The sequence below is a fragment of the Lotus japonicus genome, chromosome 1 (genome assembly GCF_012489685.1).
Source record: "Lotus japonicus ecotype B-129 chromosome 1, LjGifu_v1.2".
Classification (NCBI taxonomy): domain Eukaryota; kingdom Viridiplantae; phylum Streptophyta; class Magnoliopsida; order Fabales; family Fabaceae; genus Lotus; species Lotus japonicus.
This window is the reverse complement of record NC_080041.1, coordinates 102,462,122-102,592,160: the sequence shown is the minus strand read 5'-3', so window position 1 is coordinate 102,592,160 and position 130,039 is coordinate 102,462,122. Positions and strand designations below refer to the sequence as shown.

General features: G+C 36.4%; 12 protein-coding genes and 1 long non-coding RNA gene across 14 annotated transcripts; 6 read left to right on the top strand and 7 right to left on the bottom strand.

The window, feature by feature from the left end:
- Positions 1-2,965: 2,965 nt before the first annotated feature.
- On the bottom strand, positions 2,966-3,561 carry LOC130715663 (uncharacterized). Its single transcript, XM_057565783.1, has 3 exons — positions 3,535-3,561; positions 3,174-3,441; positions 2,966-3,090 (listed from the first exon to the last, which is right to left on the bottom strand). Exons 1-3 carry the CDS (start codon positions 3,559-3,561, stop codon positions 2,966-2,968), a joined length of 420 nt encoding a protein of 139 aa, XP_057421766.1.
- A 30,708-nt stretch (positions 3,562-34,269) lies between these two features.
- Positions 34,270-36,306, top strand: LOC130732353 (FBD-associated F-box protein At5g38590-like). Its single transcript, XM_057584418.1, has 3 exons — positions 34,270-35,020; positions 35,336-35,521; positions 35,604-36,306. Exons 1-3 carry the CDS (start codon positions 34,340-34,342, stop codon positions 36,003-36,005), a joined length of 1,269 nt encoding a protein of 422 aa, XP_057440401.1. The 5' UTR covers positions 34,270-34,339; the 3' UTR covers positions 36,006-36,306.
- A 1,560-nt stretch (positions 36,307-37,866) lies between these two features.
- Positions 37,867-40,763, bottom strand: LOC130728562 (probable mitochondrial saccharopine dehydrogenase-like oxidoreductase At5g39410). The gene is made up of 2 exons (XM_057580066.1): positions 39,990-40,763; positions 37,867-38,736 (listed from the first exon to the last, which is right to left on the bottom strand). The coding sequence occupies exons 1-2, from the start codon at positions 40,671-40,673 to the stop codon at positions 38,044-38,046; spliced, it is 1,377 nt and encodes a 458-aa protein (XP_057436049.1). The 5' UTR covers positions 40,674-40,763; the 3' UTR covers positions 37,867-38,043.
- A 3,215-nt stretch (positions 40,764-43,978) lies between these two features.
- On the bottom strand, positions 43,979-45,877 carry LOC130728561 (uncharacterized). Its single transcript, XM_057580065.1, has 2 exons — positions 45,588-45,877; positions 43,979-45,035 (listed from the first exon to the last, which is right to left on the bottom strand). Exons 1-2 carry the CDS (start codon positions 45,739-45,741, stop codon positions 44,269-44,271), a joined length of 921 nt encoding a protein of 306 aa, XP_057436048.1. The 5' UTR covers positions 45,742-45,877; the 3' UTR covers positions 43,979-44,268.
- Positions 45,878-47,354: 1,477 nt separating this feature from the next.
- LOC130728560 (pentatricopeptide repeat-containing protein At3g29230) lies at positions 47,355-49,810 on the bottom strand. The gene has a single exon (XM_057580064.1). It carries the CDS (start codon positions 49,774-49,776, stop codon positions 47,968-47,970), a length of 1,809 nt encoding a protein of 602 aa, XP_057436047.1. The 5' UTR covers positions 49,777-49,810; the 3' UTR covers positions 47,355-47,967.
- Positions 49,811-59,660: 9,850 nt separating this feature from the next.
- LOC130728558 (uncharacterized) lies at positions 59,661-63,924 on the top strand. The gene is made up of 3 exons (XR_009015704.1): positions 59,661-62,052; positions 63,000-63,089; positions 63,464-63,924. It is a non-coding gene; the product is annotated as an uncharacterized LOC130728558 (long non-coding RNA).
- Positions 63,925-64,017: 93 nt separating this feature from the next.
- LOC130728557 (F-box/FBD/LRR-repeat protein At1g13570-like) lies at positions 64,018-66,268 on the bottom strand. The gene is made up of 4 exons (XM_057580063.1): positions 66,057-66,268; positions 64,800-65,828; positions 64,571-64,696; positions 64,018-64,444 (listed from the first exon to the last, which is right to left on the bottom strand). Exons 1-4 carry the CDS (start codon positions 66,264-66,266, stop codon positions 64,094-64,096), a joined length of 1,716 nt encoding a protein of 571 aa, XP_057436046.1. The 5' UTR covers positions 66,267-66,268; the 3' UTR covers positions 64,018-64,093.
- An 8,976-nt stretch (positions 66,269-75,244) lies between these two features.
- Positions 75,245-77,359, bottom strand: LOC130732351 (F-box/LRR-repeat protein At1g55660-like). The gene is made up of 4 exons (XM_057584417.1): positions 77,230-77,359; positions 76,109-77,092; positions 75,886-76,020; positions 75,245-75,741 (listed from the first exon to the last, which is right to left on the bottom strand). Exons 1-4 carry the CDS (start codon positions 77,296-77,298, stop codon positions 75,436-75,438), a joined length of 1,494 nt encoding a protein of 497 aa, XP_057440400.1. The 5' UTR covers positions 77,299-77,359; the 3' UTR covers positions 75,245-75,435.
- A 2,459-nt stretch (positions 77,360-79,818) lies between these two features.
- LOC130728548 (probable WRKY transcription factor 4) lies at positions 79,819-85,301 on the top strand. Its single transcript, XM_057580056.1, has 4 exons — positions 79,819-80,312; positions 81,138-81,856; positions 81,946-82,113; positions 84,675-85,301. The coding sequence occupies exons 1-4, from the start codon at positions 79,929-79,931 to the stop codon at positions 84,961-84,963; spliced, it is 1,560 nt and encodes a 519-aa protein (XP_057436039.1). The 5' UTR covers positions 79,819-79,928; the 3' UTR covers positions 84,964-85,301.
- Positions 85,302-86,938: 1,637 nt separating this feature from the next.
- LOC130728546 (cyclin-dependent kinase C-2 C-like) lies at positions 86,939-93,342 on the top strand. Of its 2 annotated transcripts, none has more exons than XM_057580054.1 (9): positions 86,939-87,804; positions 88,866-89,150; positions 89,259-89,576; positions 89,828-90,055; positions 90,416-90,513; positions 90,778-90,886; positions 91,214-91,711; positions 92,016-92,148; positions 92,831-93,342. In XM_057580054.1, the coding sequence occupies exons 1-9, from the start codon at positions 87,358-87,360 to the stop codon at positions 92,836-92,838; spliced, it is 2,124 nt and encodes a 707-aa protein (XP_057436037.1). In that variant the 5' UTR covers positions 86,939-87,357; the 3' UTR covers positions 92,839-93,342. The 2 variants fall into 2 exon arrangements, with proteins under 2 accessions (XP_057436037.1, XP_057436036.1); XM_057580053.1 differs by having other exon boundaries at positions 86,941-87,804; positions 91,205-91,711.
- A 3,245-nt stretch (positions 93,343-96,587) lies between these two features.
- LOC130728547 (uncharacterized) lies at positions 96,588-102,319 on the bottom strand. The gene is made up of 10 exons (XM_057580055.1): positions 102,118-102,319; positions 101,168-101,516; positions 100,847-100,930; positions 99,962-100,399; positions 99,319-99,454; positions 99,039-99,201; positions 98,809-98,937; positions 97,770-97,964; positions 97,374-97,496; positions 96,588-96,954 (listed from the first exon to the last, which is right to left on the bottom strand). Exons 2-10 carry the CDS (start codon positions 101,457-101,459, stop codon positions 96,838-96,840), a joined length of 1,677 nt encoding a protein of 558 aa, XP_057436038.1. The 5' UTR covers positions 101,460-101,516; positions 102,118-102,319; the 3' UTR covers positions 96,588-96,837.
- Positions 102,320-106,968: 4,649 nt separating this feature from the next.
- LOC130715576 (uncharacterized) lies at positions 106,969-107,798 on the top strand. Its single transcript, XM_057565695.1, has 3 exons — positions 106,969-107,219; positions 107,414-107,600; positions 107,727-107,798. Exons 1-3 carry the CDS (start codon positions 106,969-106,971, stop codon positions 107,796-107,798), a joined length of 510 nt encoding a protein of 169 aa, XP_057421678.1.
- Positions 107,799-120,014: 12,216 nt separating this feature from the next.
- LOC130728549 (SNF1-related protein kinase catalytic subunit alpha KIN10) lies at positions 120,015-128,167 on the top strand. The gene is made up of 11 exons (XM_057580057.1): positions 120,015-120,210; positions 122,347-122,547; positions 122,845-123,029; positions 123,112-123,294; positions 123,443-123,574; positions 123,813-123,998; positions 125,672-125,761; positions 125,830-125,913; positions 126,646-126,786; positions 127,116-127,358; positions 127,713-128,167. The coding sequence occupies exons 2-11, from the start codon at positions 122,355-122,357 to the stop codon at positions 127,824-127,826; spliced, it is 1,551 nt and encodes a 516-aa protein (XP_057436040.1). The 5' UTR covers positions 120,015-120,210; positions 122,347-122,354; the 3' UTR covers positions 127,827-128,167.
- The last annotated feature ends 1,872 nt before the right edge of the window (positions 128,168-130,039 follow it).

The window sequence follows — 130,039 nt, the reverse complement described above, 5'->3', positions numbered from 1 at the left end:
AGAAAATTAAGGGGTAATTTAATGATTTAATTAACATAATCAAGATTGTTTCTCAAATATAGATGGAATTTGAAATTTCTGTTTTTATTTTTATTCATAATGTTTGATTGAAAAATTAATAGTCTATTTAATGATTATGTAATAGTTAATCAATGATGCACCATCAACCCAAATTAAAGAGCTTTTAAGTGGTTTTTAAATTTTCTCTGAATGTGTGTGAGCTTGACACGATTTTCCCCAAACCCTTCGAGTCGGAAGGTTTGGGGAAAAACGCTTTGAGTCGGAAGGTGAAGTTCAGAAACCCCTTAAAGGGGGGTTCATAAACCCCTTTAGGGGTTCAGGGTTTAGTGTCAGCTAGTGAGGGGTTGAGAGGAGAATGAACCTGGGAGTGCCACCTCATCTAAGTGTTTCTGATAAAGTTGTTCTTTTTTAAAGTATATAAATGTCTCGTCAGTGTTTTGGACTTTTGGTATCGCACCATGCTCCTTCATCTTGTTTATCCCGCAATTCTCATCTTTGCGTAAGTTTTTTTTTTTGGTAGGCAATAAAATTATATTGAATAGAAGTACAAGGGGTACTTCAACCCAATACAAGTGTGAGAGCAACTAACTAACCGCATAATAAAAATACTTAAGAGACAAGATTCCTACAAATGTCAAATCTACCCACCCCAATTCTCATCTTTGCGTAAGTAATGAGTTCCATGGTTGAATTTTGAACTAAATTAGGATTTATAGAAAACATGAGGGGTAACTCAGTTGGCAACGCAGACTAAGTGTATGGAAGAGCTCTCAAGTTTAATTCTCACTCAATACACTATGGGAGGATTGAGGAGTCTTGCCTGTGACTAAATTCTGAATTTGGCGGCATCCAAAAAGTTATCGGGCACCGGATATTTATACAAAAAATATCATCAAATTAAATATTCAAATTAGGAATATCAGGTGATTTAGATTACTTATCATATATTTGTAAAAACGTTGAAGGCAAATGAGAAAAATATTCTATTTATTTGTACCTTTTTAAATTTATGATCCTATCGTTAAAATAAAAAAACTAGAACTTTTAATCATGTGAATATCTATTTTAGTTTTTAAAATTGTTTGCTTTACTAATGATCTAATTCAGCAAATAAAAAATAAGTAGCATCTGACAGGAAATTCATCATTGGGGGGGAATTTCGGTATTTTTATTTTACCCCAATTTCTATATTTCTTCCTAATCAATTTTTAATTTCTTTGACCCCAATTTCTTCTGACTAAAATTTATGTATTTTTCTTTTGGCAGATATTGTCTACATTTTCAGTAATTATACTTTTCTCAAATGTTTCATAACTCTTAATGATAAATATGATGGAAATTTTATTGAGTACTGACAAAATAGTTTTTTTGGTCACAACTGACAAAATAGTTTAAAATAAAGTGTTAAGTAAAATATTTTAATATTATTTTATACTTAAAATATTATTTCTAAATGTATTCTTTAAATATTTCAACAATAAGATATAAATTTTATATAATTTTAAATTTTTATAGCTCATTTTCTTGATTAATCCATAAAGTTCTATTTTTAGGAGTTTTTTTTTTTGGTAAGCAAAAGTGTATATAATAGAGGTACTAGGGGTACCTCAATCTGTGGTATGTACAAAGGGGAACCATGAAACAAATACAAGGAAAAAAAAACCACATCCGATCCACCTGTTCTACTTCTTATAAACATTATTATTTGGCTTGAAAAAAAAAATCCATAACAATATATATAGTTTAATTTGATGAAGGACTATCAGAGGTGGGGATATCTTTGATTAAAAAATAAACAATTCACACTAACAAAACAGTAATAACAATCCATCACAATGGAGAAAAAAAATATTAAACTAATAAGGTTTAATCGAAAGTACACTAAAACTTCAACGTACGTAACCCAACTATAATGAAAAAAATAAAATTCAGAAGGTGTGATTTACTTTAGACAAATGCATGCAACTAGAGTAGTAGAATTTTTCTAAATTTACTAGCGTTTTTACCCCGTGCGTTGCACGGCGAATATTGATCTCATTATTTAGACACGTATTAATAAATTAAGATATAAAAAAAAATGAGCATTCAACAAAAAAAAATCACAATGAGTGTCACACAACTTGCAAAGTTTTGTGTGATTATCAAAATGATTTTTCATAATACTGAAGTATTTTTTTAAAAAACTAAGAGTAAATATAAGTAATGGTATGATAAATTGAAAGTCAAAATATGATTTGAAAACATTATTATATATGTGTGTGTGTGTCTGTGTGTTTAGATTACATGGTAAAAGACTTCCACAAAGAAAATATTTTACATAAAAATCATTTTTTTTTGTAAGGAAATGAATGTAGCATTTATTGTAATTTTTTATTGACTAAAAATTAATGTATTAAAGAACTTTTATTATTCTTTTTCTACCATTGACCCCTGATCATGTATTTAAAAACGGTTAAATGCGTTAGCATACCGGTTGATGATATTAATATTTGATTAACATTAATTTTGGAAATAATAATTTTATTGGTTTATCAAAAACATTTTTTAAGGAAATGAATATAACATTTATAGTAATTTTTAATTGAACAAAAATTAAACTTCATCTATAGAATTATTATATAGGTTAATTCAAAAGGTTTTTAAAAAAAATCTCGAATATAGCATTTATTGTATAGCATTTAATGTCTTTCATTAGTTGACTAAAAATTTACGTAATTAAAACAATTAAATAGGTGTATTAAAACCTTTTTTAGGAAATGAATAAAACATTTATTAATTTTTCTAATTGAGTAAACAATTAATGTATTAAAGAATGATTAAATATGTGTATTAAAAACAGTTTTTTAATGGGGTCAAACAAACCCAATTATAGGAAAATCAGTGCAAGTAATTAATATATGTGAGTAGCTGTGGTTGTAACACTTGTCAGTCAGTGAGCGATCAATTAAATAGGCAAAGAACATGAGATGTACTCATCTTGGTCAAGTTCAATAGTTATCCTTTTCTGTTTAGTACCATCTTTCTTGAACTCTTGTTCTCCTCTTGCTCCAGTGAGAATTCCAATTACATCTGGTGAAAAAAAATAAAAAAAAATGTTATGAAGATTAATAAATATTTTTAAAAAACTCGAAAGGCTAAAGAAGGATTAATACCTATAAGGAATGATGTATCAAGGTCCTTATACACTATGTCACCAAGTGGAACGAAAGAGTACGGGGTTAAGTTGATAGCCTTGTTAGGAAGCAATCGCGCAGAAGTCTGAATATCAAAGTTGATCTTGAACGGATGATTTGTTGGGCGAAAATCACGACCACTTTCACCAACACCAAAGAATGAAATCTTGTATACGCGTCCTTCAGTTAGCAAAGACTGAAATCGATAAATCAAAGTCTTCCTAACTGTAGACTGAATCTTACAGCCCTGAAATTTAAATAGAAAATAAACTTAGCGATTTATGAATGCATTCCAAAAATTACATGGAAACCGAGTGATTGAAAAAATAAAGTGTCATACCTTGTCATCCATAAGAATCATGTCCATTGAAAAGGGTAGTTTTGAGCCATATAAGCTCGCACTTAGTCATAAACGATTAACTTTTGCAACAATTGTTCAGGTCTATTTGGAGGCATCGATTTTGGCAAGATCATCGATTCTTGAAGCCATCAGAAGAAAGGTTAATTTCAAATATATAAAGTGCTGGAAAATGGTTGGAATGATGGAGAAGAAATGTAACATAAGGGGGTATTTATAGTTGGAATTAGGGTTAAGGATGTCTAAAGTTGTCAAGAATATTCCATCCCCAAGAATGGAACATGTAAATTATATATATTTATTTTGACTTTTTCGAAATCATATAATCAGCTTAATTAGACCGTATACAATTCCACAAATAGTGATAAATATATAAGGAAATTTTGGAAAGATTTCAATATATAAAATTATGAAATCATGCACGGCCCATTAATTGATTATATTTTTATTTGATCCATATTAAGGCCATCAATTCTTTCTATAAAACGTTGATTATAAATAAAAAAGTCAAATATAGTAAAGATATACAGTAGGCTAAAAAAGTGGAACCAATTGGAAAATTAATCGCCTAGCAAAATTAATCGCCGTGCACTATGAAAAATCACATAGTGCACTTATTGTATATCAACATGATATTGATTCTATTTGGTATAAATATTGATTATAAATAAAAAAAGTCAAACATAGTAAAGATATACATGATGTTTATGATTAACGTAAATTAATCCGTTATTTTCTCCACGAAATTATCACGCCTGGAATTATTGACTTCTTTTGTAAGCAAAATGAATACCATTTAAATGCTTGCAATAACACCATTCCAATTTAATTAACAATAAATACAAAATCACCATTCAAATGGTTTGAATGATGGGTCTCATAAAAAATCTGAAATCAAAATGGGCTTCCACTATTTTAGTCCAAAACAATAAGAAGAGGACACTTGTCATGCAAAGAGGGATTGAGGGAAGGTCATTATTGGATTGCCACATCATCTAAGTGGGTCTCATAGCCTTGCTCTTTTCTAAATATTATAGATTTCATTCGTAATCATCTTCACGAGATGACACAGAGTTAGCACAACCTAAAATCTAGAAACTTAGTGACTTACTACTTCCCCCTCTCCATCACGAAGTACACCTTCAACGTTCGAAGCCTTCCATTCTCATCTTTCTTTGTCATGAGTTCAGGAAAGGTCTCCTCCAACAACTCATACAATTTTAAGATAACAATGGGTGAGAAGTTTTTGGGAAACTTTAGGACGGCACAATTCTTCTTGCCGGCATCATAGACCTTCATCAGCTCGCGGACCACGTGTTGAGAGTGACGGTGCAAGTTGAATGGGAGGAGCTTGCGGCCGCCAGGTTTAAGCGGAACATTGGCAGCCATTGCCATCTCCTCGATCTCCTCCTTCTCAATCGCCGCTGAAGGGAAATTTACAACAAATAGCACCCAAACCTTGCCGGATTTTTTTTCTGCAGAAAAACAAGCACCCATCTTGAAGAAAAGCGAGGACAATGTGTGTTGATTGAGAGAAATTGATACTGGTAAGAGGGAGATCAGTGTGAGTTACCTGTGAAAAAGAAGTGGAAGATGAAGAAATATGTAGGACAAATTAAATCCTGCGAGATTAGGTTTGAAACTATATCTCTACCAATATTAAATATATATCTTATATGTAATTTGGAAATTGTGTAAGTAAGATTATATTATTATCAAATATTCAAATTACGAATATAAGGTGATTTATATTACTTATCATATATTCTTTCTATTCTCCAATATAAATAAAAGGATATTAAAATTATATTTTAACATATTCTTATTACAATTTTAAAAATTAAATTATGAATCACTACAATTTAAATTTTTGTATATAATCATCAATCCTACCTATAACAATGAAAAAAAGTATAATCAATCCTACCATTTATAATAAATCTTGCAAAAAAAGGTTATAGTGAATATATTTGTTACTTGGTATAATCTATCTATCTATATATATTAGAAAAGAACAACTTCTAGCATGACGTGTCGCTCTCATAGGCCAAGTTAGTGAAGTGTCATTCCGAGATTAATTCTCACTTAATTATTTACACGTCAGCTTTTCCACCTATTAATTCTCATTTAATAATTTACACATCAGCTTTTCCACCTTGGCCCTATTGGCCACATGTGCCATGATTTTTCTTTTCCTTATTTCTCCTTAACAACTAAACCTAATGCTCTTCCTCCTCCTCTTTATTCAATTGCGCTGCTCACGGCCAATCCTTCTTTCGCGAGCCCCTCCATCCATTCACGACCATCTCAACCCTCCTTGCCGTGAGCCCCTCCATTCACGGCCATCTCAACCCTCCTTGCCGCGAACCCCTCCATTCACGGCCATCTCAACCCTCGCCTCTCATCCTCATTCTGAAGAAAGAAGCGATCAAATTAGCTTTCTAATTCACTTTTTTTTCCATTGTGCGGCTCACCATATCTTTTCCCTAAATCAAAGCAGTATGTAGGCATGGATTTCTTCTCAGAGATGGAGCCGGCTATGCTCTTCCTCCTGAATCCATTCACATTCAAAAACCCTAAGTCATCCCCTCACACTCTCATATGAGTGGTAATGACCAAGCTTCTGATTGCCGACTACCAGCTTTTGTACAAAAATGCATCCACATTCGTCTAGGGTTCAAAGTTTGCGTTCGATTATGTTAGAATATAATATAAAACCATTAAAGTGGCCCTTACCCAACAGCTTAAGCTTTTGGGATAAGTGGTTGTTTGACATGGTATCAGAGCCTCTGTGACCGAGAGGTTTAGAGTTCGATCCTTGCTCCCCTCACTTTCTAATTAAAAGTGGAATTTAATTAAGCACATGGTAGGCGGACCTGTGCATTTATCCACACTTCAAGCCCAAAGGGCTCTTGCGTGAGGGGGCGTGTTAGAATATAATATAAAACCATTAAAGTGGCCCTTACCCAACAGCTTAAGCTTTTGGGATCAAGTGGTTGTCTGACAGATTACAAAATTGGAGAGCTGGCTGGAAAAAGTGGTGAGCATTCTCCCTCTTCCTGTTCAAATTACCTCTTTGATGCCTAAATAGCTGTTATTTCGTACTGCATAATTCATGAAGGCTCATCCGTGTTGATTACTAAGGATAGATAGCTCGGGGTTGTCACTTGCATCTCTTTGGCAGCAAAAGTTGAAGAAACTCAAGTGCCACTTCGCTTAGACCTTCAAGTAAGTTAAAGACAAAACATTGTTCCCTTCTCTGAGACATTCACAGTGCTTTTTCTCATCTCATGTATCTAGTTATGATGATGAGTTTTTCATTAGTTGTGTGTTTAATTTCCATTTATGATTTTCAGGGTTGGTGAGATACCTTGCCAAGTATGTGGATCCAAGGACAGAGGAGATGTAATGCTGATTTATGGTGATGAAAGTGTCTCCCTTGGCTGTGGAATTGCTACTCATATGAGTTGCTGCAAACTGTGCTGAATGAGAAACACTCACTTAGGCTGTTTTGTGGCAATTACATTGAAATTCAAGATAATGGGATTCCTTTGCTTTGTGTGCTTATTAGCAAATGTACTTTAATTGATCTTTTCTTTTTCTTGCAACTGTAGAATAAGTAGCTGCAGCTGATTAAAATGTTTCTTAGAAGAATAGTAGCTACATGTCCTCAATCAAAAAGGATGTTCAGCTCTTCTGTTAGCCATGACTATTCAAGTGCTATTCAAGAACTCAACAAGGTGAACTTTTTCTTTGCGTTTTTCTGCTACTGAGGTATAACTAACCTTATTGACCATTCAAAAATTTCAGGAACACTTTAATGATGGTGTTGACAAAGAAAACAGTAATGGACCTGAACATTCAGATGTAAAGGTGTTGGAAGCCAAACTAGATTACTTAGAAGAGGAAGCCAAAGCCATTTCCTTCTCATGTCTCCATTTTCTACTGATTTATTTCACCCCATTTAAGAATTAAAAATATTATGCATTAGCTTGAGGTTTGCTTGCTCTTGGTTCCTACAGATGTTAGTTATTTAATGAGTACTGATAGTTTGTTAGGCTCCTGAGTAAATTGTCAAGTTTGTTAGTTATTTAATGAGTACTGATAGTTATTTAATGTTTTAGTTTTAAAGGGAAGTCATGACTTTCTTGGTAAAATTGCTATGTTAATTATAAGAAACCTAAGGACTTGGTGGCTATGAAGCACAAAGGCATACACATGCAATGTCTAAAATATAGGACCCCAGGATACCTCATATCTGTGTGTGACAGAGGAGTTAATCTTAACCATCCTTGCATGATTCTATAGCCAAGATTGCATTTAGACATATAGATATGAAGGATTCTCATCATAATCTGGTGAATTGGGGAGCTCATCACAATTAGGGGGTAAAATTTAGAAATTTGTGTGCTTTTGCTCTTGAATTTCTTATCTAATTCTCTTTTCGATATTTTGATTTTGATGTAGTGGGTTGACTAATTCAAATAACACAGGGCTGAGCCAGTTGTATGAGAAAAACAAATCAAAAGGAAAGGTTTGTTTTTTGTTTTGTGTCCTTACTCCTCTTGCTGTTGTAATTGTATTCCACTGCTATTTATTGTTAATGCATGGAATGCGGGCATTTGCAAATAAGTACAAACTTCCATTTACATTGTTGAGTGATGAGGGTAACAAGGTGAGGAAAGAAGTACAAACTCCTCTTGATTTTTTAATTTTTGTTTATGTTTATTTGATAGTAACAAGTTGTTGCTTCAGATTTAATGACTATAGACTATAGATATTTGAATAAAGTGCTGCATAGTGCCTTATTATCATGTATGAATGTACTCACATTGTTTGTTTGTGATATGCAGTATGTAATTACGTGACTAAAAATTATTTTGAGCACTTGATTTTTTATTTTTGTTTATTTTCATATGTTAGTAACAATTTGTTGCTTCGGATTTAATGACTATAGACTATAGATATTTGTATACTCTGTCTCTTTGACATCTCTTATAAAAAAACATAGATAAGAAATTATGTAAGGTTTGATGTAGGGTTGATTTGTTTTGTCTGTATCCTTCTAATTTGCAAGAAAAATCTAATTTGTTTATGTATTTTAATTTGGTATAGGTCCAATCAAAACTGCTGAAGCTGCTGCAAGAATGAGGACTGAGGAAGAATTGAGGCAACAAATGAGGGTTCAATTTATCTTTTCTCATAATCAATCCTGGCACATAGAAGCTTCTGATATAGTCTTTAAAATCAATTGTAGAAGAATTTTTGAACATGCACTTAATTTACTGCGTTTGTGTGTATCAGATCAACCGTCACGGCTACCATCTTCAACTCTTTTGCCCGAGAAGCGAATACTTGAACATGTCCTGGACACTGTACAAAGGTGTTGATTATATTTTATCATTGTCCAAAACTGCTCAAACAATCCACCTAGAGTGTCTTTATCTAAGAGTAAGTGAGATTCATTCTCCCGTTTTAATCCGTCACCACATGCATTTTTGAGATTTGAAGGAAATTGAGAGTGTTTGTGTTTGTTACTAGGTGGAGGTGCATTGAAAGATAATGGGGATGATGCCGCTGCTTCTGCTTCTGCTTCGGCTTCTGGAATCATTGTAACTTCCACCCTAATTATTTTAGTATTTTGAATCCTGTTGTGCCGCCTCCTAATGTCATTGTTTACTGTCAATGCAGGCAAAGATTTCTGATGCAGAAATTAAGGACATATCCACGGAAATACATCTTCTTGGTTCACTGTCCAGGTAAAGTTCTACTTTTTTGTGTATGTACCATGTCCGGACTTTTTTTCTAATGGTGCCCTGTCTGTAAAATCCTACCTGCTGCAAATTTAAAATCGGTTGCAGCAGTCCCAGTTCTTAATATTTTGCTGTTCATCTATTTTGAGACGTATATTTTAAAACTTAATTCTGTAGCTTAATTTTTTAACTAAAACTGATGAAATCATCTAATATTTTTGTAGTCAAGCATGGTATTTATCATCTAGAGTCTAGAGGATTGAATGTTTGTCATATCTCAGCATTCATCTCATCACAAGGAGGATTGGTAAGCTATTTTTCTATGAAACTACTAAATTAATTATATTTTCTCCTTCACTTTTTCATAAGTTTATTAACTCAGCCCCTAGAAGGCATTTTATGTGTAAGGTCTTAACTCTTAACCAAACTCTCTAACTTGACAGCAGCAAGGAGCTTTTAGGTCCTCTCAAGTTAGTAAAAAAGTAGCTTTGAGCTTCAATATACCTGATCACAAGTCAGGAAAGGTGAGTATAATCTAGCTTTCCCACTATGTGATGATGTTAACACTTAATACATGCTTCATAAAACTTAGGAAATGCTGTTTTTTGTTGCTCTTGGAAGATTTCGATAAAAAAATAACATGACTTCCTTAGAAACTAATCCATATTAGCAAAGTAATGGATTTTAACAGTTTTCAGCCAAGTATCTGTAATCAACAGAAGGAACTGTATTCTGTAAGTTATGCTGAATCACAAGTTGATAAGCTAATGCACCTTATATTTATGTTAAAAAAATCATTATTTTCATTGTCTCTTTAATCATGATAACGTGCATTGCAACATACATTCCTGCATTATTTATGTTCTCTCATGTAATATTCTTCTGCTGCTATGGGTCTGATTGCAGCTGGTGCTTTTGTGGCGATTGGGCAGCTTTCTAAGCCATTTACTTCTGTGTTTCTATATGACAAAGAGTCTCATCGTCCCGCTCTTCTGTATACGCTGCTTCCTTTAATCATTTAATCCAGTTTTCATCATCTATGCCACTTGAGAGGTAAGATAATTCTTTGGGTTTCTGCTTGGTTTGAACATCTACACTTATCGTCTTCTCTATTCGTAGAACTTCTTGATGGAATAATTGACTTTTACTTAACTTTGTGGTAATTATGGCTTCATATATTCAGATTTAGAAGTTTCAATTGCTACTGTAGCTGTTGTTATTCAATCACGTGATTAAAATTATAGCTGTTTAGAATATTAAATCTATTCTAATATCTAAAATCTTTAGCAAATCTAATCTGAAAGCTATACTTTTTATGTAGTTTCCAGCAAATCTATAGTAATCTATTTGCTTTATATTTTTATGTAGTTTAGAATATTAAATCTATTCTAATATCTAAAATCTTTAGCAAATCTAATCTGAAAGCTATACTTTTTATTTAGTTTCCAGCAAATCTATAGTAATCTATTTGCTTTAGATTTTTATGTAGTTTAGAAAATTAAATCTATTCTAATATCTAAAATCTTTAGCAAATCTAATCTAAAATCTATACTTTTTATGTAGTTTCCAGCAAATCTATAGTAATCTATTTGCTTTAGATTTTAGATTAGATACAAAAAGCAATATAAAATCTATAAATTCGTTTTCCAGCATATTAGATTTAAAAAGTTTAGAAACATATAAGATTTGTTTCCAGAATATCAACAAAATCTATAGATTTAAAATTTTAAAATTAGGCAAAATAGATTTGTTTTGGCTTATTTATAAGATTTATATATATAGTTAAATCTATAAGATTTTGTTTCTACATAAAAAGTATCATTGTGAAATTTATAAGATTAGGTTTCTAAAAGCTGATGTTGTTTGTATGTGGGTATAATTTTCAATTGATATGTTTGAAATTTCAAATAAAATCCAATCAGATTACAATAATTTTAAATCATCTCTTCTCCTTGATAGATATTTTCTTGAAAGATTTGATCTTTTTATTCTAAGATACTGCATCAGCCATATTCTCCCCTATATATACCCATCAAACTATCATTCTAAATCATCTCTTCTCCTTTTGATAAATTGCACTATTAGCTTATTTTGTTGTCCCTTAAACTAAAACTTACGATGGCCAATACCCCTGCAATAGGTTACAAATCTGATGATATCTCAGAAATCAACACTTCCAAAGATGCATGGGCAGTTGTTGCTACACCCATCCGGTTGTGGGTGGTCCCTAGCTTCTCTGGGAAGAAATTGCCTTACTCAATGGAATTAGTGCTGATGGATGCAAAGGTATCAATAAGTTCCTGATTTCTGTTTATTTTATTTTTCCACCACTAACAATTCTAATACTAATATTTTGTAAAATTAATAACAGGGCGGTAAGATCCACGCTTCTGTGAGGCAGTCTCTGATTTACAAGTTCCAGCCCTTAATGAACGAGGGACGCGTCTATCAGATTTCCTCTTTTGGAGTCGAGGAAAGCCGAGGTGATTTCAGAACAACTGGCCATGGTTACAAGATCAATTTCCAGTTTAGTACTTCTGTGCGGTTGGTTACAGACTTGCCTATCAACAGGAGCCCTTACTCCTTTATGCCTTTATCTGATGTGGCCCTCAACAACCCTAATTCATCCTATTTAATAGGTACGTGTAGTTACTTTTTTTAAAAATTATGTCTTTCGTCTTGCTTTTGACTTATTTAAATTAATTTTTGTGTTTATTGCAGATGTTATGGGAATTTTAACTGGATACAGCGAAGAACTGGAGTTTGAAAAGGATGGGGAAAAAAAACAAGAAGATAACCATTGAAATAGAACAGGATGGGTATGACACTGTGTTTTTTTAAGTTTTTAACTAGAATGCCAATTGATTAAATGTTTCTGTTTTAATTGTCCAGGGTTAGAATGGAATGCGCTTTTTTCGACAACTATGTCGCAGAGGTCTTGGGACATATAGCTGCTGGAGACAAGAACAATGCTGTTATTATCATTCAGCTTGCCAAGATCAAGCCATTCAGAGGTTACTCATATATTGTTTCCTCATTTAGTGTTTTGTCTGTTAATTAGATTAGATTAGATTCTGATTTTATTGAGTTCAATTAACATGAATAGGAAAAATAAGTTTACAAAATGCATATGGATCAACAAGAATCCTTTTTAATCCAGACGTTGAGGGCGCGAACTCGCTCCGACAAAGGTACGTTATTTTTGTTTTAAGTTTTGTCTATACGCAATAGGTTAATAAATTCGAGCCTTCGTATCGGGTGAAGAAAATTTGTGATGATCCTCAAATTATTTCAAATTTCCTTGCTACCAACCCCCCTTCAGCAGCGGGTCCTTACCTACTTCTAACTGCCCCTACTCCGAACGAGAAGGAAACATCATCTTCTTCTTATTTGGCTAAGGTGACATCCGCCAAGCGTGTTGTTCTTTCTAATAAATGCTTTTTTACACCTTGCAAATATGCTAATTCTTAACTTGATGTTTCTTTAGGATCTTAAGAACGAAAGTGACATTGCTGGAACCTCTAATGAAACTGAGGCTTCTTCTGAAAAAACTGCATCCGAGGATAAGGGGAAGGTTTGATGATTTGAGATTTTTAAAAAAATTTCCCTTTTAGTAGTTTTAAGAATTATAAATGACCAGTTTGGTTTTGTTTTTGTCACTCATCATATTTCTCATTCTTAACTCAGATGGCTGAAGTTGTTGATGTTGAAACTCTTCCAAGTGGTGATGTTAACGTTGGGGATGACGTTACCGGATCTCTCCCGGTCAAGCGGCCTCCCCCTCCCGAGGTTGAAGGTGGTGTTGGAAACAAGTTGTTGAAGGTGATCAAAAAGGAGAAGATTTGAAGACTTTTTTTAGCCTTTTCTTTTAATTATGTTATTAATTTCTGGTGTTGTTATTTCCTCTAGACTGCATTTTTAAGTATGTTGTTATGACCATAGTGGTGATGTGCACCCATTCTTTGGTACGTTTTGGCTCCTTGGGCAATTTTCAAATTTTGTGCTCATTGAGCAGTTTTGGTATGACTTGGATATTTAGGCTTTTTGGTTGAATAAAGTGTTATTCTTTACATTTGCTATTTACCCTTTTAATTCTTTTAATATTTGGGTGTCACAGTGATTGATTTCCTTCCTTTATAAGCTAAGGTAACTTAGCAAATTATTGAACGTTAGCTAAATTGATATATCTACATTGTGACTAAAGTATGATTGTTGTATAATTATCTTCCTTGCCGCAAATATTCACAAGACATGTATTCTAACTTTAAAACATTCTTGAAATCAATCTTATTTAACCCCACGTGGGCTGATAGTATCATTAAGAGTTTTTTCTTTTTTTTTTGGTCAAATTAAGAGTTCAAGTTTATAATTAAAAAAAACAATCTTTAATTGGTTGGAAACATTAACAATTATATAAATGAAAAGGACCTACCAAATAGAACGACAATTTTTTTTTTAAACAAAATCAAACGTGAAATGGTTAGGTTAGATTTATTCAATTATTATATTAGATTACATTAGAGCAAATAATTAACTACTGAATGTGAACACCTTCAATTTACTATGGTTTTGGTTAAATTATTATACCTTCAATTTTCAAATACACTTACTATAAGTTTAAAATTAAATCACCGGTCCAAAAAACATTTACACAATTCAAAATAGATTTTGAAACAAGATGTAATATCAATAAACTAAATCTTACACAATTGTAAGATTATTGTAATTATCTAAGATACTGCATCAGCAATGTCTAAGTAAATTACAAAAACATATGTTATTGCTTATATCCAAAAGAAATCTATGTTAACATATACTCCATTAGCAATGTCTAAGTAAATTATGAAAACAAATCTTACTGCATATTTCCAAAAGAAATCTATGTTAATATATACTCCATCAACAATGTCTAAGTAAATTATGAAAACAAATCTTACTGCATATTTCCAAAAGAAATCTATGTTAATATATACTGCATCAACAATGTCTAAGTAAATTGTGAAAACAAATCTTACTTCATATTTCCAAAACAAATCTATGTTAATAACTTAATATAATTTGATAAATTATATATACATATATATATGTATATATATATATATATATGCCATGTTACAAACTTTTTTTTTATCTTCCGTAGCTGAAATCTTGCAGAGACCATGGCAATGAACATAGACTCGATTTCAAGTATCACACCATCTAAGGTGAATTGGTGTGTAAAACTGAAAATTGTTCGTCAATGGAGGTTAATGCATTGTGGGTGTGGGTTTCTGAAGTCTATTGAGATGGTCTTCATGGACGAACACAGAGACAAAATTCACAGTTCTATTTGCCGTGACCTCTATCCCAGGTTTTACTTTACACTCAGTCCAGGATTTACATATATTATGAAAAATTTTACAGTTCAGGAGAATTCGGAATATTTTCCGTCAACCTCTCATCCGTTTGAACTCCACTTACGAGCTGATACTTTTACCCATCAAATTGATGATTTCCACATAACCCGCTCACCCTACTCCTTTGTCCGAATACTGGATGTACTTGACCCACATACCAGCTACAACTATTTAATAGGTAAGAATTTGTTTTATCTATTTTTTTAATGTATTTTGTTAACATTATTGAAAAATAATTATGGTCTATGATTTTTATTTCTTGATTTTATCTTAATTTATTTTTGATTTATTTTTAGAGTATTAATTAATTTTTATGGTATTTTTATTGAATTTTCAGATTTTTAATTAATTCCAGATTTTATGAGTTTTTATTGTGATTTGCTAGATTTTGATAGTTTTTATCTATATTTATTTAGTACATTTTTAAATTTTAGATTTAATTAGGATTTATGTTGTTTATTTCTGGATTTTATCTTAATTTATATTATTATTTATTTTTAGAGTATTAATTAATTTTTATGGTATTTTTATTGAATTTTCGGATTTTTAATTAATTCCGGATTTTATGAGTTTTTATTGTGATTTGCTAGATTTTGATAGTTTTTATCTTTATTTATTTAGTACATTTTTTAATTTTAGATTTGATTAGGATTTATGTTGTTTATTTCATGATTTTATCTTAATATAAAATCTGTGATAAGCGATTTAAATCAATAATACATCCCATCACCAAAAACCCTCTTAAAACCCTGCCTACCTCCACCATCTCCTCCATGGAATTCATCTCCTCCATGCAATTCTCATCCCATCTCTCCATTGAACGGAACCACCCCCACAAAATCGTCTCATCTCTCCACGGAACCACTTTGCCATCGACTTGCAATCGCATCCCTCCGATTTGCTGCCTTGGACTGATTGGGAAGGTTGCAGATGGAGGTTTCAAATTATTTTCTTCCTTTGCTTGCATAATATGTTATGGTTTTTTTCAATTTTATTTTACTTTACCTTTAACTTTCATTCACTCATGTTTGACTTCAAGGTCAATTTCGTTCATCACTTGCCATGCTAATTTCAAATTCTTTTCTTCAGGTTTTTTTTTTATAGATATTCCACCAAAAGAGATTCTTTGGAAGCCATGGATGGTGAGTCCATTTTATATTCTATATGAAATTTTGCAATATTTTGATTTGTTTTTTATATTTTCTGATTCTCCTTTGTATGTGATTCTATTTTATTCGTTTTTCTTAATTTGCATCTAAAATTTGTGTCCTATGTTATAGGAGGTGAAACATTGATCTGTGTATGTTTTGATTAACCTAATCATTGTCAGTGAAGTGGATTGAGGGAGTGAAAGAATTGAGAGGAGAGAAAGGAGAAGTTGTAGATTTTTTTCCTTACAACTTTTTTATTTGGTAATTTTTTCTTTTTGCCTGCTTCTTGCACCGAGGAAATTAATTATTATTGTTGGTGCTTGCCGTTACAACTACAGAACTACATATCATGGATGAGATTTTACTACTTATCTTTGTTCGCTCAAGCTATACTATTGAGGTTAGACTTTTAAAACTGGTGCTATCCTTTCTAATATGCTAAACGCCTAAACCAATGTTCTAACAATAAATTGATTTCCTTGGCTTCCCTGGAAACATTTGACATGAATTTATCCGTAGGTACAGAACGACAATGAGGTGCATACCTCTTTCTGACTACACTCTCTGATTCTCAGCTAGCTGACGATGAAACATGATTGATGACTCAAGATCTTATCTTGCTCTCATTTCAAGTAAGCCACGAAACATGTGAGACCAGTACTCATGGAGGTTTTTCTCAGTCCATTATATGTATATATTCACCAGATAAGAGATAGAGATGTGTGTTTGGTGTTGCACTACTTTGATGCATATGTATATATTCACCAGATAAGAGATAGAGATGTGTGTTTGGTGTTGCACTACTGTGATGTATATATAGTTTTACTGACTTAGCTCATCAATTCTACATCTATCTATCATCATTACATATATTAAAAGTCACTTTTCGAAGGCAATATTAGATTTTATAATTAATCATTGTTCTACTATGGTTCAATTAATCAAACTTTAGTGTGATTGGAAGTCTTGCTTGCATGAGTGTGTAATTATCACATTACGATTTAGTATCAGCATATGTTTTTGATTTGGTTATTGTACTTTTAACAACAGTGCTACATAAAGCAAAGAGTTGTTTTAGCCGTTCAACAAATATAATGGGTCTAAAATTTCTAGGGGGGTTTTCTTCCATTCATCTTCTTTAGTAGCATGTGATTAGTTTCCCCTTACAAATAGATCTGATTGGTTATGGAAACCATTGGAAGGCTATAGCCAAAAAGTGGCTTCAATTCATTCTTTGGCTTTCATATCTGTCTGCAAATTTGATTGCTATCTTTGCACTATCATAACTGCACTTTTGGTCCCCCACTTTAGACAAATGTGCGATTTTGGTCCTTAACAAAAAACATTAGCAATTATCGTCCCTCACGTTTACCGCCGTTTGCAGTTTTAGTTTTCCGTCCAAATCCGTCAAATATTTAACGGTTTCTGAATAAAAAAATGAAGGAAAAAACAAAAACATGGAAAGATGATGAATATTCATCTTCTTCACACATCTACATCTTAAAGCCCAGAAAATACATACCCAAAACCCCAAAGCCTGCAACCCCAAATCGTCACATCACACACTTTAGTAAACATAGACACCACAGTACCTCAAAAAGGAATACAATCTGAAATTCTTGTAATAGGCATCAGATAAACAGCAAAAACAGGAAAATCTAAGCTTAATTACAAACAGACCCCACAAAAAGGAACCATATTCATCGTTTGGACTACCATATTGTCAACAATCCACCACCATTGATCAAATTGTATATTTTTAAACCCAGCCACCGCCTCATCTCCCCAACACCAAACCGCATAACACCACGCCACCAGCCACCAAGCCTCTTCTCCCCCACCCCCTTCTGTCCTAAAAAACCAAACACAACACAACACAGCGAGTCAGCTACCACCACCAAGCTACAACCAGAATCATAGTGCAGAGCCAAAAATACGAAAACTCCAACCAGAATCATAGTAGAGTTAGAAATTCCCAAACTCCCAAACCACCCACATAGGAAACCTCGAATTTGTTGAGCTCTCCTCAGATCTGACGACGACATCAGGACGATGACACCACAACCACCGCACACATGGACTCCCCCTCACCCCACCCTCCAGATCACACACCTTCGTTTCAGAATCTCCTGATCGCACACCATTAGCATCGTTTTAGAGGTCGATCTGGTGGCTAGTGGTGTTGGGGACTTGAGGGTTTCTATTGATTGGGGGTTTCGATCTGGTTTGCTTTATTGCTTCACAAAGGCCATAACTGCAGGAATATTGAGTTGGGTTGTTCGGTTTGGGTTTGTTGCTTCTGTTGATTTTTGGGTCTCCACTCTAAAGTTATTGGTTGAAGGTTCGGTGGTGAGGGTATTGGTGGTTTCGATCTGTCATTGTCCTTTTCATCATCTTCCTTCTTTAGTGGTTTCTGGGTTACTGAGTTGGGGTTTGGTGGTGGCTCTGTCTGGGTTGGGGTTGGGTTTTCTGGGTTTGGGATCGAAATGAAAATGAAGTCAAGCTTCTGCCTTTGGGGTGGAAATCTGAGTTTTTCATACGGGGAAGATGTTGAGGATGATGGTGGAGGTGTTTTGTCTGAGGAGATCTGATGTCAAGCTTCTGCCTTTGGGTTTAGTGTATTGTTGCGTTCTGGGTTTTGGGGATTGAAAGATGAAGATGATGTAAAGAAGAAGATGAAGAGATGAAGATTCTGGGTTTTCTATTATTTATTTATTTATTCATTTTTTGTTTTTATTTTTAATTAACTTTTTAACCAGAAACCGTTAAATATTTGACTGATTTGGACGGAAAACTAAAACTGCAAACGACAGTAAACGTGAGGGACGATAATTGCTAATGTTTTTTTGTTAAGGACCAAAATCGCACATTTATCTAAAGTGGGGGACCAAAAGTGCAGTTAAGCCTAGCTAGATTGATGTTGCACATATTGCTATTATGTTTGGTGGTCTTTAGTTTATCCTACTCTAACATGTCTATCAATCTCACTTCATGAGTTCTTAATTCTCTGTTACTTAGAATGCAGATACAGCTGAAAGCTGCTGATTTGGAAGCAAGTTTCATTTGAATTAGCATGAGTTCATATTAATTCATGTTAAAGTTGGACAACAATCAAGAATAGCACCTAGGATTGCTGCTGATTTGGAAGCAAGTTTCATTTGATTTTTTAATTAGAAACAAATATTTTAATGATTTAAATTCAAAATGTGATACCTTCTTACTTTATGAAGTGCTTTTTTATGCCAAAGAACAGACTCTGATTGCAGTGAAAACAAAATTTGCATATGATGTTAGGTACTGTGTGAAATTTGTGAGTGTGTTTGTGGATAATTTATAAGAAAAGCGATGGTGATAGTGAGGTAGAGAAATCTGAGAGAGATTTTGATGTAAATGGAGATTTTTCTTTCTTAAGAGATTGGACTTTTAATCCTTATCCACACCATTCGAAATTTCCATTATTAATACTATTATTTTCGACACTTATGTCACTGACAAATAATAATTAGGTTCTGATGTAATGTATATTCTTTGTAATGGAGAATTAAGTAGTTGTTTTTAAAAGTCTTTTATATATAATTCAGATGTAAACAATATGCACTCAGCTATCACTTGAGCACTAGAGCAAGTAAAGGGAGCATACTACGACTGCTTTACTATTCTGAATTTTTTTATCGCAGAAATGCTCCGGTAAGTACAACAAGCTCAAAAGCATAATAGCATGATGAAACTACTAGATATTATTAATGAACCAAACCTTTCAGTTCCAAACTGTCAAGACCTTCGCTAGAAATTTGTTCTAAAGTACGCCCATTAGTACTACTATAAGAGCAAAGCAACATGCTTCTTATATTGGGAGATAAACAAAAGCAGAGGTTGCCTTAATAAGCTTTCTCACCTGGATCAACAGAAAAAACAACTGAAACTCGATCGATGAAAGTTGGAATGGAAAGGTTTACTCTTAAAGTCTTCGGTAGAAGGAGGATACAAGAGATCGACCTTGAAGCAAGCAAGGTATGGTGGGTGTCATCATCTTCATCGATATTACCCACCAGATAGACTTGAGAAAAGGCTTTCAGGCATCCTGGCATCCTGAGAGTAAGGAGAAGCTGGATCTAAATGTATTAGAAAGAGCCTAAAAGCTTTTATATATAGGAAGAATATTTTAGATGAAAATACTTCTACATAAAAATAAATGTTAATAAGATTTCATCGGAATTTTTTTTTGTGACAAGAAAAACATAATATTATATAGTTTGATGTTAATTTTTTACTACATAATAATATAGTCCTCTTTAATTTTTTTGTACAAATTATTATAGGAGTTAAATTCTCCTACGGGAAGAAATATATTTTAACAAGAAAATACCTTCATTAAGTATTAATTAATTTATCAAATACAATAACAAATTTCGCGGTACATTCTTTTTTTTTCTAAGATTAAAATGTGTTCTGAATGCTTTATTGGTGATTCTTCATATCTATAATTTGTGTTATTGTCTTTAGGCTCATGAAGAATGTGAAACGACTTCATGCTGATATGGGTCAAACTTAATTTATTTTATTGTGTAAAAAATGAACTCGCATAATCACGTACATAAAGAATCTTTTCTCTTTTTTTCATTGTAAATTAAATCAGCTATTGTTTATTAGCCATCATTAAGCCACATCCCCTAATATGTTTTGCATAATTTGAGATTTGGTTAACCAATTTTTTTATTAGTTATTCAATTGTACGAAGTTCAATCTATGCAACAAGGGTTTTAATTTAAGACTTTTTATCCACTTTGCTCATCATTTCACACTCTTCTATTTCATCCGTCGTTTATTATATTTTTAATGATCAATGTATTAATTGACCTATCAAATATAATAGATGTATTCCCCGTGCAACGCGCGGGTAAAAAACACTAGTTTTAATAACAATGAAAACCATATCCCTCTTGAGCGCAATACTATTGCGATTCTTTGGCGTTACTAGCTTCAAGGAATAAATCACCATTGCGTTTTTTAATTGTTTTCACCTTCATCTATTACTTTTAGTATGGTTATGTGTGACACTGTGACATGTCATTTCAGTTAGTTTAAAACTTACTTGACTAGCTTAAAAGTTCTTTAAAAGTGTTTGGTAGAGAAGCTTATTTCAGAAGCTTAAATTTTTTTAAATAAGCTACCTCAAGTAAAGCTTATTGTATGTATTCTCATTTTTATACTTATCATTTTAAGGAAATTCTATCATTACCCTTTCTATACCAGATCATGGTGGATCCGAAAGGTCATGGTGGCTTGGCGGTGAGGGATATGAATTTGGTGAACACTGCCCTCTTAGGCAAGGCGTTGTGGAGCATGATTCACAAACCGCAGAAGCTGCGGGTACAAGCTATGAAACAAAAATACTAGACATCTTCATCTGTTTTGCAGGTTCAATCTAGGGCATCGGATTCCCCAATTTGGAAGGGCCTTCTTAAAGCACGGGACCACCTCAAACATGGGTTCCAATTTCGGTTAGGAAACAGAGCTTCTTCCCTCGTTCACATATTGGAGTGGTACAGGGATCGTTGCAGAGAAATCATTTTTGTGGACATGCATGATACAACTCTATCCTTGCGAGAGGTCATTGTTGAGGGGAGATGGGACTTTGACAGGTTGTACACGAGGATCCCAGATTGGTGTGTGGAGCAAGTGCAGGCCATAAACCCTGTGCTAATTCCAAATAGAAGAGACTCGTGGATCTGGGCTAGCAGCGGCACAGGTTGCTACACGGTTAGGGACGCTTACTGGTGGCTTCAAAAGCCTAATCAACCTCCATTGTCTCTAACGGATTAGAGGTGGGTGAGACGTTCGAATGTTTATATGGCTGGTGCATCATGAATCAATCTAGACCAATAGCCATCGTTTGAGGTGCAATATGGCAGAATCTCCAAACTGTACTAGATGTTCTGCTGCTGTTGAAGACACTCTCCACTGCTTGAGGGACTGCCCTCACTCGCGTGAAATTTGGCGAGCAGTGGGGGCTCTGGCGTAGCGAGGATTTCACGTGGCAGAAGCCAGGGACTATGTTAGAAGGAAAGCTCAAGGAAGGAACAGAACTCGCTTCATTGCCTATTTGTGGAGTATGGAAGTGGACTAATAATATGATTTTCGAGTCGGCTCCTTGGTCTTTCAATGAAGACTGGCGTCGGCTGTGCCATGATCATGATTAAATAAGGAGGTTCATGGAGGTTGATGCCGATGTGGAGGATGATAACTGGATGGAAAGAAGATGGAAAGCTCCTCCGGAGGGAAAAGCGAACCTCCGTGTCGATGGCAGCTACAGGGTAGGGGATGATTGCATGGGCTCATGAGGTTTAATTTGCGGTTCGCATGGGTAGTGGCTTGTGGGGTTCCATGCGTTTCAGCAAGGAGGTAACGCGTTGATGTCGGAGGCAATCGCTCTCAAGATTGGGCTGCAGATTGCGTGGGATAGAGGCATGAGGGATCTCATATGTAATGTGGACTGTGTTGGCTTGCTGCAAGCGCTGCAGGATGAAGATTCACACAGGTTTATGCCCATTCTAGAGGAGATTACCGAGTTGTTGAGAAGACAAAGGACGGTGGCTTTGATTACCATGAGTAGAGAATGCAATCGATTAGTTAGCCCGGTTTGGAGCTTCTTCTCCGTTGATACCGTTGTGCTTGCTAGCTACTCCTCCCATGGAGCTTGAGATCCTCAATATGAGGGATAGCTTTGCTTGTGTGTAGTGTTTGCTGTTGCTTTTAGTTTTAATTTTCCGATATATAAAAAAAAGTTTTAAGAGTATCTTTCTACACCAAGAAAGAAATTAAGAGTATTTTCCGATATATTCTCTTTCTGTTTGAAAAGACAAAATCAGCCCTCTGAAGTAACTTGGAAAGGAAGCTTCAAAGTTAAAGGGAGTGGCAAATTCCGTAGTTTCAATAAAGTGGAGGTGCATATGTATAACACATGGACTAACTATACTAAGTGGAAAGATTTTTAAACAGAATTGGTATTGGTATTGGTATGTATGTTGGTGAAAATCATTTCAAAAAAAAAATGTATGTTGGTGAAAATAAATAATGCTGAATTTGAATTTTGAAGATGTTATTTAACATTTTTTTTTGAAATGGTTATTTAACATTTATATTAGAGGAATTTTTTTTGGTATAAGTAAAATAGTAAATGATAAAATAGTTAATGCACACGCGTGTGAGGCACGTATCTACTGAGGGGAGTGTTTATCACGAGATATGAGAACCACAAATGTGTTTTCAGTGTGTTTTTCTCTACATAGTAATTGCAGCGATGGTCTTTTTTATCCTTCGAAGTGGTTACAACGTGGGCGCATGAGTTACTTCCTCTCTTCACAATGCCTTCCTCACCTTCGCAAGAGTGCTTCCTTCTCCTTCTCTTTGTATTTCTTCAAGTTTCTTGGGGAATAGATTTGGGGATACTATTAGGGATTTAATTAGTCTAATTATGTGTAATTGTCAATATAGGATATGTGCAAAAAAGAAATGAGCAATGTAGGATCTAGTAAGACCCACGTAGGAAGGTTTCTAAGTAAAAAAATTGTCACGCATTGCATTATAATATCACATGTCCTTTTTCAAACGAAAAATTCCAAGACTAAAAGCTAAGAAACAATTTTCAAGACCATTTTAGATTCAACCCACTAAGTTAGGGACTAAAGATATATTTAACGTTCATGATAAAAAGTAAAATAGAAAGAGAGTCAAAGTCTCATTGATATGTTTTATACATCACTTGGAGGGAAATTTGGAAATCTGATTTTTTGTATTTTAATGGTGAAATGGAAAAATTGTCAGTTTGGTTTGATCATATATAATAGACCAACCAGAAAGTCGTCACGAGCACTGCAGTAAGTCTATCCACCAATTTCAAGGTACAGATAATTCAATATGAATACTATAATATGTATATGTGTATGTTCATAACTTCATATATTGTCCCAAGTGAAAGCATTAGAGATAAAATGAGCTAATCTAATGGATATATCAAGTTCAGATTTAAGTCATATCAATTTTGACTATCCATGTAATAAAAAAATTGAATTGGCAAAATTAATTAGCTTCTTTCACCTCGTCATAAGCTCCCTGAAGATAAATGTATAAATTTCCCTGTCACCTAGTAGCATTTTCTTGCTTTCTCAGTTTACAAGCACATGTTATGCCCTGCCTTAGAATTGGTAAACTCTCAATCCAAGCTACCAATCGCTAGTCTTATTTCTTACTTAGGAGTATTTCTCTATTCATGTTATCTCCTTTTCTCTTCTCTACTTTTTTAAGTAAACAAAGTATACTTTCAAAAAAAAAAAGTAAACAAAGTATAAAAGTATTGACTAAAAAAGTTATATGAAGAATAACATTTTTCCAAATAAAATCATTTTCAACTTTTTACCAAATATGTTGTGTCGCTTATCAAAATACACTCATAACTTCAAATGAGTTTGTTATGCCACAAATTTTGTTGTGGACTCGGACTCATAACTACCTATTTCTCTCAATACATAACTTCAATTACTGTATGTGTATGATTTTTCCTCATCAACCCCTCCCCTGTTAATCTCTATCTTTGGAATAAGAAAATCTACATCACATTCAATTCCCAAAATCAAAACATTTTATCAAATGGTAGATTTGGTTTCAGTTCAACATAAACAAACCTAAAATCAAATTGGATCGATAAACAAGAATTTCCATCAATCTTTCTTCCCCGGGGTGAAGTGAACACAGATTCTCCACACAATTCTTGAAATTCATTTCACCATATGCATAGAAATCAGATAGAACAAACAAACAGATCATACAGAGTATTAACTTTCCAAATCCATAGATGGCACAGAATCCTGAGGCTAAATCAATTATGCTTGCTTAATGCATTCTAACACATTTGCTGCCAGATTTTGAATAAGAATGATATGCAATAACCATTTCTTGAATCAAAAAGAAAGAAAATCAAGAACAAATAAAATTGCCAACGAAAAAGCTGAAATGTGTACTCTAAGATGCAGAAATTGTACTGTGAATGCTACTAAGGAAGCATCATGCGAAGAAGGGAATCGCTTATTACAGAAATCACTTCCAAGATCATGAACGGAAAACAGAACAGTAAAGAGTGTAAGCAATGAAATCATCTAATCCTCCTTCATGAAGTAAACCTTCAACCTTCGAAGCCTTCGACTGTTCTCTTCCTTCTCCACCATGAGTTGAGGCATGGTCTCATCCAGCGACTCCAGCAAAGTCACCAAAACATCATGAGGCAAGTTCTTTGGAATCACAACAACACAGATCTTCCCGCGGGCATTGTACACCTTCATCAGCTCCGTGATCACGTGTCGATCAATACAAGTCCTCTGCTGCCGCAGCGGCAAGATGACCGGGAGGAGAATCTCTGGCGCCATTGCTATCTCCTGCTTCATTGTGTCAGATAACGGGGTTCCGTACGCGATGATCTTCTCAAACATCCCCGTCCATTCGAACTCCGCCCCCAAGGCCACTGAGGTGCCGTCACCGTCGGGGTACTCAATCACCGATGAGAGCAACCTGGACTTGGTGGCGGTGGTGGGAACGGCGGAGGAGGTTGGGGTTGCCATGTTGAAAGCAGAGAGAAGAAGAAGCAGAGTGAGAAGCTCTCAGAGAATGGCGTGGTTTGCGTGAAAAGAAAGGTGGTTATCCATTTTAAACCACTTGGTTAATTTTTTAACCCTGGTTAGCTTTCATGGTTAACTTTTTTACCATGGTTAGCATGAAATTGGTTAGCAGTAACCGCTTCACTTCTCTCTTTGACTCTTTCTCTCTCTTGTGTGAACTTTCTCTCTACTTTTGAAAAGACAAAATCAGCCCTATGATGTAACGTGGAGAAGAAGCTTCAAACTCAAAGGAAGTGGCAAATTCCGTAGTTTCAATAAAAAGGAGGGACATATGCATAACACATTGATTGACTATACTACGTGGAAGAAAGATTTAACAAACTATGTTGGTGAAAATAAATATAAATGATAATCCATGATTTTTCTTGCCTGATTTTAATTTTGAATTGGTTATTTATATAACTTATTTTTTGTCAATTAAAAAACTTAGATTAATACATGCCATAAATAATATATTAGAGGATATTTATTTTGCGCAAAAATTAGAGGAAATAAGGAAACGATAAAGTTTTTAAAAAATATAAAATTTGTTTCTTATGGTTAATTAGTCGGAACGCTCTTCCCACTAATTAACGATGACACCATTGCAATCTACCATTAAATACCTCTTGTAACAAGTGTAATGCAGCTTGAAGTCCTTGTGATGTTTGAGCTTGGATTATTTCAAGTTCAACTTGTTGTTACAACAAATTCTCAAATGTATTGAGTTCACACATTGATTTCTCAGCACAAAAGATAAATTCTTTACCACAATAGGTGGTTTTGTTACTCAAATAAGTGGATTTTCTTCCCTCTATAATGTAGGTTTTGCCTCTTCTTTGTGAGAGTTTATTTTTTCCTATTTTGTTGGTGCCTCTGCTTTCCACCTATTCTTCCACCACCTCTGCCGCACCTCCACCCTCCTTTTGCCACCGACCCTCCTCCATCCACTTCCTGCCATCAGCCTACACCGCAAGCTTCACAACAAACTTCTCCGTTGTAAGCTCCGACCACCCTATATTTCCTTGAATGTTGGTTTGCGGTCATTAATGCATGGTTTTTTTCCCCTTCCTTGTAGCAGCTCATGCACAACTCTGGCAGAGTCGATTAACCCTTGAAGGTGAAGAAACGACATGTACATATAAATTCTTTATCAAATTTTCGCATCTAGACGACAATCATATTAAATTTTCACATCTAGACAACAATCAAAGGGTATGGTGGAAGTTAGGTCTTATTGTTGAAATTTGGAGTTTTAGTTGATTTACATGGCTTTTAGGGTTCTTACTTCATGTATTTAGCTGGATGTAATGTACCCTCTCCATCATTTATTATCCCTTATTATAAGTCATTTTTACTTAATTTTCAAATATTAAAATAGTTTATATTCTTACATTAAATGCAGTTAGCCAACCCTTTTGGTGTTGGGCTATGTTTGACATGTCATTTCAGCAAGCTTATAGCTTATTTGACTAGCTTAAGCTTATTTGACTAACTTAAAAGCTCTTCAAAAGTGTTTGGTGAAGGAGGTTATTTTAGTAGCTTAAAGTTTTAAGCTATAAGCTATCTCAGGTATCTTATAGCTTAAAGCTTATAGCTTATTAAATTTATTCTCATTTTTATCCTTATTATTTTATTAAAATTCTACCATTACCCTTATATATTTATAAAAACACTAAACTTATTTTTCCCTCACACTTATGTATGCAGTTCCCGTGACACCGCTGCGCACCACAAGTATTATAAATATTATATTAATAAAAATTAATAAAAATTAATATTATATTTTTAAGATGATAAATAACTGGAGTTAATAAAAATATTTAAAGTGATAATAATTTTAATATTAATATCATATTGGTATTAATGTGAAAATAAAGTAATATTAAATATAAAAATAATTATACAAGTATGTCATTTTATGTTATTTTATAATTTAGCTTTTCAGCTTTCAGCTATCAGTTTTCAGCTAGCTTATCAGCTTTCAGCTATCAGCTAGCTTATAAGCTTTCAGCTAGGCTTTCAACTTTCAGCTAGCTTATCAGCTAAACATGCCAAACATAGCCTCTAAACATGTTTGAAAAAAAAAAAAAAGATGCATGCTATATATATATATATGTTTATATATTATATTCTCCCAAGTGAAAGAATTAGAGATAAAATGAGCTAATCTTATGGATATATATGGTCGAGATCAGATTTAAGTCAAATCAATTTTGACTATCCATGTAATAAAAAAATTGAATTGCGAAAATTAGCTTCTTTCACCTCTTGATATGCTCCCTGAATATAAATGTATGAAGTCCCCCCTGCCACCTAGCAGCATTTTCTTGCTTTTCAGTTTACTCAAGCACATGTTATGCCCTGCCTTAGAATTGGTAAACTCTCAATCAGTCAATTGTGCTGCATCATCCTCTCCTTGTTATTTGATGTCTAGCATTTTAAGTGCTTGGAATCTACTAGTGCTAAGTTTCTAGCCACTTGTGATTATTAAAAGCTTCAGTAGAATGTCCATAATTAAGAGCAACATCTTAGCCTCATCCAAGAAAAGAAAAAAAAAGCATCAAATTTCATCACAACTTAACTATCCCAATCCCAAATTGCAAAATATATAGTGCAAACATCTTGGGGATATTGTTAATTTACATAATGAAATATGATAGTGTCTATGTTGAGTTGAGTATAGTTATTAGCTTCCCAAATCAATAGATGACCACAAACTAACATCATCCCAGTTGAGGCTAATTAATATGGGTTATTCATAATGCATTCTAACACAATCAGGTGCCAGATTTTGATGTAAATTAAATTGAATACAAACGAGAATGATATGCAGTAAGCATTTCCTGAATCATATAGAGAGAAAAAAACAAGAACAAATAAAATTATCAGCGAGCTGAAATGTGTTCTAAGATGCAGAACTTGTGTGCAATGCTTACTAAGAAAGCATCATGACCTATATTGATGAGTAATTCACAACACAAAAGTGAATGCTCAGAAGGGAATCGCTTAATACTGAAATCACTTCCATGAGGGAAAAACAGAACCAGTGATTGATTGTATTAGAATAAGGGTTTAGTGGACATCACATCACATTTTCAGTTTATGCACAAGAGTAAGAGATTACCTCAAGGCAATATGCTCTTTATATTGTCCAATAAAATCAGAAAACTTCAGGAGACACTTTCAGTTTTACAGTACAAGTATGCAATGTGCAATTGAAAATGTCTAGGACACAAAAGATTGAGAAAAGGAATGTAGTATCTTAATTTCTCAATGTGCGGATATGCATAGATCTTGATCCCCAGAAAACTGAAAACACCAACATATTTTGCCAAAAAGAAACATTTTTCAAAAAAGAAAGGCACTCACACAAACAAAATTGCAGAAAGCCCCTTAAACATGAATTCACAATGCCAAAGAGTCAAGACCATCTTTTCTTCAAAGAAAGCTATAAATTGTCAACTGCACTAAGAAGCCAAACAATGGGTAAAATAAACCTCACCTCGCTAAAACTTTGACCCAAAGCCAAGTAGTAAAGAATAATCCTTCACTATCTTTAGTAATCTGTTTGCTTGTAAGAGCAGTCCTCAACACCCAGCACATGAAGTACCCAAAACAATATCAATTTCGCATGATTTGAGACTGATACATCTTGGAAAAAAGGAAATGCATTCACCTAGCTAGACTTAAACCCCCCCTCCCAAATACAGCTTCCTCAATTTTTTCCCCAATTTATCCATGACAGCTTCAAACTTGAAAACATCTTATTAAGTCACCAAATTTTAAACTCTTCAGCCTTAATTTCAATAGAACATCCCAAACACAGTATTTTTTCATGAAAAATTGGAATCGAGAATTTCCATCAATCTTCCCCATGCTCAACATACACATTTCAACAAACATTTGACGTGGACACAGATTCTCCACATTATTTTTTAAATTTACTTCACCATTTAGCAAAACCCTCAATATCCTAGGCATAGAAATCAGAACAAACAATGTAATAATGAAATCTAATTAAAACAATAATAGCTGATCATATACTTGGATTAATCCATAACAGTCTAGCTAGCTAGCCATATCCCACAGTAATTAACAAAGTAGTGATAGAACAATCCATCACAACAAAACACTAACAAGGTTGGTTTAACAAATAGTTATACTAACTAGTCTAAATCTTCATTGCAAATAACAAGGGAAAAAAAAGAAAAATCAGAAATGATTATAGAACAGAGAATACAGTAGCAGAGCAACAACAGCAACAAACACACACAGTCCCAAATTGAAGCTTTTCTCCTTCACGAAGTACACCGTCAACTTCCTGAGCCTCCCATCCTCATCCCTCTCCGTCATGAGTCCCGTCAAGGCGTTGTTCAGCGCGTTATCCAGTTCCGTTGGATGATCATACGGGAAGCTCTTTGGAAACTTTAACACACATCTCTTGACACCGGCATGGTAGAGCTTCATGAGCTCGTTGATGGCGTGCTGAGAGTGGTTCTGCGAGTCGAGTGGGAGCACCATCGCCATGTCGAAGTTGATGGGTAGAGTAACAGGGGTTGGGAGCAGCTTCGCATTGTACCCGTTGGCACGCAACTCCGCCACTATGGCGTCATCACCACCGTCCGGATACTCCTTCACCATGGGGAAGGTGTAGTTGTTCATGTTCAAAGAAAGAAAGAGTAGTGTTTTGCCTGAAAAATTGAAAGCAGAAGAAGATGTAGCAGAAAAAGGAGAGCTAGATTTGCCACCCCAACCATTAGATTTCACACCCCCAATTTTCGGATTTTCAAGTTCCGAATTATTTCGGAATCTAAGATTCCGAAATTAATTCGTAATTTTTAGTTCAAAATACATCTAACACCACACTTTTGAGTAAAAAACCACACTTTTGAGTAAAAAACTGCTTCGGAAACCTTATTTCCGAAATATTTCAGAAACTGAGTTTCCGTAAGTGGGGTGACATTTCTAATGATTGGGGTGCCAAATCTAATGATCCAGAAAAAGAAAAAGGAAGAAGAAGAAGAAGCTGGGTTGGGTAAAAGAAAAATGGTTATCCATTTTAACCACATGGTTTTTTTAACCCTGGTTAGTTAATGGTTAAGTTGAAAAGACAAAATCAGCCCTCTGATGTAACTTGAAAAGAAAGCTTCAAAGGTCAAAGGAAGTGGTAAATCCGTAGTTTCAAGAAAAAAAGAGGTGCTTATGTGTGGAAAGTGGAAAGATTTTTTTGAAAATAAATAATAACGATTAGTAAAAGTTAGTAGTACCCCTTTGGCAGAAAAGATGCACCAAATCACCATATTTGATTTTATGCTATGAGAGAAACACACTCTGTTTCTCACACTGACCGTTTGATTGGTTAATTTATGTAAAATCTACTAAATTACTATGAGATTCACTTTTAATTTAGTTGGTGTTGGATTTATATAAATTTTAATTAATCAAATGAAAAATGTTGAAAAACAAATATTAAAAAGAATGTTTTTTTTTTTGAAATTAAAAAGATGTTGGTAACACTCATATTATGCTAATCCCTTTGACTTCCATTTGTTTTGTTTCCCTACTTACCTCTTTTCTTTCTTTGCTATTAGCTCCATTAACTCTTAAAAAAAATTAGTACATGCATTTCAAATTTTTTATTGTTTAAGATTATAAAATAGTTTGAAAATTATTAATTGTTGTTATAAATTCACTTGAAATAATTTTTCGATGTATCAAAAAATAAATTCACTTAAAACACTTTTATTTAAAATTGAGTTATATTAAAGGAAACATATAATTTTTTTTTTGGCTATATGCACTGTTTTGTCCACATATGGTTACTTAAAAGCTATTAAGCTGATATACACCTAACCTAACCCAACTAAAATGAGACAATTGTGTGAGTAAAAAGGACTAGTATTTTTTTTTTGAAAGAGTAGTATTTTAAATTAAAAGTACAGTGTTATTAGCTTTTCAGAAGTTGCAGTTCAATCTGCTCTGAGCAAAACCTTTTCGATGATGATTTTCCATTAAAACATCTTCAAATGTCTGCCTCTATTCTTGTTTCTCTTTGGGGTCGATATCACATACCCACGTGATTTTCAATATTTATGACTCTAGCTAACATTAATTTATCTGCGTGCTTGTGCCTCAGGAAAGTTGTGCCTTGGGTGCTTCTGCGTGCTCCTCTCACTGCAACCAAAGTTGTGCTTGCACTTGCTTTCTTGAAAAAGGAAAAATATAGGCACCATAGTTCTTAGTGGTCTTTGATTGGACCATAATGAAAAAAAGTTTAGAGAAAACTGTTCAAGACTACAGAAATATAAAATAATTCCATGTATTATAATTCTCACATTCCCATCCATTGGGCCTAACATGCTTGAACCACCTTTCGAGCACCTACTATCGACTATTGTCAACCGAGAGAGTAAGGAGACACAACTGAGAGCTCAAGATAGAGATTTCATCCCAACAAGTAATCTATTCGGTTCTTTTATCAAAAGGCAAATGGGTAGGAAAAGAGAGAGGGAGATCACTTTCAAGAAAGGACCTGAAGAGGAAGCAAACAAATTTCTAGTCCAGCAAGTAAGCTCATAAGATAGATCGCATGATTGCGATTCCAAAACAAGAAAAATATAAACAGTGTTGATAATTCAAAGTTGAAAAGCTAAGCAGGAAAGCGAACCCTTGGAACCAATATCAAAAGAAGAAATCGATTTTAGATCTGAAGAGGAATCGTTTGGAAGGAAGTAGAAAACAAATGAGCGAGATTATGAAAGGAGAACGAAGGGTAATGTGTTTGGTTCAAAGCCTTAGTCGTGATTTATATTGCAGATTTTGCTATTAGAATTAGGAAGGCCTAACTTTACCCAAAAGTTAGCTTAAAAGTTGAGGGTTGTTCTACCCTTTATAAACACTTGTTTGGTCATATCTCTATCCAATGTGAGACTTCTAACACACACACCCTCACGCCCAGGGCTGGACTTCTAGAGCGTGTAATGAACATCAACGAGTAGCCCAAATATAGGAGGTCTCCACAACAAATGGATCTAGAATAGACTTTGACACCATATTAGATTTAGGGTGACCTAACTCAACCCCGAAAGATAGCTCAAGAGTTGAGGATTGCTCTACCCTTTATAAACATTTGTTTAGTCATATTTTTAGCCAATGTGAGACTTCTAACACTTGCAGAACTCGAACTCACTTTTCTTGTTTCCATTTGGTCTGTTCACAAATTGCGAAGAAGGTACATAGGCCGGTAGTGGCACCGCTGCTACAGTTGTGGTCGTCTCCCCTGCTACAGTTGTTGCTCCGCTGAGAAGGACAGAAATCAGGAGAAAGATGTCTCGAATGTAGAGGAAAAAGAACCTTTGTCGTGGCGGTGGTGGCATGGCCTCTGGTGCAATGGTGGTGGCAACATGGCGTGGTGGTTCCCAATGAGAGAAATTGAGGGATGTAATTTGCATTGAAGGAAAGGATAATTAAGTAAACTTGTGTTATTTAGGTTATCTATCATGATCCCAAATTTTACAAAATTATCAAGTTCACATAACGGTCCATGGTGGACATTTATTTTAGCAGTCCACCTTAGACACGACAAAAAAAAAACTTCATATCATTTCTACTCAATAATGAGAGATTAAAATGGAAGAAAGAGATTGACAAAAAATAGAAGAAAGAGAATTGAAAGATATTAACGTAGGCGAGGACCGACGGGTCTTAAGTGATCCATACGTGCTCCTAAATTTTGTTTTCAATTGTAAAGTTTTTTTTTTCCACATTTGACGGGGTAAATTAGTTAAAAAAATGTACAATTTTTTGGTACATTATTTACCTCACCAAATAAAAGTTACCCCAACTAACAACCTAGATACGACAAGTGCGTATATATAACTTTCCTCCTTCTTCCTTTGCAATCAAACACAAACCACACTGCTCCATTGAAACTCTCACTGAAGTTCAAGCTCTGGCAATCGCCGTTCCTCTAATTTTGTCAAGCCTCGATGAAACTCAACCACTACGTTGAGGTGAGACGGCACTGCAACGTGTTGTAGATCTAACACTACAATGCAATCTCGTGCCTCAACTTAATAGAGGATCATTCTACTGTATATGTTTCGTGGTACAAATCCTTCGAAGTCTAGTGAGTGTGTCAAATTTCATGTGTTCAACCGGCTTGGCCTTTGGCATAGTGAAGATATGGCGGAAGAAGATGCAGGGGAAGGGGACAAAACATTTTTTTGTGACAAACTCTGTTGAAGCAAAGAGGATTGCACTCGCGATGATTTCACACACATATAATTTGAAACATATCTATTTTGAATATGAGTTGAGTTACTTTTTTTTTTTGAATGTCAATTTCTGATTCCAATCAAGTAGCAGAAGAGCCTGCAAGCTTTACATCCTCAGATAACAAAATATTCATCCTAGGGGGATTTTCTCCTAACCAATGAGTTGAGTTACTTTAAACATGAGGAAATAAAAGATTTTTTTAATACAACTGTGACATGTTGTTATATAAGATTTTTTAAATCTTTTGAAATTTAAAACAGTAAAGCTATATAGTATATAAAATAAATAAATTCAATATAAATTTTAACTTTTAAACACGATTCTTTAAAAAAAAAAACTTTGAAACACGATAATCTAAACCATTCGAATCTTTCACATGATAAGATTTTCCAAATTCAATTCAAATCATATTTTAATTTTAAAGCAAATCAATAATTAATTCAATAAATCAGGGCTAATTGGTTTCTATATAAGAAGCTACATATATATATTTTTAAAACAAGAAGCTACTATATTCAACGCAAGCAAACCACCACTCTTCACGAAAGAGGGCACATTTGATGGACAAACAGATAAGCTCCTCCTTACCACCATTACCAGATGAAATCGTATGTCACATACTCTCTTTTCTTCCAACCAAACTCGCATTTGCCACGGTGGTTCTTTCCAAATGGTTGACCTCACTTCTCCACTCATCCACCTCTGATCTCCGCTTTTACTATGATGGCGGCGACAAAGTGACCTTCCGTCGCTTCCTCCGTTTCGTGGACACAGTAATGCTCTTCCCGCGCGAGCAGCACCACCCGATCAAAAACCTAGTCCTCTATCTTAATTCTACTGGGTCTGATGAAGCTTTCACTTTCCATGAATGGGTTGAAGTCGCCAAACGCCATCCTATTGAGAGCCTCGATATCTACACGGCTGGTTGCGCCACCGTGTCACCTAGCATTTTCTCCAGTCGAACCCTTGTTGTGTTAAAACTTACCAGCATTGGTATGGTTGGGAATGTTTTGTCAGTTGATCTTCCCTCGCTCAAAACCCTTCACTTATCACAAGTTATGTTCCAAAAGAGGGATGATTTCAAGAAGCTTCTGTATGGTGCTCCCATTCTTCAGGATTTGTATCTTGCATTTGTCAATTCAGAAATTCCCTACACTACGGGGAGTAAAATCTTACCCAAGTTGGTCAAATTACATTTGGATACATGGGCAGATCCTCTTAGTGCATTAGAATTAGCCCAGGTATGAGTATGAGTATGATATATGATATGATATAATGATTATTTTTCGGTCGTTCAATTTTTGTGGAAGATTTGTGTTGGTAGCTTTGCATATGGGTCTGATATTGTGTCAATCCTTATGGTTCCTAATTATTATAATAAAAAAATTAAATAATATGGTAGGTGAGTTTGTGCATTCTTTACACTTTAAGCTCTAACGAGCTCTTTTGTGAAAAAACACGTTAAAAATGATAATATAAAATAATTCATGCGATCTCACCGAACAATTTAAATTTTTAAGATAATTGATTATTTCACTAACTTTTAACTTTTGCAGAGGGAGTGCGACAACATCAACATGTATATCCCCCCTCCCGTGTTTCCAAACTTATTTTTGGTTGAAAAGCCCGTGTTTCCAAACTTAATCCACATTGAAATTTATTGTCAACGCTTTGATGGCTGGAATCGCGTACTACAAATGCTTCGTCAGTGTCCCAGGCTTCAACATCTCGTCATAAGAAAGGTTTGTTGCATTTTTCAGATCATTCTTGTTGCATTTTTTAGATCATTCTTGTAGACTAATTAAATTTGTCTATGTTTATCAGGCTAATGTCAAAACTGGTATTTACAAAAAGAAACTGACATATTCAGAATGTGTTCCGGAATGTGTTTCATCACACCTCAGAACATGTTTTATTGGGTCCCTTGTAAATTATGAAGATGATCTTCGTTTTGTTGAATATGTGATGAAGAATGCCAAGTTCTTACAAGCCCTGACTGTTTGTCCTTGCCGGTTACGTCCAAATCAACAATCCTATGTTTTGGAGGATATATTATCACTCCAAAGGGTTTCTCCGGCATGTAAATTTTCATTATTAAACTGCAGTCTCCATGAATGCAGCTGCGGGTTCAATAATGCTACTGAATGCAGGCGCAGGCACAAGCCCTACTGTTGGCAAACTAAGGAGAGTTTTCTTTACCCAAGAAAATTTCATTCTCTAAATTGACATTTCACCTCTTCCATTCATTGCTGAACGCTAATCTTCAGAAGCAGGGCGTACCCACCTGTGTCAGTTTTGGATGTGTAACTTGTGTGTTATGAAAATAGTCAAAAAGGAGTGAATCAACAATTTTGTGCAAAAGGTTTTAGGAGGAGCCTCAGTAAAATAGATTATTTAACATGCACAAGGATTTGCTTGTGCAATGTTGCACAGATCCCAATTTTACCTGCTATATTGTAGGTTTTCAAGTCAACCATGTTTTTAATTTAAAAATTTATATGTATACATGTCCAGTTTTCAAGAACAATATATATCATCACATGTCCAGTTTTCTATACCCATGTGCAAGTATCATTTCATTATATATCCTTAAACGTAATGTAATGTAAGGCAATGCATTGGACTGATTAAAGAAAGTTGGGCAATATAATCCCTAAAATAATCAAATGCGATGCTAAGAAGGGGTTTTGCCTAGCGTGGGTCAGTCTCAAACTGACCCACGGTGGATCAGTTCAATTTTTCACCGATAGATTTAATGTTTTTAATTTGAACGGTCCAGATCAGTTAATAATAATAAAAATTCATTAATTAAATATATTTAACTTTACTAAAATACCCTTCCCCTTCCCAAAGTGGTTCAAGTGTTCAACCCAGGTACCAGATTTGACACTATACTTCCACCGTCACAGCATGGTTGTTGGATAGAAAGGGGGCGGTGGTAAGATTTAGCAAAGCTTCCTTTGATGGTGAGAGCATGCGCCGCCGCCGCTACCACGACAGAAGCCACCACTCTTTAACCTCAACCACCGCTCCCAAACTCTCCTTCTTCCTTCTTCAGCAATTTTTCAACAGATATAACCCATGATGCTCATAACATGGAACCCACGATGTGCAGATCTGGTACCACAACATCAGTTTTCTCAAAAAAACAATACAAAATGTGGAGATCTGGAACCCACGATGCCTTTCCACAACACACGATTTATATAGATCACCAAATCTTAGCTTTAGCAAAACAACGAATCAGCAAAACGTCAAATCCCCAATTTCCTTATCCTATGACAGCAGCGGCGACGTTTTGCGGATTCACGGGGTTATCGACAATGTCGGAGCAGAGTAGACGTTGTGGAGTGAGGATGAAGAGGAGGACTGGTTGTCGGTGGCGGCGACGACATTGCTGCTGTGCTTGGCGGTTCCGAATTTGGGGATTTAGGGTTGGCGTTTGGGCTGGTCCTGCGGCGGTGGGAGGAGCAGCATGGTTGTTGGATAGAAAGGGGGCAGTGGTAACAGTTGAAGAAAAGATGAAGAAGAAAGAATTCGGGTCAAGGATAAACATGGAAAATATTTATGAATGAAGGTTATTTTTGTCTTATCGTAGGTATAGTAAAAGTGTACCACCGTGGGTCAGTTTCAAAACGACCCACGATAGGCGCAGCCCTAAGAAGGGAATCAATTAATACTGAAATCACTCCCAAATATACCAAAGATAAACAGAACCATTGATTGTATTACAAATGAAGAAATGCAAATACAGCAGATCAACAAAGGCACATAGAAAGGAAGAGAAATCTTCTGAGTTTTTTCATTCTTAATCATTTTCACCGGATGACACAAGCACATACCTATATCTATACTCTACTAGACACCTAAACCCTAGATTATAAAATCAGTCGTGCTGATATCGGAAAATTATCACTAAAAACTAAGGGTAGCGTGGTGCACAAAAGCTCCCACATGCCGGGAAGGGTCCCGACCATTTGGTCTATTGTACGCTCCTTTTTACACAATAATAACTAACTACTAAGAGCAAATCAGGTTGTTTTAGTCAAATGTAAGTTAATCAGTTGAAACTTGAAAGATAATTCGATGATTCAAATGCAGGTCAAGTCAAATCATAGTATAACTAAAGTATTATTGTAAAACACAGTCAAACAAAACAAAGATACAGTCTCCCCCCTACTTGGTCATGTAATTCATTTCTATTAGCAGTATATTTCTCCACTTTAAGTGTAAACTGTAAAGGACGAAAACTATAACCATACCATCAAGAAGAAATAGTGGTTTTTGAGATCATATCAAAGGATATTCCATTTTGCTGAAGTCTTTCCTGGAGATCAGTTGGGCCGAATATAATCCCTGGAGGGTAAACTCCTCCTTTTGGTAGGTTTCTGCGTTGGCTGAGAAGAATGAGAGCGCACTGAATAAGAATTATTGGGGTAGCTATGTATCCAATTTCAGGTCCCGTTACTCTCGTTACGATTTCCATGTCAGGTTTTGAGTTTCCCTGAGAAGCAAGACTCACATTGCTAAAACCACGTCCAACAAACCACATCTTGAATGAAGCTTTTTCTACCTCCTCTTCAGAAGGGCCATTCTTCTTGAACCAACCAAGGCTAAATACCGAAGGAAATTTCAAAAGAAGCCACCTTCCAAAACCAGTATTTCCTAAAAGACCAATGCAAATTCCAACCATGATGATTCGGAGAATGCCCAGCAAAGATTTTGTGCCTATTTTCACGCCAAAATGAGCTGGCTTCACTGATGACCAGAAGGCTTCTCTTTTCTCAACCACCTCAGAACTCTCATTCAACCCAGTGAGACCATTTGGGTTTTCTTTTAGAATTGCAAGTGTTCTTCGAACAACAGCTGCATCTGCTGAAGGTAGCTTTACTGCCCAAAGGCCAATTTTCTTCTGGTTTTCTATAGTTTCTCCTTTAGAAGGAGGTGGCCCAGGTATCTACAATAATGAAAATAGGATTCGCTTAAATGAAAAATATTATATAAAAAGGGACATTTGGAAATCTGAATTTTTTTTTAAACACAAACCTGATGAAATGGAGCAAATTGTCAGGTTGGTTTGGTCATATTATCCAAGCACAAACCCAGACAGTTATCCAAGCAGCACAAATGTAGACATTTCCATTTTACACCCTAAATTTTTAATAAAGAAGTTTTACCCCCAAGAATCAAGATTCAACTTCTACCTTACCACTATCACACTATCTTTAGTCTCTTATCCGCCAAATTCAAGGTACATATCATTGAAATATTCATGCTATGTGTGTATATATTGTCCCAAGTGAAAGCAGGAGATAAAATGAGCTTATCTTGATAATTCAATTTTACGGATGTTCGATATTACATTCAAGTAAAGTCAATTTTATAAAATCCATGTAAAATTCAGCCTCTTTCACCTCGAGATGCTCACTGTATAAAGTACCCAGCCAAATAGCAGCATTTTCTTCCTCTTAAGTATACAAGAACATGTTATGTGCCCTGCCCTTGAATGGTCAATTTTCAATCTCAACCGATCATGCTCTTCTTGTTATTTGATGTATAGCATTTTAAACACTTGACAGCTACAAACCATATGATCATGCAAGTGTTTGTACCAAGCCAGTGTTAAATTGTTAGCCACTTATGTGGCGTAATAGAATGTCCACAATTAAGAGCAGACATCTTAGCCCCATCTAAAACAAATGTAACAAATTTCATTACAACTTAACTATCCCAAACCACAAATGTTCTATATGGCCAACATCCTAGTAGGAAACAAGGTTTTAAATCACAGTCCCCAATGATTTGATTGTAGCTACAATGTCATGATTTCATAGGTTTTCACAATCACATTGCAACTATAGTTGTATTGTAGCTGCATGATCCACACACATTCGCAGTTTTTTCCACCATAGCTTGTAAAGAAACAGGGTAATTCAAAACCTTGGTTGGTAACAAGTAAACTTCTACCTACTGGTTCACTAAATAGCATCTTACAACTACAACAACTAACAAAGTCTTATCCCAGTAAGTGAGGTCGGCTATATGGATCACACGGATCACACTGCGCCATTGATCCGGCTATATGGATCACACTATGCCATTGAGCTCGATCAAAACCCAGATTAAATGGATGCTATTTTTAACTAAATATCATCATAGTTACCATGAATTCAAAATTAAACTCCAAAAAACAGGTGTTTTGAGTCTTACCAGAGGCCTAGCTCTTCTAGGCCTGGACCTTCTGAGTTCCTGCAACTTGTTAGCATTGGCCACACCCAGAACCGCAGACTCATAGGTAGCAAAGTTCCCCACAATACTCTTCTCAGATTCCAAGCTCACGTACGCCTCAACCCGGTTCGGCACTGCCGGGCTCACCCACTGCCGTGAATTGAACATGATCCCAAGCTCAGCCGGGACCGAATCAAACCCACATGCCGAAACCACCAGCGAACCGGTTTCCGCAGCCCGATCATGGTAAACAGCCTCCACGCGCTCCATAAACTCCGGCTCGCCGCAGATATCGAGGTAGTCGCAGCCCGATTCAGCGCAGGCGGCAACCACAGGCTCGCCGTGGAGGCGGAAGGGGCCGACGCAGTTGAGGATGAGGCCGGTCTTGGAGCAGAGTGCCCGGAGTGATGATGGGTCGGACGTGTCGGCGGTGAGGATGGGGAGAGACGGAGGAGGGTTGGGCCGGGATGCCCATTGCAGGGCTTGGGTGAGCTTTGAGGGGTTGCGACCAGCTATGGCAATGGAAGTGAGGGGTGAAGAAGGGTTGTTGAGGAATTTGAGTGCTTCTCGGAGAACGTATTTTCCGGTGAAACCTGAGGCGCCGAGGATGATGAGGTCGAAGCGATCGCCGCCGTTGGGATTGGGATTCACGTGGTCTGGTTCCATTTCTGGCGGTTGCAGAGAAGAAGAGTTTCGAGTGGTTTTTCGGTGAAACCGACCAACACAGTTTATGAATGGCGATTGGTTTAGTTTTTACAATGAGTTGCATATGGAATGAGCAGCTAGATTTTCTTTCAAAAAAAAAATAGCAGCTAGATTTCACAAAAAAGAAAAACTAAATTGTAAATATTTTATGAATTTAAAATAAATATAAAGCTTAACTTTATTTTTTTTTATGGGAAATGCATGACTTCATTAAATCAGAGTGGAGAATACATCTTCTAAAACTTTTTTTTAAATCCCGTACGGAGGTGAGATAAATATTCACTCCGCTTCTTTTAGACAAATAAATGTTTTGGGTACGGGGAGCAGAAAGACACTTCTCGTCCTAACTCGAGCGAATGTCATATTTATTTTAAATTGATCGCTTTCATTTTCGCACTCAAATATTGGACGGTTCTTCATTATATACTAGTTGCATATAAAAGAAGTAAAGAACCAACTTCAAGATAACAATTAAAGTTAAGCTCCATATGAGTAAACATGGCTTGTTTAATGGCTCGTTTGTCACGCCGTATTAGGCATGCTAGTATAAGCTTATACAATACATTATGAGTTTATCTATTGTTTGGTGATGACATTGTATTGTATAAGCTTATCCATCAAAGTCCCCTTATACGTTAAAATGATGTATTATTTAATCCATCATGTGAGTGATGGATAAGGCATGATAAGGTTGTGACGTATAAGTCACCATCACCACCACCCTCTATTGCTGCCAACTTACACCACCATTGGCACCACCGCCGCCGCCGCCACCACCGCCCTACCATCACCACTGGTGTTGCCACCACCACCTCCGCCACCGCCCTACCGCCACCACCACCATAATCGCTGCCACCACAACCCTATCGCCACCACCACCATAATCGCTGCCACCACTCTATTGCCACCACCGACACCACAACCACCACCCTATCGCCACCACCACCACCATTGCCTCCACCGTCGCCGCCACCGCCTTACCACCACCACCACACCCTATCGTCGCCAACACCACAACCACCATCGCTGCCACCACCGCCACCACCACCGCCGCCGCCCTACCGCCACCACAACCACCACCCTATCGCCACCACCACCATAATCGCCGTCACCACTCTATTGCCACCACCGACACCACAACCACCACCTTATCGCCACCACCACCACCATTGCCTCCACCCTCCACTATAGCCGCCACCGCCTTACCACCACCACCACCACCCTATCATCGCCACCACCACAACCACCATCGCTGCCACCACCACCACCAACCTATCTCCACTGTCACCACCACCGCCACCAACACCAACCTACCACCATTGCCACCACCACCACCAACCTACCACTACTTCCATCACCACCGCCACCACCGTTATAATCACCTCCATATTTGATTTTTATTATATATCATTATTCAATACTTCATTAAACATAAAATTGCATTATTTAAACGATATGGTAAATTATACAGAGTATGTCCAAACGCTGGATAGTACTCCCTCCGTTCCTATATATAAGTCACAAATAACTAATTCTCTTAGATTAAGAAAAGTAGTTATTAATAATAAATTTGTAAAATAAAAATGATTTACTTTCCTAGATTACCCTTATTTACTTTCCTATGATTTTCTCTCTCCAAGTTAATACTTCTAAAGCTTATCATCTCTTTCATATTAAATATGAGGGTGAACTTGGAAAAAATTATTTAATGCTTCCTAGATATTAGAAAGTGACTTATATTTTGTAACAAAATTTTTTCAAAAAATGTGACTTATAATAGGGAACGGAGGGAGTATAAGAAAGTTATCAGAGCTTATACTATTAGGCCTAATACTATCAGGTCTTATACTATCAGGTCTTATACTATACGTCGCACCAAACGGGCCCTAAGTTTGACACGCTTAGACTCGTAAATTAACGGATTAGATTGGAAAATCCCACATTATAAACGAATCAACATTTCATGTGGTCAGTCCCTACTCTGCTTAGCCCGCTAAAAAATTCATAAAAATTGAAAAACATTAAAATAAAAAATGTAACAAATCATTAAAATTTATGGAATATATCAAATTAAAGTACTAAACAGTCACATATTAAATACATGTTAAATATCTCAAATTCAAATATAAATATTAGATAATAGCGTTGACTTTCTCAACCTTTACCTCATAATTAGTAATTCTCACGGACCGTATTTTTTATTTTATTTTCTCTTTGAATAAGTTTGGATCCATTAATTCGCGAGCCACTACCTATCAAACCGCGAGTTAAATGGACCAACGAGCCTATAATTTATATAGTCCTAACCTGAGCACGGATCCGAGTCCGTGTACTCAGCTCTAATGTTAACATGGACGAATCAATGCTCTTTCAAAATAGAAACACGCCAAAATGCCAAATGGGCAAAATCAAACGAGTTAGTAGTATGATAAGCATGAAAACTTCAAGTCGTTAATTCATATGTTTGAATGATTCATGTGGTTGCTTCATATCATACATGTTTGATTCTCAAATATATAATAGAGGATACACGTGATCTAACAAAAAAAAAAAGTATAGTAACAACTGCGAATCAATTATGCTCTTTAATAATCATAATATTATCCTTGCTAACATTCTCACCTTTTTATTGGCAAAGATCAACTGATGAGTATTACAACTCATTTTACATTAGAAACTCCATGGGATTGTGTTCCCTACTTTAGGCAAATTGTTCATATTTTGGCGTTCGCTTAGTTAAAACTCAATTTCCAAAGCTTTTCTTACTTATTCAATAATATGTCTTTTTCTGTAAAAAAATAAAAAAGAGAGAATTGCAGGCAATTACAAACTCCAAAATTGAGATACTAACTTTTTTTTTCTTGATGAATAAAATATTGGGTGCTTTTAGCTTAGATTACTATCATGGGCAAAAACATGTCTCCAAAATCATAGGTCGCTTATAGAGATATTTACATATTACATATTATCCACCAACACAACCCTCACATCGATAGTAAGAATCGAACAAACAATCTTTTAAGAAGGAGTGGTTCATCCTTGCCAACTTTAGCAATTGAGCCAATGTGTTGTTAATTGAGATATTAACTTCAATACACACATTTATAAATTTCATGAAATTCCATTTAGAGTATATTACTAAACCTTTGTTATTTTAATATCTCTGAAGTATGAGTTTTGAAGTAACAGCAATACAAAATTATTATGTTAAACGTGATTTGTGATTATGTTAATACTCAGTTCCAAACCCACTTTAAGAATAGACATTTTCAATATTTAAGAGAGCGATCTTTTCATTAGTTAACATCGTTAAACAACTAAAGACAACAATTGGGAATTTGGGATGATAACTATAATTTACAACGTTTATACCTCGCAAGAGTCTAACTAAATCAGGCAACAATTCTGTATCTTATGCCTGCAAATTTGTCAGAGCATTCCAAACAAGGTGTTTTGGACCTCCATTACAAGTATAAGTGTATATAATCCAATTATTCTTCATCAACTTTTCCAGTAGTGGCTCTTTTTTTCCAATTAGTATTTAATATATCATGACTCACTTGACCTTCCTTCTGCCCATAAGCCCAAGAACTTCATCCCAAAGCCCAACACTTCCAACACTCCCCAAGCCCACCACACTTGGGCTACATGCAGCCACTGTCCAATACCCTGCCCTTATTTCATCCTTCAATTGCTCCTTCTCCCACCCACAATACCCATCAAAGAACCTAAAATCCCCAAGCCCAACCACATCCCTCTTCACCATTTCAGAAGCACAACCCACACTTTCCTTTGCCCCATAATACAACCCCTTCATCACCTCCTCAAAAACCCCACTCTTCCCCACCGCATCATCACCGCCACCACCACCGTCGCCGTCTTTCGGACTCAGCAAAAACAACCCTTCCTCCAAGGGTCCCCCAAAGAACAAAGGACTATTGGAAAATGTGCCTTCCACATCGAAAGCCGTTGATCTCGTCTCCTTGATGGACATCAGCGATGGACGGTTGAGGATGATCCCTGATGGGCCTATGGGCCCAGTTGCTAGAAGGAGGATCACCGTCCGTTCAAAAATGTGGACCCCATCAAGCTTCTCTGTGGCTATGAGTAAGCAACCCCTTTCAGGTTCATGGATTATGTGAGCCCATTTATCACCAATGGTGATGAGTGGAGAAGGATCCACAACAGTGTCTGGATCAGTCACGGTATAAGGCACCTCAGGCTTTAGAATTTGCTCTCCAGCCACCAGTTTTGCACGGAAAGATCGCCAATCAGCATTAACAATTGGTTTGTCTTCACCGGATGAGGATGAAAATTGACAACCTATGATTTGGTTACAAACTTTTGAAGATTAAAACAGTAGTTCTTGACACGGTGAATAAATTCTTTGATAGAAAATGAATATAGTTCTTGGTATACATGGTATAAAAACGGATGAAACCCAAATCATGATCGACAATACAAAAGGAAAAGCTAAGGGAAGTTGTTTTTAACTACCATAATTTTAATTTCAGTATGCTTTTTTTTCATGTATCAAAACATGGACTAAGTAGAATATGGACTCCTAAATTCACGCGATCAATGAATCTGAGCCGTTTTGAGCTTATTTCTATTATCCAAATTTGATGGAAGGTATGAGTCGACCAATCTTGATGAAACCACTCAATTTTTTGATAGCGTGAATATAGAATAGCACTAACTAACTGATGGAAACTCAAATCCTTGTAATAGGATGTTTTGATCAATATTTAAACCTTAGAACCTAATCACATAAGCTTCTCACCAGAATTGATTTTGCCTTTAGAATTAATTGCAGAAGGATTTCCAAACATGCATTAATTTTGGAGTAGGAGAGTAGAGTGAAGAACTACTTACATGATACAGTAAATGGAATCCCTACTTTTCTGCTCTGGAATTGTTGGGAAGGTCTCTTTGACTTTGAGTATGCAAGAGACCCGGCTCTGATTGAAGGAATGAGTTGATCTGGCGTTTTGATGAAGGAACTATGGGTGAGAAAACAAGCTTCCATGTTTTTTGAGTTCCTCAAAGTGTGAGAGGATGAGAGAGTTTGCTGGAATATGTATGCTGTATAAATGTGGAATGATGTTTAACCAGCACCACACGATGTTTTGTGCTGCATCTTCAGCTCATCCAAGTTGGATAAAGTTTGACACGTGCCACATAGGACGATCAACACCATAGTGCTATCCGGAACTTTATTTGTGGGTATTGGATGGATATCATACCTTTTTACATGATGTGTCAAGTTCTATGCCACTTGCTGTTATTCTGCAGTTACTTCCAACCCCTATTAAAAAAGTTCCCAACTTGTGGATGTGGCCCCCAAAAGTAACAAAAGAAAAAGGTATAAGGAGCGTACTATGTGCATGTTTGGATATAAGATAGACAACCATAAAAGCTATAAGAAATTGCTTCTGTACATCGTGATTTTCACTTCAAATCATGTAGTTTTTGATCTTGTATCCAAGCAAACACTAAATTTGCTCTTCAAATTGTACAACAAAATTAGAAAACTACAGGAGACATGTTCAGTTTTATAATACAGATATGCAACATGCAATTGAGTATGTCTAGGACACACACAGATTGAGAACAGGAATATCTGAATTTCTCAATGTGCGGACATCTTGATCCCTAGAAAACACCGAAATAATTTGCTAAAAAGATACATTTTCCCAGAAAGAACTTCATTTGCATAATAACAAACAATTCCATAGGTTCTCCCCAAAAAAGAACTATTCAATTGTAACTCAAAATAATGTCCCATAAACTAAATTACAGATCAGATAAGAGACAAACGGTTCATTACAGACAACTAACTTCATTTATGCAATGCAATTTCCTTTCAGTCTATCAGCAATGAAACGGCTTGGTTTAGAAAGAATAACATAGTTTACTGATGGACTGTGACAGAATTAGACTTAGATCACCTATTAATAAGGTGTATGATAAAATATATAAGAAATTACGAGACAATGGGCTTGGGCCTGAATTAATAGGCCATTATAACTCTTGGTTAGTTAGGCTGTTGTAACAATTAGTTAGTTAGCGTTCCTATAAGAGGAATGGGGAGGTAGTTCAGGAAGGCATTCTGGAAATGGGATCAGTTCAGGGAGAGACTAGCCTCTGTAATGCTATGATGTTTGTAACCAGTTGTTCTATTCTTCAATAAGAGAATTATATTCTCTGTTCAATTCTTCTTTTACCTTCTGTCTAACCTAGTTTCTATTCTTCTTTTACCAGTATCTATCAGACTTTAGTTTAGAATAGATATTGTGAGTACAATTTTAAGGTTAGCGAAATTAGACTGTATCACTCAGTTATTAGTCAAAAATACACTCACATCTGTAATTCCAAGAATTTTGTTTGTTTGTGTTACTTGTTAAACCCCAAATACTCACACATAAGTCAGGGAGTAGAAAAGAAAATTGGGAAAATTAATACACTAAATAGTGAAAATGGGGCAGGGATGAATATATTCTACTTATGGTCTACAGCACACTGAAATTACCAATACAGAGACAATTCCTCCTAGTTGCATAAATGGAAGATTTCTGAAGTACATGGAAAAAAATAGTTTATTTCATCAGATTATAAAGAAGAGTGTATATAGGAAATAAATGAAGGAAAAGAATCATTGCATTCATGAAGATTTAACACAGAAAAAGAGGACTTTGGAGTTCTTACAGTCTTGAGTGAGACGAAGATGAAAGACTGAAAAGTATTCTCAACAACCACAAGAATGCACACGCTAAACTACCTAACTCCATGCGAGCATCTGAAATGGAGGCTCCCACAGTCACAATTCATAAAATTAGTAATCTGCTGATATGAAAGAAGTTAACACTGAGAAACACAAGTGGAATTTAAACTGAGGAGCGTGCAGATTCTAGACAAAGCAAATAGCTCTGGCAAGTGGTAATAAACCTATTCCGAAGTAAGAATACATAGGCTGGATTGGTTCCAACAACCACCAATATATGTGAAGCAGAGCTTCTTCTTAAAAAGTGGTAGAAAAGAATAATCTCTGAGCTTTTTCTCTTTACAAAATGTTTGGCCTTACAAACTGCTCCTGCCAGCACTGGAAGGAACTTAGGATGCTTGCACTGTAAGCATAGGATCAGTTCCATGCATACAAACTTTGCTTTGTTAAACTGGTGGTATCAATGAATATGATGATTTCTTTACATTTAGTAAACCAAAAATGTGTACAATTAAATTATCATATTCATGTCTATTGATATATCCCTGGAACATATCCAACCTGCCTAAGATCATGTACCAATCTGCCAATCATCTGATATATATCGTCTGATTTAGGGTGTGAATGATCAAATACAGTGAACTCATGTACTTCTTCTTCCACCTCTATGGAACTAGCCCCAGAAGGCTTTTGACCTCCTGCGTTCTTCATTTGTAACCTTACACTGGCAACATTCATCCAATCCCCTGCTTGAGCATAAATATTTGAAAGAAGGGAGAAATTTCCAGGATCTGAGGGCACCAATTTGAAAAGGTGCTCACTTAAGGCTCTTGCAAGTTCTACATCATTATGCATTCGACAAGCACCCAAAAGAGTACCCACTACAATGGCATTCGGTTCCACAGGCATGCTGCGCAGGAGCTCAAAAGCTTCTTCTAGATGCCCTCCACGGCTGAGAAGGTCTATCATGCAACCATAATGCTCAATTTGAGGAACAATCCCATATACTTTTTCCATTGAATTAAAGTAATTACGCCCTTTATCAACAAGGCCTGCATGGGTGCAAGCACATAAAAGCCCAATGAATGTATATTTATCTGGCTCAAAACCTTCATGTACCATACTAGAGAAAAGCTCAAGTGCTTTCTCACCCTGTCCATGCACACCAAACCCATGGATCATGGAATTCCAAGAGACCAGATCTTTCTTTCCCGTCATTTTACTGAAGATGCCAAAGGCAGCGTCCAAACAACCGCACTTTGCATACATATCTATGAACGCGTTTAAAACCTTAGTGCTACATCTAAACCTACACCTCTGAACGGAGGCATGAATCTTCTTCCCCAACCCGAGCATTCCAGACTCAGCACACGCAGTCAAAATACTTATCAAAACCCCATCATCTGGCTTCAACCCAGCTTCCTCCATTTTATCATACAACACCGTCGCCTCCTTCATGAACCCCTTCTCAGCATACCCAGATATGATAGTTGTCCAAAGCACCAAATTTTTCTCAGGACACTTATCAAACAACATCCTTGCCATATCCATATCACCAGCTCTACTATACCCACAAACCATCGTCGACCAAGAGATAATATTCCACTGCGGCATTCTATCAAACAGCTCAAAAGCCTTATTCATCTCTCCCGCCTTGGCATACCCATCCAACATGGTGTTCCAACTAACCATATCTCTCTCAGGCATTTCATCAAACAGCTTGAAAGCACCATCCAAATCACCACCCCTAACCAACCCACCAATCATAGAGTTCCAAGTCACCGCATCCCGTTCCTCCATCGCCGAAAACAACCTCATCGCCCCATCAATCCCAACCCCACCACACCTAGAGTAAGAATCAATCAACGAATTGGGCACAAAGATATCCTCATAAAAACCAAATTTCTCGACATGGGCATGAATCATTTGGACCAGCGGCAGCGAGGAAGGGCCAGTACAAGCCTTGAGAAGAAAAGGGTAGGTGAAATTATCAGGGTACACCCCTTCCCTCTGCATGTGGAAGAAGGTGGAGAAGGTAAGCGAAGGATGAGAGCCATTGAGAGCGTGTGCTCTGATGAGGGAGTTGTAGAGGTGGACATTTGGGTAGGGGACTTGGTTGAAGACGTTGACGGCGGAGGAGATGTGGCGGCAGAGGGAGAAAGCGGCGATGAGCTTGGGAGCAACGTAGAGGTCTTGGTGAAGATGAGCTTTGAGAAGTTGGGCATGGATTTGCTTGACGAGGTCGAGGTTGGAGCAGCGGTGGAGGGTGCAGAGCTTCTCCTCCAAGAGTCTCCGGGGAGAGAACCATGTCGGAATTCGCACTCCAGCAGAGACTTGCATCGTTTCTATACCTGCAACTCTATCGTTTCTACACTCAGGCAACTTTGAGTAAACATTTTTTTGTTTTTATTTTCATCTTTTGAAAATAAAATATTTTCAAATTTTTTAAATTTAGTAAACATGTTTTTTTATTCCTTGAAGCTTAAGTCTTTGGATACCTAAATGCCTTTTGGAGTATTGTCTAATACGCTTCACCGACTCACTCATTATGGGTTGAAATTTAACTTTTTTCAGAAGAATTTAAGACGACACAGATCCAACTTTAAATAATTTTCTCATGCATGTTTTAATATCATTTTAAAAACCAATTATCCCACCACAACCACCGCCACCACCACCTCTTCATCTCAGTGCTTTCATTTTCACGGAAATGGAAACGTTTTTTCCCCTGTTGTTTTGATTAGAGTTTTGAAAATATAATTTAATTAAATATAAATCAAGCATGTTTACGGTTTTATTTAGTGTACACAAGAAAATCCCCATGTAAGGTTGCACCACCCTAGATTTACCTGTTGTAGTAGGTTACTTCCAGGTTAATTTTTTTAACTAATTATTTAATCTGGTTTAAACATTATCTAATCTAGTTTCACCAAAAAAAAAAAAAAAACCACCACCACCTTCTAATCGTTTCTGGCTGAAGAGAGAGGAGAGGAGAAGAAGAAAGTGGCAGCGCCGACGGTGGGAGGAGAGGTGGCGGTGGCGGTTGGACCGAGGTTCTAGTCTGAGGACGAGGCATTCCTCCCCTGCTTTAGATGATGGCGGTCCTTCTGCTCCTCGATGCCAGCAGACTCGCACCCTCTGCATCTTCGTTTCCTTCCAATCTTAGGTTTTGGTGGTTCTCAGACATCACAACACACCAGAGCGAGATCGAATCGAGACTTGAGGGTCGCTAATACAGACTAACAATAGTTTGTTAGGCAGTTAGATTAGTTACTAGTTTGTTACTAGTTTGTTAGAGGTAGTTCAGTTAGTTATTAGTTTGTTAGCAGTAGTTTTAACACTAATAGAGTGTGTATTTAAAGCAAGATTGCAATTGATGTATATTACCAATTTCATTTTTCACTTTACTGAATAACAATTCATCAATTCTCTCAATTCTCAATATGGTATCAGAGCTCTCTTAGAGAGAGCTCTGTTGTGCACTCTGATTTTTCCTTTTCCTATTCTGGTTCGCGAAGCTTCTTCAACCTCGAGATTCCCCTGAGCGTTTCTTGAAGCTTCTTCGTTCTCGCAACCAGATCTGGCTATGGCAGCCATGGCAACTCCTTATCCTTACACAGTTGAAGATGTCTTGGTCACTTCTTGTCCACTCTACGTGCATCCCAACGAGAATCCATCGATGATTCTCGTTTCACCTCCGTTATCTGAGAGCAATTATCACAGTTGGTCCAGATCGATGAGGATGAGTTTGTTGACGAAGAACAAACTCGGTTTGGTGGATGGATCGCTGCCTGAACCTGCAGAGGATCATGCGATTCATCCTTTCTGGCAACGATGCAATACGATGGTTCTTGGCTGGATGATCCGTTCCATGAACGTTGAAATCGCGCAATCGATCCTGTGGCGTGAAAAGGCGATCGATGTTTGGAAAGAGTTGAAGGAACGCTTCTCACAAGCGGATCTTTTCCGAATTTCTGAGCTTCAAGAAGAGATTTACAGCTTGAAGCAAGGCGATCTTTCCGTAACAAAGTATTTCACGGCGATGAAGATCCTGATTGATGAATTGGAGGTACTCAAACCACTACCTTCTTGTACCTGTGAAGCTCTGGTCAAGATCAAGGAAGAACGAAATTCAGATCATGTGATTCGTTTTCTTCGAGGTCTCAGTGAGCAATTCTCAGGCGTTAGGTCACAGATTATGCTTATGGATCCTCTTCCTAGCATAAATCGTGTTTTTCAATTGGCTGCTCAGCAAGAACGGCAATTTGCAGTTGAGCATGTTCCAAAGGCTTTAATGGCGAATGCGAGTGGAGCATCAGATTCTCAGCGCTCGCATCACAGTGGAGGTAAATCCTCAAATTTTCACTCTGGAAGCACTTCTGGTGCTTACCATTCTGGAAGCACTTCTGGTGCTGGTGGCAATCGCGGTTCTCATGGAAACTCCAACAATGGATACCATAATCAAGCTCGTAGGATTTGTTCTTATTGTGGCAAAACTGGACACACTGTTGATGTGTGCTACAAGAAGCACGGTTATCCCCAAAGCTTCAAATCCAAGACTGCTAATTCTCAGGGGCATCAGAAGCATGCAAATCTGGCTATGGGTGCTGATTCAGGAGCAAGCACAGAGGATGATGATGCTGGTTCCACTCATGGAGATCACACCAGGTTTAGCCTTACTGAAGCTCAATACAACAGTTTGATTTCTCTCTTACCTTCACAAGATCAGGAGCATCAACGCACTGCCAAAGTCAATTTTGCTCCAACTACCAAGACTTCTGTTGTTGCTCAACACAATACTGTGACTGTCCCTACCAAGAATGGTAAACTCAAACCTCTCCAATGGATCATTGATACAGGAGCCACAGACCACATTTCTTGCACTTTATCAGTTTTTGTGTCATATAAACGCATAAAGCCTATTCTTGTGAATCTTCCTAATGGTTCATCACTTACTGCACATTTTTCTGGCACTGTTATGTTCACAGATAGCTTTTACCTGGTTGATGTTCTTTATCTTCCAGAATTCCATTTCAATTTGATCTCAGTGACCAAGCTTGTTAACACACTAGCTTGCAGACTAATTTTCCTTCCTAAATTGTGTTTGATACAGGATACCAAAGCCTGGAGGATGATTGGTGCAGCTAAAGAGGTTGAAGGACTCTACTATCTTGCTACTCCAACACTGGCTACGCCTCATTTGACTTCATCACCTCGATTGTCAACTTGTTTTTCTGCTGCCACAACAGTACAATCCTCAAGTTTGTGGCATTTTCGTCTAGGCCATCCTTCTCTAGATAGGCTTAGACTTTTAGGTAAAGATTTTCCATATATTGTTTGCAATAAAGATCTTGTTTGTGAGACTTGTCATATAGCCAAACAGAGGAAATTGTCCTTTCCTGATAGTGAAAGCAGATCTAATAAAGCTTTTGATTTGATTCATATTGACATTTGGGGTCCTTGTTCTGTTTCTTCAATGCATGGTCATCGTTTTTTCTTAACTATTGTTGATGATTATTCAAAATTTACTTGGCTGTTTCTGTTACAAGCTAAGTCAGAGGTCAAGGAATTAATTCCTTCCTTTTGTGCCATGGTTGAAACTCAGTTTCAGGGTCAAGTTAAGGTAGTTAGATCAGACAATGGACCTGAATTTTTCTTAACACAATTTTACTCCTCAAAAGGAATTATACATCAACGGGTGTGTGTAGAAACTCCTCAACAAAACTCAGTTGTTGAGAGAAAGCACCAACACTTATTGAATGTTACTCGATCCTTGCTTTTCCAAGCCAATTTACCCAAAGTTTTTTGGTCTCATGCAGTAGCTCATGCTACTTTCCTCATTAATAGGTTACCTGTTCCTTCATTAGGTAACAAAACACCTTATGAACTTTTGTATCACAAACTTCCTGATTTTAGCTTTCTCAAAACTTTTGGTTCATTGTGCTATGCATCTACACTTTCCAGAAATAGGACAAAGTTAGATCCTAGAGCTCGTAGGTGTGTGTTCATAGGCTATAGACAAGGTACAAAAGGTTATTTGCTTTTTGACATGAAATCACGAGAAGTCTTACTCTCTAGACATGTGATATTTCATGAAACAGACTTCCCTTTCCAAACTTTGGATCATAATCTTGATGCTTGTGCTCATACTAGTCCTTCCTTGCCTAGTTTTCTAGGGGCTGAGGCCCTTGATTACACTTCTTTACCCACAGGACCAAACATTGATTCAGTACACCCCACCCCTGAAGTTTTGCCTACTCCCCAGCCTGTTACACGACATTCCACTCGTTCCCGTCGTGTCCCTTCTCACCTTCATGATTATCAGTTAACCGTGCCTCCCTCTATAGCTGCTGCACATTCTTCCTCAAAGGTTTATTCAGGTATCAAACATCCATTATCCTCTGTTATGTCTTATCACACTTTGTCTCCCACCCATTATGCTTTTACCACTAACATTTCTACAGTTGTTGAGCCTAAGACTTATACACAAGCTGCACAGTGCAAGGAATGGCGTGATGCCATGGATAAGGAGTTAGAAGCTTTGGCTCGCAACAACACTTGGATAATTGTTGATTTGCCTCCCACCAAGAAACCAATTGGTTGCAAGTGGGTTTATCGTGTCAAACACAAGCCAGATGGGTCTATTGATCGCTACAAAGCGCGTCTTGTAGCCAAAGGCTATACTCAAGTTGCAGGCCTTGATTATCTGGATACTTTTTCACCGGTTGCGAAGATGACTACTCTTCGACTACTGTTAGCTCTTGCCGCATCTCAAAATTGGTTTCTCCATCAGCTTGATGTCGACAACGCATTTCTTCATGGCTCCTTAGATGAGGAGATCTACATGCGTCTCCCTCCTGGTGTTAATACTCCTCAGCCCAATCAGGTCTGTCTTCTGCAGAAGTCCCTTTACGGGTTGAAGCAGGCAAGCAGACAATGGTACCAAACATTGGTGACTACTCTAACATCTCTGGGCTATGAACAGTGTCCACATGACCACACTTTGCTACTTAAGCGCACGTCTACTTCAGTTACTGCCTTGCTCTTATATGTGGATGATGTCTTACTTACTGGCAATTGTTATGAAGAAATTCAGCTTGTCAAAGCCTTTCTTCACAGTAAATTTCGAATCAAGGATCTAGGCAACCTCAAATATTTCCTTGGCTTAGAGGTGGCTAGATCTACCAAAGGCATTTGTCTTACTCAACGCAAGTATGCTCTTGAACTTCTCACTGATGCAGGTCTCCTTGGCTGCAAGTCAGTTCGCACTCCAATGGATTCTACCTTGCATCTTTCTCAGCATAGTGGTACTCCTCTTGATGATCCCACTAGCTATCGTCGTTTGGTTGGAAGGTTGCTTTACCTCACCACGACTAGACCTGACTTAAACTATGCTGTTCAGCAATTAAGTCAATTTCTTGCTTCTCCAACTGATGTTCATCAGCAAGCTGCAACTCGTGTTCTTCGCTATGTCAAAGGAGCACCTGGTCAAGGTCTTTTTTTCTCAGCTGATTCTCCACTGAAGCTCCAAGCCTATAGTGATTCTGACTGGGCTGGTTGCCCCGATACTCGACGTTCTGTCACTGGATATTCCATATTTCTTGGCACCTCTCTAATTTCATGGCGCACGAAGAAACAAACCACTGTTTCTCGTTCATCCTCTGAGGCAGAGTATAGGGCCCTTGCTGCTACTGTGTGTGAAGTCCAGTGGCTCTCCTATTTGTTCCAGTTCCTCAAGCTCAATGTTCCATTACCGGTTCCTCTCTTTTGTGACAATAAGTCTGCGCTTCACATTGCTCACAATCCGACATTTCACGAGAGGACCAAACACATAGAACTGGATTGTCATGTTGTCCGTGCCAAGTTGCAAGCTGGCTTGATCCATCTCATGCCTATTTCCACTCACCATCAGCTAGCTGACATTTTTACCAAACCTTTGCCCCCATCTTTGTTTCCCACTTTTGTAACCAAGCTGGGCTTGTATAATCTCCATGCTCCAGCTTGTGGGGGGGTAATACAGACTAACAATAGTTTGTTAGGCAGTTAGATTAGTTACTAGTTTGTTAGAGGTAGTTCAGTTAGTTATTAGTTTGTTAGCAGTAGTTTTAACACTAATAGAGTGTGTATTTAAAGCAAGATTGCAATTGATGTATATTACCAATTTCATTTTTCACTTTACTGAATAACAATTCATCAATTCTCTCAATTCTCAATAGTCGCGATTTGGTTTTGGGTCTCATGATTTGGGGGTTTGGGTTTCAATTTTCCTTCGATTTTCACTTCTTCCCCTTCCTTTGTTCTCTTCTTTCTCTCTCTCTATTTGTTCTACTTTCTTCCTCTCGCTATTCCCTTTGTATTCACTCTTTGGCACTTCCCTTGTTCCTTTTTTTGATGAGCATGGCATGAGAAAGAAGGGCATGATGAACAGGTCGATTGAAGAAGGTACTGGTTGAGGAGGTGTGGTGGTGGTGGTACGGTGGTGGGGTGATGGTGTTGTGTAAAAGGAGAGAGATGAAGATCGCTGGAGATGGAAATTTTTGTTGATGAATGTTTCTTGTCTAGATTTTGATATTCCAGATTTTTGCTGTTGATTGATTTCTTGTTGTTTCCATCTCTGTATGTTAGCACAAAAATTGGGGGAAAGGAAGAGGAAGAAGTGGTTATGGTGGTGATTGTTGAGGAAGGATGAGAAAATATGGTGGAGGCGGATGGCGTTGAGGTTGAGATGGTGGTGGTGGTTTTTTTTTTTTCCGGTGAATAGTCGTGGTGGGTTAAACCATGGTTAGATAATTAGTTAAAAAAAAAAGATTTACCTTGAAAGTAACTTACTACAACAGGTAAATCTAGGGTGGTGCAACCTTACCCAAAAAATTTCTTGTGTACACTAAATGAAACCTATGTTTACAACTATATTTTCTATTTGAGTAAATTATGCACCACTATCTTTAACTTTGCTCGTATGATTTCAACTATCATTTAACCAACGATTATCATCGAACCTTCGGTATTTCATATTTGGCTCGTCGGTAATTGATTACCAACGGTTTTCCACAACCATCAATTTTAACTGCTGCTACTCCATTGATGAATCTTTTTCCATGGAATTAGTTGAAATTGGAAATTTGGAATTGTTTTTGAAACCTAATCACCATCAAACACATGCAATATCTAAACAATCGTGAGTAAGAATTCATTTCCAAAACCCTGAAATATGATACCTTTTCAGGCACACTCTTCCCTTGCTCATTAAGCAAAGCCTCTGTTGCAAAGAGGACTCCTCTTTCTGTATATCTCTGTCTAGAGATCCACCGAGATCCTTTTTGTTGGAATTGGGAATTGGTTTAAAAGTTAAGGGGTGGTGTTTTTTGCACAGCTCAACACACACATTAAAATGATAAACAAGAAAATGCTAGAAACTTTTACTTCAAAAAAAATGCTAGAAACTTTTACCCTCTAAAATGTATTTTATCATTCCTCATTTATTGTTCTCACAAAGGCATTACATGGAAAAACATAATATAATGTTTTCTTTAAATACTAAATGAACATAAGAACAATTTTTTCTTCGAAGTGAACCGTAAATAAGACACAGAGGTAATATAGCCCTTTAATTAACAAATTTTATCATGATGCACGTTGTTCATCTTCATCTTTCCCAACAAATCAAACCCTTCATAGGCAACATATTTTGTGTTCCAACTTCCAACAATCAGCAGCTATACCAAAGTAGGCCAACACCAAGTTTTGACATTCAAGCAAAAAAGGATTGGTTATCACCCAATAAGTATCACTAGGATTCCTACTGGCGGATCTAATCCAAACTCCAGAAATCACTACACAATCTATAAAGTATGAGTAAAATACACTCACCCCCCTCAAGATTTGCAAGAATAACACTCCACCCCATTCTTTTTTTAAATCTACACTCCACCCCATTTTTTATAAAGGCAAAATTTAGTGACGAAAACAAATTCGTCACTAATAAAAAATAATTGCTAATTAGTTAAAATTTAAATAAGTTTAATGCATATACACTATCATACATTAATTTATGAAAATAATTTTACTGAATTAAATTTAAAAAAACATATTTCTAACCACAAACGGTCACCACCATCTGTCTCCAAATCATATTTCTAACCACAAACGGTCACCACCAAGCCTTTGCTCCCTTTAACACGACGGCCACTGTCCCAGAATGTGAAACCCCATGGCACCACCATGCATCAAAGTTTTGTTGCGACCTGAACCACAGAACGTGAATCGCACATTCCCAAAGCTACCTGTTCAACTACTTCTTGTGAACTTCACCCCCTTTAAGTTGCGAGCGAACGCTCTATTGGTCTAAGATGTCGTTGGATTTTGTTAAAAACGGTGCTCCACCGCATCGTTGGGTTCTAATAACCTCCGATCCACTTCATATTTCTTAATTTTGTTTCTCTATTTTCTTCATCCATTTATCTTGCTTTTTGGGTCTACAATCCAATTTTCAAAATTTGAGGTATAAAGAGATTATTTTGATTAAAATTGAATTATTACCAAATATGAAAACACAAGCATGTTTCCCTATATTCGAGATATGGTTTGTAAACCGGTCGGGTGTGCTATTGCAGAATTCGCATTGTGAATTTACGGAGGAAGACCGCGATTGAGAGAATGAGGAGGACTGTGATATTTTCATTTTTAAATTTATTGGATTATATTGAAAATATTTTTTAAAATTATTGATTAACAATTTAAATAATAACTAATTATTAATGAAGAATATTTTTCGTCACTAAATTTGCATCTATATAAAATGGGGTGGGGTGTAGATTTTAGACAAGAATGGGGCGGAGTGTAATTTTAACAAACCTTGAGAGGGGTGAGTGTACTTTACTCATAAAGTATTAAAAACACATTTGAATGATTTTGCGAGTTTCAAGACACAACTTAACGCCTATTATTATTTTTAGAGTAAAATACACTCACCCCCTCAAGATTTGTGAGAATAACACTTAACTCCATTCTTATCCAAAATATACACTCCACCCCAATAATAATCTCATAATTACACTTAGCTCAATTCTTCTCTGAAATCTTCACTCCACCCCACCCCTTTAACACCATCCAAAAGATGCTAACGGAATATTCCTTTAACTCAAATTAATTAATTAAAATATAAATGATAAATTAATTACATTATCCTCTAACCAAATAATAATTGTACTATAATGTTGTAAATATTCTAAATATTTATAAAATATTTTAAATACCTCCAAATAAAAAATAATAATTAAACTTGATGTTTATTATGGTCAAAATATTTCTCTCTCTAATATAACTCAAATTTAAATATGTTGTATTTCAGTCAAAATATTTATCAAATGATGAGATCTTAATACCTGTGTATAACCTTAAACAACTTATATTTTAGAGCTTAACATGCCATGTATTTAAGTGCTCATACAACCTAATAACTAAGGTAATCACATATCGTCATAACACAATTATATTTTGAAAGTTTAGTAAACTTATTGACAAATTTTTTTAGTAAACTTAGTGGTAAAGTTTTTGAGTTTTGATGGTTCTGACATTGAGTTATGTTTTGCTAAATTTGTGATGGAAAATGTTGTTGCCTTGAAGAGGATGATTTCAAACTTAGCTGGAAGCGGCTGGAAGCTACGTAACTTAGATCCGGAAGAAGTAAAACAGAAGTTGTTCTCGTTTAAGAAATGTTCTAGTTCTATGAATTTGGAATTACACCAAGAAGGCCAAAACATGCTTTATTGTAAATCATTTGTGCTGCCCTCAAAATAACAAAGATTTGTTTACTTGAATGAGCAATGATTATCTCGTGCTACTTTTTTTTTTAAAGGTATATTTATTATTTAGTTAGAAGATAACGTAATGTATTTATATTTAAATTAATTAATTTTGAGTTAAAAGAATATTTCGTTAGCATCTTTTGAATGGTGTTAAAGGGGGTGAGGTAGAGTGTAGAATTTAGAGAAGAATTGAGTTAAGTGTAATTGTGAGATTATTATTGGAGTGTAGTGCATATTTTGGATAAGAATGGAGCTAAGTGTTATTCTTACAAATCTTGAGGGGGTGAGTGTATTTTACTCTTATTTTTAACATTTTTCTGGCGGCAAGTACCACCACAAAATTGTATGTTTATTTTTCGGGGGTCATAAAACCGGCGAATTCTCTGGTACAAGAGCAATTTTCTAAATGCATTTTTTAAAACATTGTTCTTAGGTCCAGAGATACCTAAAGGGGAGGAGTGGCTCTTGAGAAGCAAGGTGGGAACAATAAAAAATCTAGAGATGATTCCTATACTGCAGGATGCATTCCTATTGGAGGGTCACAACACAATACAGGTTAGATATATGGGAGATGACCAGGTGCTGATCACGGGACCAGCAGGAATAACACTTGAGGAAACCCTACTTAAGGTGTGGAGGAATGGCTAAAGGAGTATGTAGAAGACATTAAACCTTGGAGTCCCTCGGTTGCTCCGGTGAGTAGAATCACCTGGGTCCGCTGAATATGTGGACGATGGAATGCTTCAGACACATTTTGCTTCAAGTCGGTAACGTTGTGAGAATAGATGAGAAGACAAGTACGTTTGAGAATTTGGACCATGCCAGGGTTCAGGGTTGATCTTAATCCTGATGTTGATCTTGACAACGGAGTGGGGAATGAAGGAGCACCCAACCAAGAATCTTCAGCCAAAGGTTCAACTACGGATACTGTTTGAAACACCCAAGGAGAAGCGGTGGTGGCTAGAGGACCTGTCATGCGTCATGCTGTTGAGTCGTGATGGAGGCACCCCTAGACTTCAGAGGATTGGAACGCAGGAGTCTGGAGAGGCGGGTTTCGTGGTGGGCTCGCTAGCAAAGATGAATGCAGCGGAAAGGCGACAACTTAGAGCTGCTATGCGGAATGTTGAATCAGGACTCAAGAATTGTAATAGATCCTTCTGGTTGAGGAATGTTGAATCAGAAGCAAGGAACTTATGGTCAGCAGGAAGAGAGCTTGGGGTTACAGCCCTATGGAGCGAAGCAGAAATCATTAGTAGACTAATTACAATGGAGCACAGGGATGCAGAGGAGGTACAGGTTCAAGCGGAAACAGGGAGGAAGATATGTCATCATCAATATAGTCTCTTATAAGCTCAGTAATTGTGAATGTTTATTCCTCTGGTCATATAGAGGAAAAAAGAAGAATGTGGGCGAACTGCTAGATTGGAGAAGAAGGAACAATCTTACAGTTTGGTGTGTTGGGGGAGACTCCAATTCAGTAACGGGAGAAGACGAAAGAAGGGGGTGGCGATGGGTGCAGGTTCACAGAGAAGGGAAATTTCTGAGTTCAATAATTTCATTGGAGACATGGAGCTGCTAGACCTACCACTTGCAGGAAGGAAGTTTACATGGTATAGGCCAAACGGTCGTGCTCAAAGTCGCATTGACAGGTTCCTTGTTTCTCCGGATTGGCTTGCATTCTGGCCTAATTGTTCACTACTGGGACTCAATAGATACATATCAGATCCTTGTCCCTTGTTATTGAGGAGCAAGGTGATTGATTGGGGGCCTAAACCCTTTTGTGTGATGAATTGCTGGCTCAATGACCCAAGGTTTGGGGGATTTGTGGAGGAGGCTTGGGGTGAGAATCAGCTTTCGGGGTGGGGGGCGTATGTGCTTAAGGAGAAATTGAAATGTCTGAAAGGGAAGCTAAAAGTATGGAATAAAGAAGTTTTTGAAGACTTGAGGAGCAGGAGGAATGAGGTTGTGCAAAAACTAAATGAGTTGGACCGCAAGGAAGAGGAGGAGGGGTTGTTTGAGGAGGAAAATAATGAGAGAAAGTGGTTGCTGGATGAGTTTTGGACAATGCTAAGACTCCATGAATAACTTCTATACCAGAAATCCAGGTCTAAGTGGCTCAAAGAAGGGGATCAGAATACAAAGTATTTCCATTCCCTTATTAATTGGAGGAGGCGTACAAATTCAATTATGGGGCTGATGATTGATGGTAACTGGGTGGAGGATCCACAAGCAATTAAAACAGAGGTAAAAAATTATTTTGAGCAGTGCTTCACAAATTCTCTTGGGACTCTAGTGCGATTGGACGGGATTTCATTTAAATCAATTTCAGATGCCGATAATGAATTGCTAACAGGGCGGTTTGGGATGGAAGAAGTAAAGGGAGCTGTGTGGGAGTGTGGAGGAGACAAAAGCCCAGGACCAGATGAATTTAATTTCAAATTCATTCAGAAGTTTTGGGACCTGCTGAAGGATGATTTCCATAGAGTGCTTGAGGACTTTTGGAATAGGGGGTGTGGCCTAAAGGATGTTACAGTTCGCTGATGATACCATCTTTATTGGTAGGGCAACTGGACAAAATGTACAATACTAAAGTGTGTACTGCGTTGCTTTGAGATGGCTTCGGGTCTCAAAGTAAATTTCCACAAAAGTAATCTCACAGGTATAGCGGTGGATAGGGGGAGTATGCGAAGATTTGCTGCTGTATTACATTGTAAATTAATGGAGGTTCCTTTTACATATTTGGGCATCCCTGATGGTGGAAGAACGAACTCAGTGGCGATGTGGGAGCTGATTATCAATAAATTAAGAGGTAAATTATCAGCGTGGAAACAGAAGCATATCTCATTAGTTCCCTGTGTCGACCTAAATAAGTATCATGTTTTAGACTTTTAGTCCTAAAATGGATGGACCGTACCTCTCAGTTGGTCTTGGATGTAAGAGGTTAATATATCCTGATATAAACCAATGAGTTGGTAATATTTTATCTGAATGAGGCTTTTAGTCCTAGTGATTTTCATTCTCTATCTGTTTGAACCTGCGAACAAGGTTGAGTTTTTCCTGAAACTCTGTACTCCGATGGTCATAAGCTGTCCTATTTTATTTTATTATTGAACCAATTGCTGGTTTTAGTATTGAATCAATTGCTGGCTGCGACACAATGATTAGTAGTTTGTTCTCTGCATTTTGATATACAAGTTATATGCAAATATATTTTGCATTCTAAAATATGATTCTGCATTCACTTACTAGTAGGATTTTCATTCCCATATTCTATTAGTTGGACTCCTGAATTCAGATTCAAATCAAAACAGTGTAAGGGATAAATAAAAGTGAATCAGAAGACTTAGAACAATCAATGAACAAGCTGGTAAAATACCATCAATTTTTGTAAAGAAAAACAGAAATTGGTTTTAGATTCTCTGCCTGCTGTCAAAATCAGTTATATCAGTTTTAGATTCATTGTGTTGTTCATATTTTTTATGTACTCATTCTATTAGTTTGTTATTCCAATTTCCAAGAGACTGTGTCCATGTACTGAAGTTCCCATAGAGAAGTTCCCACATGAAAGCCAAGCTTGATCAGTCTATAGTGTCTTATCTCCATCCTTTTGAAAACTTTTTATATATCCATTGAGAATGGAAACTACTGCTTGCACAATGCTTTTCCTATAGATTCATTCTTGAAATGCTTTTCCTATAGATTCAATCTTGTATGTGATATTTAGCTTAGTCTCAATAGCTCTCGTTTTTTCCACAGGAACTTTGTAGAGGAAATAAAGAAAATCGAAGCAAACAAGTGATTCCACATATGGGTGGTTCTAAAGCTACCACAACTGATTGGGTTAAGGTAATTCTTCCAGCTAGGTTTAGTGTGTTATGGACAATTATGGTATTTAGAGATCTCTTCACGAAAGAAATAACACGCCAATAACAGCTTTCCACCATTTCCCTATGAATGGTGAATACCTGTCTATGGCATGTTGAATTTGAAAAAGTGTATATTTGAAAAATTAGCATCTTTATTGAGTGAACGTCTAGGGAGATTCAGATGTTAATGGTTTATGAATGTGGAAAAGAAAAAGTGAAAAGCAATCATTTGGACTTTTAATGATATCTGAACTCTGGAATACAGTTTAGGATATTAGAGTTTCAGCATACTAAAACATGTTTTAAGTGATTTTAACATGGTTTATCAATACTGGTGGTCTATATCTTTGGCAGGTTGGGGGTCTCGGCGATGTTGTTACCAGTCAATCCCGAGCTGTTTAGGATTTAAATCACAAAGTGCACATTGTTCTTCCAAAGTATGACTGTTTGAGTTTTAGCCATGTAAGATTATTTCTTCTGCTTTGGCATTTACTTTACATCTTAAGCTCTGCAATGGACATTTGAATTTTAATATTCTCTATATTATGAGTTTTCTGGCGTGTCCTATTGGAAGAGCATGATCTCATGGTCAATCATGAGGATTTTATAGCTTGAGTTTCAATGTGAAGCTGGTGCATAATCAAAGGGAGAAAATAAATATCATGAAGTTGATTGGGACTACATTCATGGAAGTATGTGCTGTTGTTGAGCATGTTTCTTAATATCTGGCTGCTGAACATCTGCATTGGTGGCTTTCTTAGAAGTTAAAAATGGCTACTGTGGTGCTGCAGTTTTTACTAAATGCCAAAAAAAAAACCCACTAAATAACATTTTTTTTTGTAGTGATGTAACTCCTCACACAAGTGTGCATTTCAATCAATTTAACATAATTGGGAAAATAATAGCGAATAAAATCATCAGCATTGTTTATAATGTGATTTTATCAAATAATGATAAAACAAAGAATCCAAAAGTTATATACTCTCATTTGAGTACAAGTTTATCTAGTTCAATCCCTTCCGCTCGAAGTTTTTCAAGAATTATTTCACGCCCATTTTGAGACCATGTTGGATCGCATGTCCAAATATTACTATACTTACTTCTACTATATTTATCTATCCAATCAGGACTCAGAACTATTCGCTCAAGACTGTGGATATATTTCAAAGCATTCATGGCGAACTCAATTTCATACCGGTTTCCCACACATCCTCCAAGTTCAATAACTTTGATTTCATCATGAGAGAACATTACGTCAGAGAACATTCCTAGATCTTGAATATCAAAGAGATATTGACTATCTCTTTCATTTTTATGAAAGACTGGATATGTTATCTGAAAAAAATGACAAATAATTTAAATGATTTTGAAAAATTTATCAATGTAAACATTCCATTTTGGAGTGTATGGATATAAGTTAAAAAAACGTAAAAAAAAAAAATAAGGCATGTCAAAACTCACCATGACTGAAAGTTTCTGCAGAGATGGAGAACCTTGAAGGATGATAAAAATCCACGAAGTATCAAAGTCACTTGACGCATCAACACTCAAGTTTAATTCTCTGAGATTTTGCAATACTCTTCCTTCCTGAAGAAAGGACATTTAAAATATTGCATGAAAATTGGAAGAAAATCAAATGGCAAACGCAAGAAAAATGTTGAATAATCTTCCGGCAGTTTATCGCACTAACCTGCTCAAGACAGATGTAAGGATTATAGTGGCCAAAGTAATATAAATTGAGAATCTCAAGCTTAGTCAAAGTGGCGAGCAAGGCAAACATTTCATCTAATTTGTCATGCCAATCAAAATAGTAAATGGTCTTTAGAATTGGAGTATTCATTGATAATATGCTATCTGAATGACGAGTTGGGTAGTAATAAAAGGAGGTGAGTTTTGGGCAATCCAAAGAAATGAGTTCTAAAGACTCATTTTCATTTCCAAAGCAATGATCCAGCTTCAAATGGCACAAGGATGAGCTTTCTATCTTTAAGGTAGATGAATTTGATCTTAACACACACGTAAATAAGCTGAGCTCTTCAAATAGAAGACAATTAGATAGCAGGGCTGTGAGCATGTTTACATCCACCACTGACTTTACAAGTTTAAGAGATCTCAAGTTTGTGAACGGAAAAATGTCAAAGTTTGTTGGATGATAAACAAGGCAACAAAATCTCAGATGCATATACTTTAGTGTTGTTGAGTACTTATCACACTGATCAAAAGATAAACCAAAGGGGAACTTGTAACCTGAGTCCTCATTGTCCTCATTGTAATGATGGTAGGAAGATTTTTTTTGAGCATATAAGAGTAAATCGATTCTTCCAACTCCTCTTGTGATTGCAAACCTGATCCATTCATCAATGCTTTTGCTATGTTCGTCATTTAAACAGAACTCCACCATGAAAGAATCAATCTCCGTCCCTTTAAAATTCTTGACAAATTGATCTACTCGTCTTACGAATTCATCCCTGCACTCATCCGAAGCTCTGCGTTTTAATTTTTCATGATCCTTTTTCTCAATAACCAAATATCCTTCTTTTAGCACTTGCTCTTTACTTCCAAAGACATTGCGCACATCAAATTGTAGATCTCTCCTAAGATGCCAGAGGTTGCACCACCTTTTTGAAAGTATGCTGGTGTTCATCATATCTTTCATGGAGATCATTGATTGGATGTCAGACAGGATACAATCAGGTAACTCGCTAATATAATCCACTTCCTGTTATGAAAATTTTCCAAAACAACACAAGAAATTATTAAAATCAAAATTACACATACAGAAGTAGCTAGTAATGTCATGCAAACAATATTGAATGCATATATATACTGATAGATAAATAACAATCTCTTCCTCTTCCCTTCATTGTTTTATATTTGTTAATTGACAAAACTACGAAGAAAGAAATCAACAATTAAAAGAACAATATAGCAAATAAGTGAAACTTACTCGCTCAACATCTGAATGATCCAAAATGAAGCTACGCTTGGTTAAAAAATTTAAGATGTGTCCTCTCCATCGGAAAAGAGAAGGGAGAAGAGTGAAGTGAAAAATATGACAAACGGTTGGATTGGAAACTATTAGAAAAATGAAGAAAAGAACAAGGGAATTAAGGAGGTTTAGGAGCAGTAGGCGCAGCAATATTAGAATCATGATCATGATCATGCCGCAGCCTGCAGTGCAGGGTACACCACACATGAGTCCCTTTATATATTTAGATGATTAGGTTAAATATTTGGAATTCAAAGTTTAATTTTCCAAATTAAAACAGATAACAACCTTTTAGGAAGATTGCAAGATTGTTACCCATGATAACGGATTAAGGTATATTTTTGAATTTTATTTTTAAATCAAATTAATGAATAATGATGTGTAGAAATTGTGTAAATAATTTTTACACTGTACCATCATTAAACTTTTTAAGAAATAAAAAATAAATTTATTCAAATAATTTTGAAATATATTTTGAATTTTAAGAAGCGAGGATATTTGGTTTAAAAAAATAAGCGAGGATATTTCTCTTTTAAGGAGATACATGATTATATGAATTCCTTTAAAAAAAGGAGATATATGGAGATAAAAAATTTTGGTTTCAATAGGAGATAACAATTGAAATAAAAAAGGTTACATTGATTTGAAACTGAATCTTTTATCTTTATAAACTTAATTTTTTCTCCAGTGTTAATTAATGTCATCCCACAACCAATAGTCATGAAACTAAACTTTTCGCCCCATTGTAAGCATATTAAGGGGTAGAAGAATGAACAATCTTATTCTTATCTATAATTTAACAAGATAGCATAGATTTATAAAAAAAAACAAGATAGCATAGATAAAAATTGATATAGGTCCCTCAATATCTCTTTAGGTTTTATGTTAATAATCCCAATGGTTTAAATTTAGTGTTTGAACCCCTAAATTAAAAACTCCCTTTGTATATAGGGTTTATATATAGGGGTTTGTTAACTTACTCTCACTTTTTTTTTTTTTTATAAAAAGTAAGTTAACATTTAACACCACTAATTTATTCTTAAAAATAACTAACTTCATGGCTATTGATGTAATCATTTGTCATAGAATGAAAAGTTAAAAGTACTGGAAGAATTTGTAAAGAAGACACAAGATAGATGAAAAAATTAAAGAAGAGGAGAAGCAGAGGGTACATAAATAATTTTATAGGAATTATATATGGAGATTGGTTCTTTCACGGTCGAGTTCTTATGTAGCTTAGTTGAAATATATTCAACCACTATACATCCATACTAAACCCTTACTTAACAGATAGTCAAGTATATAATTTAGGATGATGTGATTTTAAAATAAAATATATATATATATATATATATATATATATATATATATCAAGATTCATTTGATTTTGAAACTAGATATATCAAGATCGGTCTTACTTATTAGTTAGTTGATTTGAAATTCTATTAGATTATTAGTTGAGATGCATGTGTGAATGTGTGATATATATATATATACACCAAATCATTATTTTTTCAAAAGCATAAATTTTAGTGCGTTCCTTAGAAATCAACTTATGATTTTTTTTAGGGGTCCTCCCCTCACTTGTAACCACAAAAAACTTATGATATTTTGGAAACACTCTCTTCTTTTCAATAAAAAATCTCTCTTATTTTGTATTTATAAATATCTGGTACCCCGTCACCTTTTGGATACCGCTAAATTGGAGATTTAGTCACAGTTAAGGTGTTAGAAATTTGGGTATGATAATCCTGGAAAAACTTCGAAGAATCGTGTTCGTACACTTTCCGAACAAAGTATTTCGACCTATTCTTGCCTGGGTTCACGAAATCCTTGTTGGGATAATTCTTGAAGAACAATCTGCTTCTGGCAATAGAGAACAGATCAGGAATGTAGAGAGAAATTATGGTTTCTGTTTTCTGTATTCAAAACTGAGGCCAAATGACTCCTTATAAAGGAGTTTGTTTCAGCGGGACCCCAGCCAGGGGCTCCGCCCCTTGGAACCCCGCAATCTAATCACAGTTAATTATGCGTTGGCTCAACAAGCGTGCACTCCGCACTACCCTAACTCGTTTCTGAGCTTAACGCATAATCGCATCGGCCTACAATAAATCACATTACTACTAAAATCCATTGATGATACTAAAATCACCAACAAATCCCCCCATTTTAGTGTAATCCTTGATCTACTCAGTATATATATAATAATATATACAAGTGTATAACACACAGATATAACAATCAAACAAATGCATAAATGAAAATTTCTTGCGATTGAATTTTCATCTTAGTACAAATACACATTCCAAATACTCGAAAATCGGGGTGTCATAACGATTGAACCCGTCAACCCATTTGAATATCTGAAGATATCGTACACATATGTTTCTATAACACTCTACTATTCATACTTGACACTTTACAAGCCATGTGTCCTTATCCTTTAATAAGCATATAGGAAGCCAAGTCCAAGCTTCTTGAAGCGGCAAAACTTCATGCTCACATAGGTGATCCTTTTAATCTTGCACCTCCATTTGCAATTTTTCAAAGAACCATTAAGAAGATATACTTCAACCTAGCCATCACTTGCAGGTCTGAGCACATACCTTGGGAAGATAAACACAATTGCTCCAATCTCTAACTATGATCTTTCCACATTGAATTCTGCTTCTAACGTTGTATTAGAAGGGAATTGGGTATATCATAGCTAGTAGATTTAGATGGACTTTAATCTCATCCCAATTACCGACTTTTTCACTAAGTCTCTAGCTAACCCCTTCGTCAAGTGATCAGCTAAGTTTTTTTGCGACCGAACAAACTCAATGGATATCACCCCATTCATGATTAAATCCCTAATCATTCTATGTCTAACACCCAAGTGTCTAGACTTTCCATTGTATATTTGACTATAAGCTTTAGCCAATGTGGCAGCACTATCACAACGGATAGAAATTGGTGATATCGGTTTAGGCCATATTGGAATCTCATATACCAAGTTTCTTAGCCATTTCGCTTCTTTACCAGCAGCAGCTAATGCTACAAATTCAGATTCCATTGTAGAACTAGTTATACATGTTTGCTTCTTGGAAGCCCATGAGATGGCACCTCCCCCAAGCAAAAACACTCATCCACTTGTAGAGGATGAATCTTCAACACTATTTATCCAACTAGCATCCGAATAACCCTCTAACACCGAAGGAAATCCCACATATGACAATCCATAATTCATAGTACCCTTCAAGTACTTGAATACCCTAGTTATCGCATGCCAATGATGTCTACTAGGATTACTAGTAAATCTGCTCAACTTTCCAACCGCATAAGCAATATCCGGTCTAGTGCTAATCATAGCATACATCAAAGAGCCTATAGCTCTTGAATATTCGAGCTGATCCACAGGTTTACCTGTATTTGGCATAAGCTTTTCTCCCGGATCCATGGGAGTACTAACCGGAGAACAACTTTCATGATTAAACTTCTTGAGTATTTTCTCAATGTAATGAGATTGCGTAATTGTAATCCCCTTATTCTCCCGTTTAATCTTAATACCAAGAATAACGTCCGCTTCTCCCATATCCTTCATGGAGAACTTTGATGACAAAAAATTCTCCGTCTTATCAACTTGATTTTGGTCGGTGCCAAAGATCAACATGTCATCAACATATAGACAAATGTTAACTCATTTACCAGATGTATCAAATTTGCTATATACACATTTGTCAGCTTGGTTCAGAATGAAACCACTAGACAAAACAACCTCATCAAACTTTTGATGCCACTGCTTCGGAGCTTGTTTCAGCCCATACAACGACTTAACTAGCTTACACACCTTATGCTCATTACCAAGCATTACAAATCCTTCAGGTTGCTTCATATACTCTTCTTCTTCCAAATCACCATTCAGGAATGCAGTTTTGACATCCATTTGATGAATCACTAGATTGTGAATAGCCGCTAAAGCAATCAACAATCTAATAGTGGTGATACGAGCAACTGGAGCATAGGTATCAAAGTAATCAATTCCTTCCTTTTGTCTAAAGCCTTGGATAACCAATCTAGCTTTAAACTTATCAATTGTACCATCGACTTTCATCTTCCTTTTGAAGATCCATTTGCAACCCAATGGTTTGCAACCTGGTGGTAAATCAGATAATACCCAAGTATTATTTTCCATGATAGAACCAATCTCTTCATCAATTGCTTCTTTCCAAAAAGCAGAATCTCGAGATTTCACAGCTTCATCATACGTTCTTGGATCCTCCTCTATACTATAGCAATAATAGTATTGATTATCAATATGATCCTTTGATCCTTCAACTAGATATAATTGAAAATTAGACCCATAAGATTTAGGTTTTCTAGCTCTTTTGCTTTTACGAGGTTCGAATGTCTCATTTGGTACATCATTTGAATGATCATCCTTTAGATATTCATCCGAATTTGGTATAGAGTGCTTTGGTCTAGGTATAGAAGAGAAACAATTCTCATCAAATATGGCATCTCTCGATTCTATAATCGTGTTAATAGAAATCGAGTCATTAGGTTCTATAACATAAAACCTATAAGCCTTGGAATGCTCAGCATATCCAACAAAGATGCAAGCTACACCCTTTTCACCCAAAATTTTCCTTTTAGGGTCCGGGAGTCTAACCACGACCCTGCAACCCCAAACACGTAGAAATGTCAAATTGGGTCGTTTCTTATACCAAAGTTCATATGGGGTAGTCTTGTTCCTTTTATTAGGAACCCTATTTAACAAATAGCAAGCCGTTAACATGGCTTCTCCCCAAAACCCTTCACTCAAACCAGAGTAAGATAACATGACATTCACCATTTCTTTAAGAACTCTATTTTTCCTTTCAGCCACACCATTTTGTTGAGGTGTATAAGGTGTCGTAGTCTCATGAATGATTCCTACGGATTGGAAAAATACAGGATCATAATATTCACCACCTCTATCCGTACGTAATGTTTTAATCAACTCATTCTGTTGCAATTCGACTTCAGTTTTATAAATTCTGAATTTATCTAAGGCTTCGTCCTTAGCATGCAACAAATAAACATAGCAGAATCTGGATGCATCATCTATGAAAGTGACAAGATACTTTTTATGCCCTAATGATGGAGTAGCATGCAAATCACATAAATCACTATGTATCAATTCAAGTATGACAGATTTCCTTGTTATACTTTTAAAAGGTTGCCTAGTGATCTTTGTTAACATGCAAGTTTTACACTTTTCTACATTTCCATCAAAAAACAGGAATTAAATCATCTTTAGACATTTCAAGCATTCTTTTATAATGTACATGTCCTAGACGAGCATGTCATAAAGATGATTTAATAACATTCGAATTGGACATAAATACAGAACCAGAATCATTAGGAACTCCATTCAAATTCATCATGAACATACCATTATTATAATATCCAAATCCTACAAACACACCAGACTTCGATAAAACATATTTATCGGATTCATACACTTGCTTGTATCCAAGCTTATTCAATACAGGACCATAAATTAAGTTCTTACGTAGTTTAGGAACATATAAAACATTAAACAAAGTAATAATCTTTCTAGAACTGAATTCTAACACCACGCTTCCTTTGCCTTCAACAGGATCAAAGTGATGATCTCTCATGTAGAGAACATATCCATCTTCCACTGGAACAAAAGTCTTGAACCAGAAACGATCCTTGCAAACATGTGTTGTGGCGCCAGAATCAATCCACCACGCGATAACATCATCCTGCACATAAAATGCTTCAGAAATTAGTGAAACCGAATGCTTAATAAAACTATTCAAATCACAAATTGATTTCTGACCTTGGTTTTGGGATTGGTCCTTTGACCCTTTTCCCGAACCACTTGCATTCGCGTTGTCGTGCTTTTTGCCTGAACGGCAATCCCTCTTGAAGTGGCCTGTTTTTCCACACTTCCAACATTCTAGTTTCGGTTTCTTGTTAGAACCGAAACTGCCTTTGTTTTTCTTAAAAGCACGCTTCTTTCCTTTATTTCTATTGTTATCGTTCTTATCACCCTCTTCGATCATATTAACCGAGGGTCCAGCAACTTCTTTTCCTTTTCCCTTGTCACCCTCCTGCGCCCTTAGAGATTCTGCTATGCGCAAGTGACTTCCAAGTTGAATCAAAGACAAGTCGTCTTTTCCATGCTTCAAATTGTGTTTGAAATCCTTCCACGAAGGAGGCAACTTGTCTATGATACTTGAGACATATATTGTTTCATCCATCTTCAATCCGTGTTGTGTGAACTGTCCAAGGATTCGGAGGAGTTCATTGAATTGTTCCATGACAGACCTTGATTCAACCATCTTGTAACTGTTGAAATCGGTTACAAGAAACTTTTTACTAGATGAGTCCTCTGCCATATACTTGAATTCGAGACAATCCCACAATTCCTTTGCAGATTCCACGTTTTGATAAACATCAAATAAGGGGTTAGACATACCGTTAAGAATGTGCCCTCTGCATATATAGTCGTCGTTCTCCCACTTTGATCTGCGCCTTATATTTTCAACCGTGTCATCCTCCAGAAGTTCTGGAATTGGTGTAGACAGGACATACACCACCTTCAACGCTGTCAACATGAAATGCATCTTCTTCTGCCAACGCCTGAAGTCTTGTCCTTGAAACTTGTCCAATTTTCCGAAATTAGTAGTCATCTCCTTGACGGTGCTTCCAGTGCTTCCTCCAGCCATGATTATCAGAGTTACTTTGTTCGTTTGTAAGAAATTGGGTATGATAATCCTGGAAAACTTCGAAGAATCGTGTTCGTACACTTTCTGAACAAAGTATTTCGACCCTGTTCTTGCCTGGGTTCACAAAATCCTTGTTGGGATAATTCTTCAGGAACAATCTGCTTCAGGCAAATGAGAACAGACTAGGAATGTAGAGAGAAATATCGGTTTTTGTTTTTCTGTACATGAAACTGAGGTCAATTATGCGTTGGCTCAACAAGCGTGCACTCCGCACTACCCTAACTCGTTTCCGAGCTTAACGCATAATCGCATCGGCCTACAATAAATCACATTACTACTAAAATCCATTGATGATACTAAAATCACCAACAGTAGAACCACATAGAAGTTTCTGGTATAAGATGATGCTAAATTGTTTTAGTGCATAGCTAGGATGTTCTCTGTCTAAACAGTTAATGTCTAATCTCTTGCTTTGACACCAGTTAAATGTTGATCACATAAAAGGACACTTTTAGTAATGACCTCACATTGCACATGTTACTCCCTCCGGTCCTATTTATAAGCATGAAAGAGAAGAAAAATCTTGGTCCTTTTTTATAAGAACCAAATGAAAGTTTGAGCTATATTAATTATTTTTTTCCAATGATGCCCTTATTAATTCTAACTTGTAAAATGTGTCTCATTAATTATTCTTTCTTTTTCCCACTTTCCAACACTAATAATAAAGGGTAATTTTGGAAGTTTATTTTGATTCAAGACATATTTAATGATTTTATCTAGTTTAACTACATTTCTTAAACTATGTGAATTTTTTTTTTGCTGCTTATAAATAGGACCGGAGGGAGTAATTAGGAAAACAGTAAGGAATGAAATTACCAGCATCTTAATCATATGATTCTATCAAATAACAAAACAAATTATGCAAAAACTATATACTCTCACTTTAGTACAAGTTTGTCTAGTTCAATCTCTTCCGCTTGAAGCTTTTCAAGAATTACTTCGTGCCAATTATCAGACCATGTTGGATCACAATTCCAGTCAGTATTATATCCAAAACGTTCATCAAATATTGAATTACCACACATTGGAAACAGCCTACCCCACTGTCTACAATAAATTTCCCTGCACAAACCCACCAAAACCCGCCCCTAGATGCCAATGCCTATTGTCACTGAATATTGAATCAGTAAAGTCACTTAGGATATATATATAGAATCGTGCTAGCTAGGCTGCTACTTCTTGAAAAAAAAAATCATCCAATCGTTCCACAAGTCCTGTAAGAAACAACATGCTTAAATTTCCAAGTCTTACAAGGACCTTACCAAAAGCAAATCTTTGTCTAACCAAAAAAATAAGTAAATCTTTGTCATCGATGCAATTTGAATGATGAGCAGACTTGAATGTATGATTCCATCACGAATAGATTTTCTGATCCTTGTCACTCAGCAACAAGTGGTTTATTAGATTATTTTATTAGTACTCTTGAAATATTTAGCATGGTCAATTGATTTATTGGATTTACATCCTCTCATGTGACATGACAATGTTAAGTTGAACATTGCGTCTTTCTCTCTTCATAAATATTAAAAGAGACTCACATATTTAATACATATGAAGACTGAGATAGATAGACATAAAACATAAAAACTCCACATGAGGGAACGTGAGAGACTTTTCACAAACAAGGATCTGTGCTTATTGATTTCACTCTTTCTCTGCAAGTATTCTCCACATATTGGTTTCAGCATGTTGATTTCACTCTTTCTCTTCGGCAAGGGGTTAATATTTAATATAATTGTTTTAGGATTGTGTCCATTGGGTCTTCACTTGAAATCCTGATTACAGAATAAGCCTAGCTATCTAAGATTCACATTTGCCCTGCAAAATCTGGAAATCTGCCTGGACGTCTCGATGGATATGTGGGAATAAGTTACATTTGAGATTGTGTTGGGATTTGCTCATTATCTTATCAGTTATTTGAATTTGATTTAAGGGGATTGTGATATGGATTAGAGGGACTCTATCTTATCTTATGGGTTTAGATAAGACTCTATCTTATTTTATAGGTTTAGATAAGAGAATCTTATCTTATGAGTTTAGATTATCTTATCTTGTAATACTAGTCAATTCCCAACAAATTGGGAGGGCTCAACAAACCAAAACACATTGAAAAATGCTTGCAACACACTCTTTTAAACACATTAGGAATGCAGCAAAAACATGTGATGTGGTAAAAGCAATATGAATGTGATATTAATACAGATTAAAAGATGTTGAATGCAAGTATCAGTGTGGATAAGAGAACTGCAGAATATGTCGGTGTGCAAGATGTGTAAGTCAACTTAACCATAATTAGCATAATAACAAGGAGTAAAATTATCATAAATGTTCATCATATTATTCTACAAAATATAAAAAGAAAAATTGTGCAAAAGTTATGTAATCTTCGTTTTTAGAAAAGAGAAGATTTAATTCAAATAAGAACAAGGTCTTGGGAACAATCTCCCAAGTGAGTGATATAAATCAATCCAAATCAAATGACCCCTCACAAGAAGACCCAAGCCAAAGATAATGAAAATTACAGCAATGTTTTGAAGACCAAAAATTATATAATCTTACAGAAGTACAAGTTTGTCTAGTTCAATCCCTTCGTCTTGAAGCTTTTCGAGGATTCCTTTACGACCATTAGGCCATGATGGATCGCATTGCTGGCCATTATTTGGAGACATTTCATCTTTCCAATAAGGACTCAAAACTATTCGCTCAAGTGTGTGGATATACTTTAAAGCATTCATGGCAAACTCAATTTCATACCAGTTTCCCACACAGCCTCCTAACTCGATAACTTTTATCTCATCGTGAGAGAACATTGGGAGATCATCAATATCTGTTTCATTTGCATCAAACGATGGATACTCTATCTGGAAAAAAAGTGATAAATAGTTTTAACTATGGTAAAAACATGCCAATCTAGCAAACTTATATTAGTGAGTGCAAACCAGAATGTATGGAAACATAAGAATAGAAAACAAAATAAGGCATATGAATTAACTCTACTAACTCACCATGACTGAAAGTTTCTGCAGAAACGGAGACGCTTTAAGGACGTCTAAAATCCACCAAATATCAAACTGTGAAACAACTCTCAAGTTGAGTTCCCTGAGATTTTCCAGTGTAGTTTGAAGTGGTATACTTATTCCCTGAACAAGGACATTTTAAAATATAGGGTGAAAATCAAATGCCAAAGGCAAGTTAAATATTGAATGTTCAAACAGTTTCTAGGCTTACCTTACCAGAGCAGCAAGGGCAGCAGTTATAATAGATGCATAAATTCAGAATCTCAAGCGTAGAAACAGTTGCAAAGAAGGAAAATGCATTATATATTCCCCCAGGGAAATCAAAATGGTCAATGGTCTTCAGAATAGGAGTATTCATTGAAAAGCTTGGTGAAGGATTCATATGGCAGCTGTAGAATGATGTGAGTTTTAGGCAATCCAATGAAATGAATTCTAATTCCTCATCTTTACTTGCTTCACACCAAAGAAGCTTGAGATGGCATAATGATGAGCTTACTATTTTTAAGCTTGATGAATTAACCTTACAAGACTCTAAGTTGAGCTCTTCAAGTAGAAGACAATTAGATAATAGAGTTGTGAGCAACTTTACATCCACACGTGACCTTTCAAGCACAAGAGATTTCAAATTTGTGAATGGGAAAATATCAAAGTTTGATGGAGGACAAACAAGTTTACAACCAACCAAATGCATATGCTTGAGTCTTGAACTCTTACACTCAAAAGATAAGCCAAAAGGAAACGTGTAACGTGTGCCTTTATAATGACCTGGTTCTTGATAGAGGAGCAAATCAATTCTTCCAACTCCTCTTGAAATTGCAAACTTGATCCATTCATCAATATTTTTGCTATGTCTGTGATTTAAATTGTTGAACTTCACCATGAATGAATCAATCATGATTCCTTTAAAATTCTTGACAAATTGATTTACTCGTTTTATGAATTCATCTTTGCACACATCTGAAATATCTTTTCTTGAATATTCATAGACCTTCTCAATAGCAAGATATCCCTTATCTAGTAATTCCTCTTCACTTCCAAAAACATTGTGCACATCAAAGTTCAGATCTCTCCTCAGATGCCACAAGTTGCTCCACCTTTTAGAGAGTGCGCAAGTGTTCATCATATCTTTCATGGATACCATTGATTGGATATAAGACAAGATGCAATCAGGTAACTCGCTAATATAATCTCTTTTCTGTAGTCAATTTTTTCCAAAACAACAAGAAATTATGATTGGAATTATACAGAATATAAAATTATTTGATGCAAACAACATTTGACAAAACAATAAAGAAAAACAACAAAAACAAACGCAAATAAATCAAACTTAACTCCCTTAACATCTGAATGGAGAACACACCGCACTGTAAGGGGAGACTCTTCTAGATGTGTACACCCCATTGGAAAAAGAGAAGGGAGAAGAGATAGAGTAGTGAAGAATGTCACCAAATATTGAATTCGAAACAATAGAGGAGTCAAGGAACCAGCAAGCACTTGACATATAATTAACAACCTATCTGATTTTTAAACAAAATATATCAAGATTGATTTGATTTTGAAACAAAATTATCTACAATTGGTTGTTTCCGAAAAAAATAATATATGCCTAAGATACGTTTTAAATTTTTTTTTATGGAAACTTAAATATCATTGAACTAAAACAGATCAGGTCCAGGATTGCCTTCCAAGGAGGACACGCCTCAAACCAAAAAAATGAGGTTTCGTTATCTTCTTTTTTACAAGAGGAAGGTTAACATAAGAGCAGAACTAACTAACATAACTAACTAAAAACATCTAGATACATAGATGCATAAACAAAAGGAAGGTTTTAATTATTATTTAATTGATTCACAAATTTATTCTAGGGTTAAATATGTTGTTGGTCCCTTAACTGTAGCGAATTATTGGTATTAGTCCTGAATTAAATTTTTACCGATTTGAATCCCTTAATTTGTTAACACATGAGGTTTTAGTCTATCAAGCCATTTCGGTGATTATGTGGCACGGATTTTCTAATTTTTTTCCCAATGCTCAGTGGAGATTCAGAGGGACCAAAATAAAAAAAGTTAAATTTTCATCACAACCATATCATCTTTCATCTCCAATCATCTTCATCATTCATCATCTCCATCCCTTACACTTACAAATTTCAGAAAATTTTTCTCTCCATTAACTTAATCTTGATTTCCTCAACTATCAACCTAATCTAACCCAAAACTTGAAAATTTCAAACTAAATTAGAAACCCTAAATTTACCCCCTATTTTCACAATTTTTACCATTACAACCCACCCTAAATCTAACACATACCCTTCATCACAACCCACCCTAAATCTGAAATTGAGATGGTGGAAGATGGTAATTGCTACTAGGTAGGTGTTATTAACACTCTCTCTCATCTAATTTCGCATTTTCTTTTAAGTGCGTGAACTACGCACTTTTAAGTGGGTAAACTAAGCATGTAAAAATATGTGAAATTAGATTAGAGAGGGGTGACATTAACAATTACCTTGCTTACAAAGACATAAGGGTCGACGTTGTCCTTGCGTCACCACAAATTACTTCCTCTGATTGTTTTGGGGTTTCAGGAATCATATGTATTTCTTTTTTCGCTAGTTCTTGGTTATGGTTGTTGACTTGTTGTAGATTTCATTCGTGTTTTGGTTTTTTGGGGATTTTTTATTTTTGGGAGCTTATGCGGCTCTTAGTTTTTTTTTGGACATATTATGCGGCTCCTAGTTGAGATGGGTCGATTTTTTTTTTTGCTATGGTTTGTCTGCGTGTTTTTGTTTCTTTTCTTGAGGCTACTCTTCTCAAGATAGATTGTGAATCAATTATTTTGCTTTTGAAAAAAAAAACACATCTTTGGGAAGTTAATTTTCAGCAACGTTATATGCAATTGCAACCTGATTTAGGACATTTAGAAGGTCCAATTCTAGTGAAATGATTGTGAAAATGTTAATTTTTTATTTCAGGTTCATATGTTGGGTTAATGATGTTTGAGCTCAGTAGAACTATTATGACGATGAGGGGTGGGAATAGGTTGGACTCAGGTAGACTTTGTCTAAATATGTCTAGCCTGTTTAAAAATCTTAAAGTCCGAGTCTGACATGTGGCCTATCAAATGCTATTTTTCGAGCCTGACTTGGCCTTCTCGAAAGTCTGGCTTGGTCTGATAGCCTATTTAAATGTCTGTTTCACAGCAAGAGTTTTACATTTGCTAACAAACTTATGTGTAAAAAAGTTATCAAACTTATAAGTTAACAGATTAAATTATACTAATTTTTTTCCAACAATCAGACTTATAATATTATAAGCTACTAGATAGAGATGAAACTAAACTATATTATGTTGGTTTCTTAAAGTTGGAGAACCAATTTAAAATCACACTTCATATTGAAGTATTTAAATACGTCATATATCTATTTCTAAATATACTTATAATTTTGAATCATTATATAAGTAATTTTGAAAATTTATTAATTTGAAGAAAGAAAATTATGGGAAATTAAAAAGATATAATTGAAGTAGAAACATATCAATTGAATTAATAAGTTTTAAAATAAGATAATTTAGGAAAAGGTGGTAATACTTTCACTAATACTAACTTTTTTCTTAATTGCAATGAATCAATTAATTGTGACATAAAAATAAGAATAGTGAGAGTATATAAGTGTCCAATAAAACTGAACGAGGGATTGAAATTGAATTAAGATTGAGCATTTACGTTGGTGTTAATCTTATCTTAGGATTAACTGCCTCAATTAATCAAGGAAAATTTTAATTAAAAAACCAAAAGACAAGAAAAAAAATATCCTTGTAATAAAATAAAATGGATATAGAAATGAAAATGAAGAAACAATGATGAATAAACAAACTTGAGTTACCAATTTCAACAAAGTGGACTTTGCTCTGAGTTTCTTTCTAGATAACACAACACACACACACACACACACACACACTCACAAAACCAAACCCATCTCAATTATTATTATTACAAAAAAATCAACTACCAACCACCGCCACTAAATCATGTCCACCACCACTTCCAACGCCGATGCCGTCACGGCACCGCCGGACCCACCCACCACGCGTCCCACCATCTCCCTCCCTCCGCGCCCCTCTCTTGAGTCCTTCTTCGCCGCCGGCGCTGTTAGTCCCGGACCCATGACGCTTGTCTCCAGCTTCTTCGCAACCGACGACTGCCGCTCCTTCTCACAACTCCTCGCCGGAGCCATGTCCCCGCTTGCATTCCCCGCCGCCGCTGATAAGGATGATGATGGGGCCCACAAGGGCATCGGGTTCAAGCAGAGCAGACCGATGAACTTGGTCATTGCTCGGTCCCCTATGTTTACTATTCCTCCTGGTTTGAGCCCTTCTGGTTTTCTCAACTCCCCTGGTTTCTTTTCCCCTCAGGTAGCTTCTCCAACGATGAGAATTGAAATCTGTGGTTCAATTTCAAAAGGGGTGTCATTTATTCTGTCAAGTTTTAATTTTTTTGGAAGATCGGTTGTTGGGGATTTGAGATTGCGGTTTGGATATTCTGGGGTTTATCAGTGTTTTTGTTGATATACTCTTAACAATTCAGATTTGATCTAAATTTTATGATTGTGTTTTATCATGTGTTTAGTAGATTGCTGCTGTTATAGTACTCTCTCAATGTTCATGATAATAATTTACGGATTTTGTGTGGGATGTACTTATGAATGATCTTTGGGGAGAACCGAATAAGCGAGGTCTTTGATATTGTTGAAGGGATTGATGAAGTTATAGAACTCAGGTCACATTTTTTTGAAGAAAGTTTTGAACATGACTAGAGAGTATAGTGAAATGACTTTTCGTTGAATTGCTTTTACTTTATGTTGACTAGCAAATAAAAATGAAAATGGTATTTGAGGCTGAAATTTGTATGTCCTGTAAGTCACTCGCAATGAAAAGAAATGAAATGTTATCCAAGTTTATATGACCATGTTGATCTACCTGTTGTTACTGAATGCTGAATGTCAAACTGTGATTGAAGATCTGTTTTTCCTCTGTAAAAATAGAAGGGTTAGTTTTTTGTATTCCTGGGTAAAATAGCTGTTATGTTGTGCAGGGTCATGCATATTGCATTATATTACGTAATTTGTTGGTCATACTGCTGGGCATTTTCTCATTATTATGTCCTGTAATTTTTTGGCCTTGAGGATGATGGATGTACTCGAGTAAGGTTTTCACCATCTTTTCAATTTCAATGTGCAGAGCCCTTTTGGGATGTCTCACCAACAGGCTTTGGCACAGGTCACTGCTCAAGCTGTCTTTGCACAATCTCAAATGCAAATGCAAGCTGATTACCAGCCATCTGCAGAAACAACTTCAACTGAAGCACCAGTAGAGCAGCAGTCTTTTACTCTAAATGAAGCTTCAGAGCAGCAAGGGGTAGCATCTGTGTCCGAACCTAGAAATGCTCAGCTAGAAACCTCAGAGCTCCCACCCGCTGATAAGAAATATCAACCTTCTTCCCTGGTCATTGACAAACCTGGTGATGATGGCTACAACTGGCGTAAGTATGGGCAGAAGCAAGTTAAGGGGAGCGATTATCCACGGAGCTACTACAAGTGTACCCACCTGAATTGTCCTGTGAAGAAAAAAGTTGAGCGTGCCCCTGATGGTCGCATAACGGAAATTATCTACAAAGGCCAACATAACCATGAAAAGCCTCAGTCTAATAAGCGTACGAGAGATAATAGTGAGTCAAATGGAACTGCAAACATTCAACCTAAGTCTGAGTCAAACTCACAAGGTTTGTTTGGAAATGTAAACAAAGTTAGTGAAAGCGCACCTGATTGTTCAGTGCCTGAGAGTGACCAGATCTCTAACCAAGGGGCTCCAAGGAACCTAGGATCAAGTGAGAGTGCAGATGTGGGTGATGTAGATAATAGAGAAGAGGGAGATGACATTGAACCAAACCCTAAGAGAAGGCAAGTTTTTCCACGTTAATCCTTTATATAATGTACTCAGTTGCACTTTTTTAGTAGTTCTTCATGCTGTATGCAATTCTTCCTTTCAGGAGCACTGATCTTGTGGTTTCTGAAGCACCAGCTGCACCAATGTCCCAGAAAACAGTTACAGAACCCAAAATCATTGTGCAAACAAGAAGTGAGGTTGATCTTCTGGATGATGGCTACAGGTGGCGAAAGTATGGTCAGAAAGTGGTGAAGGGAAATCCTCATCCAAGGTGATCACTTAAACTATTCTTCTATGCTACTATATTTATTTTCCAAGTTTTTTAGACTCGTATATCTCTAGAATTGAAATTTGTTTCAACCTTAAACAAAATAAAACTTTCAAATATTATAAATAATTGCATAGAGTTTGGTTGCTACAATAGCTATGAAGTCAGTCAAGCGTACAAGAATCCTTCATTATGTTTCCTGTAATCTTCTACTAAGATCATCTGTATTTGTAAAGCCATCAAAGACATATTAACAGAAAAAACTATGCTTTTTATGGGATTAAGTGAATCAGCACAATTGAGGCAGAAGTTTTGGTTTGATTTTCGGACATGAAATGCAATCTGTGTTAATTAAATATAACTTGATTTAATTTGTAATGTGCAATCACCCCCTCATATTATATTATCACTTGTAGTTGATTTTTAATATGTCATGAGCCAACTATCCCAAAAGTTTAAGCTGTTAGATGAAGAAACTTGAATAATTTTAGATTATATTTCTAAAAGGATGGATGCTACGTAAATGAACAAATTTTTACAGTGGGTATCTGTTTGGAAAATTCTATATTTTAAACAATGGTTGTTTGTCTAATATGAAAATATAAATCAGAGAAGTCAGGGTAATTTCGGAAGGTAGAGAGGGGGGATTTTGTACAGGTTTCTTAAACCTCAAGGGTGGTCAATGTAATTTACACACAACAAAAAAAGAAAAATCTATGTTACGATACTATCTCCATATGAACATATCATTTGTGTAAGGTTTGTTTTTTTCAAATTTCAATGTTTTAAAATGTAAAGTTATTCTTTTGAGAGTGAATTTTAAAATATCACATTCCCATGTCTTGTACAAGTTTTAAAAAATTATTTCAAGGCATTATTGATTCCCAATGAGATGACATTATCACATTTTACCTATTTCTATTCACACGAGGAGTGGTTGTTTGGTATCCTCTTCCCCATGGCTAGGAATGGGAGTTCTGTTGAAACATTAACTTCTCAAGGAAACATGAATATCCTTCTTGGAAATATGATTATATACTTTAAAACAAATGCCACCTTAATGTTTTGCATAATATTTAAGACAATCAGCAAATACACTCAAATTCAAGGAACTGTAAAGAAGCTAGGATAAAGAGTCATCAAATATTGACCATATTGCCTCCTCACTCCAAGTATGCATTTCCTTCCACTTGGTGAAGATATGAAGAGACTAGGATAAAGTTAGGAAAAATTAATTGATGACCTCTAGGTTTGAAAGTATTATGTGAAACAATTTCTACTTTAAAAGAACTGATTTTGAAAGAGAAGGAGTATTATTTTTCAGCCTTTGCTCTCAAATAAATTTCATCTGCTTCTAATTTTTTTTTTGTGTTGTGACAAAAAGTATCCACAGTTTAATCTACTTCCACCCATCCTTGCTTTCTGCTTTTTATTTTTCTGCTCAAAGGATTGTCGGCCTGGACTCTTGCTGTATTCTATTTGTCACTTACAATGAGAAATGGGATTCTGCCACTTAGGAACCATAAACCTAAATGTTATGATTTACAAATTGCAACTGCAAATAGGGAGAAACTCATGATTGTTAGGTCCACCACCCATACTTACATGCTTTCTAATAGAAAAATCTTTTACCTATGCATTCTGTGTGCTCCATCGGGTCTGAAATTCTTTTATTCATTTTTTTGATATTCTACTCTGTTAATATTCCTACCTGGGAGAATCTGATGTGTGCCCCCCTGCATACATTGATGTTTGTTTTAAACTTTTGGTCCTGTTTCTGGTTCAGTCTGCCTCTCAGATTGTGAAAAGCTTAAGCTGTTGGGTAAAGGCCACATGAATGATTTTATATTATATTTCTAAAACAGATCATTAGCACCAGTCGGTGTCTGAGACATGTTCATATCATTTCTGTATGACATCTCTTGTCTTTTCATTTTCACCATAATTATTACTTCAGGACTCAAGTTTTGTTCTTCATTCTGTAATATCCGTGCAAATTGGGTTTCTCTATCGGTGTGACTTTATTGTTGAAGATTAGGCCCAATTACTCACACTCAACCCTGCAAAGGCCCCGTTCACCACCTATGTTAATACTATATGCTCGCATAGCCGGTCCTAAGCCCGGGTAAAGGAAGAAACTTGTGTTAGGCCGTCTGCAGTCAACGTAAATTTGACTGATATCTTTAATATGGATCAAACACGACAGTTGTTGTTGGAAATAGGAATGTTGCTTTGCGTGTTCCCTTCTTGAAGCTAGTGTTCTCATCTTATTGATTTGTTTTGCTATAATTGTAGATTTTGCTTTGTCCATGTGTGTAAGCACACATCCCTCTCCTTTCAGTGCATATTTGAAAACCCTTCTATCATTGATTCTAAAGCTAGAATAAATTATGCGGAGTAGCTTCTGGCCTTCTGCATTTCAAAATTGATTCTGATGAAGGAGACGTTGATCCAAATGTGCTATAAATCTTGCTACAAATTGATAGCTAGTTTAGGTTATAGCTTTCCATATACTTTGTTCTTTCAGTTTTTAAACTTGTCTGATGCTGAATTTGCTTGAGCAGGAGTTATTACAAGTGCACTAGTGCAGGATGCAATGTGCGTAAACATGTTGAGAGAGCTTCCACAGACGCTAAAGCTGTGATAACTACATATGAAGGAAAACATAACCATGATGTCCCTGCTGCTAGAAACAGCAGCCACAACACAGCTAGTAGCAATTCAATGCAACCAAAACCACAAAACATGGGGCCTGAGAAGCATCCTTTGCTTAAAGATATGGATTTTGGAAATAATAATAATGACCAGAGACCTGTACATTTACGCTTGAAAGAAGAGCAAATCATAGTATAAAGCCTGGTGCCATTATCAGTTGCTGCATGAAGAGAACTCACCCTGGTACAGAATGAAGTTGTTTCGAAAATAAAATGGATAATCTAAAGGTGTAGTTAAAGTTGGTAATGGTAAGGTATGCTCTTTTTTTGTATGTAACACCTTTTTGTACATCTAAGTTATGGACTTGTTTGTATAAGTCTTTGTTCACAGGTATGAAAAATCAAAGATAATTTCAATTAATGCATGAACATTGCTGTTCCTGGTACTGTCTAGTACTCCTTATAAGAGGCAGTTCTAGAGTAAATAACATTTTGCTACTTGGATAATTAATAATTATTTGTTATGTTTTTAGATTATTTTTCTATTTTTGCATAACTGTTCTAATTTCTTCAGTATGTTTTCTATTTTAGAATTTTAGAATTTTTATTTTTATGCCCTAATCAGATGGGCTGGTAACCCGCCTCAACAAGCTTTGGTGAAGGGGAGAGTTTGAGTAGAGAGCTAAACATGAGTGGAAACTTTTCATCCTCTCTTATCTTAAGTGAATGAAGTGTTGGAGTTTTTTTTTTCCCTTTCCTTTTCCATTGTTACCATTTGCCTCCTCTGGTCACTACTCCATCTTCTTCCTCCCGTGGTTAATAGTTTTGGATTTACAACATATGTCATTGTTCATTCTCCTCTCTCCACTACCGTTCACCCCTTTTCACCGCAGCGCCCAACATTGCCACGATCTGATGGAGAAAATGAGATGGATAAAATAAGATGCCATTGATGGTTGTGGAAGGAGCAACCTTGTCTTTTTTCTTTCTTTGATCCAAACTACTTTCGAGTGCTCGAGGGACCACCAACTCTACCACCCAAATCATCCCCTTTTGTTTCAAACAATCAATCACCTCAAAGAGCTCCTATTGTTCATGATAGTTCCATTAAGGCTAGTAATATGGTTCCTCTATTCAGCAAGAAAACCCTAAATCCCAAAAAAAATCCCCTATCAGCTAAGAATCTGAAATCTAATATAGTAGAGTAAACCCTGAATTAAAGTCAACACAAAACTCAAACATATACTTCTAGATTTGAAACAACCTGACGGAAGGCCACTTGGTCTTCCCTTCGCTTGAAGAAAACCAACCAAAACAGTTAAAATTACCAGTTTTATATTCTTTGGTTGAGAATTATACATGACCGATAAATTTATAGTAAATAAAAAACCTCACTCGACCACGTTGATCATTGACACAATTTCCTAGAGAAATTGAAATTGATCGGAGACCCACACGAGTGAAGGAGGTGGAGCAAGAGGACATTGTAAGCACCTCTAGACTACCGGTAAGGCGCTAGTGACATGCTGGGGAGATCAACAGAGGCTCACTCATAGGTAGGAGCGTCATGAGTTCTTCTTGAAAAGAGTTGTCTACCAACTGAAATTTTACTAGACGCAGGAAGATTCGAACATTCAAACATTCGACCTATGAGGAAATGCAAGTTAAATCAAGAACTTGTGACCATTTGGTGAGCCAAGTTAACGCAACCTTTTAGTACGTTAATATTATATTAATGGTGTAAACATCATGCACACATAAAGCTTATGCAATGTATCATTGGCCCATATTATTGAATATATAATTCAAAATAAAAAAACAAATAAACTTATGGACCACATAATTTCAATGTAAATTACACCAACAACTCATACACATGATAACTAGATATGTATAAATCTGGCAAACTTAGATAAGTGCCTGCCATGTCACAATTAAGCCAGCAAGTAAACTCCAAAAAAACTAAAAGGTAAGTGTCAAACTCTAATTAGCTCCATGATGGATTATGTGGATCTGCTAAAAGAGTTGGCATGCAACCATCCCCACCATCATTCCATTTCCTTGAGCTGCACACACACACACACACACACACACATGACACACCAACATTCTCTCTCTCTCTCTCTCTCTCTCTCTCCAACAAACTAACAGAAAACAATCACACAGCCTCCAAACGGATACATGACACCTTTTCTCTCTTTACCCTTTATCTTTTCCTGTCTCTTTCTCTTCCAACAACACGACCAAAAGAGATGATGAAACCATCTGGGTCCCACGAATTCCTGGGGACCGTTCACAACATCCTCGGAAATCCTCCGCAGATCTCGCACATCGTACTTTCAGGACACAAAAACACAAGCCATTGTTGGATTGTGTTGCATTGTTCATTTCTGGAAGAGAGAGACAAGACAAAACAGAAAACAAAAAATAACAAACGAAAACCAAACCAAACAAAACAAAACCACCGATTTTTCATCCTTCCACGATGCCCCTGTTTCTGGGTTCTTCTTCTTTTTATCTCTGACGGTTCGGTTTTCTCGGAGGCGGTCTCGCAACCCGCTTCCGAGCCGGGTCAAGTAAACCGGGCGGGTGAATGGGCTGTGTCAACTCCAAGAAAGCGGTGGCCAGAGCCGCTTCTGCTTCGCCGGTGGGACCCTACGTCGTGCAATCGAGCTCCAGAAAGAGGACCAGCAATGTGCCTTCTTCTGCGGCGGTGTCGGTGGTGGTGGCGGAGCCACCTCCACCAGCTCCTTCAGCTCCTCCACCTGTGTCGGTTTCGGCGTCGGCGTCGCGCTCGTCAAGAGAGCATTTGCGTTCCGGGTCGGTGGTTGTGACCCGAAAGAGCGACGCGAAACCCGAGGTGGAGGAGTGGAAGAAGGGAAGTTTGACTAGGAGGCTTGGTTTGTCGTCGTCGTCGGGAAGGTTTGTGGAAGCGGAGCAGAACGCGGCTGGTTGGCCTTCTTGGCTCACCTCCATTGCAGGGGAAGCCATTCATGGATGGGTTCCTCTCAAAACAGAGTCTTATGAGAAATTAGATAAGGTTGGTCTTCAACAACCCTCCATTTTCACCTTTCATGCATGGATTCTAGTCTTTTAGTTTTATTTAGCGGATGTTCGGATACACGGGGGCAAATCAAGGGTGACTTGCCGTAAAAGCTAAAAGCTGAAGGAAGTTGCTTCTGTTCACCGTGATTTTGGTTTTCCCGTGCATATCCAACCATGCATTTAGTCTCAATGTTATCGCATGACAAATTGACTTAAAGAATATGTTCATTTTGGAGGTGAATTCAATTGTAATGAAGAGTCCACTAGAAAACGATGCTAGTCATCTCCTGTCTTTACTTTTTATTTTGTCTTTGCTGCAATCCTTCAAACTAAACTAATGATAATAATAAATTGTCTAAACTCCTGGATGCTTTTAAAATGAAAGGAATTCAAATATAGGTTATTTCTAATTTAATTTCAATAAGTATTTGTCATTGATTTACAGTTTCAATTAGCGTTGCTAACCTTTTTGTTAATTCGGGCTTGGAATAGTACTCACTGCGTGTTTTAATCAGGGTTTTGACAATTGATTTTGGATAGAATTGACTATAGTAAAGTTACTTGTTTATAAGTGATGTAATTTACATTTGGATGCACTTATAAAAAAGTTGTTTTTTGTGGGGTAATATTGTGAAATCCAGTTGAAATCTCAGAATTGATTATATTCAACGCAGAAGCTACTCTCTCTAGCTTCTAGCAGAATTGATTTGGGGACTGAAATCAATTCTTCAAAATGACACTCAAACATCTATACTATCATCCATAACACAGACAGGGTTATATTTAGCTATTACAAACGTGAAAATTATTTAATGTTAGATTTGTGAACCAGCTCATGATCTAGCAGCAACCATGTAAAGAACTGATATTGAGAAAGCTAAGCTTAGTGCGTTCAACTTCTTAGCTACAAAGTTTCATTTCTTTGATTCACAATGATACATTGCATTTTTTCGAAGTCGAATGATCTATCCTAGAATTTCATGGCCTTATTGTCATTTTATGGTCTACATTTATCTATTCATGACCTTTTCTTTTGAAACATTCCCATTTCTGTAGATTGGACAAGGTACATATAGCAGTGTGTTCCGAGCACGTGAAGTTGACACAGGGAGAATGGTTGCCCTGAAGAAGGTGCGCTTCGACAATCTTCAACCTGAAAGCATAAGATTCATGGCAAGAGAAATCATAATTCTCCGCACACTTGATCACCCAAACATCATGAAATTGGAGGGTATAATCACTTCACAACTATCACATAGCATATACCTTGTATTTGAATACATGGAGCATGACCTTGCTGGTCTTGTATCTTCTCCCGACATCAAGTTCAGTGAGTCACAGGTTTGTCAGCATTCTATTTATGATGATTTTGGTTGTTCATAAGTTTAGGTTGGTTACTTTTACACATTACATGTTACATTGTTGTTTCCTATTTACTTCCCTCAACAGATTAAATGTTACATGAGACAACTGTTAAGTGGACTTGAGCATTGTCACCTCAGAGGTATTATGCATCGAGATATTAAAGTATCAAACATATTAGTGAATGATGAAGGTATTCTCAAAATAGCAGATTTTGGATTAGCAAATACCGTTAACCCGAATAGCAAGATCCCTTTAACAAGTCGTGTAGTGACGCTATGGTATCGCCCTCCTGAGCTATTGATGGGATCAACAAATTATGGAGTCTCAGTGGATCTATGGAGTGTGGGCTGTGTATTTGCTGAACTTTATCTAGGGAAGCCCATCCTTAAGGGTAGAACTGAGGTAATCTACATATATAATGAATGCACTTAATCGTCTGAAGATAATTATTGACTAGGCAAGACATAGAGCCTGTTTGGACGCGGACCAAAGGGCACTTATTGAAGCTTATCTAATGCATTTTTTAGTTGAGAATCTCCAACAAGTGCTCTTTGGTCTGTATCCAAACAGACTCTTACAATGCATCCATCAGTTTATTCTTCAGAGTAGCCCTGAAACTTTGGTCACTTAACTTGCTGTGTGTTCTTGTTTAGGTGGAACAGTTACACAGAATTTTTAAGCTTTGTGGGTCTCCACCTGAGGAGTTCTGGAAAAAGTGTAAGCTTCCTCTTGCAACAATGTTTAAGCCTCAGACTAATTACGAAAGCTCTTTTCGCGAGCGGTGTAAAGGTTTTCCTGCAACTGCTGTAAAGCTTCTTGAGACTTTACTGACCATTGACCCCTACGAGCGCGGGACTGCCTCCTCTGCACTAATGTCCGAGGTAAATTCCTTATCCATTCTACTAATCTTCCTTTTTCTGGAGGGTTTTTATTTTGGAGTTTAATGATACAGAATATTGATTTTCATGAGTTAACCAAATAAAGGATGAAAGTTGTGTTAGGCCCTTGGCAGTCAGTGTAAATTGACCGATATCTGTAATACGGATCAGTGATCCATGTAGCCGAGCTCACCTGGTGGGATAAGGCTTTTGCTGTTGTAGTTGTAATTTTTCACATGGTGTTCCATGTTGCTATTCATAATTGTTACTCTGAGAATGTTATTTTGTATGATGCTTCTCACTGTCGACAATTGCAAGCAAGTTTGATTTCTGATTTTATGTTTCATGTTGTATTTTTTATAGTATTTCAGCACCCTTCCTTATGCTTGCAATCCATCAGTCCTGCCAAAGTATCCACCAAGCAAAGAAATGGATGCTAAAAATCAGGAAGATACACGCAGGTAAATTCACAGCCTTATTCTGGAGACCTTGGCTTGCTTATGGATTTGAAGGATAAATAATTCATCGTCATTAATCTTTAATCCACAATATTCTTATGGTTTTTACTTTTTAATATTCATTTAAACCATTAACCAGCTCCAAATTTCAGTATCTGAACCAATGAAACTATTTGAAATGGATAATCTAGTTAATATCATGGTTGCTAGTGCAAGTCAGTGCTCAAAATCCAATTTCTGTGACTAAAGTCTTGATCTTACACTCAGGAAAAAGTATGGAGGTAAAGTGAGAGAGGCCGTAACATCAAAAAGGCAAAGACGAGTCCAGAAAGTTCTGCAGGACCCTAACAATGTCAATAAGCCAGTTCTGAAAGAGGTACTTTTTCCTGCTGTACTCAATGCTACTCTCCTTGAAGAAAATATTTCATCTATTCCTATTTCCTATTTATAAGTCACATTTAACTAATTCACACAGATTAAGGAAATTGGTTAAAATTAGTTGATAGTCTCAAATCTATAAAAAAATTATGTTAATTTTCCCAAATTACTCCCTTTGGAAAACTAAACAGGATTTATAGGCAAGTGTTAGATAATATTTAATGATTCATAGGTATTTGAAAAGCTTAAAAATGTGACTTATAAATAGGAACAGGGAGTAGCTACTTTTATTCACTTGTCTTTCTTCTTTGTGAAGGAAATGCAGAATACTTCTCAAAATGCTTGTAGAGATGACGACGGTAAAGCACATCTTACAAAGGGAAAAGTAGGAGGTGTGCACAAAGGGCAACAAAAATCTTCATATAATGCAAAGTCAGAGGCCCAAAGGGTAAATGGTAGTAATGGCTATAGTGTGTACTCAGGACCAGCACCAGTTACAGGATCTAGTGGCTTTACCTGGGTGAAAAGGAGAAAACCAGAGGTTTCATCTGTATTATCAGATAGCTCAAGAAGCAAAATCAGTGCACTCGATCCAACCTTTGCGAAAGGCACGTATGATTTAACAAAACACGGGATAGATATTTCAGAAAGGAAACATAGTTACAGCACAAGCCATCAGGATGAGACCTCCAAGGGTGTATTACAGAAGAACCAGGCTCGTCACGGTCTACGAGAATCCTTTGACATAGCTGATACATACCGTTCAAATCATTACATGGAATATGATCTCACAGAAAAAACAGATGCTCAGATAAATACTCAGGTATGTTTGAAATCCTCTAGCGTTTAGATCAAATAATTGGACTGATATCATGTTTGAATCAACTTCTCTTTGATCAGAATCAATTCTAAAGCTCATAAGCTACTCACAGAAACTTCTCCCCATAATTGATTTTGGCTTCAGAATCAATTACAGAAGAGTTTCCTAACATTAACTGAAAGCTTTGTTATGCCCAATATGCCATTGGTTGTATTTGAAATCTTGATATTGATCGAAATGCGTATCTATTCTCTTTGTATTACTATTAGGTCACATCATCTTATTTTCTTTACCAACTTTTTTACAGGGCCACAGAAGACTTGGTGAGCCTGTGGAACAATCAAGACCAGCAATGATCCAACGAAATAAAAGTGATGATTTTCTGCAGTTGAATGCAAATAGCAAGTGGCGATCTGTTCGTAGATCAAGGCTTGGAAGAGGTAAAGAAACTATTTTTTCCTGCACTTCTTCCATTCTATACTATTAGATTCAGGTCATATAACACTATTTTGCACCGTCACTTTTCTTTCTTTTCCTTTCTTGTTCTCTTTTAATAAACCATAGATCCATAATTGATTTCGTAGCATGTTTGGATTAGCTTCTATTTTCTTAGAATCAATTATGACATCCAGAAGCTATCATAATTGATTTTGGCTTTAGAATCAATTGCTGAAGGATTTCCAAACATGAACATGGACAAACTTACACACTAGATGTTCTCATGGAAGTCATTTGATAACCACCTTATTACTAGTATAACTTTTTTGAATAATCCAGACTAAACACATATCTCAAACAGTTTGTACAAGTATTTTTTTTAATAATCCTTCTTGCATACTATATTTGAATAGGTTGATGAGAACTCAATTTATAGCATGTTTGGATCAGTTTATGTTTCCTTAGTATCAATTCTCCAACCAAGAAGATATTCACATAAGGTTCTTCCCAAAATGGATTGGCTTTAGAATCAATTTGAGAAGGATTTCCAAACATGTATATCGTGTCCCATATGCTTTTCTTTTATCTCTAACTTCTATTTAAGAGTAAATTAAAAGTTGTGATTATTGATTAAAACTAAACTATAGCTTGTGATGAATACCTGCAAATTAATGTGTTTTACAGACAAATGACTCATGGATTATTGGACTGGAGTAATCCCCAACTCTACCATGGCGCTTGACTAAACATCATGTCCATTGATGGACTTTCTTGTTGGCATTTGAACCATTTTAACTTCTGACTTCAGCTTTCTCCTGACATCTTTGGTGACACTGCACCTCCTTTTGTTCATAACAAAGTGTTCTCATACAGGTTTATCATACATAGGAGTAACACTGAAATATATAGGATTACAGTAACAGTATAATTGCCAATATGGAAGATGATATGATCAAACAAACGTTAACTTTTTTTCTGGTAGAGTTTTGTCCTTAGCATCTTAGTACATGTCCCTAGTTATTTATTTATTATTATTCTTTTTGTCTCAACACTTGAGCAGTGTATGCAGATCTTAATAAGAGGTAGAATGTTATCTCAAAATGCCTAATTAGGAAACACAAAGACCAAAGCACGTTCTCTATGTATTGCTGTTTTGAACGTCAGGAATCCAGGATAAAGTATTCATTTTTTGTTTACATTCTGTAGTCTTTTGTCGTTCTGATTCTTACCCATATTGTAGTATAACAAAAGTGTGTTTGGAATAAGCATTAATCCATAGGATCTGAGCATCTTATGAAAACAAGAAGGAAAAAAAAAACATTTTATTGGTAGCTCATAAACTATTTTAATAAGTTTATTCAAATACTTTTTCTTTATCAGCCAAATTTCCCCTCCAGGGATTTGATGACCTTCTCCTCTTCAATCCATATGTCCATGAGCTCTTACCACTTAGTTATCCTTAGGGGACAAGTTTATTCAAATACTTGTATATGCATTCATGCTAAAAATAAACTCGAATAAACTCTTCAGAGGCTAAGTTTATGATGGTTGATACCAATAGGACCTAGCATGTTGATCAAGAAATTCATGTCCAGTTTCACGTCCTAAACTTTTTTCATGTTCGGTGCTGCAACTTACATTGTAGAAATGCTTTGTTTTACTTGGTCCATAACATCTTGAGTTTACTCCATGAGGTAACCAAAGAGGGATTCATCGGCTATTGCTTCGAACACTTGAGTTGCATTCAGTACACCACAAATTGGAGTAGAACTACTCAGAAAATGATCAAAATCAAGTATCGCCGACAAAAAACAGAACACTTTTACTTGTTAAACACTTACTACCCTATATAAAGGTGGAGATTCAAGAGCCCCCAACTTGTTTCATGAAATAATCACTTATTTCTTTAAAATAATCACTTATATATTATACTAAGTTGTTTCAATGTAATTTCAAAAAAAAAATTGTTTCAATGTGCTTTTAAAAAAAATACAAATTTGATTATTTCTTTAAACTATTTTAAGTGCGTTTGTTTATATAAAGTGTTAGAGATTTTGAGAAAAGCATAAGTTGATTCGCGTTTGACTACTCTAATTGAAATCACTTTTTTTAATCTCCTCTCATCTATCATAATAGATTTTTATGATAAGTTAAAGTAGTTTTTTCAAATAATTTGTTTTCAGCTTTTAAAAAAAGACGAAACAAACAAAATATAATTTTTTTGATTTAAAAAGTGATTTTTTATTAAAATAAGTGATTTTTGTTCAAAAAGTGATTTTTGATTAAAAAGTTATTTTTGAATATAATAAGTGTTTTTCACTTTAAGAAGTGATTTTAAACTGTTTCGATACAAAAGATTTCAAATATAAATTAGGGGTATTTTTGAGCGTGTAAAACTTTTAAGAGAGTGTTCTGTTCCGTTCCCTTTCGTTCCACCATTTTTCAGGGAACCAAAGTGTCTCGTTCCAGGAGTTTTTTGTCTTGTTCCATTCCATCTTAAAAGCATGGCAAACACAGAACAGTACCCATATATCTTGTTTCGTTTCCTTCGCACTTGTCTACCAAACGCTACCTTAGCATGACCACTTATTTTTCTATGTTAAACAACTAGCCCTTTAAGTTTTACACTTTTTCATATTTCTTTCAAATTTGAAAAAATGGGAATTTTAAGTTTTCCAATGAAGCAAAGAAAAAATGGGAATTTTCTAAAATGTTGCCTTTTCCCCTAATTATTTTTATAAATAGAAATATCCTCACTTAGCATTTTCACACAATACTTGCATTACATTTCACTCTCTTGAGTTCAAGCCCCTTTATGAGGGCTTTTCTCTCAGGGTTCAGGTGTTCGTTTATGATCATCTTTTCTTCCTCTCATTTCTTAGAATCATTTCTTGTCATATATACTTATTACTTAACTTCATTCTTCTCCTTTTAATTTTCATGGTTACAATTTGTTTGTTAGAAGAAAGGAATCGTTCAGTAATAGCAATCGTTATAGTGAAAATAGTGATTAGAAATTGTTCAGTGGAGATCTTCTGTGGACCTCCACCTTCATGGCCTAAATCATCAGAGGCATTCTGAACGAGAAATCGCCTTAGAGGTTTCTTATTCTCGTCTTCAAAGTGTGGAACCCTTTTACAAAGAGATCTAGAAAGTTTTTATTATAAACTTGACTCATTGAGAAAACTGTTTAAGAAGCCTGAATAATGGTTGAGGACCTTTCGGGTTTCATGAAAGATTTGATTGACTATTCTTCTGACGAGGACTTCATTAACAACTACTTCCTCCTGTCCTATTTATAAGCAACAAAAAAAAAATCACATAGTTTAAGAAATGTAGTTAAACTAGATAAAATACATTAAATTTGTCTTAAATTAAAATGAACTTCCAAAATTACCCTTTGTTATTAGTGTTGGAAAGTGGAAAAGAGAGAGAATAATTAATGAGACACATTTTACAAGTTAGAATTAATAAGGGCATCATTGCAAAAAATTAATTAATATAGCTCAAACTTTCATTTGGTTCTTATAAAAGGGACCAAGATTTTTCTTCTCTTTCATGCTTATAAATAGGACCGGAGGGAGTATAATTCAAACCTATATGTTCCTTTTCCATGGGTCGTTAGAAGGGTGCTCGATTTTCTTTGTATTCAACTTCTTCCTCTTTAAACACATTTGAGATCTTGAATTCCCTAGGACCCAAACAAACTTTAAAGAAGTAGACGACCTCATCTTTCCTGAGTTCAATCGTGCATAACTCAATCCTTTAAGCATGTAAGAAAAAATTGATGCGATTGATAATTAGGCCATGACGACCTTGTTGACTTCTTGATAATTTGATAATTAGGTTCAGTTGTCATTCCCGAGTATGAAGAAACCTTGGTTAAAAGGGCCAAAGTATCATAAGTGAACACGAAGGTCGACATTATGGGCTTGAATAAAAAAGTCTTTGATGCTTAAGGGCTTGGGGGACTGTGTTCCTATCGAGCTACCTTCTGATGACCCGGCCCAAGGAGGGGGAAACGGAGCAACTCCATCAAACTTGCAACCCCTTGATGAAATAGCCACCTTATACCTCATATTAACTAGTCAATCATTATACAATTTAATGACCCAAGAAATCACTTAATAAGCATGAATCATTCGAAATTCCTAGAGACTATCTTAAGTCTATTAAACGCATAACATAACATAACATCGATTCTACATCTTTAGTCTAACGCTAATTCTGAGGACTAAGCTGTGTTGGTCACTTAGTTTGACCCAGAGATTCAAAGAACACCTACTGATCCTCTAGTACAACATTTTCATCAATAAATGATGATTATTTCAACATAATTAAATGGAGTTGTTTCATTGTTCAATAAGTGATTGTAAGTGGAAAGAAAATGCCATCTTTTGTCATTTCAATAATATAACATGCCTTTTTCATTTGTTTACAAGTTACAAAAGTTAATAAAGAATCATTTTTTGTTGTTCATGTTATTGACAATACATGTTCATCGTCATCTTAATTTATCTTCTTTTGAATGTACAATAGAAAAAAAATATATATGTATCTGGAGGAGTTGTATACAACTTAAGCACCATAAACTCTGTTTTCCCTCAACCAAATAAGCAAAGGAAGTAAATAGTACATGTAATATTTATATGTATTGTTGAAGGTTATTCTATGCAATCCATTTAAAACCATTAACATTCACCATCAAGGTTCATTAGCTTGGGTATTTGGCCATTGTCAACGAGATCAATCTTGTTCAATCTAATGCAACATAGTACTTTTTCTGGAAGCTCTTCTTGCTTTTGCGCCTGTCATTAGAAATTGTAAAGATGGTCAATCTTAGTTGAAGACTAACTAAATATTATGTAAAAAGGAATTGTTATATCTCATAACAAAATATTCATGTTGATTCAAAACTAGATCCAAAATTTACAGTAAACAGAATATCTCTATATGCATAACTGTCATATTTGTTAGAAACTTTTGAATTATAATGGGTAGACATCAGCAGGACATAAAGCATGAAAAGAATAAGGATATGAACAGATGTGTATGTTATTGAGCTGACTAGAAAATGTTAATGGTTGTGTGTTTTAATTTTAAAACTTGTTGAAGAAAGGGTTGGTTGTGTTATAGTCAATTTAGAAACTATGTATCTTATCGTAATGGCCATTAGTGTCACATATTATAGCTAGGAGTGTCAATGAATTCTAATATAACATTTTACCTGAATGGTTAGGCCAAGATCAAGAATACCATCTTTCAAACGGTCTCTAAATGCATCAAGTCCTTTTCTTGAGATGTAGCTAAACCGATGAATGTCCAAATCAATCTCAAAGTAGTTTGGACCCTAACAATAAATAATAAAGGAGAATAAAGTCATTAGCATATGTAATGTGGGAAGGGGTGCTACCAAGACTCAATTCAACACTCTCTTTTGTTTTGTTGGACGAAATTCACAAGGATCCCACCAAATTGGAAGTGAGTGAGGCCATATAGTTTAGTGGATCCAACATAAATTTAAACCAAATTGAAAATGAGTGTTAAAGTAAGTGCTGATAATTAACATTTCTCATTCAGAAAACCACACCTATATGATTACGCGTGCAAATAAGAGCTTTACCTTGTAAAAGTTGTGTTGAGGGCGTGAGAGCACAGGTTTTGCATTATAAGCATGTACTAGCTTCCTTTCAGTTGAACTCAATTTCATATCCTCAGGATTGACAAGTCCTACCATGATCTTTAGTCTCTCTCGGAAAGCAATGCTAGATTCTTTGGCAAATCCTTTTACTTTTTCCATCTCGTCATCAACGAGTTTCTATATCATACATATGAAACAAGAACCAATTAAGTTAACACTTGATACATATTGTGTAGAGCATTAAAAGATAATTTATTGCATCAAAGCCTGTTTAAACACATACCAATGCACATGTACAAAGATAAAAACTTGGGTTGTCTAAATGACTAATGTGGGTTACTAACCCACAACTCAATAGACCAATAAGATTTTTTATAAATAAATTAATAAATAAAATATAGAAATTTTAACTCACTTATCTTCAATGTGATTTGACAATAAATTATTTAACACAAAATTTCTCATGGGTCATTTAAACAAACCCTAAAAACTAATATACTATAACAATACTTCCAAATATATCATGAATGTTCAATATTAATGCTTCAAAATGGATTAAAACATAAAAACTAGTGTAATCACAAAATGATGACACTAACAAAATCCAATCCTGACCTATACAAATGAAATAACATTTGAGACTCTAGAACCTCTAGGAGTTTCTTATATGAGTAATTTGTTGATTCAAAATTGTGAATGTAGACATCATAGAACAATAAGCTACAAATTCCATACACATGCATGTAACCTTGGATAAAATCCAAGTAAAAGTTGTAGAAAAAGTAATTGCAAATCAAACTTAAATAAAATTACATGAAATGGAAAAGGAGGGGAAATCAAAAGAAAAAGTTGTGGTTAACTTTGTGGGAGATGTAAAGCACAAAGAAAAATAATAAACTATAAAGAGAAATTTCTACTATATGCAAAGTACTTGATGAAGCAACAATCACTAAATACCATGACTTGACTAAATAAAATTAAGATAATTGAAATAGCCTAATAAATTGGGATATTGATGTACCTTTATGCTTTCTTGAAATTGGGAAGTGATGTGTTCATCAAGAGTCTCAGAAGCTTTAAAATACAACACAAGACTCATCCCTTCTCCATCACTATCACCAAGAAACATTGCAGCTGGATATGTAGGCAACTTTCACAAAGAACATATAAGGTAAGATGATAGATGAGAAACTCGGCATTAGTGCCCATACTCCAAAGTTTATGAAAGTTGAATAAATTAAAAAAAAATACCTGGATATTTACAATAAGAAGTTGAGGGATATTCCCATTGGATTTCACATTTGGAAGTTCAATATGTCGAGCAATATGATGTATTTTTTTGGGACAAACAAATAGATCAACACCAATTGGAACATATGGGCTATAATTTGATGCAGGTGACTTGCGCTTGTCTCTAGAAAAATGAATGATAAGACAATTATATTTTCATGAAATTACAATTGGTGATACCTAACAAGTAATGGAAATATTTATATATATATATGTCAAGAAAGGGAGATCGACAACATACTTGAAATAGTTTTCACCACGAAGTTGAAATATTGAGGGTGAAATTTCAGACCAACATCCAGGAGATGGCTTTTCTCCAATCTGGCGTGGAATTATATGTCCTGCTAAGGGACGAACCAAGTATCCTTTTGATTGGTCTTGCATACAAATGCAAGATTAAGGAGTTTAATCAGAATATTGTAATGTTGCATAATTGCGTGTAATATATTTAAGCTATAGATAAAATTGTAAAACTAAAGAAAAAGAATAGACATTTAAAATGATTTTTAGTTTTTATTTATAAACCACAGTATACTCAAGAGAGACAATCATATTCCAATCAAGTAGACTAAAAGTAAACAGAACTCTTCCTACCAAGTATTTAATGCAACTCATTTACGGATACTCAAACCAAGGAGCACTGCTTTAATTAGTAAGAACAATCTCATGTTGTTTATCTACACACTTGGTGGTTCAAGGTTTCTTTAGTTTGGTAATCTCATTGCTCTAATATTTAAAAAATAATAATTCACTTAAACATTTTCAAGTATGACACATTTTTTGTTGCTAGTTTAAAGTGAAGTGCAAACTAGTGCTAATTTAAAATGCCTAATGTTTTGACAATTTATTTCCAACAATAAAATTTAAAGTACTTCAACACTTACTAAATTCATGACTTGCTTCTTTCACCTCACAAGACCTTCGTTTAAAAGAAAGCCTGAAAACTGTTGACAACTTTTTACTTGGTCGATTTAATATTTTGTCATTGAAACTGACAGAAGGAGCCAACCGACGAAGGTTTGATTTTCGAGTGCTTTCCTGAGCCCTCTCTTCCACACCATTTTTAGTTTCTTTAACACTTTTAAAGCTTCCATGAGTCTTGCTTAAGCGAGAAATTCCACAACCATGTGTACTAATACGGCCAAAGCTACTTTCATCACCTCCCTTTAACTTATCTGAGTTACCTCCTTCAACTTTAACATAACTTTCATGATATTCTTGATATTGACACTTATTATCCACAAAACATGTTGATCTTTCATATTGGAGCACTTGGCTGCATTGGATATTTCCAACTGTGTTGCCTCCCAATGGAAAACCATCTGCATGTAAATCCCACCCCAAGGAAACAAATTAAAAACAAAGATAGTTAGAATTAATGGTGCAAAAAATTAATATTGATAGACAAAGCAACCTTTATTTGATGTAGAAGCGTTTTTAAATGACATAACACATTTAAATGGTGGATAGGAAAGGGACCCCAAATAAGAACAAATGATTTAAGAATTTGTACATACGAAAATCTTATGTCATCATTTGGTGTTCTCTTCTCTGTCTCACTAATCAAATTGTTCGGAAAAATATGAATATTACAATCATAATAACAGGGATGTTTAAATGGAATAATACAATTTAATTGACGAGACTTGAAATGATACACCAAATAGTGACAAAAAGTTCATAACTGGGACATTCTTACTTCTAGTATTTCTATTCATGCGACTCAATTAGTTATTTCATAATCAAATAAGATCCTTATTCATATATACCTCCATGTACACTATTGAAATCATCATCTGAATCAGATTCCAAAATACTGACCGAGTCAAAGAAAGTTTCTTCTTGGCTCATCACTGCAAATAATGAAATACAAAAGTCATTTTCAATTTCGAAAGTAAGAAAAAAGTGTCTTCGTAATGCAGCCATCTAACACGCACTGATCATAGCGAAAAGAAAAAAGAATAAAGAAAAGTAGTAGATGTGATAAGAAGAGATATAACAGGTGAAAAATATGAAAATTTTTGCGACATCTGCATTGTTGGTGCCATTCAAATTAAAAATATAAAAATAGGAAAGTAAGAGTGACGTACAATTTGAATCAACATCATATTGACTATGGTGCCATTCAAGTTGAGTAAGATGGAATGCTGAATTGGAAACTTGAGAGCGTCTACAAGTAGTGGTTGCACCATTTTCAAAATCCATATGAACAACTTCACTAACCGAATAATCTGTCACACGAGCTCCTGCATTACTAATCCTCTTCTTACCATCATTATTTGGAATTGAAGTTGTGATCTTTCGACGACGTTTTATGATTCGTCTATGCAGCCTCCTAGGTGCTTTCATAGCTTTAGAAGGTACTGACATACAACCACCCATTGTATATGTTGTCAACAACACAATTTTTCAAGTTTCAAATGTTCTTATAATTCAAATCTGCACAACACATAACAAAAGACATCATAAAAATTAAATAAAAGAAATATTAGAGATAAAAAAACAAATTGAGGTTGTTTCGAAGAAGTTATTATATATCATAGAAATTAAATGAAAGCAATATTAAAGAGAAAAAGCAATATATGAATGTTTTGTTTTGAGGTATAAGAAAAAGTGTCCGGTCCATGGGACCTGAGACAAGCAAAAAGCAGGTAAAGAATATAAAATATATTAATGTTATATTAACAGCATACAAAAGACAGATGATAAAAATATCTGGGTTTGTTTATATAACGTATACGGAGAGCGAAAATATGATGGAAAATGTGAGCTATCTCATGAAAAGAAGCATATATAATAAATAAAAACATTGAAACACAAGTTGATTGCTCGTATAAAAGGATATGCAAAATCCACAAACAACAAATTAAGAAGAAGTCAAGAAGACAATAACACATGAAAATCTAAGACATTTTAATTTGATAAGAAAAAAACACCAATAGAATAACAAAATAAATCAACAATTTTAAATCACTTTGAAGCTGGAAAGGGAAAAAATATTTAAGGAAAAGAGGAATGTCGTCGGGTGAAACGCACATACCAGAAACTATGATCTCCCCCTCTATGCAATGAATAACTCAATAATAGAGGGAGAGGGGAGGAAGGTGTTTTCAGAAAGACAACACCTTCTTTATATTTCCATGTTATAATGATTGTTTTTGGGTATGATCCAACGACCTAATTGGTAAGGAATGATGTTGGCAGAAAGAAAAGAGACGTGAAATAGGAATGAAAATGTTGGTGCCGATAATAATAACAATAATAATATTAAGAAGGTGTGAATGGTGTTGGCATTCTGTTTGGTCGTGGTATTCCCCTTGAGTTTAGGCATTCATGCACAATATTTCGCTGGTTCTATCCAAGGAAGGAAGAGAGAGAGTTCATGTTAGCAGCCATGTTGTACTTGGCAATATCTCACAATCTTAACCATATTTTATCTTGACTTGTGTATTATCCTTTTACATAATTTCTTCACATGGTTTCTACCATATTGAGATAAACTGCTAGAATAAGACTAGTGGCAATATTTGATTCCCTCTCTCTACCTTCTCCCTTTTGGTGAAATTCCTTCCCTCACCATCCTGTACTGATATGGGCGTATCACTTATATGATAAAATGACCTAGTCAATATTTGTAACTAAATGGGTTGGGCGACCCATGACTCGAGAGGGTAAAAATCCAAGTTATAAATATGGGACACCACCCGAGCAGTGGGGATCTAACTTTTACGCATTTTCACTTTCTTCTTGAACTTCTTGAACTCTCTCTTTCTCTCTCTCTCTCTCTCTCTGAGCCTCTCGGAGAGAGTTCTATACCGGAACATTGGCGCCCACCGTAGGCCGAGGAAACACATTCCTAGGCTTCAACATTTCCATCATGGTCACCCGATCTAGGACGAATGGAGAAAGGAACCAAGTCATTCCACATAATGTTCCTCAGGACATTCTGCAGCGAATCATAGCGGATCTCAACGCCTCCACCATTACAATCAACAATTACAAACTCAACTCACTGAACTTAACCAAGTTCGAGGTCAGCGAGAGGGCGATCGAAGAATGACAAAGACGGTGGTGGATATCCAACCGTTCACATAGGAAATCGCGAACACAACCGTCCCGGATAATCTCAAAACTCTCGTTTTGGATTCATACTATGGGGATACAGACCCAAAAGACCATTTGGTGTACTTTAACACTAAAATGGTTATCATAGGCGCATCTGATGCGTTAAAGTGTAAAATGTTGTCGTCTACTTTCAAGAAGTCAACCATGATTTGGTTTACAACTCTCTCGCCGCGTTCCATTGCCGGTTTTACTAATTTGTCAGCGAAGTTTCTTTCTCAATTTTCGACAAGACGCGCCCAGAAAGTCACAAAGCAGCTTTGTTCAATGTCAGCAGATGCCGAACGAGACTTTGCAATCATAAATGGGGCAATTTAATCAACTGTCGGTGCATTTGGAAGATAAAATGTCAGAAATTTGCATTGCAACTTTTGAGCTTGGATTAAAGCCCGGAAGTATGAACATTAATTTGAGTAGAAAGTCGGTGGAGACGATGGTGGAGTTGCGCAGTAGGGTGCAAGGATTCATTCGGGAAGAACATAGCGATTAGATAAAGAAAAATCGCCCTAACATGGCGGTTACCGGGCATCAGCAACAATTTGATTCAAAGAAAGAAGCGGTTAACGATCAGTGTTCAAAAAGGGCGGTTACAAATGTTGACAAGGGTTACAATAACATGAATCAATATGATAACCGTTCAAATTTCAGGAATTGTGCCCAACCATACGAAAATCGTGGGTATGGACATTCCATGACTTTGGCCATAAACCAACAAGATCGCTCGATCCCACTTGCAGTTAACTTAATTGAAGCTCTGCACACGTGTCTTGAGGCGAATACAATTCGTTTCCCAAAGCAACTGAAATGTCCACCGAGCAACGTGGACAGGTCTAAGTGGTGTGAGTCTCATCGAATAGCATGTCACAACACTGACTATTGTTTCACAATGAGAAATGAGATTGGGGCTTTCATAAAGGCAGGTTGCATGAAGCAATTGGCTGGGCAAAAGGAATCAGATAATGCTGGAACATCTGCGAAGCGGGATAATTATGGCAGAGAAATTAATGAGGCGGAACAAAATAAAGTTTCAAGAGGAGAAAGAAGGGGGGGAATTCATTCCATATTCGGCTGATTCCGAGGTGGCGGAATAACAAATTCATCGCGGAAGAGATATGTTCATTGCATCAACGTTGTCTATGCTAACGATTGGGGAAGTTGGGGTATCAATTAGCCCAACATTACCTTTTCCGTTAGAGATTTTGAAGAAATTCAGCCTCATGAAGATGATCCAATTGTGTTAATGCTGAAGATAACAGATTTCGAAATTGAAATAGTGTTGTTGGATCAGGGAAGCTCAACTGATTTGATTTATGGTGATGCTTTTGAGAAGCTTGGGCTTACTGAGTCAGACTTGTTACCTTGTGATGGGGTGTTACGTTGGTTGGATTTTATGGATAAAAGGTGTTTGTGCGAGGATACGTGGAGTTGAACACAGTTTTCGGTGAAGGCAAGAATATGGAAGCTTTTGCGATCAACTTTTTGGTGGTAAAGTGCACATCCCCTTACAATGTGCTTATCGGGCAACCTTCTTTGAATAGACTTGGCGCGATTATTTCAACAAGGTATCTGACAGCTAAATATCCATTGACTAAAGGAGGCGTAGGAGTTTTGAAGGCTGATCAAATTGTAGCTCGTAAGTGTTGTTCAAAGAGTTTCAAGCAACATGGACACATGAGAAAAATGCGGTGAAGGAAGGGCATCAGCCATCGGGCGTATGAGGTGGCAGTGGATCAGACCGGAGTTTGTTTGGATCCTCGTGAAGGCTTCTTTTATAGCAAAATGACACCTGAAGAAGAAACTAAGAATGTGGTAATAAGCGAACAAAACTTGAAAGTTGGTGTGAATTTGACTTCAAGTCAGGAAAGCAGATTGATTCAATTGCTTGCTGAGAACATGGACTTGTTAGCATTGAGTGCACAAGATCTACCAAGGATTGACCCAAATTTTATATGTCATAAGCTAGCTCTAAACTCAGGGACGAAGCCAATTGCTCAGCTTAAAAGGAAGATGGGCAAGGAAAAAGCAACGCTTGTAAAAGTGGAAACTAATAAGTTGTTGGAGGCAGGATTTGTAAGGGAAGTTAAATACCCAACTTGGTTAGCAAATGTGTAGATTGTTAAGAAGAGTAATGAGAAATGACGAATGTGTACCGACTACACAGACTTGAACATGCATTGTACAAAGGATTCCTATCCTCTTCCAAACATCGACAAATTGGTATATAGGGCGTCATGATTTGGAATGTTAAGCCTTATGGATGCTTATTCTGGGTATCATCAGATCAGAATGTACGCGCCTGATGAAGAAAAGACTGCATTTATAACCAAACAAACAAATTACTACTACCAAACTATGCCTTTTGGTCTCCAAAATGCAGGTGGGACATATCAGAGGTTGATGGACAAGGTTTTTGAGAATCAGGTGGGGCGTAATATGGGGATTTATGTGGACGATATGGTGGTTAAATCTGAGGAAATGATCTCTCATTGCTTGGATCTAGCGGAAATCAGGAGACATAATATGCGCCTTAATACAGAAAAATGTTTGTTTGGTATTCATAGTGGAAAATTCATGGGCTTCATGATTACTAGAAGGGGAATCAAAGCTAATCCTGACAAATGTAAAGCAATCCTGGAAATGCAAAGCCCAACTTCAGTGAAAGAGGTGCATAAGTTAACTAGGAGGATTGCAACTTTATCAAGGTTTCTGCCATGTTCTGGAAGTAAGGCGGCATCATTTTTCCTCTGTTTGAGGAAGAACAAAGCTTTTAAATGGACTGAGGAATGTGAAGAGGCTTTTCAACGCCTAAAGGAGCATCTATCTAGGCCCCCCATATTATCCAAGCTGATGTTAGGTACTCCACTATCACTTTTTATTTCGATATCTGAGAATATTGTTATCTCTGTGCTTTTACAAGGGGCAGAGGTACGATACCAAAAGATTGAAAAGGCAGCCCTAGCCCTTATAATTTTCGCTCGAAAATTACGACCTTATTTTCAAGGTTTCCAAATCAAAGTTAAAACAGATTTTCCGCTTCGCCAAGTTTTGCAAAAGTCTGATTTGGCATGGCAAATGGTTTCTTGGGCTGTAGAGTTGTCTGAATGTGACATCATGTTTGAAAAGAAAGGGCAAGTCAGGGCGCAAGCTTTAGTTGATTTTGTGAATGAAATGTCGCATGAGGAAGGAATTGAGGAAGAAGTGAGTTGGGTTTTATTTGTTGATGGTTCGTCAAACATGAAAGGCACTGGTATAGTGTTGGAGGGGCCTGGTGGCGTAACAATTGAACAATCTTTGAAGTTTGATTTTAAGCAAGTAACAATCAAGCAGAGTATGAGGCGATCATAGCGGGTTTGCGTCTGGCCATTGAGATGGACGTACATCATCTCCTGCTTAAATCTGATTCTCAGGTGGTTTCCAACCAGATTCAAGGGGAATATCAAGCAAAATATGCTCAACTTTCCAAGTACCTTGAGAAGACACGAGCTCTAATGAAGAAATTTGTTAAGGTGCAAGTTGGTCATGTGCCAAGAGAAAAAATATGAGGGTGAATATACTTTCAAAGTTGGCAAGCACTAAGAAACCGAGGAGCAACTAGTCGGTGATTCAAGAAACATTGAAAAGCCCAAGTATTGAAGCAGATAGCATTATGGTTGTGGACAATGCAAGTCAAAGTTGAATAGATCGTATACGAGCTTGTTTGGAATCAGAAGGGGTGGACTTAACATCTTTTACCAAGAATCATATTCGTGAGGCAAGTCATTATACAATCATGGGAGCACAGTTGTATAGAAGAGGCGTTGAAACTTCATTGCTCAAATGTGTCACTAAAGAGGAGGCGGACATAATTATGTTTGAAGTTCATGAGGGGGTTTGTGCAAGTCATGTGGGCGGAAGATCTCTGGTAGCGAAAGTATTGAGAGTAGGATTTTATTGGCCAACTCTAAGAAAAGATTGCATGGAATACATGAAGAAATGTGAGAAGTGTCAGGTCTATGTTGATTTACATGGGCACCTCCAGAAGTATTGAGTTCGATGAGTTCCTCATGGCCTTTTGCAATGTGTGGCGTAGATATTTTGGGACCATTTACTCCAGCAGGTGCACAAGTCAGATTTGTTTTGGTGGCAGTGGACTACTTCACCAAATGGATTGAAGTAGAAGCGAAGATAACAGCTGAAAAAGTTAAAAAGTTTTATTGAAGAAAATTGGTTTGCAGGTTTGGTGTTTCAGCCACGATTGTTTCAGACAATGGTACTCAATTCACAAACAAGGTGGTTAAGGATTTTTGTGCTGAGATGGGAATTGAAATGTGGTTTGCTTCTGTTGAGCACCCTCAATCAAATGGGCAAGTTGAAGCTGCTAACAAGATAATTCTGAATGTCATTAAAAAGTGTTTGGGCGAGGCAAGAGGACTTTAGGCCGATGAATTAATAATTATAGCGTGAGCTTATAACACAACTCCACAGTCCACTATTGGTGAGACTTCTTTCAAACTTACTTATGGTGTGGATGCAATGATTCTAATATAGATTCAAGACATGACATTTAGAGTGGATTTGAGCCTGGCTGGTGACGTGCAAGCAAAAGTTGGTGACATTTAGACTCCTTTCAAACTTATATGCACCTTGTAGTTTCACTCACCTCCATGGCGTATGACATAGGAACAAAATTTCTAAGATTTTTTTAACTATGTACTCTTATCCATAGACCATAGATTTCACGGTAATTTACCACGAACCGCGTATATTAACTGATACGAGGTTGTTCTAATTTAAATAGAGATCTCAAGTCAATGTATTTGCAATGTATTGATACTTGTAGAGAGTTTTACTCGCCATACTTAGTCATGTTTTTTAACCTTTTTTTCCTAAATTCATCATAAACCATCTTTTGCAACGCCCACAACTTGTACCAACCTGTGTGGTAGTTAAGTCATATGTATGGAGACGTTTAGTGGTCTGATTCACAAACTTTTAGTTTGAAGGTCTAGTGAAACCATATAATAAATTAAATCCATTCATTTTTTTTGATATATAAATGGGTAGGTTGGATTGAACTCTTACATGGATGAACATGAATTAATTTACCAGACCGGCAGACCTAACAAAGAAAGTGTAATCAAATTGCATCGCGTTATATATTAAAGGGTTAAAGGTCATATTAGTGCCTGTGTTTGTAAAAGCGTTTGATTTTGGTCCCTCAGTCAAAAAACCGTCAATAACTGTATTATAAACCGCCAGTAACTGTAAATAAAACCGCCACTAAACGTCATTTTTTGACTAAGGGACCAAATTCAAACACTTTTACAAACACAGGGACTGGACTGATATAGGCGAACCGGGTCATTTATTTTGGGCTTATCACTATCATGTAACAAATGGGCCGGGCAACCCATGGTCCAGCCGGACCAAAACCCAAGTTATAAATAGAAGAGGACCGCCCAAGCGGCAGAGATCCTATCATTTTCACGCATTTTCATTTACTTTGTTTACTTCGCTTGCTCTCAAACTGGTTAGCCTTTAGTCTGTGGTTTTATACCGGAACATTGGCGCCCACCGTGGGGCCCTGGATACTTTCCTAGGCTTCAATTTTCACCGCAATGGTGACTCGATCCGGGGCGAACGGAGAGAGGAATCATGTTCAACAAAATGATGTTCCTCCCGATGTTCTTCAGCGGATCATGGACGATCTCAATGAACTTCGTCAACATAATCAACAGTTACAGAATCAACTTACTGACATCAATCAGACTCAGGGTTTACGAGAGGGCGATCGAAGAATGGCTGAGACGGTGGTGGACTTTCAACCTTTTACAGAGGAAATAGCAAACACTGCCGTCCCAGACAATTTAAAGACATTGAAACTTGACTCGTACTATGGCGATTCAGACCCAAAGGACCATTTAGTGTATTTCAACACGAAAATGGTCATTGTAGGCGCATCAGACGCGTTGAAGTGCAAAATGTTGCCATCAACTTTTAAGAAATCAGCGATGATTTGGTTTACCACTCTACCGTCAAGGTCAATTGTCAATTTTACTGAATTATCTACAAAGTTCTTGTCTCAGTTTTCTACCAGTCGTGCACAAAAAGTAACTCCGGCGACATTATTTAATGTTCGTCAAGGACCAAATGAGACTTTGCAGTCTTACATGGGGCGTTTCAATCAATTATCTGTTCATTTGGAGGATAAAATGCCAGAAATTTGCATTGCAGCTTTTGAATTGGGCTTGAAGCCGGGTGGTTTGAACAGTAATTTGAGTAGAAAACCTGTGGAGACAATGGTGCATTTGCGCGAAAGGGTACAAGGATACATCAGGGAGGAGCAAAGTGATCAGATCAAGAATAACCGCCCGAATGCGGTGGTACCTGGGCAGAAACAGCAGTTCGAGGCGAGAAAAGGAGCGGTTACAGATCAATATTCGAAGGGATGGACCGAACGTGGCAACGTAGGGTATAATAATCGTAACCGTTATGACGGCCGATTTGATAACCGTTCTAATTTCAAAAATCGTGCTCAACCGTATGGAGTGCGTGGGCCAGGACATTCGATGACGTGGACCCGGAACCAAAATGACTGTGCAGTACCTTTGGCGGTTAATTTGACTGAAGCTTTGCACACGTGTTTGGAAGCGAATGTTATTCGTTTTCCACGGCAGCCAAAGCCGTCAACGGGTTACGTGGACAAGAAGAAGTGGTGCGAGTATCATAGGATTTCAGGGCATAATACTGATGACTGTTTTACTTTGAAGAAGGAGATTGATAAATTGATAAAGGCTGGGTATATGAAGCAGCTTGAGGGGCGAAGCAATTCAGATGAGGCCGAAACTTCAACAAGACGAACCGAAGATGGAAAAGAGATTGAGGGTGGTGGTCAAGATAGGCAATCGGATGGAAAAGCAAAGGGGCGAATTCATTCTATTTTTGGTGGATTTCGTGGCGGAGGAATGACTAATTCAGCTCGTAAGAGGTACGTTCACTCCATTAATGTTGTTTACTCTAACGATTGGGGAAGTTGGGCAACCAATCAACCCGATATAACGTTTACTGTGCGAGATTTTGAGGGAGTACAGCCTCACGAAGACGATCCAATTGTTGTAATGCTGAGGATTGCTGATTATGAAATTGAGAGGGTACTTCTGGATCAAGGAAGCTCGGCGGATTTGATTTATGGTGACGCTTTTGAAAAGTTGGGGCTAAATGAATCTGATTTGTTGCCTTATGATGGTTCTTTAGTGGGTTTTTCTGGAGAAAAAGTATTTGTTCGAGGATATGTGGAATTGAAAACTGTCTTTGGAGAAGGGAAGAATGCGGAGGCATTTGCTATTAAGTTTTTGGTAGTAAAATGTACTTCACCGTACAATGTACTCATTGGGAGGCCATCACTAAACAGATTGGGGGCGATCATTTCTACAAGACATTTAACGGCGAAGTATCCATTGAGCAAAGGAGGAGTTGGAATTTTAAAGGCTGATCAAATGGTTGCTCGAAAGTGTTATTCAGAAAGTTTTAAGCAGTATGGGCACATGGGTAAGAAAGCAGTGAAAGAGGGGCATCGAGTCTATGAGGTGGATTTAGAACAGTCAGAAATTATTTTGGATCCTCGAGAAGGATTCAGTGAGTACAAGATAAAATCAGAAGAGGAAACTAAGGCGATCCAAATTGGTGAGCGGAACTTGAAAGTTGGTGTCAATTTAACTACAAGTCAGGAAAACAGGTTGGTCAAATTATTATCTGAGAATATGGATTTGTTTGCATGGAGTGCAAGAGATTTACCAGGAATCGATCCGGAATTTATATGTCACAAATTGGCTTTAAATCCCGGGGTGAAACCTATTGTTCAGTTTAAAAGAAAGATGGGCGAAGAGAAGGCAGAGGCTGTAAAGGTGGAAACAAATAAGTTACTGGAGGCTGGATTCATTAGGGAAGTAAAGTATCCAACTTGGTTGGCGAATGTTGTTATGGTGAAGAAGGCTAATGGCAAGTGGCGAATGTGCACAGATTATACAGATTTGAACAAGCACTGTCCTAAGGATTCTTATCCTTTACCGAATATTGATAAGCTTGTGGATAGGGCATCTGGATTCGGAATGCTTAGCCTCATGGATGCATACTCAGGATATCATCAAATAAGAATGTATCAGCCTGACGAGGAGAAAACAGCTTTCATGACAAATCAGGCGAACTATTGCTATCAGACTATGCCGTTTGGGCTGAAGAATGCGGGAGCAACATACCAAAGGTTGATGGATAAGGTGTTTGACAAGCAGGTGGGGCGGAACATGGAGATTTATGTAGACGACATGGTGGTCAAGTCAGAGGAAATGGTGGCGCATTGTTCTGATCTCGAAGAAGCTTTTGGCGAACTAAGAAAGCATAACATGAGACTTAATCCGGAAAAGTGTTCGTTTGGAATTCAAAACGGAAAGTTTTTGGGTTTCATGATCACGAGGAGAGGAATTGAGGCGAACCCTGATAAGTGTAAGGCGATACTCGATATGCAGAGTCCAACCTCAGTTAAAGATGTGCAGAAGTTAACAGGAAGAATAGCAGCTTTATCCAGGTTTCTTCCGTGTTCTGGGGAAAAGTCAGCACCATTTTTTCAATGCTTAAGGAAGAACAAAACTTTTCAGTGGACTGAAGAATGTGAGAGGGCGTTTCAAAGTTTGAAGGATCATTTATCCAAGCCACCAATTTTAGCCAAACCAGTTCCAGGTATTTCATTATCAATGTTTATTTCCATATCTGATAGTGCAGTTAGTTCAGTTTTGTTGCAAGAAAATAAGGATGATATGAGGATCATATATTTTGTGAGTCATGCTCTTCAAGGAGCTGAAATTAGATACCAAAAAATTGAAAAGGCTGCATTAGCTCTAATCATATCCGCCAGGAAATTAAGACCTTATTTCCAAGGCTTTCCAATTGTGGTAAAAACAGATTTGCCACTTCGCCAAGTTTTGCAAAAGCCTGATCTGGCTGGACGAATGGTTTCCTGGGCTGTTGAATTGTCAGAATTTGAAATCACTTTTGACAGGAAAGGTCTGGTTAAAACACAGGTATTGGTGGATTTTGTTAATGAAATGTCTTCCAGTGAGAAAAATATGGAAGTTGGCGAATGGAGTTTGTCTGTAGATGGTTCGTCTAATGTCAAGGGAAGTGGAGCTGGAATAATCTTAGAAGGGCCAGGTGGCGTGACAGTTGAGCAGTCACTCAAGTTTGACTTTAAAGCAAGCAATAATCAGGCAGAGTATGAAGCTATAATTGCAGGTTTGAAGTTGGCGATCGAGATGGGGGTCAAGAGCATAATGATTAAAACAGATTCTCAGATAGTTTCCAGGCAAATTCAGGGTGAATATCAGGCGAGGGACGCACAGCTGGCTAAGTATTTATTGAAAGCTCAGGGATTGATAAAGCAGATAGGCACAGTGCAGGTCAATTATGTTCCGCGGGAGGAGAATACAAGGGCGGATATTCTATCAAAGTTAGCAAGCACCAAGAAGCCGGGAAACAATAAGTCAGTTATCCAGGAAGTTTTAAGTAGCCCAAGTATCGAAGAAGATGAGACAATGATGGTGTTAAATTTAGCGAATTCAGATTGGATGGGGCGTATCAAACAGTGTTTGGAGGCAGAAGGCTCTGATGTGTTGACATTCTCTAAGGATCAAATTCGCGAGGCGAGTCGTTACACATTGTTGGGCGATCAATTGTACCGAAGAGGGATTGGAGTTCCTTTATTGAGATGTGTCTCTAAGGATGAGGTGGAAAGAATCATGTTTGAAGTTCACGAAGGTGTGTGTGCAAGTCATGTAGGGGGAAGATCTTTGGCGGCGAAAGTGCTCAGGGCAGGGTTCTATTGGCCAACTTTACGAGGGGATTGTATGGAATATGTGAAGAAGTGTGGTAAATGTCAAATTTATGCAGATTTACATAAGGCGCCGCCTGAGACTCTTAGCTCAATGAGTTCATCGTGGCCATTTGCAATGTGGGGAGTAGATATTCTGGGACCGTTCACTCCAGCAGGTTCTCAAATCAGATTTATTTTGGTGGCGGTGGACTATTTTACTAAGTGGATTGAGGCAGAATCAATGGCGAAAATAACAGCAGAAAAAGTCAAAAAGTTTTATTGGAGAAAATTGGTTTGCAGATTTGGCGTTCCAGCAACTATCGGCTCAGACAATGGAACACAGTTTACAAGCAGGAGTGTGAAGGATTTTTGTGCAGGAATGGGAATTGAGATGCGTTTCGCCTCAGTTGAGCACCCTCAGACAAATGGACAAGTGGAGTCAGCGAATAAAGTAATTCTCAATGGAATTAGAAAGCGTCTAGGCGAAGCTAAGGGATTATGGGCTGAAGAGTTAATCACGGTCATTTGGGCGTACAATACTACTCCTCAGTCAACTACTGGCGAATCACCTTTTAAGTTGACTTACGGGGTAGATGCGATGATACCAGCAGAATTACAAGATGTAACTTTCAGGGTGGCAACTTATAATGAAGAGCAGAACGACATGAATAGAGTGGTTGATCTCAATTTAGCAGAGGAAATGCAAGCAGAGGTTCGTTTGAGGCAGGCAATGGTAAAACAGAGGTCGGAAAGGCGATACAACTCTAGAGTGGTTCCGAGGCAAATGAAAGTTGGTGATTTGGTTCTGCGTAGGAAGGCAAAGGGGCCTGATGATTCGAAGTTATCACCTAATTGGGAAGGACCTTACAGGATTCTGCGTGAGCTTGGTCAAGGGGCGTATCATTTGGAGGAGTTATCGGGGCGAAGGGTCCCAAGGGCTTGGAATGCACAGCATCTCCGTTATTATTACAGTTGAAGTGCAGGGTGGTTCGTTCGGTTTGTTTGGTTTTGTACAGTTTGTTTCAGTGTATGTTTGTCCAAGACTATGTTTCGTTGTTTCAGTTTGTGTGTGTTGAGGTCTACGTTTGCTGGTTGTATTGTTTAAGACTATGTTTGTTGTGTAAGACTAAATTCGATGCACTCTTTTCTCTACCCCAGGCGGGAGAGTTTTTAACGAGGCATCAATTATTAATGAATAACAGGTATGCACTCTTTTCTCTACCCCAGGCGGGAGAGTTTTTAACGAGGCATAACCTTTTTAAAATGATCAAGGGCTTATCATTTTACTTATTTCTTTTACCCATAGCGGAAACTTATCAACTAAGGTCTATCAATTGGGCGACGTCAGACAATTGAGAAAAAAGTAAGTCTCTTAAAACAAGAGCATTCGGCCACGAATTCATAAGCACAGTCTTAAATTGGATTTAAGCTTGTCCAAACTAAGCACAAGTCTCCACGCGAGCATACTAATGAAATCAAATATGTTGACTTTGATTTCCATGAGTAACTACGTCAAAAATGAAAAATTTGACTAAGTTATGTACACAAAGGCCTTATGATTCCAAAGTAGTTGATTAAGTTTAAACTTCACAACATTTGACGAGATTCATTTAAGCATATTTCATTATGTACTGCAAAATGTGGGAATAATGTACTCAACTAAACGACGAAGGCGGATCAAATTTGGTGAAAGGTTAGTAAAAGTTATTCATGTTAAGTTATACTTTGAACTTACTGATTGAAAGGTTAGTAAAGCGCAGTATTATTAATTATATTGATTTGTCTGATTGATCTAGTTGTTATTGGATGAATCCTGTTATTGAGATTAAAGGAATTACTTAATGGTTTCTATGTTAAGTTAAGATGTGATGTCTTCATAGAATAGGAATAGGAACAGAAATATATTAAGGGTTGAAATAATTTAGACAGGAGGCAGAACCATTAGAATTATACAATTTGAGAGTTGATATATAGAAAACACATCATATTAATAGTGCTTGATAAACATTACATAAATACTTAGGATAAACTGTGGAGCTAATGGCTCAACACTTACAGAAATAAAGATAAAACATAGGCAGATTTAACTAACTTAGAAAATAAAAAAAAAAAGACTAAAGGATAATTCATGCAGAACATATGCTTGAACAGGGGTGGAACTAGTGATTTTCTCCTTCGCCTTCGTTGTTGTTGGCGTTCCCATCCTCTTCATTTTTATCTGCTTCTTCTTCCTCTTCTTCTTCTTCTTCTTCATCACCAGTGTCAGGGCTGATCAATTTGCCATCAACAATCCTTGCATAAGGATCGGAACCGGCACAGTTGATGGAAACTTGAGGATTTAGGAAAAGAATCTGTTCTTTGGCTTTTGCGAATCCAGCTTCAAATTGGTCAAGGACAGAATTCTTCAGTTCAGAAATTTCTGAATGCAACTTAGAATTTTCATTTTTCAATTCAGCATTGGCGGAATTGAGTTGTGTGATTTCTGCCTGAGATTTCACAAGTTCTTCTTCCTTGGCTTTCTGAGTGGTGTTTAAATCTTCAGCATGTTTCTTCAGGCGTTCATTTTCTAGGGCCAAATCTGTGGCTTTTTTCTCATTCACTTTGTTGGCAGAATCCAACAATTTCATTGTGGCTTTCATCTTCAGGATTTCTCTTTCTTTCTCTTCAAGTTGTTTGGCGGCATTAATCCCGTCAAAACCAGCGGTCTCCAGGTCGACCATTTTTGAAATAGCCGCGATTTCCAGTCCTTTTGTCATGATGGCTTGACAAGCTTCCTTTAGTCCAATCCTTTTGATCTTCTCCTGATCCGCCTTGAACACCAAATTGGTTTCCACCAATGCGTTGAAGTCAATCTTTGAATCCCATAGCGAAGTTACCTCTTCAGAGGTAAGTTCTTCGAATTCCTTCAGCACGCTTTTCCATGTCGGAGGCGAAGCGCTTGAAGACCCACCTTGATGCACCAAACGTTGAGGGTTATTCTTCACCATAAATTTTTCCATTGAAGGTTGCGATGCGTTCTTCCCTTTGTTTGATTCAGGAGTGTCATTCCTCTTCTTTTTCTTTTGAGGACGATTAGATTCCGTGCCTGAGTGACTAGCATCGGCATCAAGTAGAGTCTTCGCCGGGTTCCTTTTTTCTCTTGCAGCCTGTTGTTCACGGCGGAATCGTAGGATATCATCATCAGAAAGGCGAGTCATTTTCGCTGAAACAGAAAAGAAAAGTTAGACACAGCAAACATTTGAAATACGAAGATACTGAAATTCAAGAGTCTTACCCACATATTCACCCAATCTGTTTTCATAATGGGCATCTAGAAATTCGGTGAGATTCAAGTCAATGCTAGATAGAAAGGTGCAATCCACCATTTCTTCAGGGGTGAGGGAATCATCAGGAAGTTTGATGATAGCCTCATAACGGGCGGTCCAGTAGAAAGGGAACTTTGGGCTTCCATCATTGAAATAAAATACATCCTTGCACTTTTCTGTTTCGTTTAGCCTAAAGAATCTCCCTTTAAACTGTTTGTAGTGGCTTCTAAATAAGGTAAATAGGCCTTTTCCCCTAGCGGCGGCTAGAGAAAGATATTCGCCTTTTATGCTTCTACCACTAGTTTCAAAGAAGTAAAAAAACTTACTGCTAGTGGGTTCGATACCTAACACTTGACACAAAAGTTCGAACGCCCTCAGGTATGCCCAGCTATTACAATGGAGTTGTGTTGGGGCAACATTCAGTAGGGTTAAAACGGAGCAAGTGAAATCTGACAGAGGGAGTTTACATTTTAGGTCAGTAAAAATGTTTTCAAAGAAATAGGTGTGATTTTTGCCGTTAGGGTCAGGAGCCCCAAAACAACAAGGTTCGGTAGGTAAACAGGGGACTATGTCAAGGTACACATCTTGGCCATCAGAGCGAAAAGTGTTTTCAGTAATTAAGTCCATTACAGTTTTAACATTGCAGAATTTAGTGAACCTAGTTTTAACTTTACTAGTGACCCATGTATCGACTGCAATGGAAGAAGTTTTAGAGGCTTTAGAGACTTTACGGGTGCGTTTTGCATCCATTTTGAAAAGAATTCCTGAAATTGTAAAGGATTCAGGAGTTATGACATGTAGTGGGGTAAAATTGGAGTTGCAGTTGTGAAGGAGATTAGTTTTTAAGAATGATTTCAGTAAAACAAGAAGATGAAGAGGGAAAGATTTTACATGAAAGGTTTAGTGTAGAATGATGAAAAAATTGTACAAGCAGGTTGAGTGAGAAGTGCTTACCAGGGAAAGGATCTGATGAACTTGGCTAATTTGGGGGAGTTCTGGCAATGTTGGAGAACACTCGCAGGTCAATGCAGGAAACTCTACGAGTACACAAGGTTTGAAAAACTTTTGAAAGAGAAGAGTGAAGTAATTTGTAGTAAAAAATGATTGCTATATATAGAGAAACGGCGGAAGGTGAAGAGATGAGTTAGAAAGGTATGGTTAAAGGCACTTAAGGTAAATGGTGAGCAAACGCGTGGTTTGTGTGAATCCACGCGTTCATTCAAGCCACACATTCAAACTCATTAAGGCGGTGAATCATCGCGCCATTAAGAGACGACGTTTGGCAAAAAGGTAGCGATTGAATGAAGAGTGACGTCAGTTGGCAGGTGAATGTGTCGTTTCGAGGGAGTCGAGTCTTTTCAGAGAAGGGCTACTCCATGAGTGGATTTTAAATGCATTTCTTAATTAATGTGAGTAGCATAGCTTAGGTAGGCCTTATGCATTACAAGTTTCAAGATATCTGTGTTATATTTGTGATGATTGCAGCAGGTACAAAATCCGGAAAGAGATTTGATTTGTGCATAGTGATTGAAGTGATGGGTGAAGTGTCATTTAGACTTCATACGCCACACAGACCGATTTAACTTTGTAATGATTAGCTTAACATTGTTTACATTATGGTTAGCCTTATTTTGTTGGAAGCCTGTGCGCTCATGAATTTATTCACATTGTATATGGGCGAACCAGACGTTGTGAGCCTAATTAAGACACTATCGTTTTAGTTCTAAAACATCAGTGTCTTGTGGGCCTGTGGACTGATATAGGCGAACCGGGTCATTTATTTTGGGCTTATCACTATCATGTAACAAATGGGCCGGGCAACCCATGGTCCAGCCGGACCAAAACCCAAGTTATAAATAGAAGAGGACCGCCCAAGCGGCAGAGATCCTATCATTTTCACGCATTTTCATTTACTTTGTTTACTTCGCTTGCTCTCAAACTGGTTAGCCTTTAGTCTGTGGTTTTATACCGGAACAGGGACTAATATGACCTTTAACCCTATATTAAATGCACAATTTACATATTTTCCATTACAATTTAGGATTTTATGTTGTTGTCCGAATGCCTCACATCAAATCATACACTTCCATATTACAATTTAAACTATTTGAACACTAATCAAAACTTCAACACATCCTGATTGTCAGGTTTACTAATGAACGACTTCGACACATCCACCAAATGAAATACACATAATTTGAAAGTCCTAACATACATCTTGCAGCTAATATAGAAGAATAATGAAACCTAACCATGACATACTTAAACAAATTAAAAATAATTAAGCGCATAAGAAAAGTTCAAGAAGGTAAAAAAGAATAAAAAATGACATTGCGATTTGTCTGTGTGAAAAAAAGTTATTTAAGACTTAAGAGGCTCGATGCTTCTTTTTTAGAAAGGCCACCAAAAGTTTCATAAAATATATCTTGAGTTCGAGATGTACCAAAATGGATTAGATCAGAATTTAGGTGACCCCAATGTGGACCACTTTTAAAGTGGTCTAATTTTAGACCACTTTTTTTAACCTGCTATAACAGGTCAACACATCTTTTTTAAAGAAATTTAATATATGACAAATTTTTAATGATATTTTTTCTTAAAAAAAATAATGTGTTGACCTGCAATACCCGGTCAAAGTAGGTGGTGTAAAATTACACCACCTAAAAATGGTGCATATTAGGTTCTCCCCAGAATTTAAGCCATCTCACGAAGTGAAATTTTCAATTAAACAATACAAAATAAATACTCTAACAACTAAAAGAAATTTAAAGATTGATGATTCATTCGCACATCACTCTCTTTTCCATCTCATTTCCACTCATTTCTTTTTCTATCACTCTGCATTTCTTGTCGCATATGCCACTCATTTCTCTTTCTAATAACCTAAGGCATAGGTGAAAAAGATTCGTGAATCCAACATTATTCGAAATTAAAATACCGAACTTTAGAATCCACCGCTGGTGAAGCATCATGTTAGCCAACAAATCGCGTGGAAACTAAAAAACAACAAGTATTATTTGATTCCCGATAAAAGAAAGGCATGCATAATTGTTTACGTCTTCCCCTCAACCACCACCGCCACAATCATAACTCAACCAATGGAAAGATATCTGGATTATGAAACTCTAAAGAGTTAAAAACCAAACCATTCCTCGCAATCCATACGAACCAAACGGTTGCATGCCGAATCACCATCTAATTAAATATCCATTCTCAAACGAACAACAACGAAGTGTGTGTTTGAATTATGGTTCACCCCCAACGTGAACGTACATTATCTTAACCCAACTCTGTAGTTCCTCTGAGAAAACATACATGAGAATACATGACGTCTATGTAACACCCTAACGTAACTGATGCCACCGCAAATCGTTCAAACCGAATGAAAATGTTTCCGAGGAAGACGATGCATAATAGCTAGTTGAGTAACCTAACCATTTGCTAAACATAAGACCACATCTAGAATTACTATTTCCCTACCAAAAAAAAAAGCAAAAAATGTGACAATAACTAAATAAAAATATTTTACATTTCATGTTTAAACTTGAGGTCATTCTCACTGTTCACTCATGGGACATGCCCATTAACATTGGCAAGTGCCCAACCCAATACCCGACATCGAAACGCAGCGTATTTCATGTGAAGTTATTATTATTAGCAGATTGCAAGGAACGCTGATGCAAGCATCGAAGAAAAAAAGAAAAACGCAACGCAATGCTACTTTGTTCTCATTCTTCTTCTTCTTCTTCTTCTTCTTCCTTCTGATCCCAAATTCCCAAATCCTCACCATTAGGGTTTCTTCCTTCCTTCAATCTCAGCATCTTCTTCAAGCTCCATTCGCTCCTTCATCATCATCATCACGCTGGTGAGCCTTCTTCACCTTCTGAATTTTCAACCGCTGAATCGTTTCTCTCTCTCTTTCCTTTTTCACTTTTTCGTCAATTTCGCTTTCTTTTCGCTCTCGCTTTCGATCTGATGGCTACGCTGCTAGTTTTGTGTTTCGTGTGTAGATAACAACTGGGTATGAATTTGTCAAGATTTTTTTAATGCTGCTTTCCTTTTTTCCTTTTTCTTTTTTGATTCCTGTTTGAATTAATTCAAATTGATTGTTTTCTTGATTTTGTGTTATTAGTTCCATTCCATCCATGTTTATCTTCCATTTTTGCTGTTGTTGTTGTTGTAAAGCCAACACTAACCTCAGAGTGGTAGATGCATGTTTAAGGGTTTTTATTCTTAGCAAATTAGTTTAACGTTAGCTGATGGTTTATGTTAGATGAGAACATTAGTAGAATCTGTTGCTGATGAACTTTCTTAGCAGCTTTTCCATGGTTGGAAGAACAGTGTAGTCAGAGGTGTCTGCCTGAGGTAAGGTTTTGGAAGGAGTCTGTGTTGAGGCTCTGACTGTTTTAAGTAAGCATACGCGGCGCCTTTCGCGCTATGTGCTTTTGTTGATAACTGTAAAATTCCCGGGGAGTCAACTGTCAAACATGCTATTTGTATGGTTGTTAGAGCATATCACAAATACTCCCTGCATCTCAACATAATTATTGCTTCTGAAGTTTTTGTTTGTTTCGGGTTATTTGTCGCTTTAGTAAACCAAGAAAATGTTCATGACTTGTTCTCAATTTTTTATGGTATATTGGTGTCTTCACTAACCGGAAAAGCGGAGAGCTTTCATGATGTGAAAGGTTAATACAGTCAATTGTGCTATTTGAAATGGAAGGCCCGTAACCGGTATATTTTGCTAAAATTAATGGTATTTAATGACTTTCTTAATCTTTGTTGTCCAATTTTGAAATGGAAGGCGTAACCGGTTTTTCATCGTTGGACTCGTACTTATAAAAGTATCTGTGTTTTGTAAGTTTAACGTTTACATATCCACTTTTTTATTTTTACTACAGATTTTATGCTTGAGTTGAGTAGTGAATATACATGGCAAATTAACGCAAAATAGTCAAATATTTTATTGTTTTCTTCCTTTTCTGACGTTAATACTTTTATTCAAGCTTAATGTTGGAGCATGAGTCCCACATTGGTTTGGTATGAGACATGAAGCTTTTATTTAAAGTAGAGAGTAGTGTTGTCAAATATCGGCCGTGGCGAAACTCTAGCAAGCCGCCATGGTTGATATTCTTCCATATTCAGCCATCCACCATCAATACTTGTCAAATATGGCCTGTTTTTGACTTTCCGCCATCCGCCTTTTACAACGCTGGTTGAGAGAGGTTCGCTAGTCTCTCCTATTAACATCCTGCCACTTAGGAGTGAATTTTCCTCTACATCAAGTGGTTTCAGAGCCCAGTTTGTTCACTCCCTTGATATAGATGGATCCCTGTATGCAGGACCATGAAGCCTACATTGGCGGCTGGGTGTAAGATGTAGAATTCCCATTAGAATTTATATTAAAGTAGATTTTCCTCTTCAAGCCTTGTTCCTTCTCCACCAGCAACCATGAAAGTACATCCATGTCTGAAGCTCACTGCAAGATACGCCACTCAAAGCCACTGAAGGGAAACTCTGTTCAAAATTAGGTTTTTATGTTCTCTCTGTTTAAAATTAGGTTTTTATGTTCTCTCTGTTTAAAATTAGGTTTAATGTTCCATATGTTTAGAATGTGGTACTCGAATCAATAACCGGTACGAGTTTTAACATTGATTGTTACACCTACCTGTTGGTGTGTGATTTGTTTTTTCAGTATTATTGTGGGGCTACTGACTACACATTGGGAACTAACCCTCTCCATTCTCTGAACCCCTCCCTCATTGGTAAAAGTTGGATTGAATTTTAGGTCTTTTCAGCCCTTGAAATGAACAGTTGGGGTGATAATTGATTTTTTTTACAGGTGCTGTAAAATCCTTGTGAGTTGTGATAACTTGTGGGTAATTTTAGTGCTCCTATGTCAGAATCTGATGAAGACCTCAATATATTATGCATTTGTTTATACATGTAGACATAATTTCATGTGCTTATTTTGTTTATTTCTTTCATAAATTGTCTCCAGATCTGAAAATGGATGGACCAGTTGGCCGAGGTGGTGGTGCAGGCCTGGACATATATCTACCAAATTATAAATTGGGGAAAACACTTGGCATTGGATCCTTTGGCAAGGTGAAAATTGCTGAGCATGTATTGACTGGTCACAAGGTTGCCATCAAGATCCTTAACCGTCGCAAGATAAAGAACATGGAAATGGAAGAGAAAGGTTTATCTTGTTCTTTAATCAATAGTCTTTAATCTTCATCTCATTGTGGCCTTTGATTTTTTTAGATTTTTCAAATTTTCTGGCAATTTTGTTTTGTGAATATTCATCATAGGTTCAAATTTCAAGAGTTATGTATTTCTAATACTCGTTATCCATATATTTTCTAATGCTTTGGAGTTCGAGGAGAAATATAACTGGTTTCCTTATGCTTTACTACATGTTTGCTCCTGATAAGTCTTGTTAATTAGATATGCTTGCCTTGTTGGCCTCCTTTTCTTTTTTCAAAATTTGTTGCAGTGAGAAGAGAAATCAAAATTTTGAGATTGTTCATGCACCCTCACATCATACGCCTGTATGAGGTCATAGAGACTCCAACTGACATATATGTTGTCATGGAATATGTGAAATCTGGAGAGCTCTTTGATTACATTGTAGAAAAGGGTAGGTTGCAAGAAGATGAGGCCCGTAATTTCTTTCAGCAGGTAGTGTTGTTTACTATTTGGTTTACTTGAGAAACTTCTGCTTGTAACAGAATAGTTAAGCTAATTTATGTTTTGGAAGCAGATAATCTCTGGTGTGGAGTACTGTCACAGGAATATGGTGGTTCATAGAGATCTGAAGCCTGAGAATTTGCTTTTGGACTCCAAATGTAATGTTAAGATTGCTGATTTTGGCTTAAGCAACATTATGCGTGATGGACACTTCCTTAAGACAAGTTGTGGAAGCCCTAATTATGCAGCTCCTGAGGTTTGGAATTCGTTGATTTCTATCAGAGTGCATGATGATAGTGATATTAATTATCATCACATATTTTTTTTATTATTGAGGACACATATTTTCCATCTCTTCTAATTAACATTTCTTGGCTACACTTGTTTTATTTTTTATCTCACAGGTTATCTCTGGGAAATTGTATGCTGGACCAGAAGTTGATGTTTGGAGCTGTGGTGTAATTTTGTATGCTCTTCTTTGTGGCACTCTGCCATTTGATGATGAGAACATTCCAAATCTCTTCAAGAAAATAAAGGTTTTTCATGTTAATTTATTTTTTTATTTCTTTTGCTTATTTTTTAACTAAACCTTTGGACATTATTCTATACTAATATAGGAGTAATTCTTTAATCTTTTGACAACTTTGAATTAAACCATTGGATGCTGTTCTTTATTAGTATAATTGGAGTTTCTTTTGAAACCACATGTTCCAAATCGGATTTATTCTTTCAATGATGTTGTCATATTTACGCACAATGTATTTTTTCATATAGGGAGGGATATACACTCTTCCTAGTCATCTATCTCCTGGTGCTAGAGATTTGATACCCAGAATGCTCGTGGTTGATCCTATGAAGAGGATGACCATACCTGAGATCCGTCAACACCCATGGTTCCAAGCTCGTCTTCCGCGTTATTTAGCTGTGCCACCTCCAGATACAATGCAACAGGCTAAAAAGGTTTGTTTTTACATATTTATTGGGCTATATCCTTCTTTTCTCCTCCAGTTTCACTCTTCTGCAGACTATATCCTCTTTGTTTTGTGAGAAAGCTTGCTCTACTTTTTATTCTTGTTGAAAATTATTAATTTTATTATGTGATAATGGGTGGTTACACAGACCTTCAGTAACATTGCAAGCCAAATGTCCTACCGGTTCTGTTATTTTTTCAGCTACTTTCTTCTCTTTTTTCAACGTTTTACACTTCAATCATACAGACACACATTGTGGATGATAAGGTGTATGTCAATCAGTGATGTGTAGCACCACTATAGAGGCGGAGTGGCGCGGAGCAGCAGCCGTCTGCGACGGAGTGTTCCAGCACCTAGTGTCATGGTTTTCACTTCAGGCACTCAATTGCTGCCGTGGCGCTATCCTAGTGCAATTCTATTCCTATTTGAGTTGCGACATTCAGGCGACTTCAGACGCGACTCCATCTCCCTTATTCCTTGCTTAGTTCTGACATCCTTCTTCAGTTGCTATCATAGTAGTCAAACTTGGGATTATGACCTTAATTGGGAGGGGATTGTAAATCGTAAATCACATAACCATAAGATTTTGCAGATTTCCTTTTTATATATAAATGTGAATATAAATTCTTATGTGCATAAACATAGATAATAAAAAAATACTTAATACTCTCTACATTTAGTGTGCAAGAGGATTTATAAAAAGTTTGTTTCATTCAATCATAAAATATCTAAATAATAGGATGAAATTTATAGTTTGCTTCAGTTTATTCTGATTAATTCTATTATATTTCCGTTTTATTATCTTGTATAAATCCAAAGACATCAATTTGCGTGGGGTCAGTGAGAGTGAGTGCGGAAGATTGCGTGGCCACCCCAACCTGTTCTCTTTTCCCTTTAAGATTGCGTGGCCACCAGAATCAGCACCATCCTTTCTTTCATATTATCTTCGATCCCATTGCTCTCTCTCTTTCTCTCTCACTCTGCCGAAGATGACGCCGCCTGCTGCAGCAGTTGAAGGCGGTGGGCCTGCACCGCAAGGGAGGCCACAAGGAGAAGGAGGAGGGTTTAGCCTCACTGGAATCACACTTATGGCGGTTTTCTGGACTTTGCTTCCAAATTCTTCTCTCCCGTACCCATGGCCTGTACCGCAAGGGAGGCAGCAAGAAGGAGGGTTTGGTCTCACCGGAATCATACCCATGGTCATTTTCTGGACTTCACTTCCAAATTCTTCCCTCCCAAACACGGATCTCCCTAAATCGCATACTCCCACTTAATCGAGATTTTGCTGCGATTTAGGGAGCTAGGTGACCATTAGTCTTTTTCTTTGTTTTATATTCTTCTTTTCTTAGTCTCTTTATGGTCTCTCCAGCACCTCTATTCTTATTTATCCCATTTCAACAGCCCTCCCCTGTTCTTTTTCTGTTCATTGTAAATCCCAGTCATGAACTGAGTATTTTTTTTTTATCATTTTAGCATTTATATGTATATATTGTATGTAGTATAACTTATTTAAAATATGTGAAAAAGCAGACATCCTGCTATACTGCTATAGCGTTTTTGGGATTGGCTGCTACGCGCCATTTTTCTGGGGTTTATAATGCTATTGTTGATTGACATATAATAATCGATCCAAAAAACTAAAATAGTGTCATGATTATGTAGATTGATGAGGAGGTCGTTCAGGAAGTCGTGAATATGGGATTTGACAGGAATCAATTGATTGAATCTCTCCGCAACAGGATTCAGAATGAGGTTTGTGCTCTTTATTTTTACTTCATGTTTCTGCTTGATTTTTACTTACTACCATCCAAATATTTCAGGGTACTGTGGCATACTATTTGTTATTGGACAACCGATTCCGTGTTTCTAGTGGCTATCTGGGAGCTGAATTTCAAGAGACTATGGTGGGTCTCTTTCCCTTAGCTTCTTATGGTTAAATTAGTAGTCTGTTTCAAATGAAGTGATTTAGCTTATCCAGTTATTCAGAAGACATTTTTCTGATATTTGTGTAGAGTGTATCCTGTGCAAACTGGGTTGATTGTTATATACTTTTTGAGTGTTAGAGGCTTTGAGCTATGGGTAAATGTTTGGGTACTGTCTGATTACATGGGTGCGAGCAGGAAGATGGTAGGGGCAGAAGAGAATTGGTTTCTCCTTCTGAAAGCTGCATGGGAAATGTGATAAAAAAGCAGGGTGAACTTTTTAACAACCTGCTAATAAGGTGGGTGAGTGGTCGGGAGTAGGGCGGATTCTGTTAGATTAAAAGAGCAGAGGGGAAAGGAAAATTTGAGAGAGGAAACTATCCCCTCAGAGCTAGCTAGATTCTGAGTTACATTGTACTATTTTCTGTAATTTGAGGAGGTTCCTATCAGTAAACCAAGTCATTAAATTTATCTTTCTAACCTGAAAATGGTTCTTTGTGGATCTTATAACCATGGAATTGCAGCTTTCTTATTCTTGGTTGATATTTTACTTTGCATGTTTTTTTTTAAACAATTCCCTAAGCAAAACTCATTAGTTTTAGTTTTATAATGTGACTGCTCAGGATTCTGGTTTTAACCTACTTTGCATGTTTTTTTTTAAACAATTCCCTAAGCAAAACTCATTAGTTTTAGTTTTATAATGTGACTGCTCAGGATTCTGGTTTTAACCAAATGCATCCTGGTGAGGTTGCTTCTTCGGTTGTCGGCCACCGCATTCCAGGCTACATTGACTATCCAGGTGTAGGAATGAGACCACAGTTCCCTGTTGAAAGAAAATGGGCTCTTGGCCTTCAGGTAAAGTGACCAACACAATTGATGATATAGCTGTTTGAGAGGGCATAATTGTTGGATTCTTTAATTCATCTAACTTGTTCCATCTCTTCCGTGGAAGAATGGTCTGTTAAATTTTATTGCTTATGTATGTACTTCCTTAACTCCCTTGATATGCACATATAGGATATTGCTGTGTCTAGACGCAACTTCTCCAAAAGCATAAGTTGTTAGGTGTAGATACATGAATGATTTTGCATCTAATATTTTTCAGGATGTGCACATGCATGAATGATTTTAAATATAGTTTTTTTGTCTTGTTAGTTAATTTCCTGTATGAAAACTTGTGGCAGTCTCGAGCTCATCCTCGTGAAATAATGACTGAGGTCCTTAAAGCTTTGCAAGAATTGAATGTATGCTGGAAGAAGATTGGACACTACAACATGAAGTGCAGGTGGGTTGCTGGCATTCCTGGTCATCATGAAGGAATGGTTAACAACAATACTGCCCATAGCAATCATTACTTTGGAGATGATTCCAGCATTATTGAGAATGATGCTGTTCCTAGTTCGAATGTGGTCAAATTCGAAGTGCAGGTAATTTAGCTTAAGAACCGTAATCTATAATCCATTTGATATAAAAAATCTTCAATTCAAGTTAGTAACTTTTTTTTTGTGATTGTCAGATAAAGTATTCCTTTGCTAAATTTAAGTGGGTTATAGCTGTAGAATGGCCAAAATAAAGCTACAGTGCATATCTAAAAAACCTTCAGATTATTTTCCTTCCCTGACCATGTTTTTAGTTCTGTACATTTTCAAATATGGATAATTCTTGATAGTGTTATATGCATTTGAAAACGGTTTTCTTAATAAACTGTTTCTTGTCATGTTGTGTAGTCTATAACCCCTTTCCAGAATATTCTCTAATTCTTATGTTAACATCCTTAACAGCTTTACAAAACTCGGGAAGAGAAGTATCTGCTTGATCTTCAAAGGGTGCAGGGCGCTCAGTTTCTTTTCCTGGACCTGTGTGCTGCTTTCCTTGCGCAGCTTCGTGTACTCTAGAGCAATGAGCTTAGGCTCTCGAGAGACTTGAGGTGTCTTGTTGCATGTGAATATGCTTTACATTGTTGTATATATTTCAGTCCGAGACTGTCTTCTGTTTTCTACCCCCTTTTCGATGGGTAAAATTGCTATCAGTCAATCCTGAACATGGGATTTGCCTTGGTGACATTGGTGTTTGATTAGGTGTTCCTTGCTCATGGTGGATTTTATTTATCAACGTAGTATCAGGGGGAATCTTGAAAGGATTAGCCTTTATTGACTGTTGTGTATTATTTTCATGGGAGTTGTGTAAATGACTTGCTATCGTTACTTGAAGCTGAAGGCTTTCTGTTTAGGCTGCATCTAACTTTGAGTTTGAAGATTAGCCTTTTATTATCCTTCGAATTCGAATATAATTTCAAGTTGCTCATGATGAAAATATCATGATGAATCAAGGTTCGTGGCCTGTGTGTTTGCTTTGTAGACTCCTCGGTGGAGTTGATTTTTGTTCCCCCTGGTCCTTTGGGATTTTTGAAAATCCAAAGTGAACATGGCATCTTGCTGATGTTTGGTTAAAGATATTTCATAGGATAGTATTCTTGGAAGTCTTTTGTTGTTGGGGTCAGTCCAAAGTAAACCTAATATCACCCATGCCCGTGCTTGGTATTCTTTTCTGAAGAAGTCTAAAATCAGGATTTATGAAGAGGGCATACGTAAGTAACATAGTTAATGGAAATAGTAAGCTAGCTACTCCAACACGAAACACTTAAGAGCATTGCTATTTTGCACAACCCCAAAGTCCAAAATGTTTTCTTAATAAGTGTAATTGTGTCAAGATGATATAATAATTAGGAACTTAGGAAGTACTAGGTAACTATCAAGTGGATCTTAGTTCGTGTTCTACATTTGATGATGGGACTTAATGCCCAACCAAATTCATTTCCTTAAGACTCACTATACTGTTAGAGCTTTCTAATCAAATGTCACTTTAGCGAAGAGACCACAAAAACTTGCTCAATTCTTGAAATTATTAAGTAAAACACCAACCTTGTTCTTCATGATTGACTGCCATACTTGCCATACAATCATAAGATCAATTTTAAATACAAGAGAATACTGTAATTGAGGGTTAAGAAAATAGCCTATGACATTCAAAGTTTTGCAAAGCTACTTATACCATCTTTTATCAATGATATTCCATAGTGGTACTTAATTAAGGAATAGAAAAAAACTGAATTAATTTTCGAACAATGACCACATAAATTATATTTAAACTAGATACTTGATTATAACATTTTTAGTATACCATTGGAAGCACATTGCTTCTTTTTATTTGAGTTGGTCCATTACCTCATAAATGAAGTCCACGAATAACTTTTTATTTGAGTTGGCTAAACGACCTGACCTTTTTAATAAATAATTTTTTTTAAAAACTCCTTATAAAAAACCACTACCTCTACAAATTGTTGTTCATCTTTAACAACCATTGGAATCATCAACAGTAGAGATGAATGTATATACACGAACTCACCATCAACCACGCACACCAAAATAATCAACCATAGTCATGGAATGGTGAGGAGCTTAAACTTGCCCATCCAACAACCATATCAAACGACTGCAAATCATATAAATAAAGATGTGTCCACCACATCAAACAACACAATATGAATAAAACAGTAATAATGCTTAAAACAAGAGCAATCAAAACATAAAATGGTCCGAAACATGACTCATCAAAGCTCATCCTCCTCCATAGCATCACTCAACATCTCTAGCTCACTCTCTCTCAGCTGAATCATCAGATTAGTAAAATATTATGCATGATAGGTTTACATAAAAGCTTAAAAAGATCTATTAAAGAGAATACATTAAAAAAAATTGTGCTAATATTATCAAAGAAAATATATATAATTATTTAAAAATACTACTCCCTCTATTCATAATTATAACACCCCTTTGCGTTATTGAGAAAATGAGTAATAAGACTAATTAATGCATTGGTTTAAAAAAACTTATTTTAGTGGTATGTAAGCTAGATTCCCGTAAGGGTGAGATCACAAGATCGAACATCGAGAAAGTCATTTGTTGGGAAAGACTCCCACCGTATCCTGAACAGAACAGGTTAACACCGGTAAGGACCAAATTCTTTTTTTTTTACATTCTCTTTTATTCAAGTAGAATTTAATAGTTACACATATTACTAGTAAAATTAAATAAAGGATACTTTACTA

Bases quoted from the DNA above. Each gene is read 5' to 3' on its own strand.
- LOC130728548 (XM_057580056.1), top strand. From the start codon at position 79,929: ATGTCCACCACCACTTCCAACGCCGATGCCGTCACGGCACCGCCGGAC. The intron at 81,857-81,945 runs GCAAGTTTTTCC...TCTTCCTTTCAG, and splicing joins GAACCAAACCCTAAGAGAAG to GAGCACTGATCTTGTGGTTT. The intron at 82,114-84,674 runs GTGATCACTTAA...TTGCTTGAGCAG, and splicing joins AAGGGAAATCCTCATCCAAG to GAGTTATTACAAGTGCACTA.
- LOC130715663 (XM_057565783.1), bottom strand. From the start codon at position 3,561: ATGGACATGATTCTTATGGATGACAAG. The intron at 3,442-3,534 runs GTATGACACTTT...TTTAAATTTCAG, and splicing joins TGATTCTTATGGATGACAAG to GGCTGTAAGATTCAGTCTAC. The intron at 3,091-3,173 runs GTATTAATCCTT...TTTTTTCACCAG, and splicing joins TGATACATCATTCCTTATAG to ATGTAATTGGAATTCTCACT.
- LOC130728562 (XM_057580066.1), bottom strand. From the start codon at position 40,673: ATGGAACCAGACCACGTGAATCCCAATCCCAACGGCGGCGATCGCTTC. The intron at 38,737-39,989 runs GTAAGACTCAAA...TCATTATTGTAG, and splicing joins CTAGAAGAGCTAGGCCTCTG to ATACCTGGGCCACCTCCTTC.
- LOC130728546 (XM_057580053.1), top strand. From the start codon at position 87,358: ATGGGCTGTGTCAACTCCAAGAAAGCGGTGGCCAGAGCCGCTTCTGCT. The intron at 87,805-88,865 runs GTTGGTCTTCAA...CCATTTCTGTAG, and splicing joins CTTATGAGAAATTAGATAAG to ATTGGACAAGGTACATATAG. The intron at 90,514-90,777 runs GTAAATTCACAG...TCTTACACTCAG, and splicing joins AATCAGGAAGATACACGCAG to GAAAAAGTATGGAGGTAAAG.
- LOC130732353 (XM_057584418.1), top strand. From the start codon at position 34,340: ATGGACAAACAGATAAGCTCCTCCTTACCACCATTACCAGATGAAATC. The intron at 35,021-35,335 runs GTATGAGTATGA...TAACTTTTGCAG, and splicing joins GTGCATTAGAATTAGCCCAG to AGGGAGTGCGACAACATCAA. The intron at 35,522-35,603 runs GTTTGTTGCATT...TATGTTTATCAG, and splicing joins AACATCTCGTCATAAGAAAG to GCTAATGTCAAAACTGGTAT.
- LOC130728560 (XM_057580064.1), bottom strand. From the start codon at position 49,776: ATGCAAGTCTCTGCTGGAGTGCGAATTCCGACATGGTTCTCTCCCCGG.
- LOC130715576 (XM_057565695.1), top strand. From the start codon at position 106,969: ATGGGAGCACAGTTGTATAGAAGAGGCGTTGAAACTTCATTGCTCAAA. The intron at 107,220-107,413 runs GTATTGAGTTCG...ATTGGTTTGCAG, and splicing joins TTACATGGGCACCTCCAGAA to GTTTGGTGTTTCAGCCACGA. The intron at 107,601-107,726 runs GCAAGAGGACTT...ATTCTAATATAG, and splicing joins TTAAAAAGTGTTTGGGCGAG to ATTCAAGACATGACATTTAG.
- LOC130728549 (XM_057580057.1), top strand. From the start codon at position 122,355: ATGGATGGACCAGTTGGCCGAGGTGGTGGTGCAGGCCTGGACATATAT. The intron at 123,030-123,111 runs GTAGTGTTGTTT...TTTTGGAAGCAG, and splicing joins CCCGTAATTTCTTTCAGCAG to ATAATCTCTGGTGTGGAGTA. The intron at 123,999-125,671 runs GTTTGTTTTTAC...ATGATTATGTAG, and splicing joins CAATGCAACAGGCTAAAAAG to ATTGATGAGGAGGTCGTTCA.
- LOC130728557 (XM_057580063.1), bottom strand. From the start codon at position 66,266: ATGATCATGATTCTAATATTGCTGCGCCTACTGCTCCTAAACCTCCTT. The intron at 65,829-66,056 runs GTAAGTTTCACT...TTTTCATAACAG, and splicing joins ATCATTCAGATGTTGAGCGA to GAAGTGGATTATATTAGCGA. The intron at 64,445-64,570 runs GTGAGTTTTGAC...CATTTTTTTCAG, and splicing joins TGCAGAAACTTTCAGTCATG to ATAACATATCCAGTCTTTCA.
- LOC130732351 (XM_057584417.1), bottom strand. From the start codon at position 77,298: ATGGGGTGTACACATCTAGAAGAGTCTCCCCTTACAGTGCGGTGTGTT. The intron at 76,021-76,108 runs GTAAGCCTAGAA...GTCCTTGTTCAG, and splicing joins GCCCTTGCTGCTCTGGTAAG to GGAATAAGTATACCACTTCA. The intron at 75,742-75,885 runs GTGAGTTAGTAG...CTTTTTTTCCAG, and splicing joins TGCAGAAACTTTCAGTCATG to ATAGAGTATCCATCGTTTGA.
- LOC130728547 (XM_057580055.1), bottom strand. From the start codon at position 101,459: ATGGGTGGTTGTATGTCAGTACCTTCTAAAGCTATGAAAGCACCTAGG. The intron at 100,931-101,167 runs GTACGTCACTCT...CATTATTTGCAG, and splicing joins ATATGATGTTGATTCAAATT to TGATGAGCCAAGAAGAAACT. The intron at 99,455-99,961 runs GTAAGTGTTGAA...TTTGTATGCAAG, and splicing joins AGAAGCAAGTCATGAATTTA to ACCAATCAAAAGGATACTTG.
- LOC130728561 (XM_057580065.1), bottom strand. From the start codon at position 45,741: ATGGAAGCTTGTTTTCTCACCCATAGTTCCTTCATCAAAACGCCAGAT. The intron at 45,036-45,587 runs GTAAGTAGTTCT...ACCAAATCATAG, and splicing joins GATTCCATTTACTGTATCAT to GTTGTCAATTTTCATCCTCA.